Raw genomic sequence first — 138,068 nt, 5'->3', positions numbered from 1 at the left:
AGGATGTGCAGAGGGGATGGCGTATCTGCACAGCTGGGCAGGAGCGATGGCAAGGGAGGGGACAGAAGCAGCCTGTCTAGGACACCAACCACTGGCAGGCTCAAAGCAGGCAGGCTAAGGAGGAAGCAGGCCCCACTACGATGCTGTGCCCTGATCTATGGCACTCCTGGACCAGTGAGTATGCTGCCCACATCCTGAGTGGACTTGGCAGCAATGTGACACTAGAGAGTCACCTGTCCATCTGCTGTCCCTATGCATCCTAGAGTTCAGCTGGGGACACAACTGCCACCGCCTTTCTTATGTCAGTGCCACTGGGCCCGGGGAGGTGGACAAGTCCTGGAGGCCCTGAAAGCTGGCATGAGATGGGGCCACACTGCAGGGATGGTGGGGGTGACCTGAGGACATTACCGCCCCACGGCACGGACCAATCCCCCACTACCCCTCACTCACAAGAAGAGCTACACAGACGTGGGCTATGTGGCAGTCTGTGGTGTCCAAGAGAGTGAGGAAACCACCAGATGGCTGTGTGTGAAACATACAACCTTGGTGACAAGCAGCTGTGGTGTCTCAGGCACACCTGAGTATGTGTAGTGACCTGGGGAAATGCCACTAGTCCTGGCCCTGGCTGAAGCTTGCAGCTAAAAATAAGACTACTTGGAAGGCAGGCAGGCCTTCCTGGCCCTAAATAAACCCTCCTTGGCCTGACCCACAAGGCCCAGAGCCCAGGCTGTCCCCAGGGTGAGTCCAGGCCCAGGGGAAATGCTGGTCTGGCCTGGGCAAGGATAGGCCGAGGAGCCAGCTATAGGGTGCTCACTTAGGGAGCTGGCTGACAGCAGGCTGGACTCCCACCAGACACCCCTCCTTGCAAGGCCCCAGCACGCACCTGCCCTGTTCTTTTTGGGGTCCCCCATCTTGCTGGGGCCCTGGCTGCTCCCTGCTGAAGGCCCCCAAGCTCCTTCTCCACATCTCCACTCAGTGATGTCACAGTCCCTGGCTGACGTCACTGGCAGTTCCCAGGCTAGACCTGGTACCCCCTTGAGAAGACAAGCAAGGATAATACCCACCATGGGAGCCCTGCAGTGGGTGGGGATCTGGCTGTAGCCCCAGAGCTACTACTCCTGAGTGACTGCCCAACATGGACTTTTTCTTATCTATTGAAGACCCAGGCTGTGCCACACCAGGACTCCCCTCAGCACTAAGAGTCCTGGAAGACCACTGGAGAAACTTGGGGTTCAAACCAAGATAGGAACGGAGCCTGACCAGCAAGGGCTGTTGCCATCTGTCCAGTGGGCTACACATAAAGTTGATGATCAAAAGAGGTACATGCCTGCCCCATAAGGCTAATGGCAATGGGTGTGGGGGTGGCTTGGAACTCCTACAAAGGCCCACACAAAGGCCAGGAGACTTTCTTAGTACCTTATCTTTGGAGAAAGGCACCTCAGATGTCACCATAACTTACTTGCTCCTGGTCATGCGTCACTGCCTCCAAAGGTGCAGGGGATGGCTGGGGATGGGTGGGTGGGTGAGCACTGCAGTAGTGGGAGCACGTCTATGTAGCAGTGAGGCTGGGCTCTGCTGGGTATGGATGCACAGCCATGGTTAGTGTTGGGGGCTCACCAACAGCTGGGCTGACAAGCCCCAGAAAAGAGCTGAGACTCTGGATCACAGCAATGGGAAGACCTCTGTGTGTGCCAGTGAGGGTCTAGGACCATCTGGGGGACCCATCAACAGACTTCAGAACAGATGGCCAACCCCAGCCTCAGCCACATGAGCCGCAGTGTCCATAGCGCTCAAACACTACACCTGGGCCTAGCGCTGGATACAGGACAGCACACAGACCTATGGGATGCTGAAGCCCAGAAGCCTGACACCAGGCGCACACAGGAGGGAAGATGGGTGCTGATGGGCTGGACAACTAGTGTGCACGCCACACAGCAGAGCCACTATGTGCCTCTGACACCCAAACATCTCTACAGCATGAACTACAGAGCAGGCTGGAGACTAAGACGGGCAGGGAGGACTCGGCCTCCTCCCCTAGTCACCAGCCAGAACAGAGTGCCCTCCACTAGAGAGCAGATGGCATCAGTTTTTGAGACAGAGGATCTTGTACCCTCTGCAATCCTGTGGGCCGCCATGAAGGTTGGCGACCCAGGTTTTAAGGAGGGCAACTCTGCTCTTAGAACATGGGCCGTGGAGTAACCATTACCAGTAGGGGAGCCCCAGCATGAAGTGAGTAGAGGCCATGGGCACTGCTCAGCACCCACACCTGTGGAAATTCATGAAGCTGGCATCACCGCGCACAAGTAAAAGGACATGGCCAGGTACCGAGTCTGCACACAGGCACTGATCATGGTCTACTGCAGTGGCGCCATCTGCCTTCCTATGCTTTCCACAGTATGTGTGATAACGTGGACAGGAGCACCACTTAGAGCAAAATGATTGTGTAGACCACCAGCTCCAGTGGGCTCAGCCCAGTCCCACATAACAAAGGACAACTCAGGAGATCCTGGGAATTCTGTGTCACCAGGAATGGTCCCAAAAACGCTAATGGGTGATTCTCAAGGATGGTCTTGAGCTTGCAGCAATCCTGCCTCCATCCTCCCGGACTGCATTTACAGGCCCAGGGCCAGGGTGGACTGTGCTATGTGCATGTGTGAGTGTCTTCCTGGATAGATAACTCGCTATCTACCTTATGTTGAGGCTGTATCTGTCACCTGAACCCACAGCCAGCTCAGTGTGAGTACTTGGCCCCTCTCCCCGGCCCTGGAACCAGGTGGCCACTATGCTCCACTCAGCATCTAAATGAGTGCTGGGGACCTGAGCTTGGCCAATGCTTCACCCAGCACTTTTACCCAAGCTGGCTTTGATCCTCCTACCTCACTGTCCTAAGTGTGGGGAAGACAGCTGTGAGCCCAAAATTGGAAGAGACCACAAACCTTAATTCTTAGGGGATAGTTGTCCAGGAGGCACCTCAGATAGCATGTGGAGGGCCCAGTACCAGGTGAAGCACAGGCTCACCGCACACAGCCACCCACCGTGAAGGGGCAGTCTGCCCGGGTAGCCCTGCCCAGGCCATGACTCTTCTGGAGGTTCCAGTTAACAGCTAAGGGCAGAATGCAGATTTCCCAGGAGCCCACAGGGGTGTGCCCCCACAGGAAGCACAAGCCACAGACACAGTGAACAGGAGATAACAGGCCAGCACCTGGGGCTACAAGCCACTTGCCAGCTCTGTGGGACCCAACCACCCAGATCCCAGCCTGCCCTGTTGTCCCGTTTCCCATCCCTGACCCCCAACCTGAAGACTCTTACAGGCCTAAGCCTGAGGTAGGGGTCCCTTCAGCTGCCCCAGAGGTGCCCCCAATCTTTCCCACTGTAACCCCAGGAGAACATGCACAGAGCAAAATCCTATAAACCAATGGCTCAAGGCCATTCTCAGCCACCGAGGACAGGCCTAGGCTACCTGGGCTACTGCCTCAAAAACCTATACAGCAGGGGTCAATGTCCATTTCGTTGGGTGTTGTGCCACAAACCTATGTCCCAGCATTCAGGAAGTGGGGAGGCAAGAGTTTATGGCCAGCCTTGGCTACAGAGTGGCGACCCTATCTCAAAAGGGGGGGGGGGCTGATAAGATGTCTCAGTGTGTAAAGAGGTTGGTGGGAGCCTGACATCCTGAGCTTGATCTCTGGAAACTGTATCAATGTGGAAGCAGACCAGCCTGGTCTACATAGCAAACTCCAAGACAGCCAGGGAAAACTAAAAGTTCTAGAAGAGAACTAACTCCAAGGTGCCACCTGACCTCCATATGTACACAATGGCATGTGCCACCCACTCACATGTACACACGTGAAATACAATACTTCGAGAATATAGAAGGATCCAGGCATGGTGACCCTGACACTAAATCTAAAATTAAAAAAAACAAAAACAAAACAAAAACAAAAAAACTTAGGAGGTAGAGGCAGAAGGATCTCAGTGAGTTTGAGGCCAGCCTGTCTACAAAAGTGAGTTCCAGCACAGCCAGGACTGTTACACAGAGAAACTCTGTCTCGAACTCGGCCCCCTCCAAAAAGCAAGATGGGGGTTTCTTCCCCCTTGGGTCCAGCCAGGTGTGGCATGCCCTCGGGGTCTCTAGGGAGTCAGTGGCCTCAGGCACAGCCAGACCAAGTGCCCTATTGTCCCCTAGATTGTGTCCTGCTGCTGGGACAACCTTGTCCCTGGCTTTGACTGAAGACTTGTGAGGCTGCATGCTGCCACTAGATCCTGACCTGTGTCAGAGAGCTCCAAAAGATCTGCCATTTAACAGGATGTGACCTCAGTCTGTCTCAGCCTCATGGCGCTGAGCTGTCCCGAGGGGCAGGGCTGTGGGCAGGAGGCTAGCTCAGAGGAAACACTGTGGAGGATTCATTGGGGACAGCTGACATGGACATGGGGCCAGAGAGGGGACATGTGGCTCCCAGGCTCAACTTTTTGTCTTTGTTTCTCTGTAGCTTTGAAGCTGTCCTGGAATTGGCTCTGTAGACCAGGCTGGTGTCGAACACAACAGAGATCCATTACCTCTGCCTCCCAAGTGCTAGGAATAAAGGCACACGACACCACCACCCTGCTGTTTTTTGAGACAGGGTTTCTCTATGTAGTCTTGGCTGTCCTGGAACCCACTCTGTAGACCAGACTGGCCTCCAACTCACAGAGATGCTCCAGGCTTGGCTTTTTGACTGCTATGCGTTCTGGGTGACTCACCACACCTTGAGGTCAAGCCCCCGTTTTGTGCCTCCAGAGTGACTTACACCTCCTTGGGACCAGGATGGGGACAACCTTGACTCATCGAGGTCTGAGCAGTCCCCACACAGGTGCTGCTGCCCAGCCTTTGGAAGTTGCAGAGGTCACAGGGAGTGGATAGGATACCAAAGGCACAGGTGTGTCCTTCCAACCCATGGGGCCATGCAAGACAGGGGCTTCCTCAGAGCACAGCCCTCCTGGATTCATCCCGCATCTCCTCTGCCCCTGGGGTCACTAACACCAGGCTGTTACACACCCGACCCTCCTACACCAAGCAGACCGTCTCCTCTATAAAAGAGGCTATGACCACCTCCTGGATATCATACCACACAAGCCCCACAGAACCCAGATTTGGGGTCCTCGCAGCCCATCAATTCTCAGCTGAGTGTGGAGAGCTGGATGCTGAGGACTGTGCCAGCGACCAGCAGGCTCTCAGAAAGAGACTGCCTGTGGCACTGACTGGCAAGCTGATGCCTAGACTACAAGGACAAGGTCTGGGTCCAGCAAGAGCATGACTACTAAGCCAGCGGACATCAGATGTGCAGGCAAACCTTGCTGAAGCCCCAGCCACTTCCTGCCATTACCCAGCTACAAGACTATGGGCTAGGGCCTCCTTCAAGTGGCCCCAACTGTCCCCCAGATAACAATAAAGCCATCGACCTGTCCCATACCATCTAGACACCAAAGGCCACACTGCATGGCACTCAGGCACAACAGGACTCCACAGCCCTGCTTTTCCTCCCCACCTGGTCCCCACTCTAAGGGCTGCACCTCCATGTCTCCAGCCCCTTGCAGAAAGGATGCTGGCTGCTGCTTGTGGAAGTCACATACAGAATCACCACCACCTATTCCACAGCCAGCTCTTGTCCTGCCTGGCGTGTGGGTTCACATCCCAGGGCCTACGTCTTGGACGAGCATCCCTCATTCCTAAGCTCCCCAGAACACAGTGGTCCCCTGCGTTTATCTGGTATGCCACATGCCTGTCCCAATTCACAAACTGGCACCCTGGCTTCCCCAGAGCTGGGATGGGAATGTTGAAGAGGCTCCATCACCAAGAACCTCACCTACTTCCTTCTGCAAGAGGTGATTACTATACAATTAGAGAGAAGTCACAAATAATTCAAAGAAGTCCACACTGGGTTTCACACTGTGGACAGCATGGGCAGCCTGGTCTCTGGGACATGCTTGGAGCCCAAGGACCATCCCAAGGTAAAATCACAGCAGACAAAAGGCCACCTCTCCTTTCAGTAGGTCCAGCGACACAAAGGCACATCAGAGCAGTGCTGCAGGCAAACCTGTGCACAGACTCTGAATCTCATGCCACGCCACTTGCCAGTTGGCTTCAGAATCCCTAGATCTGGCCCTCCCCAGGGGTTCCCCCCCCTCTGGGTTAGTCCCTCGGGTTTCTTTCCTGCTGGCTCCCAGGAAAGCTCAGCCTTAGTGGGGAGGGTGGGGACTGAACAGAGTTCGTCCAGGCCCTGGAGACCCATGGTAGGCATTGCATGTCTGTCATCTCCTGGGAAACCCACCATCCAGCACCATACAACCGCACACCTCCCTCTTACAAACCCGCATGCAACATCCTTCCCTACACCAGAGCAAAGCCCCCAGCGCACACAAGGAGCCCAAACTGTGTCCACCCCCACACCTCCTGCCTGGTCAGCACTGTCCCAATGGGCATCTGGGTTTCTCCTATACCAACAAGGCTTTTGTGTCTTCCACCCACCAGCTCCCAGAGTCCCCAAGCCACAGGCACCAACTGCAGCTCCTGGAGGAAGACCCCATCAGCCTCCAGAGCCCTGAGGCACAGGCTGGGTGAGCAGACTGCAGCTCAGAAAGGACAGACAAGTCTCCCTGCCTCCACCTACACACCAACCCCCAGGCTGCTTCCTGCAAACTGCCATCCGGAAGGCCACCAAGATGAAAACCAGCTGCCACAACCTAGAAGCTGGTTCTGGCCCAGGTTGCACAGTAAATCCCCCCCCCCCTTGCAGGCATCCTCTCTGTTCCCATCTCCTTCTGAGAAAGTTGGGGCAAAGAGGGACAGGCAGGGGATCCAGCAGCCTGCTCAGACATCTCACCCCTCCCTCTTTGATCCGTGTGTTTCCGGAAAACAAAGCGGTGGCCAGAGCGGAAGGGGGAGGGCGCAGGCAGCTGAGCGCAGAGTTCCCAAGCAGCTCCCTGCAACAGGTTCCCCCTCCACCTAAACAGGACCCTGTGTCCCTGTCCCCAACCCCCCCCCCCCAGCTATTCTCTCCACACAAACCATCAGGACCACAAGGGCTAGGAGAGTGGCGGGACAAGGAGCCAGGCCCAGAAGGCAGGAGGACCGGAGATCAGGTGGAAAGGTCTGGGAACAAGAAAGGGACATTGGGGGACACGGAGAAAACGTGGGGTTTGCAGATGGTCTGAGCACCTGGGAGAAGACACAGGAAATTGGGCGTCAGAGCGCGGGAACAGGGGTGAGGTCAGAGTGTAGGGGACACTGAAGCAGAATGGGGGAGTCCCGGGAAGAGGTTGACCGGAAGTGGGGGCGCCTGGGTGTCGCAGGTGAGTTCAACACCTGGGAAACAGTAGACATGGGAACTCAGGGATCAGAGAGACAGATCAAAGGGGGAGTCAGAGAGGGATACTGAGGCAGGGTGGCCGGAAGTTGGGGTCGCGAGGTGCACAGCACCAGTCGGGAACCGCAGGGTGGGGACGATGGCCCCGGTGAGGAGATGAGGTCATCTGGGGTCAGTGAGGGTCACAGAGTCGCGGCGCCGCGGGGGTGGGGCGCGGCCGGCCGTGCGCGCGCAACGTTACCTGCGCCCCGCCTGGGGCCCGCGGGCGGCGGCGGCCGAGCTCAGCAGCGCGGCGTCCCCCGCTCCGGGCCCCGCGCACGTTCGCGCTCCGGCTCGGGCCCCCGATCCGGCTCCCGCGCAGCCGGGGCCGGCCTCGGCATGTTCGGCGGAGAGGGCCGGGCTCCGCCGCTCCGCCGCGCCCGCTCCGCGGAGCCCCCGCGCGCCTTACGCCGCCAGCGTCGGCCAGCGGGGGGCGGCGGCTGCGCGCTACTGCGCAGGCGCGACCGAGCTGCAGGAGGCGTGCGCGTTGCTTACGTCATAGCGCGGGGCGTGGTCTTCCGGAAGGGGCGTCGCTTAACGGTAGCGCGGGGCGTGGCCTTGGGGCACGGAACGTGTCTTTAGGACAATGTGGGCAGAGTCTCTGACGAGTACGCGGAGCTTTACGGCGACCGGGTTGCGGCTTGACGGCAGGCGCGAAGCTTTACGACACTTCGGGGGCGTGGCTTGAAGGTGAGCGCGGAACTTTAACCACAAGGTAGGGGAGGGGCTTTGCGGTGGGGGAGTGGTCTGTTGGTAGGGCGGAGCTTTACCATGACGCGGGGGCGGGCCGAGTGGCGGACGCGCCGCTTTGCGACGGCTCTTGTGGGTAAGGGGCGGTTCCTCACTACGGCTACCGCGCTTTGCGTACTCCGGAGCGTACCTGCGCTGTGAATAGTACCATCAGCAGCCCCACCCTTGTGGGGGCGGGGCTTACGGAATCCGCCGGGCCTCGCCTTTCGTTGCCATAGAGACGCGTGGCGGTTCCAGCAGCGCCAACTCGTGTCTGTGACGTCATTGTCTCACCACCTAACGTCACGGTGGGCGGTATCTAGGGGCGGGGTTTTCCTGGTCGTGGCGCTGGACCCGGAAGTTACTTCCATAAAAGAAAATAGTATTCTAAAATTAATGCTCCGCACCGCAGAAAATTGTTTATTTAGCTACCGGCAAATGATCAGAGTAAGGGCTGTTTGTCTCAATCGTTTTTTTTTATTTTGGTTTTCAAGAGAGAATCTCTCTGTAACCCTGGCTGTCCTGGAACTCGCTTTGTAGACCAGGGTGGCTTTGAACTCACAGACATCCGCCTGCCTCTGCTGGGATTAAAGACGTGCGCCACCACGCCCGGCTCGGTGTTAGTTCTTAAAATTTTTGATTTTTGAGTTTATTTGTTTATTTATTTTTGAGACTCGCTATGTAGCTCAGACTGTTACCCTTACTCTTAGGGAATCCTTCCTGTCTCAGCCTCCAGCTGCTAGGATGGCAGGCAAGGCCTTGGTTTTTCTCCTCGTTCTTTCTCATGACAGACATCCCCAAGTGCCTGAGCCTCTGGGGTCCCAGTCCTGCAGCAGGTCATCTGGGGCCCGCCGGCAGGAGGCTCTGCTCCCAGCTGCCAGTCCGTCGGTGCAGCTGTCAAAGTGCTTGTTCATGCATTGCTGTGTCTCTCCCTCTGCGCGTAAGCCCGGAGGCGCTGCAGAGCAGGGGCCCTGCCTGGAAGGAGGCGGCTCCCATGAACCCTGCTGCTTCCCTGGTGGAGATACATCTGGACACAAATCATCAGAGAGCCTCCGAGGCTAACGCGGTGGGTGGACTGCCCAGGAAGTCCTCAGTCCTGGGGGAGGGCATCCAAGTTTCAGATGACACCACCGATGGTAAAGTGCTGAGGGTGATTACTTTTACCAGATGGCCGCTGGTGAGGCCAGATGCTGGGAGCCCTGATCCCAGTCTCTTTTTCACGACTGTATGCTGCTTCCCTCTTAGAAGAAAAAACAAGAAGTGAGGATGACTTCATTCTGGCTGCAGTACGAGTCTCTCCTGAGCTGTGGTGTGATGAACCATATCTCTACCCTCAGTGTTCTTCTGGGAGCCTGTGCACACAGTAGGTGTTAGGATAAAGCACAAGGGGAACCTTGGCGGATTCCGTGGCTGGCAAGGGTGACCAAGGCGGAGGTACAAACACACCAGGCAGACAGAGCTTAAGTGAGAAGTTTTATTAGAAAGGGGAGAGAGGGGTTAGGAAGAGAAAAGAGGTAGAGACACAGAGTCACAGAGGACAGAAGAGAAGAGGGAGACTGCCCCAGGTAGAATAGTGGGAAAGAGAACATAATGAGGGGGTCTGTCTTTTTTTTTTTAAAGATTTTATTTATTATGCATACAACATTCTGCTTCCATGTATATCTGCACACCAGAAGAGGGCACCAGATCCCATTACAGATGGTTGTGAGCCACCATGTGGTTGCTGGGAATTGAACTCAGGACCTCTGGAAGAACAGTCAGTGCTCTTAACCTCTGAGCCATTTCTCCAGCGGGTGGGGGGTGGGGGGTGGGGGTGTCTGTCTTTTAAAGGGTCTTTTACACTGGCATGCTGACCAGGGTACTGCCTGAGTGCATTCTGCCAGGTGATAGGCATAATGCCTGAATCTTTACATTCTCAACTTTATTATTAAAAACTGAGGAGTTAGGCTTGGCAGGTTAGGGACTAAGGACATGGAGTTCTCAAGACGAATTCCTGCTGACATGGGCAGTGTCCACCATCTTTGGGGGGACCTGAGAAGGTTGGGGTACTGCCATATCCTGGGGTAGCTGCTTGTAACATCAAAGTCCAGGCTGTATGGAACTCTGGCACCTCTTAGACCTGGCAATATGTTGGCAGAGCACAGGACAAGGTTAAGTTTAGGAAAAATTTTTTTCTTAGGTCCTGGTACTTGAGGGGAGGAGGATCGTAAAATGAGGGACGGGCTCCTGAAGGAGTCCCAATATGAGGGAAGGGAGTCTCAGGACCAGAGAAAGGTTGTTGAATGATATTTATCTGGAGTGAATCTGATCTGTTTGGGTGGGTCCAATTCGGCTCCCTGGAACATACAAGAATCCTTTGAGTTTCTGAAAACATAAATTTTAGACACGTTAGGATTTCCATTGTTACTGATCTGTACTGAAATTTGCATTGTAGAATTGCCAGTGTATTCAAGTCAGAAATGATTTGGCTGAAAGCATTAACACTTAAAACTGACAGATTTTTTTTTTTTTTTTGGTTTTTTTCGAGACAGGGTTTCTCTGTGGCTTTGGAGACTGTCCTGGAACTAGCTCTTGTAGACCAGGCTGTTCTCGAACTCACAGAGATCCGCCTGCCTCTGCCTCCCGAGTGCTGGGATTAAAGGCGTGCGCTACCAACGCCCGGCAAAACTGACAGATTCTTTAGCACAATGAAAAGCACCTCAATTTTGACCTTGCAGTTATCGTATAGTGGAATAGTTTAGTGTTTTGTCAGAGTTGGACTAGTAGCTTATCAGAACTTTATTAATCAATGTTAAGACTATGAACAGTAGCATAACAAGAGAGAGAAAAATCTGGAACATGTTTCATTCTTTTGAAAGTTTCAAGTCACTTTTTTAAATCATCACTTAATCCTTTTTATCCTCAGACCTTCATAACTTGCATTCATATATCTTATGTTACCATCTTAGACCTTCATAACTGGCATTTATCCACAGACCTTCATATATCTTACACTTTCTTATCTTCACATAGATAAACCCTAAAAACACCTGTTCCTGAAATCTGTTTTGTGACAGTTGTTGCTTTGGTTGTTGCTTTAAGCTGGCAAAGCTACAAGTGGTCAAAAGCGTCAGAGTTTTTTTGGGGGGGGGGCAGTGTTGAGACAGGGTTTCTCTGTGGCTTTGCAGGCTGTCCTGGAACTAGCTCTTGTAGACCAGGCTGGTCTCCAACTCACAGAGATCCACCTGCCTCTGCCTCCCAAGTGCTGGGATTAAAGGCAAGCGCCACCACCGCCTGGCTGCATCAGAGTTCTTGAGAAGGATAAAATCCTACCTGAGTTAATGATTAGAGAATGACAGAGACTTGCTAGCTGGCCGTCATAGACAACCATCCCCAGAGTCCTCCAAAGTTGTTGAGGGCAGAGGCTTTAAGGACACGTGCCTTCTGCTGATAGTGTGAGACATGTGGATTTGGAACTGTAGGAAGACTTGCCTACCGTTGGCCCAGGCATCATGGAGAGAGTCATTTCCACTGTCCTCTTCTCCACAGTCGGAAGTGCCTTGAGCAGCCCAGGTCACCTGATTGATGCTGGGGAGACCCTTTGATGTTCTCATAGGGACACTGAGAGGTAGAGAAAGACAATGCACTCACTGACCACTGTGCTGCCACCCTGTTCCCATGCTGCTAACCTCCCAATGTCCGCATCTCACATCAGTTTCAGTGCTGCACGGGGGTGGGTGGGGTGTATGGTTCTGAACTCAGGTTGAGTGGGGAAGGAAAGAGATGGGGTGAAGTCGCAGTTCTTTCTCCTGCAAGGGTCAGCGGGCAGCAGGAAGAAAGAAAGGGATGGTGAGGTGAACCCTGGGACATTCCGCTCCTGGACCCTAGGACCAGCCTGCCAGCTGATTGGCCCAACATGATCTAATCAGATCCTCCCCTGAATGATGGAAGAGTAGCCCAGAGTCTTTGTATACTTTTAAGTTGGGGCCAGAGGCTGTGAGCTAGTACCTGTCATCTCAGCACAAAGGAGGAGGTTAGCCTGGGATAGAGACTGTTTCACAAACAAAGACTCCAGGAAATGGTGGTACATGCCTTTAATCCCATCTCTGAGAGCTCAAGGCCATCCTGGTCTACAGAGTGAATTCCTGGACAGCCAGGGCTACACAGAGCAGCTCAGAAAGATTTGTTTTTCTTCCCTTTGCCTCCTCTTCATTGGGTAGTTTTGTTTTCATTGGTTTGGATTACTATTTTGAGACACAGTCTCACTGTGTAACCCACAGTGGCCTGGGACCCTCTCTGTAGTACTGAGTTGACAATCCCCGTGGATGCTGGGTTAATAGGTGGTACCCTGTCATGCTCAGTGGATGTTGAAATATTTGTACATTATATTATTACTATTATTATTGTTTTGGTTTTTTGAGACAGGGTTTCTCTGTGTAGCTTTGGAGGCTGTCCTGGAACTCGCTCGGTAGAACAGGCTGGTCTCGAACTCACAGAGATCCATCTGCCTCTGCCTCCCCAGTGCTGGGACTAAAGGCGTGCGCCACCACACAGCTAAGAAATTTTTTCTTAAAGACAGAATCTCATGCAGTCCATGCTGACCTCAAACCCCCGTATGTAGCAAAGGATGATCTAGAACTCTATGTAACTCCTGACCTATGTTATCAGGTAGGGGTGAGGTGGCCACTACCCAATTGAGCCCCAGCCCAGGTTTGAGGTTGTGATGTCTGCAATGAGAAAGTCTCAGCAGAACAGGTGACTGAGTCACATGCTGTGCGGTACCAGCAGCCCTCCCTCAGCAGTCACAGGAGGCAGGAAGGTGGAGGACGCCAAGCAAGTGACAGCTGCCCACATCCTGCACTGGTATTCACAGAGGCCCCAGTTCCGTACAGCTTCCTCACCTGGAGTGGCAGTGTGCCCAGTCTGGCCCACCAAGCCTGGTAGTTTCCCTCTGAGGGGATAGGACAGTCTGGGTCATCAAGCAGGAACACGCCTTGGAAGACATACACTGTTGTTTTCTTGACATTGCTCCAGGGACTAGAGTCCAGGCTAACCCCTGGGAAGGTGTGCAGTGGGGGCAGGAGGGGCTGCCCTGCCAGAGTTCACCTTGTCTTAGGATGTGCCTGTAGGTGGCTTTTGGGAAGTTTCTGGACCTCAGATTCATCTGTAAAAAGCTGAGTTGGAATGAGCTGTCCATGTGGTTTCCTCTTTTTTTTTTTGTTTTTGTTTTGTTTTGTTTTTGTTTGGGTTTTCGAGACAGGGTTTCTCTGTGTAGCTTTGGAGGCTGTCCTGGCACTTGCTCTGGAGACCAGGCTGGCCTCGAACTCACAGAGATCCGCCTGCCTCTGCCTCCCGAGTGCTGGGACCCAAGGCGTGTGCCACCACCACCTGGCTGCGGTTTCCTATTGATGCCACTTTTTTTTTTTTTAAATGCCTGTCAGGAGTGTGCCATGCATTATTGATGCCACTTAAGTAATTGTTTTGCTGTATGTCTAGGAAGAGGGAGGCCATCACTGACTAGTGATGCCTGTTCTGTGCTAAGGGAAGAGAGCATCATTAACTGACTTATTGATGCCTGACTTCTGCACATTGGCTGGCAGATTGATTGCTAATGTCTGTTCTGTGCAAAGCTTGGAAGAAACCATCCATGCATCAATTGGTGGTTGGTGAAGTTTGCGTGGAAGGGAAGAGGCAGTATAGTTTTATCTATTTACCACCCTCAGAAATGGTGGACCCTGGCAGGGCAGCCCCTCCTGCCTCCAGATTCAGACAATTGTGATTCCATGGTTTTCCTTTATTTCCCCATTTTAAAGCAGTCCAGAGCTTTCTGAAGATTAGAGGCACAGTCCTAAACAAGTACTCTGGGAAGAAGGGTCCAAGTTAGCAGTCAGTGGTAGAATCCCTTCCTGGCTTCAGAGGTGAGTATGTTATGTACTTTGTCCCCAGTGTCCCCTCCAGCCAACAGGAAAGGTAAACATGACCCCAGGAAGTAGAAGTGAGAAGGAGGAACTGATAAAGAGCAGCTTTAGCAGCTTAGTGACAGCAGTGGACACGCCTGTGATCCCAGCACTAGGTGGAGGCAAGAGGATCAGGAGTTCAGGGTTATGAGAAGTCAAGAGTGCACCCCCCCCCCCACCCCCGTGTGTGAAGGCAGAATGGCACCATAACTGTAGAGTGTCCCCTGGTGTTTGAAGGCAGAATGACACCATAACTGTAGAAGACAAGAGTGGATCATGTTGACTTTATAAGTATGGGGTCACTGTCCCTACTCCTGTAAGAACTGTCACTCCTATGTGTGTATAGATACAAGCTTACAGGAAACGCTACAATCAGCTGGTGCCCTGTAGTAAGTCCCCCATATACAGGGCTGGAACACAAGCTTGTTTCCATTCTGTGGGACAGAACTCTTGAGGTCAAGGCACAGGGAGGTCTGGCCCCACTGTGGCCACTTTGTAGGGAGCCCAGCCCTGCCCACTCACAGTGACATGACAGTCAGTGTCCTTGGCCTGTAGACATACCACCCCATCTCTCCCTCCATGGCCCTTCCCACGGCAGGCATCTGTGCTTGGATCTCTACGTTTGTTTTTGGGTTTCTCTATCCCGGGCTGGCCTCCATCCACCTGCCTCTGCCTCCTGAGTGCTGGAAAGGCGAGCACCACCATTCAATGAATATCCACATTTTAAAGACACCAGTGTGTCTGGGAGCTACCCTAAACCAGGCTCACTGAAGTCCCTGCCAAGATCCCATTTCATGGGTGCTACTGAGAAGGGCCTCAGCATTGGGATGGACAGCAAAGACACAAGTGGACCGTGCTGGTCTACTCTAGAGCATGTCTTCTCATGATGCTTCCTTTTCACAGCTCTGGGCTCCTGGCCATCTTCTCTAAAGCCGTTTTGAGACAAATTCCCATGTAGCCCCAGATAACCCTCTTATTTTTGAGAGTGTGTCTCACCATGTAGGCTTAGCCAGCATGGAACCCAGAGATCCACCTACCTCTGCTCAGAACCCAGGTCAACAGCAGGCCATGATGGTGCTTGGCTGTCACCCCAGCCCTGGGCAGACAGAGGAAGGATTCCTGGAGCTCACAGGCCACCCAGCCTAGCTAGCCTGTGAGCTCCTCTATCAATGGGAGAATGTCTTAACACACAGTGGATGGCAATCTCTAGGCTCTACACATGCACATGGATGTGCACACAGGTGTGCATACACACAGCATATGCATTCCCACACCACAAATACAGGCCCTGCTGCAGAAAAAGAATTTATTTCCAGAATATTCTCACATTACAAAACCAACTATGGCATGTGGGTGCACATACCCACGGGTGGGCAGGGTGGAGCTGTAGGAGCTTGAGGGCATGTCCCCTATTGGGGGCACTGGGCTCCATCCCCACGATCATCTGAGATGATCAAGTTGCCTGCCTGCAACTCTATCCTAGACCCTCTGGGCATCCTGGGGCACAGAACAGAGGTAAAGTGCCTAAGCAGTTTGGCGGGACACCAGCAGAGGAGGGGCATGATCTTGTGGGGAGGCCTGGAGACTGCAGTGACTTAGCAAGTGGCATCAGTGGGTCACAGGAAGAATGCAGAGTCCAATGTTATCAGGGTACAATGACATTTCAAGATTCAGTTTGGATCTCCTGGCGAGGCCACAGCTGCCCCAGGAAGGCAGAACGGTGAGGGGAAGCAGGGTTCTCGCTAAGGCACAGATCTGTTCCTGGCTCTGCTCCCAGCAGATCAGGGGCCACCGGGCCTGGCTAGTCTCTGTGGCAGGGTGTGGGCTGCCATGCAGCTGAGCCTGTCTTTCTCCTCCCACAGAAAGAGGAGGAGCCTCCTGGAGCCAGATTTCTGGATGGTGGTGGGGACAGCAGACTGCCACTGCCACTAGGGACAGGACAAGGAAGCTGTAGGATCCTGTCACCGGAGGAGCACAGGGGAGGCCTGGATGGTAGAGCTGATGAGGCTCCTGTGTTCATCCACAAGTTCCCTGGGGTCCAACACTTGTCTCAGCAACGCAAAAGACAGGAGCTGGTGCTTGAGGCCACTCCTTGAACAAGCTGGGAGTGGGGCAGTCACATAGCCTGGCTCTGGTAGGATGGCAGTGCAGGGGGAATTCATTCCGCCAATAGTTTGGCTTTGTTGTGCAGACGTGATCCCTTCTAAGGAAGAGGAGGGGGTCTCTCTCTCTCTGGTCTGAGACCCTGAGAGTAGCACCTTGCACCTCCAGGGCAGAAGACTGTGGTGGCTCTTTACCCTCATTGTGTGTGTTCCCCAAATAAATATTTGATAATCTTTTATCCGGGTGTTTGTGAGCTTCCTTACTCCACCCACAGGGCAGTGCTTGCTGAGGGCTCAGGCAGGAGATGAACACAGGCCGAGGACCTCCTAGGACCTCAGGGAGAAGCATGGGCTTCAGGACCAAGGGTGGTGGCAGGAGACAGAGCCATGTTATTGAGGCCAGCCAGATGCCTAAGGCCACTGGCCTCCACTGGGATAGCTGGGGACAGTGGGGTACTCGGGTAGGTTATTCCCAGAGAAGCTGTTAAACTGGACTTCCCTTGATGGGGGATTCTTCCAGGTACCAGTGTTCCATTCTGTCTGTGCCTTCTGGAAGCTTCCCCCAGCCCCAAGGTAAATCCTATGCACCTGAAGGATCAGGGGACAAGAACAGAGAGCAGGAGATCAGGACACTGGCAGGAACAGAGACCCACTGTGAACCCTCAGGTGACAGTGCCCTGGGTGCTTCATCTCCACTCTGCTGTCCCCACAGCCCATAGGAAACCCCAACAAACAGCTTCTTCAGGGCCAAATGTGCCACCTACTGTGGCATCTCACTCTCACTAGTGTGTGACCTTTGACCATCTTTTTTAGGATCCTGAGGAAGAAAAGGGTGATAATGCAGAGAAAGATAGTGTATACCCCTCATCTCAACACTCAGGAAGCTCAGGTAGGAGGATCAGGAGTTTAAAGCTAGCCTCTGCTATATGAGGCTTAAAAACAAACAAACAAACAAAAACAAAAACAAACCAATGGCGGGGGCGCACAACTTTAATCATAGCATTCAGGAAGTCAGAGGCAGGCAATCTCTGAGTTCAAGGCCAGCCTCATGTACAAAGCTTCAAAGCTATACAAGTCCTGTATCGAAAAAAAAAAAATATATCCTAGTGTGTGATATTCAAACAAAATCCTGCAGAGGTCCTTTTTCTCAGGGTATCCCTGGCACTTGGGGAGTATGACCCTGTGTGCCCCAGACAGGGCTCACTTGGGCCTCCTGGATTATGTCTGTCAACACTCCTAAGAACCTCAGGGTTCCTGTAGATAACATGCAGCTCTGTGGATGTGGGCTGCCCACTCTTAGACACATGTCAAATGGAAAAGTAGCTCTAGACTGGGCAGGGCATTGGCCTGGCACTCACAAAGTCCTGGGTTCATTCTCTATGAAACAAAAAGGCCTTTTAAGAGGTTTCTGTTGGGGCTGGAGAGATGGCTCAGAGGTTAAGAGCACAACTGCTCTTCTGTAGGTCCTGAGTTCAATTCCCAGCAACCACATGGTGGCTCACAACCATCAGTTATGAGACCTGGTGCCCTCTTCTGGTGTGCAGATGTACATGGAAGCAGAATGTTGTATACGTAATAAATAAATAAAATATTAAAAAAAAAAAAAGAGGTTTCTGTTGCTCCCCCAGGTGGCTCTTCCCCCTACACAGCCATCTTTGGGGCTCCCCCAGGCAGAGCTGCCCCTGTGGGGTACTTGGCCTGAGGCTCCTGCCCTCTCCAGCAGGCCCTCTCCCAAGAGCCTAAACTGCTGGTCTCAGTGACATTTGTGACACTCAGTCCTTGCCCTCCACCAGTATCTGAGGTATGCAGAGCAGAGGCTCAGCATCTAAGCAGAGGTTCATGTGTCCTTCCCAAACCCTGTCCAGGTAAACCACAGTCTTCAGCTGAAGAGATGGAGTGTTGTCTGTGATTGACGTGAAAAAAAAAAAAAGACATTTAGGATGGCGACAAAGACCAGTGGACTCACCTTCACAAGTGTGATGGCCAGCATGACAGCAGACAAGGAAAACATGATGGCTGGGATCAGCATGACCACAGCAGCCCCAACATTGACCCCAAAGAATCCAACAGCTGCCATCCAGCCACTGCAGAGTAAAAGGGATGGGAGACAAGGAGTGAAAAGGGCTCAGCATACCACAGAAGTGCCTGCCTGCTGTCCTTCATATGCAAAGAGCTCTGACAAATCAATAGGGAATTAGGCCTGATCGATCTCCTTTATATACAGAGCTCCAACAGATCATCAAGAAAAAGATAACTTTAAAGGAGCCAGGTTCAGTTAAGGACCAAAAGGTGACTGATCAATATAAAATGATGGTCACGACAAACTTAAGTTTCAGTTCACAAAACCAAATACAAAACAAAAAAACAAAAACCACATTTCAAGAAAGTATTAAGGTAAGGCCTGGCTGACTCCTACAGGTCATTATAGCATCTTTCATTCTCCATACTATCTTTAAATGAACCAAAACTCAAGAGACTAAGTAAGTGGGATTTAGTGGGACACACCAGGCTCTCTGAGTAGTCCATCCATCCTGAGAATACCACCTGCCAGTCTGAGTCAGGTGCTAGTGGCATGGCTGGGTGACAGCCCACTCAAAGTTTACAGACTCCAGCTACCAGGGAGGTAGTAGGAGGGCGTGGTCCTATGGACTTTGACTAGGACACAAAAGAAATGGAGGCCCACACCACATCAACTGAGCAGGGCTCATAGGGGCTGTAAGGGACTGACCCAGGCCCTCTGCATATACCTTACGGTTGTGCAGCTTGGTGTTCTTGTGAGACTCCCCATAGGGGGTGTGGGGGCTGCTCTGACTCTGTTGTCTGTACTTGGGAACCTTGTCCCCCTTCTGGGTTGCCTTGTCCAGCTGTGACATGAGGGTTTGTGGCTAGTCTTTTCTGGAGGTTGGGGGAAGGAGAGAGACAGGGTTCCTCTGTATAACAGTTCTGTCTGTGCTGGAACTTGACTGGCCTCCAACTCCGCCTCCCAAGTGCTGGGGTTAAAGGTGTGTGCCACCACACCCAGCTGTTTCTACCTAGTCTTACTGTAACTTGAAATTCCCTTTGGTTGCTAGCCCTGGTATGCCTGCTCTTTCTTTCTTGAAGGGAAATGGAGGAGGAATGAGTAGATCTGGAGCGGAGGGTGGGAAACCTGATTGTAATGTATGAGGAAGAAAACAATGGAGGCCCTAGCACTGTGCACACGCCTCTATCCCAGAACCCAAGTTCCAGCCCAGTCAAGGCTACAGAGTGAGACCCTCAAAAAAAGAGATGGAGGAAGGACCTAAACATGGGAACGGAAAGTGACTGTTCAAGGCAGGCTTGGGCAGCAAGGCAGGGTGCCCTTCTAGAAGAAAGGCAGTACGGTGGGGTGGCAGGCTGCAGGAAGCCTGCAGCGAGGTCTTCATCTGTCCCTACAGTGAGGAACTAGCCAGCACCGTGCCACGCTGGTGGACTCGCACACGCACACACACGCGCCTGCTGCTGTTGCTTACCATACTCCCCAGCCTGAGAAACTGATGGACTGGATGACCGTCACGACGAACTGTGCCCCGAAGATGAAGAAGAATGTCATGAAGTTAAAGGAGCTGTCAGCCCTGCAAGGCACACAGTGAGTGGGGAGGGTGGGCGTCAAGTTTCCCTTGTTCTTGACGGACTTATTGACCAAAATTACTAATTCCCTCCCTCCACTGAGCACTTAGCCTGGGCGTTGACCACACAGGGACTGTGTGGGGAGACTTGAAGTCATGGAGTTGATAAAGCCCAGATACCCCAAGGGCAAAGGGACAACCATCAGGCTGCTTGTGGGAGTGTGAGGTGGGATGGCCCCTGCTCTGGTGGCTTGGTTGAGCAGGCACCAGTCGTCTATGTGGAGCCCTCCTGGCCTACCCTACCCTCAGTCTAGCTCAGACACACTTGCCCAAGAAAGGATGAGCCAGCTGAGGACAGACAGCTGAAGATGAATGATGGACACACGGCAGCAGGGACCATCTATTGGAGTATTACGAGGCCATGAACAGGAGCAAGGCTCTGACATAGACCATAGGGAGGGACTTGTGCTCAGAGAGACAAATAGAGAAGGCCACACAAGTGTGTGACTCCATAATAGAAAATGTCTACAATACACACATCTAGAGGCAGGAAGTGGATTTGTGGAGGCTGGAGTGGGAAACTTGTGGAGAATGGTTTCCTTTTGTGTGATGGAATCTTCTAGAAGCAAGCACTATCAATGACTAAACCACTGCACTACAACACCGAAGTAGGTACACTGTGGTCAGGAAACCATAGTGCAGGAGACGTCATTAAAACTCAGCACAGGCCAGGCGGTGGTGGCGCAAGCCTTTAATCTCTGCACTCGGGAGGCAGAGGCAGGCGGATCTCTGTAAGTTCGAGACCAGCCTGGTCTACAAGAGTGAGTTTCAGGACAGGCTCCAAAGCCACAGAGAAACCCTGTCTCGAAAAACAAAAACAAAAAAACTCAGCACAGAGTAAGGACAACAATGATGGCTCAGTGAGCGCCCTCAAAACAGGAGGTACAGGCTTGCAACCCAGGGAGGCTGGGCAGGGGCACTGTGACCAGACCCTACAGTGAGACTCTGCCTCAGAGCACCAAGGGGGACATAGCTTGGCTAGCACTGCTTGCCTGGTGTCTCATGTCCTGGCCTCTGTGGCCACCAGGCCCAGCAACCTTGAGACACCAGCTGTCTGTGGCTTGTGGTCACAGATTGCTGACTACACTAGACAAGTGGAGGAAGCCCATCCTGGACAGGCCGATCCCAGCTCCCCAGAGAGCACAAAGCACAGCCTCCATGGGTCCCGAAGCTTGCAGTGAGCCAGAGGCTTTGTGGCCTGACGGCCCCTGGGCCAGGCTTACCGGAAGGCCTTATACGAAGGCAGGAACCAGCACACATAACTGCAGGGAGTGAAGAGAAGCAGCCAGAGCATAGCCAGGCCGAAGTTGGCCTGTGTTCCACCTGCAATCCATCAGGCCAGGCAGGCCACCAGGTTCACACCCAGAGTGGCACAGTAAACTGGAAGGGGACACAGGTGGGAGAAGAGTAGGGTAAATCACCAAGGACTGCAACAGGCCCAGGGGCCCTCGCTAGCAGTGCATTAAGGATGAGCCTCATGTCGGGACCAGGGCTGGGCCACACTGCACTGCCCTCAGTGGGGACCCCCAGAGGCTCACACATCCACAGCTGGTAGATCCTCTTCACCAGCATCTGGTGCTCCACAGGGATCTCATCGGAGAAGTCCTGGTAGAAGCAGGGCTTCAGTGGCACGAAGCGTGGCAGGGGCGGAAAGTTATTCTCCTTTCCTACAGGAGGGAGACCACCCAGGCAGCCTGTTGCGGCCAGAAGCCAGCAGGAGCACCCTCCCTATACCTTAGCCCCTTCCTGAGCCACCAAAACTGGATAGGACACAGACTCTCGAAGGATCAGCCAGAGTCACACCCCAGAGTGTTAAGCGAAGCTACTAAGGAGTGGCCACATTGAGGGCACAGGCCCTAGGGCCGGCACCCAGTGTCTTGGGGTTGTCAGGCCCAGGCCAAGGAGGGCAAAGAAAGGCGGGGCAGCCAAAGCCCTCATCAGCTGCAGTGTACGCGGCACACATCCCCAAACTGTCTCATTTCAAACTCTCCATCTTCAAACTGGAAGATGCTGGTGGCTCTTTGGTGACCTGTGTATGCCCTGCTGTGGCAAACAAGGTCACAGGGCAAAAGCTGGGGAAGCCCAGGCCAGCTCTGCAACCATAGCTCAGGACTGCAGGGCTTGGGTGGGATTTGGGGACACTGCATGGGGAACAGGGTAAACTCACCTGCCATTTCTGTACTGGCTGACCTGCCACCCAAGCACAAGGGGCCACCTGAAAGGAGACTAGAATCAGAGCCTCTGTGGCCAACAGGCCCAGGAAGATCCTAACCCAGGCCACTGCTGCATGCTTTGCTGCTGGCTTGGTGGGTGTTGGGCCTGGGTGTGAGGCCACCTCACGTCCTCCCAACACTGTGACCCCACAGATGACTCCAAGTGCTGCAGACACACACCCCGGCTCCCATTCCCCTCAATCACCCAGAGAGAGAGTTCCCTGTCATGTGACAGCCACATGGTCACACCAGCTCTGGGTATGGAACTCACCTATAGGAGCCAGTAAGGACCCTGGCATAGCCCCAGAGGCACCTAACAGTCACTTTTCAGAGTAGCTCTGTCCCTAAGTGCCACCTTCAGGACATGGCTGGGTAAGTCCCCCATAGGGTTTTGGTGAGAAAGTTGCAAGTACACCCTGGTCTCCAAGTCCAGGCTCCACTCAGCCAGGTGCCACTAGATGGACATAGTCCCACAGAGTCTAATGATGGGCCACCTCACAACCCTGCCCCACCCTACTGGCTGCTCACCCGAGAAGTGAGGCCACAGAAACGTGTCTTCCAGGAAGGGCCCTGGCTTCCCTTAGAGGATAAAGGATGGAAGGACTATGTGAAGATGCAGGCAGGAACCCAAGCTCCACCCATGCTCTAGGCCGGGCCACACTCCTTTGTCCACATCTGCCTGGCCTCTCTGTGGACTGTCTGTCCAGCTGGGGCTTGGCCTCTTCTGCCTGAGGTTGGCAGGTGCATAGCAGCCCTGTCATCACTGGCAAAGCCCCATGTCCCCTTGGCCTGCAATGGCCCCCAGTTTCCTCAGGGTAGCTTGGTTCAGAAGCACTGTGCCAGGCAACAGGCGTGTCAGAAGTGCTAGCACCCTGCTGGGAGGCCTAGCACCCTACTGTACTCAGACTGACCCACCTCCCCAGGAGAGAGGGATACAGAATGGCCACAAACAGCCTGTGGGTGAAATGATCTCAGACTAACAGCTGTCCAGACATACTTGGAACCTTCCAGATTTCAGAGACAGGCAAGGGTGCCTCCTGCCTGGGCTGTTTCTGCCCCTAGAAACACCCAAAGTTGGCCGCATTCAGCAGGGCTGCTGCCCTCTGCTTCACAAACCACACAGCCTGACTCAGACACCACCCCAGCTGGGCACCTCGGTGCAAACGGGAACTCAGTTTGAGGCGTTTTATTTTCACACACGATGGCTGCTCCCTGCTGGAGCCTGGAGGACTATGGGGACTGTAAGTCAGCCATTGGGCTTGTAAGCAGGGTTGAGCCTCAGGGCTGGTCACTGCAGCCAGCAAAGAGGCCACTGTCTCAGGGCTGAGAGGCCTCACACGCTGACACAGGTGGTCAGTGTCCTTAGACAGACAGAGGGTGTGACCCCAGGGGCCCAAGGCCATGGAGCTGCAGGGATGAGGGCTGGCCAGGAGCAGAGCAGTCCGGAAGCAGAAGTGACTAGGCCTAAGGGTCGGGATCCAGCTGGCGGCACTGGTCCTCAAGGATGCCACGAAACACCTGGAAGCGGTGGTTGAGGTCTGGCCGTGCATGGACACGAAAGCGCGTACCCAGGGCGCCATCAGGAGAGGACGCCCCATAGAAGACACGCTGGATGCGGGCGTGGACGAGGGCCATGGCACACATGACACAGGGCTCACGAGTGATGTACAGGTCATAGCCGGTGCACACGTACGGCATGCCATCATCGTCCTCGTCCAGCTTGCGCACGCTGCCAGCACGTGCACCCTGGGGGGTGGTGGCCAGGGTGAAGGAGCAAGTCGGGTGCCGTCTGAGGTCGCAGGTGCCACGGCCCTGCCCCTGGGCCACCAGGTCGATGCATACCATGACTGCGTGCAGCAGGGGGCTGGCCACATCGCTGCAGTCATGGCCAGTGGCCAGCACGCTATCCGAAGCTGGGTCTACCACTACAGCACCCACCGCCCGCAGACCCTGGCCAGCTGCCCTCTGGGCGGCACGCACTGCCCGTTCCATATGGCTCTGCATGGCTGCTCGCGCCTGTGCAGAGAAGAGCTGCCCAGCCAGTGCGCTGGTCACCTGCTTGTCCTCGTGGAAGGACGTGGGCCAGTGGGCCCGCGCCTCCTCAAATTGGCTCCGGGTGAGGGGCGGCCGGGCGGGCACGGGCACCAGGAAAGGTGTGCCCAGGCCACGGGGGTCCACAGCCGGCCTAGGGAGGAGCTCAGCCAGCGAGCGTGGGCCCGCAGAGGGCCCTGCCAGGCACAGCAGAAGATCCGATGCGTGGGCGCCGCCGGCACTGCGACTGGGGCGCACCCGCTTGAGGTGGGGCTGGGCTGGAAGCGGGTAGATGGCAGACACCTCCCGGAGGAGGCGGGACGTCTGGCGCTTGTCCAGGACTGGCGCAGCGTAGGCCAGCACCAACTCCACGGCCCCCGATTGCTGCTCCGACAGGACAGGGAGGGCTTGCCATTGAGCCGTCTCTTGCTCCTCACTTCCAGCCTTCTCAGGCTCAGGCTGCTCTGCGGGGCCCGAGGCAGGCTCCATCCTTAGCGGGGTTCGACTGTGGGAGACAGAGATGGGACTGGAGCGTCATCCCTCAGCTTCAGTGGGTCAGGGGGTCTGTCCTGGGATTCCGTGGGACCCGCCAGGCCCAAGAATAAGGAGTCCAGAGTGCCAGGTAGAGTCGGCTGACTCCCGGACTGCACAAGACAGAAAACTGTGCCGGGCTCTTCAGGGCTCTGACAGTCCACGTGCACGCGACAGACGCCATGTTGTGGGTAGTGTGGAGACAGGCATTCATTACTATCAAATTCTGAACCCATCCCAGCAGCCCTTGCCCTGTTAAACCAGGTCATTGTTATCCCAGGAGGTGTAGGCCAGGGGAGCAGGAGTTCATGGTGACTTTGAGGTCACCTTGGGCTACATAAAACCTTGTCATTGGTGGCACATGTCTGTAATCCCAGCACTAGGGAGCAAGACCGATCTCTGAGTTTCAGGCCATCCTGGTGTAAAGAGTGAGTTCCAGGACAGCCAGGACTACACAGACAAACCTTGTGTTGGAAAACCAAAAACCAAAAAAAAACCTTATCCCTAACAAAAAACCCATGAAAGCCAAAACCCAGTGCTTGGCCCCTAAACAAGCCCATGGTCACCCACCCATAGACAACTGCTTCTCTATCTGTACCTCCAGAGGTCACAGGTCTGGTATAGGCTGCTGACAGACTCTGGCTGACTTCAAACCCCAGGTCTAATGAAGAGAAACAGAAATCTGCCTGCAATCTGCAGAGTGGATCTGCCTTGTCCAGTCCACATGAGAAGAGCCCCATGGGGCCCTCAAAGTCAGCCAGGTGAGACCTTTGGAGGGTGTGGCCACAGCACAGATAGTTCCTGGCTATGGCCACAGGGCTGATGGACAGTATCATTCCAAGCTGCTCAATGTTCCATTTTCTACAGAGTAAATGGGGTGGTGGTGGAGTGCAGGACCCCCCCCAAAAGTATAAACCTCATACTCACAATACACCTGACCCCAGGTGGCTTCTATGGGACATGCTCACCTTGGTCTACCGAAGGGTCACAGAAGACCAGAGCCAGACATATACCCAGTGGCACACACTTATGCCAGCACTTGTGGGACACAGGCAGGAGAATAGCTGTAAACTGGAGCCAGCCAGCCAGAACTGCATGGCAATACCCCCACCTCAACCATCTGTACCCCCAGAAAAAGGCACCAGGTCTAAGATGTACCCCAAGAATACAGACCCTGCCAAACAAGGCAGGCATGTGGCCATGGCCCATCCCACTGTGAACTTGTACTCCAGGGTATGGCCTGCCTGCTGCAGTGGGCTAACCTAAGAACCTGCCTGTCAATGGCACCTGAGCTTTGCTGTCCCAGCATTCAATGAAGCCTGAGCTGACAGCCAACACCATTGCTACCCTATGACACACAGGAGAAAAGCCAGGCTCTGAGAGGCACCCAGTGAGGGCTAGGCTGTGGGAAAGGGATACTCTCAGCCCTCAAACACTGCTTCTCATTGCTCTGGGGTCACAGCTAGCCAGGGCAAGATGGCAGGTGCCAGACCTGAGGACAGCAGCCCCACAGCAGGCTTCACACACAGACCACCTGCCACCCGGTTCTTTGCTACTGAACCTAGTCACCATCTTTACATCCTCAAGTCACCAACTAGGCTGGACTGCCACTTCCCTGCCCCACTGTGCCAGGCAGGCTAACTGCAACCTATAGGCAATGATTAGGTTCACACATTCTTCACAAGGGCTCAGAACAATCATCAGAGCACTGCCTGGAACTCGCCAGGGAGGAGGCTCATGGTGTGGTTCAATGATGGCAGGAACTTGCCTGCCATGCTCAAACCCGGGAGTTACAAACAAAGCAACAAACAAACAAACCAGGAAGGAAGGAAGAAAGGAAGGAAGGAAGACCATGCAAGGTGGTTTGCAGGGCTGCCTGTAGTAGGCTTTTCCGCACTATCCAACATTACACCCCATGTCCTGCCACCCCTGCTGGTGTGCACTTGGCTATGGGAATAATCTATGTGATGGACTAATGTGCACCTATTAGCTTTCACAGCTTACCCGGGCTGCCCAGGTCAACATTGGAACTATTGGCTAATGACAACTACACGTGCCCCTAGGAGCCCTAACACTAGGAAGGTGCCAGGCATGTCTGAGAGCCTGTTGTCACCATGGCTGCCCTTGCACAGGCTCCATGGCAGGCAGAGCCCATGAGGGGCCATGGTGACATCTGGCCTTCCCAGAGCATATACCATGCCTACAGTCCCCACCACAAAGCACCACTGTCTCCAGGGCATTAGACAAAGTCTCTTTTGTCCCCTCAAGGCTACAACAAAATGAGGGACACAGAAATAAGGTTGCCTTGGGGACAGGCAGTCTGGGTTTACAGACCTCTGGGAAGGAGTTTAAAAATTATAGGATGGTAGCCAAGGCTGTGGCCAGAGGGACCCTTCAAATTGACTGCTTTCAAGGCCTGTTCTATATGCCTGCTTTCTTGTTTTGTTTTGAGAGAAGGTTTCCCTGTGTGGCCCAGGCTAGACTAGAGCTCAGCATGAATATCGGGCCGACTTCAAACTTAGTCATCTTCATATCACTGCCTCCCACATGTTGGGATTGAAGAGGACACCAGCATGAATGGTTCCCTTGTTTTAGGTGTCAGGTTGAGTACTGTGGGTCAGCTCCTGCCCCATGTACCAGACAGGGACCTGGGCCCGCCAGACACTCCCTACAGTGGCTTATAAGGTCTATCACTCTCTGAGGGTCCTCAGCATACCCAACTGGGTCCAGGGTCCGGCACATAGGAACCATGGCTGTAGAGAGAAAACAGCATCACAGTGTCAAGTCTGGAAGCACAGGCCTGACTCAATGAGCCACTCACTGGGCAGCAGGAGGTTGAGTTCCAGGCCATAAAGCAAAACTTTCTAAAACAAAAATTAAAAAGGCCTGGGCGGAGCTCAGCAGTGGAGAGCCTACCTTTTATACAGTGAGGGGGCTCAGGAGTAGAGTCCTGCCTGGAATCTGCTACTGAAGGGAGGGGACGTGGATCTGCAGCACAGTGCCCGTCTAGTATGTCCAAAGTCCAGGATTCAATCCCTGGTACCAACAAAAATACCAAGAATTCCCATAAGATACCATAGCTTAAAGGAAAACTGCACACCTGCTGTGAAGTTGACGAATAGACAACCCTGAGGCAGGGGACTAACTGCGATGACCCGAACAGACAACCGGAAGCAACTGGAAATCAGAGTTTCCGGAATTAGAAGGGTACACGCGTGCGCAGCAAACGGACGGCGTAGAGTGCAATAGGTACAAAGTCTCTACGCATGCGTACTAGCGTTGACTGCTCGCACACGAGCACGCCCACCGCCTCCCGGGACGCGCGCGACTCTCCCTGAGCCTAAGTGGTCGGCCCCGGCAACGCCTTCTTTCCCTGTTCACCGCCCGGGCCAAGTCGCCATCCCCGCTGCCTGGTGGCGGGTCAGGAACGGCAGAAGCCGAGCCCCTGCGGCGGCTGCTCACCTGAGGGACGCCCGCGCGAACGCCATGCTTCTCCAAGTCCTAGCAACCGGGCCGCCCCGCCTACCCCGCGGGGCACGACGGGAACGTACTTCCGTGGGCGGGGCCTGATGGAAGCGGAGACTTGACTACGATTCCCGTCAGGCCGCACGCGTGCCTGGTCACTCCGCCTGTGTATCTGGGGGCCTTTTTTTCTTGTATCCTGCAGGGCCAAAGAACGGTATTTCCTGTTCAAGATCCTCGGATGGGTGACGGAAACTCGGACCCTGCTTGACATTTTGAGGCATCCACAGAGAGAGACTTGAGGCGGAAGGAGACTCTCTACATCTATAGTTAGTCAAAGAGCATCATCTGTTCTCGGACTGCAGTAAAGTTGCCATGTTGCCGCTGAACTGTCATCCGCACTGCCTGGAAGGTGACTGTGGTCCTTTTTCTCATCTGTACAGTGGATGAAGTCTGTGGACTCTTGAATAAAACTTGGGACTCAGGCTGTAGCACGGTTTGTAGAGAGTTTGCCTGGCATCCAGGAGACCTGGGATTCCATCCACAGCGCTGTTAGTGGCACATGCTGGTCATACCAGCACTCTGGAGGTTGAGACAAAGTTTTAGAAGTTCAAGGTGAACGCCGGGCTTTGGTGGCTCACGGGAGGCAGAGGCAGGCGGATCTCTGAGTTAGAGGCCAGCCTGGTCTACAAAGCGAGTGCCAGGACAGGCTCCAAAGCCACAGAGAAACCCTGTCTCGAAAACAAAACAAAACAAAACAAAAAAGAAGTTCAAGGCGGTGGTAGTGGTGGGGGCTTTAATTCCAGCACTCTGGAGGCAGAGGCAGGTAAAGTCCCTGTCTCAAACAACAACAAAAGTTTTGGGGATGTAGATGAATGACGAACACTTGCCTGCCGGCTGTGAGGCCCCGGGTTCAATCTCTGGCCATGCATAAAACAAAATATTAAAAAGTAAAGCCAACGGGGCTGAAGAGATAGCGTTTAAGAACACTGGCTGCTCTTTCAGAGGTCCCAGAGTTCAATTCCCAGCATCCACACGGTGACTCACAACCATCTGTAATGAGATCTGATGCCCTCTTCTGACATTAAAAAAAACATAAGTGAAACCAAGCATGGGGTTCGTGTCAGCTTATGAGGTATCTGCATGAACTAGCTGAGCCAGGAGGATCACACACCTTTAATCTCAGCACTCTAGATCCGGAGGCAGAGACAGGCAGATTCCAGGCCAGCCAGGACTACATAAGACCATGTCTTGAAAAAAAAAGCAACAACAAAAAGAAATAAAATTAATGACAAATAGTAGGGGCTGGAGGAGGGAGGGTTTAACATTAAGAGCAGGCAATAATTTTTAATTAATTGTTTTAAATAGAGTCTCATGGTGTAGTGTCCCTGAGACCCTCCCAGTGCCCTTCTTCCTCCGTGGCTCAGTGATGGTGAGATTTCATGGGGACCTCATGGAGTGGCCAGGACTAAATTACAGACTGCCTGGCTGAACTGTGACTGGCCAGGAAGGTAGAAACTGGCACCAGAGAACCTGGATTGGCTAACATCTGAAGGGTCAACTTATTTGCAATCTTCTTGGCCTGTCTGCCAGGACCTTTCTGGAATAAAGAGTATCTTATGACCAGCTATCAGACCAGAGTAGATCCAACAGGATTAGTTTATAGCTGATTTCAAGACAGATAACTGGGAGATTACTGTGGCTGTGACCTTTGTCAAAAAGCCAGAATTCTTGGACTTCCAGGGGGCCATGAGCCAAGGGACTCTGAAGGAAAACTAAGAGTTTTGGGTCATTACACCAGAACAAAGTCATCAGGACACCCATGTTATTTATTTTACTATTTTTTGGCTGAGCCCAGACCCTTAAAATGTTATGTCAGGCTTAGAGAGTGGCTTGGCAGTAAGGAAACCTGGCTGCTATCCCAGAGGACCCCAGTTTAACTTCCAGTACCCACATGGTGGTTCACAACCATCTATAACTTCAGCTCTAGGGAATCCAATGCCCTCTCTAGCCTCCATGGACACTAGGCTCCCATGTGGTAGACAGACAGATGGATATGCAGGCAGACACTTATTTTTTAAAAAACTATTTTATTATTTTATTCTACGTGCATTGGTGCATGTATGTCTGTGTGAGCATGTCAGATGTTGGAGTTACAGACAGTTGTGAGCTGCCATGTGGGTGCTGGGGATTGAACCCAGGTCCTCTGGAAGAGCTGTCAGTGCTCTCAACCACTGAGCCATCTCTCCAGCCCTTGCAGGCATACACTTATATGCATAAAATAAATATAAACAAGATGCCTGTAGTGGTGAACACCTTTAATCCCAGTACTCTCAGGAGGCAGACTCCGGTGGATGTCTGAGTTCAACTCCAACTTGGTCTACAGAGTAAGTTCCAGGATATCCAGAGCTACATAGAAAGACCCTGTCTCAAAATAAAAGGGAGTAGGTAGGGGTGTCCAAAGAGGAGTGGGGTCGTGGGTAGGAGTGGAACACCCCCATCTCCTGCATATATTCTCCAGTGAGGAGCTGGGGGTGTGGTTAGTGGTTGAGCCCCTCCTAGAATACCCCAGTGAAGAGCTGGGGTGTGGTCAGTGGTGGAGTCCTGCCTAGAATCTCCCAGTGAGGGGCTGGGGGCTGGGCTCTGTGATTGCTTGTTTGCTTTGTATGAAACCTTTAGTTTGATCACCAAAGTGGAGGGCATAAACTTCATGGCCTGGGTATGAAGGTAGGACTAATCCTGGGTCTAGGGAAAGAGTCTGGGGGGTTCCTCTGCCTTCTCTTCTACTGTCTCTCTCATCCATCAGCAAACTTCATGCCACCTCTACTCAGCTTGCCAGTGCTATTTTGAGAACCCCCAACTCTCCACTCTACAGGAACCATTCCTCCAGCCACTTGAAATCAGACATGATCTGGACAAATCTGGACATGAACTCCATAAACTCAGCTGTCTTCAAAGTATGGTCTCTGGCTGTGCACTGCAACACCCGAGCTTTGGATCCTGCTTTATAAATCATTAAAAGAAGCCTGGGGTAAGAGGTGAGACTCTGTCTCAAAACTCAATGACAGGGGCCAGGGCTGTCAGCCAGCCCACTCACTAGAGGACTCATTTGGCATGCAGAAAGCCATAGATTTCATCCCAGCACTGCGTAAACCAGGCATGGCACACCTGTTACCCCAGAATATGGGAGGTAGAGGCAGGAAGCAAGGAGCAGGAAGTCTAGATCATCCTTGGCTACAAAGCTAGTTTGAGGCCAGCCTGAACTGCATGAGACAGGCTGTCTCATGTCTCAAGAAGAAAAAAAAAAAAGAAAAAATTAGAAAGAACAAAAGATACTCTGGGGTGTCATTCCTTAAACTTCAGAAAAAAAAAATCTCTCCAATTTGATTGTTCTCCATTCAGCTTAATAGCCATGGGGCCATCTGAGCAGGCAACTACTGTATGTCCAAGACAGTCTCAGTTCACAAAACTGACTAGACCCCAAGTCCTCTTCCATGTCAGCATCCTTGTGAATAGTATTTCATTAATTCTAGGTTTTCCCTTTTTTTAAAAAAAATAAGATTTGATTTGATTTGATGTGTATCAGTGTGTTTCTGCATGCATGTGTGCACCAAGTGTGTGCAGTGCTTCCCAAGGCCGATGGGCGATGGATCCTCAGAGCTGTAGTTATAGGTGCTTGTGAGTTGTGAGCTCTGAAAACTGAACCCAGGTCCTCTGAAAGTAATCAGTGTCCTTATCCACTGAGCCGTCTCTCTAGTCTTTCCTTTCTTTCTTCTTTTTTTGTTTGTGTTTTGAGACATGGTCTCATTTGGGTTAAGTTAGCACAGAACCCTGGATGGTAACCCTGTCTCATGATTCATGATTTCAACTGGAATGAATTGTCCTACATAGCTTCCTTTCAAATTTACAATAACAGACTGTTTTTTTCTTATTTTTAATTTTGGAGACAGGGTTTCTCTGTGTAACCCTGTTTGCCTAGAACTCACTCTGCAGTCCAGGCTGGCATCAAACTGAAAGATAAGCCTGCCTCTGCCCATCCTATCCTCCTCTGAGATTATAAGTCTGCACCACCACCACCCAGCTAAATAGTGGGCTTTTATTTACTTTGTGTTGGTGTATGTGCATGCCGTAGTGTGGGTATGCAAATCAGAGGACAGCTAACAGGATCTGGATCTCTTTCCACTCTGTGAGTCCTGGGGATTGAACTCAGATCTTCAGGCTTGGCAGCATGCACCTTCACCTGCTGCATCATCTCACCAGTCCCTGTGTATTTTAATTTTTGATATACCTCTGAGTAGTACTGGCTGGCCTTGAACTCCTGGTGGTCCTTTCTCCACTCTGCCTTTCTCCACTCTCAGGGCTGATATTACAGGTGTGTGTTCAGCGACAACAGATGGTTTTCCTTTTACAAAAATGTGCTGGGGTTAAGAAAAGCATTGTATAGAGAGAGGGCAGACTTGTACTTTAGTGGGGAGCTGACTTTAGTCCCGTCCCTGGCCATTCTCCCACCCCCAGCCCCTGGGCTACCTTCACTCCCTATGGATTTATTCCAGGAAGAACTTGGCTTTCTGGCTTAGCCAGCCCTAGCTCCTCCCAGCCCTGAGTTGGAATGGCCTGGAGGCAGCTTGAAGGAAGGACATTCCTGACATGGTGCTTAAAGAAATCAGGATCCAAGCTGGGTGGTGCACATCTCTAACCCCAGCACTCGGGAGGCAGAGGCAGGCAGATCTCTGTGAGTTCGAGGCCAGCCTGGGCTATAGAGTGAGTTCCAGGACAGCCATGGCTACACAGAAAAACCCCTGTCTCTAAAAAATAATAATTCCTTCAGATTTTGTTTTGTTTTTCTGGAGATCTGCCTGCCTCTGCCTCTTGAGTGCTGAGATTAAAGGTGTGCACCACCACCTCCTGGTTTCACTTAAAAAAAATCATTTGTTTTATATGTGTATGCATGCCACAGTGGCAACTTTTCCTCTTCTTTGTGGGTTTCAGGGCTTGAACTCGGGTCCCCAGGTTTGTCAGGAAGGGCCTTTACCACTGAGCCATCTTGCCAGCCCATGTACTATATATGTTTTCATAGTGTTAAATATAAAGCTGGGTGTGGAGCTAAGTGCCTGGGATCCTAGCATACAATAGGCAACAATTTCTAGGCCAACCTTGAATACAGAGGGAGACGTTGTCTCTAGAACTGAGCAAGTCATGTGTGAAGGTACATCCTTTTAATCCCAGCACTGGAAAGGCAGAAGCAAGCAGCCTCTGTGAGTTGGAGGCCAGCCTGGTCTACATGGTGAGTCACTGTCTCAAATAAATAAGTACATGAATGAATAAAACTGACTGGAGATGTAGTTCAATTGTTAGAGTCCTTGCATAGTATAAAGCCCTGGGTTACAGTTCTCAGAAACATGACTTGGTGACACAATCCTGTTGTTAAGAGCAAGCCAGTTTGAGCTGTATGCCACTCTTGTCACAAAAGAGATTGGGGGTCAGGAGTGGGGAAGGAATGAGGGTGCAGAGTGTAGGAAGTAGTAAAACTGGGTGTGGTGGTATACAACCTTTCTCCCAGTAGAACTGTGGTGGCGGTCATGAGTTCAATACCACTCTGGGCCACCTGAGATCATGTTCCCTCTCCTCCCTGAAAGGGAGCTTCACTCAACTGGTCATATAGTCATGTGTGTCAGCCTAGTGTTCAGCTGGTTTGCTCAGGAGTATTGCTGAGAGTTTGAGGGCCCAGCCTGAGCTACATAATGAGTTCTAGAATTGCCTGCCCTACAGATTAAGATGCTGTCTCAAAAAAAAAAAAAAAAAACAAGAGGAGGCTAGAGGGCTGTCTCAGTGGCTAAGGACATTTACTGCTCCTGTGGAGGGTCCAGGTTCACTTCCAGATCCCACATAGCTCATACCGTCCCACCTACCCATAACTGTACCTGGCTTAGTTTCCAGTTTAGGCCCCGCCCCTAGGCAGACCTGCTCCACTCTCGTAGCGTCACACCCTACCAAGCCCACGCCCCCAGACCGGTCAGTTCCGCCCACATTTCAGGCCGGACCCCATGGACCAAGCCCCTCCCCTAGACCCTCCACCACGTCTACTATGGCCCCGCCCACTCGATTAGGCCCCACCTTCTACATCAGGTCTCTCCCCCAGCACATTCGGCTCCTCCGGCCCGTGGACCCGCCCCCAGCAATGCACCGCCCACAATTATCCACCCAATCCGCTTTGCTGTCGCTTTGCCCCGCCTCCCACTAACAGCTGGGGGCTCCTCGCTTGCGCATTCCCCTCGCATCACTTCCGGGGCGGAATTAGAAGGAGACTCACTTCCGCCCGCGGCGGAGCGGCGGTGGTGGCGGCTCAGGAGGCTCGGCCGCGGTCCCGAGGGACAGACGGACGGACGCAGGGGCGGACGGCCGGGAGCCATGGAGTGCGGCCCGGGGCCGGCGGACGCGGGCGGCGGTGAGTGCCGGCGGGCGGGTGGGCGCGCGCTCGCGCGGGTGGCGGCGGTTTGAGTAGCCGGGCCAAGAGGAACGGGGCCCTGCGTCCGAGACAGACACCTGGGCGTCCTCCGGGGATGCCAGCGTCATCAGAGCACCCATCCTGTCCTTGGCGTCCCCATCTCCCCGGGCAGCGATCCTGGAGCAATCGCTTAACCTCCTCAGGACGCGGCTGTGCTCCAAGAAACGCCCGGGCTCAGCCGCAGACCCGGAGCCATCTCCGGAACTTGTCCCTATCCCACACCACCTCCGCCTCCCTGCTGACACTCGCCGGCCACCTCTGTGCCATGATTGGTGTCTTCCGGCCCGCTGGGACCCACATCAGGCTTTCCTTATGCAGCCCAGGACTCCTGCATGGTTCCCCATCACCCCCACGATGAAGTCCTCACTCTGCAGCAGAGCCTGAGGGTGCAGGTTGAGCCGGCCCTTTTCACCCTGGGAGCCCTTTTAGCAGGTTTTCCGAATCCTCTCTCGCCGCCAGGGTTTACCTCTTTCGTCCTTTGTCACTTGGCTATTTCCCTTTTCACATGTGTGCGCCCATGCAGAGGCCAGAGGCCAGCCTTCTGGTGTCACTCCCACTATGTAGGTCCTCATGGTCTAGCTCGGTTCTTTAGACTTGGTAGCAAGTGCCTTTACCAGCTGAGCCATCTCCATCAACCTGTCTCCATTCTGTGCATTCTTGAGCTTGTGCTGTGTCAGGCGGTTGCCTCCTTACCCAGACTGGCTGGGTGAGACGTGCCGGTGCAGGCAGGCATATGTAGGTCGCCCTAGAGCCTTTACAGTAGACTGGGTGCTTGTAACACCAGGACCTGGTTTCATGATTGTGATTGCAATACTTGGGATTTTGAGTAGCAGTGAGTGAAATATCTTGGCTTGTCCTACCCAGTGGCACCCATCTGTGACTGAGTTCCTACATGCTGTCCCCTCCATTGTAACACTGGCAGATCCTGGAGGCTTATGTCTTTCTCCTAAAACTTTCTCAGCTGGCGAAGCTGGTGCTTACTGGTCCTGCTGGCCCTGCCCCCATGGAGTCTCTTGTTGTAGGGTGGAGATCTGTTTAACTGCAGAAGAAGGAATATGTGGGGTCCTCACCATGTAGAGGACTCAGGAGGGAAGCTGAGGCCTACCCTTGTTTGACTTGTCTAGAAAGAATACTGTAAGATGAAACCCCAGAGGTTGCACTCTGATAGGCTGTGCCTGGGAATGTGGTCTTTGAATAGGGAGAAAAAGACACCCCTAAAAGGGAGGCCACTCGATTGGTGTGTGCTGCAGAAGGAGGTGTCAGAGTAGCTAGGCAGGCGAACAGCCTGGCAAAGGGTGATGTTGGCTGAGATGCGCCCCAGGCAGAGGCTGGGGTGCAGTAGGGAAAGGTTCAGGTTGGACTGGCAGGTGGACCCTTGGGGATGGACTGGGGAGGCAGTGTCAGTGACAGCATCTGCTTTTCTGGCCTTGGTAGTAAAGCTCCTGTCTCACCTTGCTCTTCTCCAGCATGGTCAGGGCTTCCTCTTCCCAGACTGCAAATCCTCCAAAGTCTCCCTCACTAAGGGGTGTTCCAGGGTATTCCATGATGAGGCCTGGACTATAAAGCTGATGTTTCTAACCATTGACCTTGTGGTTATTTGGCAGGGTCATTCCTTACAGGGCTGTTCTGGGCTATTCAGGGTCCTGGACTGCTTGCTAGGAGTGCTCTGCGTTACAAATGTGGCCCTGGTGTCTTCCTGGTCTCTACCTACTCCAAGTTAGGAGTGCTCCTGGTTACAGACATGGCCTGATGTTTCTTAGAGACAGGTTCAGGTGCATCTGAGAATTGTCACCTAGGAGCTGGAGATTTCTTGTTTGTTTTTCAAGACAGGGTTTCTCTGTGTAGTTCTGGCTGTCATGGAACTCTGTAGACCTGGGCAGGAGTTGGGGATTTCTTGACGCTGTCTTTGTTCCTGTTCTGGCTGTCACATCTCTTCTCTCAGTGTGCCCCTGAATTGTCATGGACTGGGCATAACTCTACTCAGCTCTAGGCTGCACACCTCAGGTCCACAGGCAGCAGAGAGTTGTCTGTGGGCCCACAGTTGCTTGAGTGTTATGTGTTCCTCTGTCCTGTGGATTTATATGCCGTGACCTAAAACCCAGGTGTGCATAGATATTTATTCTGTTAAAGTTGAACTGTGGTGTCTCCTGCTTCCTCAAGGCAGTAAGAGATGGCAGACATGGTTAGTGGTGGGCTTTTCTGGAAAGGTCTCTGTGTCTGTCTTTTGGGCAGCTCTGGACACAATGGTAGTGGCTTTAGTGTCAGTTGAACACATCTTAGGGTGTCCTGCAGAAATGGAGCATCTGAGTGTCCATTGGATACTTAACCGCCTCCTGTGGTTTGCTGCCTCTGTGAGGCAAGCAGTCTCCACATTTGTGGGTGCAGAGAACCCAAACCCAGGAGGTTGGGCGACTGAACCCTGAGATTGCAGCTGCAGGAGGCCCCAGCTGAACTGACCCCAGGCAATCAGGCTGCCTGCAAGCACAGGGACAAACCCTGTGTCTGAGATGCATCCTGTCCTTGTTCCCGGTCTTTGTGTCTGCTTCCTCCCCTGAGCTCTGTCTCTATGCTCCAAGGCCCGGTGGTGCCCCCTGGCTCATCCCCCTGTGTGGGAGGGAGCCTGGGAGCCTTTGGGTTTCCTCAACTCAAGACCTGTTCCTGGAGGATGTAACCCTTAAAGGATTGAGGGAGACACTGCTGGGCAGGCAGAAGGTCTGGGCATAGGACTGGGAGTGCTAGAATAGCAAGAGGCACGAGAGAGGTGAGCAGGGTGAGCTAGGGCTGTGGGCCAACTAAGAGGAACAAGATAGACCGTGGATGTGGGGACACACCTTTCTCTCTGCCTAGCATCGGCTGGCACTTGTTTCCACCCTAGCTTTCTAGAGGGAACCCACATCTCGGTGTTCCCTGCAGGGTGTCCCACTGCACGGCATGGAGACCTGTGGCTGCGAGGCTCCCGAGGGTTCGCCTTGGACCACGATGGGGCCAGGCCGCGGCCTCCTAACTGGACTGAGGTGTGCGGCCCGCGAGCCTGGCCGCCCGCTGCTGGTGTCTCAAAGCACTCCCGCCCCTCCCCTGGCCCAGCGCGGGCCCCGTGCCCGCCATGAACGGCCTGTCGGTGAGCGAGCTCTGCTGCCTCTTCTGCTGCCCGCCCTGCCCGGGCCGCATCGCTGCCAAGCTCGCCTTCCTGCCTCCTGAGCCCACCTACTCACTGGTACCCGAACCAGAGCCTGGGCCCGGTGGGGCCGGCGCAGCCCCCTCGGGTCCCCTGCGGACCTCAGCCGTCACCCCCGGGCGCTGGAAGATCCACCTGACAGAGCGTGCTGACTTCCAGTACGGCCAGCGCGAGCTGGACACCATCGAGGTTTTCCTGACCAAGAGCGCGCGCGCCAACCGCATTGCCTGCATGTATGTGCGCTGCGTTCCCGGTGCCAGGTGAGCCGGGGCCTCAGGGCTCGCCGCAGGGATGCCTGGGCGCTGCACTGCCCTGCCTTCCAGCCCACCTTACCCCTCTTGTAAAGGACAGGAGACCCTCTCTCAGGTTCTTGATTTCAGGCCCCCACCAGAGGGTGAGGTAGAGGGGTGACAGCTTCTCAAGTGGAGTCCGGAGTCCAGAGTCCAAAGGGTGAGCCTTTGACTCAGGAGCTAGGCAGGTGCTTCAGGAAGCCACCTGGGCAAGGCCATTCAAGTGCACGGCCTTGACGTGGTGCAGGCACTTGTTTGTTATTGGACTCTCTGGATTGGCCAGAGGCCAACTGGGAACAGAATGGGCCTTAAGATTTTGCTGGTTGCCCTGCGTGGGTGGTGCATGCCTTTAATCCCAGCACTCCGGAGGCAGAGGCAGGGGGATCTCTGTGAGTTCAAGACCAGGCTGGTCTACAGAGTGAGTGCCAGGACAGGCTCCAAAGCTACACAGAGAAACCCTGTCTTGAAAAACAAACAAAAAAAGATTTTGCTGGTGGCCAGGGATAGGGCTCAGTCCTCCCGCTAGCAATAGAGCATGCATTCGTGAAGGCAGCACGGGAGCAGGCTTTCTCAGTACAGTTCCCAGCACCGAGGAATGAATGTACACATCGCCATAAACATGGCCATCAATAGGTCCTGTTATCCCCTGTAGATGGGAAGCCTGCTGGCTGACCACACCCAGGGCTGCAGCACTGAAAAACTCTGGAAGCCCATCCCCAGCCAATACTGCCTCCCACTCTGGGAGCCCAGCAGTGGAGCTGGGCTGTCCCATGTGGTTCCCAGCAGATGACACTGTGAATGCATCAGGGTGGGGGTCAGCCTGTGCCTGCGCCCCTCTGGTCCCCACTGCCAGGTACACGGTTCTCTTCTCGCACGGCAACGCGGTGGATCTGGGCCAGATGTGCAGCTTCTACGTGGGCCTGGGCACGCGCATCGGCTGCAACATCTTCTCCTATGACTACTCGGGCTACGGCATCAGCTCTGGCCGGCCCTCGGAGAAGAATCTCTATGCTGACATTGATGCCGCCTGGCAGGCCCTTCGCACCAGGTGAGGACCCTGGCCCCTAGGGCATGGGTGTGGGGGAACCATCAAAGCCAGTTGGGATCAGAGGGAATAGGCACCTGTGGCCCAGAAGACAACTGTCGTTGGTCCTTGATGTCCACCTGAAAAGGGAAGTTCCTTCACTTGGCCTGGGGGGAACAGAGGACAACTGGGACTAGGAGACAGCCATTGAGGCCTAGCCCAAGAACTAGGGGATCCTAGGACTCTGTGCCATCAGCTTAACTTGCTCTGTGGCAGGTGGCAGTTGAGCCAGCAAGCTGGGCCAGAGGGTGCCCAAGTGATGGCAGTCAGTAGGTCTAGACCACCAGCCTTCACTCCAGACCTCTGTCACACCCTATATCCTGGTCATCCCAACCTCACCCCACCTCACAAGGGCTCCTTTTGCTCCCTCATAGAGCAGGGCCCATGCAGTGAGGTGTAGAAGAGGCCAACCATCTCTAGTTCTGGAGGCCCCCAACCTGGTCATTAAGGTCCCATGTGGTGCTGAGACGCTGACAGCCCTGGGGACCCTGGTTACCCAGGAGATGTGCCAGGTATCACCGGGCTGGGTCCGCTGGCACTACTGGTGCTGGCACTGGGGACCTGTCTGAGTGCCACTCCCCTGTGCCACAGATGCCTGTACTCTGGGATGGCTTCCCCCTGTTGACACTGTCCAGCAGCCTGGAGAGTCACTGCAGTGGTCTGAGCTTTGTCCATTTGTTCCACCACAGCACTGACCCCCAGGAACCTCTCAATACCATAGCTAAACCTCAGGGGATGTGGGGGAGTCTCTTATAAAGGGTTTGTTCCCCCATGGTGGGAGGAGCTTAGGCCTGAGCTGTTGATAGTGCTGGCAGGCAAAACTTGTGGGTCTCGGTCAGCACATGGGAGCAGTACAGATTGCCCCTAGGTGGTCCAGCTCTTGTCTGGGATCAGGGAGGGTCCTGCAGAGGCTTGCCTGTGACAGACAGGTGGGAACTCTGGCAGGGCCTGCAGTCTGGGAGCCACTAGGCCAGCCTAGGGTAAGTGGCCACAGTGATCTGCTGGGGTGGAGGGGCCGCACGGGAAGCTAGGAATGGGCTGGCTCCCAGGACCTGTGCAGTGACACTGCCTGTGTTGTGCAAGCTTCTAATTGGGCAGGAGGGACTCAGGGGACCCTAAACTGGGCCAGGCCATCCAGGGGCATAGTTTCCTAAATTCTCAGGACCCAAACTTGTGGAGAGGCAGCACTGGGAAGAGACAGCCCAGCCCACCTTCTCTCTATTGTTAGGAGGGAACCAGAACTTGGATCTGGACTCTTAGGTCTAAAGCCTGCCTCACTATGGCACTGTCAAAGGGACTAAGGGTAAAGCCAAGGAGCTTCATCCTGGCAGGGCTCTGGGGACCGCCCACCTCCCAGCCTGCTGACCCTGCTGCTGCTGTCCGTCAGGTACGGCATCAGCCCCGACAGCATCATCCTTTATGGCCAGAGCATTGGCACAGTGCCCACGGTGGACCTGGCATCGCGCTATGAGTGTGCTGCGGTGGTCCTGCACTCGCCTCTCACCTCAGGCATGCGGGTGGCCTTCCCTGACACCAAGAAGACCTACTGCTTCGATGCTTTCCCTAAGTGAGCATAGGGGTTGGGGACTGGGGGTGTGCGGGGGTGGGGTGGGGGATGGGGAGCCCAGCCTGACATGTTCTCCCTCAGCATCGAGAAGGTGTCGAAGATTACGTCACCGGTGCTCATCATCCACGGCACGGAGGACGAGGTGATCGACTTCTCACATGGGCTGGCACTGTATGAGCGCTGCCCGAAGGCCGTGGAGCCACTGTGGGTGGAGGGAGCCGGGCACAACGACATTGAGCTGTACAGTCAGTACCTGGAGCGCCTGCGCCGCTTCATCTCCCAGGAGCTGCCCAGCCAACGCACCTAGCCAAGCCACAGGGACCTCAGCAGTACAGCCCTCTGCCGGGACTGCATGTGACCCGGCGCCCAGGACCCTACTCGGCACCCCATGGGCCATGAGCCATGTGCAGGCGACGTGCAAGCAAAGAGAAGGAAAGAGGGAAACTAATTAAAGGTTTAAGATTTTAGGGTTACGCTGGCTTCTTCATGGCTCCAGTGCGCCTTCCTGGGGCTGGGAGATTACTAAAGACCAGGGGGGTTCGGGGCTGTGAGGGAGGCTCAGGTCCTCCAGCCAGGCCTGCACTACAGCAGCACCTCGCTCTACAGGAGTTTATCCCCACTGCACACATGGCATGAACTCCCACTCCAGATTAGGAAATAGCAGGTCCAATGGAACTCAGAGCCATGACTAGGGCATGTTCTGTGCCAACCGGGAGCTGAGGTGATCTCCCCAGGACCTAGCTAGTGCGGATATCCTCTGCAAAGCTGAGCCACTTGTCTCTTCTAGCCATAGGGTCCCTAGGCCTGTCTGCAGAGAGGTCAGCACCCTGAACTGACTCCTGAAGCTGCAAGGTCCCTTTAAGAGTGGGTGGTACACTTGGGGGCTGGAATATGTGGGGTGTGGCTGTAGCAGAAGTGACATAAATCATGGTTTTGACTCCAGAGGCTTCCATCTGCTAATGCTGAAGCTGGAGCCTGACTCCCACGTCCATGAAAGCCTTACCAAATCGGAGTGTCCCTGATGCTGTGCCCACTCCTCTCTGGCCTCTGAATCTTGGTACAGGTTGCATAGGGCACCCTCACTAGATCCCTGTCTGCAGTCCAACTGCTTGGTTCTCCCACAACTACCTCCCTCTCCATCATCATCTGCTGCAGGGTTGTCTCTCAGCCCCCTGTCCTGCTCCCATCCACCCCTGGTGAAATACTGAGCTTTAGACCCCAGACTGTCCCAGGGCTGACTCTCCTGTGACCCTGGTGCAGCAAAGAAGAAGAGTGCCTGCGCACAGCCCAGGCCAACCCTCATCCCTAGCCCCATCATCCTGGGATAGGGGTGCTGAGACAGGATTGCCACAAATATTGAGGGTAACCTACAGCATAGAGACCCTTTCTCTAAGTCCAGCTGTCTTCCTGGGTTCTGGGGATGGAACCAGGTGTTCCCTTAGGGGTGAGAGCACTCCACCAGCTAAGCTGCAGCCCCAACTCTCCTTTTACTTTTTGAGTCAGGGCCTTCTTTGTTCTCTAGCTTGCTGTGATCCTGAACTGACCCCGAGGCCTGCCACACCTGGTTTATGTGGGACTTGGGGCACTGGGCATGCTGGATGGGAACTCCAGCCATGCTTTTGTTTTTAATTTTTGAGATAGAGTCTCTGTCTTGAGCCTGGCAGAGTGAAACTTGCTATGTAGACCAGGCTGGCCTCCAACTTGAGGCAGCCTTAGTCTCCCCACTGCTGGAATGACAGACCTGATGAGCCAGCATGTAAGCCACAGCTAATTTTTTTTTTTTTTTTGGTTTTTCGAGACAGGGTTTCTCTGTGGCTTTGGAGGCTGTCCTGGAACTAGCTCTTGTAGACCAGGCTGGTCTCGAACTCACAGAGATCTGCCTGCCTCTGCCTCCCGAGTGCTGGGATTAAAGGCGTGCACCACCAACGCCCGGCAAGCCACAGCCAATTAAACAAACAAACAAACAAAAAACCCCAGGCAGGCTGGGGCTTGTTTGCACAAGCCTTTAACCCCAGCACTCAGGATGCAGAGGCAGACAGATCTCTGGGTTCAAGGCCAGACTGGTGTACAAAGTTCCAGGACAGCTAGAGCTACACAGAGAAGCCCTGTCTCAAACAATCCCATTTATTTAGGGGTGAGGCATAGGTACCACAGCATATGCAGAGGTCAACTGTCAAGGATCTGCTCGCTAACCATGTGCATTTTGGGGACTGAATTCAGGTAATGAGACTTGGAGGCAAATGTCTTTACTCACTGAGCCATCTGGCTGGCCCTACAGCCAACTTTTTAAATGCTTCTGTCCACTGTGTTTTGTAATAGCCATCTTTGTCATTATTAAGTCATTTAAAAGTTGGATAAATGTACATTTATTATAAAGATATATATTTAAATGGTCTGTATTTCACGGCCTCTTTCTACCCACCTGTTTTCTTGCTTGCTAAAGCAATTCATACTTCAAGGAAGTCAGGGGGAGGGGGGCTGGAGAGACGGCTCAGTGGTAAAGAGCATTGTTGCTCTTGCAGAGGACCCAGCTCAGTTCCTGTCACTCCAGCTCCAGGGCATCTGATGCCTCTGGACCTGAGCTCCTGCACACAGGCACACACATTCATACACAGGTGCACACACACAGGTGTTCACACTCATACACAGGTGCACACACACAGGTGTTCACACTCATACACAGGCGCTCACACTCATACATAGGTGCACACAGATACATAGGTGATCACATCATATACAGGTGAACATACTCATACACAGGTGCTCACACTCATACACAGGTACACACACACAGGTGCTCACACTCATACACAGGTGCACACACATACACAGGTGTTCACACTCATATACAGGTGCACACACACAGGTGCTCACACTCATACATCTGCACACATACACAGGTGCACACACACACAGGTGTTCACACTCATACAGGTGCACACACACACAGGTGCATCTGCAGGATCATTTAAGTGTGGGTGCTTGGCCTATAGGCAGGTCTGTGTGCCACCTGAGTTCAGGTGTCCAGGGAGGCAAGAAGATCTCAGGTTCCCTGAAGTCACAGGTGGTTGTGAACCACTCCATATGGGTGCTGGGAATCAAACTTGGATCCTCTGCAAGAGCAGCAAGTATCACCCCCCCCCACACACACCCAGGGTTTCTCTGTGGCTTTGGAGGCTGTCCTGGAACTACCTCTTATAGACCAGGCTGGTCTCGAACTCCTAGAGATCCGCCTGCCTCTGCCTCCCGAGTGCTGGGATTAAAGGTGTTTGGAGCAGCAAGTATTCTGAACCATGACAGACCCTCAGGCTCCTCCCACCCTGCTTTTTTTTTCTGCTGTTTTCTGAGGCAGGGCTTCTGATTCTGCCTGAGGAGTATAGAGGTTACAGGTGTGCGTCACCATGTCCTGATGACTTCATGGTCATTTTAAAGCTGTACTTTTTAAAAAGTTCATGTTTTGACAATTTGAGAGAGTCTTCGCTAATGAAGGCTAGCCTAAAACTCACTGTGTTTCCCGGACTGTCCTGGAACTTGCTCTGTAGACCTTGGTTTCAAACTCCCAGCGATTTGCCTGGCCCAGTCTCCTTCCACAGTTTATAGGAGGACTCTATGCCTCTACCCTTGCCTCGCTGTATTCATTGCAAAGACTGAGGTCTCTTCTACACTGTTACCCCAAGTTGCAGGAACCTTGGGAATCCTTTTTTCTCATGAACTTCAAATGAATTCCTTTCATCCTACTAATCCTTGAAGGGCTAGGGGTGTGGTCAAGGATGCAGTTCCCCCCCTCCCAGAGTCCCTCAGTGAAGGGCAGCAAAAGCAAACAAATGAATGCAAATTGCTCACACAGATAAAATTATGATGAAACTGTTATCTTAAATACAGGATGAAGTGATCTAACCTCCCTTTGGCTCTTTCTGCTGGATACTCTGATAGCGAATGAGTACTTGTGGCTCAGTCATGGGTGCCATGTTCACTCCGGTTTGATCCACACAGTGTGAACTCTGTGCCTCTTGTCAGCAGCAACCACAGGTATCTGTGGAGTGGGTCCCCCTGCGTGTGTTCTCTGCCTGTGCATTTCCTGCAAGATGCAGAGCATGGCAGCCAATGGGGAGCCCTGGGGACCTTGGACTGGACAATGACCCCAGCTCCTACTTCTGAGGGTCTTGTTTCCCCTGGGTTCCTTTTTACATACACCCCTTTTCCCAGAGGCCATTATTAGCTCCAGGAAGCACCGCACCCCCACCTTAGCTATAACTTGTGGCCAGGATGCCCTCCCTCCTGGGATCAGGGCCAACTTTAGCTGTCCATTCTGTGAATCTCTTCGCCACACTGTTTCACATCCTGGTTGTAGTGGTTTCCCAGTCCAATACATGGTCACAAGCCATAAGGTCAGCTCACGTTCCCTATATGACTTACCTCCAGCCAAGTGACTAGGCATAGTATGGCACCCAAAGACTTAAGGGGACAAGATCAGAGCTGCTCGGTTACATGGGCCTTCCCACCCTGCACCTTCAGGTCATTCTGTCCTCTCCAGTCTTGAGGCCTCACAGACTGTGGGCCCAGCTAAGGGTAAGAATGGCTGCCTGCCTTAGGGTTCAGATTCCTCCTGAAACCATCTTGTCTTTGGACCTGGTACAGGTCTCTATAAAACAGTTACCTCCTTTACCTAGATATACAGTGGGGACAAGGACATGGTGGGCATGCTGCCTCTTTGGCTAAGGGGCCCACAGTGGATACTGATTGCATGGCTGACATGCACACTGATTTAGTCAGATTTTTTTTTTTTTTTTGATTTTTTGAGACAAGGTTTCTCTGTAGCTTTGGAGCCTAATCTGGCACTCGCTCTGGAGACCAGGCTAGCCTCGAACTCACGGAGATCCACCTGCCTCTGCCTCCCAAGTGCTGGGATTAAAGGCATGTGCCACCAACGCCCAGCTTTTTGTAGGGAGACACCCTAGCCCCACCCAAGAGTCCTGGGACAGGTACCAGGTGGACCCGGGACTCGCCCATAAGGGCGTGGTGAAGGAAAGCCGGGGTGACGTACGGGAGCTTCTTAAGGGGCTGCACGTGGGGACCCGGGCCCCTTTTGTTCTGGCCGCGCTTGCTGGGTTCTATAACCTAGCTCTGGCCTGTGCTTTGCCCTGGTGTCTTTTTGAATAAAGAGACTTTAATCGTAATAGGTAATAGGGTTGTTTTTAAGTGCTGGGATTTTATCTTGTTTTTTGAGACCGGGTTTCTCTGTATAGCTTTTGGAGCCTATCCTGGAACTCACTCTGTAGAACAGGTTGGCCTTGAACTCACAGAGATCTGACTGCCTCTGTCTCCCTAGTGCTGGGATTAAAGGCCTGCACCACCACTGCCCAGCCTCTTATTGGTTTTTCAAGATAGGGTTTGTCTGTGTAGCCCCGACTGTCCTAGAATTAGCCTAGGCTGGCCTTGAATTTACAAAGATTCACTTGCCTTTCTAGTACTGGGATTAAAGGTGTGTACCACCACCTCCTAGCCTCAGTGCTGGGATTTTAAACAATCCAGACTGGCCTGGACTCATTATATAGCCAAGAATAATTTTCTGATTTTCCTGCCTCCACCTTGGAAGTGCTAAGATTAAAAACAAACAACTATCGAATCAAACAAACAAAAATGTCTGGTGTAGGTCTGTCCAGCCTTCAATTTGTGTTGGATGCTGCCATAGTTCAAGCCAATCTTAGAGTCACTGTCCCTAAGAAACAGCCTGTCTGAGCTCTGGAGCATTTGGTGTCAACCACCTTAGCCACATGGCTTGGAAGCAACAGTGAAATGGGGCTGTAGTTTCTGTCCTACCTGACCCAAGTCTGAGTAGCTTTCCCTAGGGCAGAGCTCAGAACAGGCAAAAACCAGGCACATAGTGAGTCTCGGGAAGATGACAGGCCTCTGGGATCCCTGTCCCTCAGAATGGAACCCAGAGCTCTCAATAAAGTCCTTAATAGCTCACCTTTGGGCCCAGGTGTGGTGGTCACACCTTAAGTGCAGCACTTCCAAGACAGAGGCAAGTGGATCTCTTGTGAGTTTGAGGCTAGCCCAGTCGACACTGGGTTCCAGGACAGCCAGGATGACACAGAGAAATCCTATCTCAAAAAAAGACCTGAAATAATATAGCCAAATGTTGGATAGTCATGGTAGCTCAGACCTGTCATTTACCTTGATCCTGTCTGGAAATAAAACTCACCCATGGAACTAGCAAGGATTGGTACCTGAGCCCCAGGGGTACTGTCACAGGAGAAAGGCGACTCTCACTGGTCAGAATTTGTGGGGGCAAGCTGGGTAGTTTCCCAGAATCCTCAGCATCAAAACAGTGTGCACAGGGTTCCGGCCTTGACCATACCATCTGTAAGTCAGGGCAGCTGTTCTTTAGGTGGTCCTTCATGGGTTAGCAGCAGCTTCCATGGTTCAACAGTGTCAGCCTGGCCTGCAAGTGGCTGGGCTGGTATATGAGGATAGTATGTAGGAGCTGTATATGAACACCCAAATGGGGTGGGGGTGGGGGCTCCATATGATAGCAGGTACAGGTTACAGATGGTTCCCTCTCAGAGGCTTAGGCCCTCAGGACACAAACAGGTCTAATGATATGGTTGGAATATGCTAAGTGGCACCACCTGGTGGCGGTGCAACCCTTCTTACGACTATAGGGCTGTGGGGTGTGACCTCTTGAGCCAAGGGGTTGCCCTTCTTTCATTCTGATGCAGTTCTCAACAAAGAACTGTCCATGGCTCCTCTCTTCTGGTGTGTGTGTGTATGCGTGCGTGCGTAGGGATGCAGAGGGTGGGTGCACGGGTGCGAAGGAACGGCAACAGATTCCTACAGGGATGCCACCCCTCCCCTTTAGAAGACACAGAAGCTGGTTCAGGACCCGCATGGTTCTGTGGGAGTGCAAACCTGGAGAAGGAGGGTGGGTGTGTTCTCCTGTCCCACTTCTGTCCAGCCAGAGTGTTTCTTGGGACCCCAGAGTATCCAACTTGTGCTGTTGAGTGACATGGGTTTCACCACCAAGTACACTGGGGCCTAGAGAAATATGGCCGACCCGAGGGCAGAGAGGCAGAACCTGACCAAGTCAGCAGGAGATGCAGTGGGAGGGTAGAGATGGCACCAGGGTAGGGATCACTGCCACCATTCTAGCCTCTGCCTGAGAACGAGAGCGAGCCTTGGCTTGACTGCTGTTGGCTGGCGCGCTTCGCCCCCTGGAGGCCACGTGGGCCACTGCACGGCCTCCTCAACCCGGCGGGAGTTAGGAAGGGGCGGGAGTCTGGTCGCCTACTTCCGCGCAACCGGCGCCTGGGGCCAGGGGCATTTAGGGTACCATCATTTCACAACTTGGTTGTAGCATCCATGGGAGTTTCCAATTGCTCTATTAGCCTCAGTTTCCCTGCTCCAGTCTCAAGGGTCCCAGCCGAGGAAGGAAAGGAACGTCCAGAACTCCGGTGTCCCTAGCTTCGAGTGGGTGACTGAGCCAGGCCTTTTCATTGCAGCCCCGCTCATTTTTGCCATTCCGATTATCCACAGGCTTAGTGATTCCCGAACCCCGGTGCGCAAAGATGAACTCTACAGACTCGCTCGGCCAGGCTGGGCGGAGGGCACCCTACATTCCTAAGGTCCACTGCCGGAATACTTCACCCCCAAGACAAGCATGACATTGGGGACCCCGGAGACGGGGAGTCAGGACTGTAGGATTATTGCCGGGCGCCAGGGCTAGGAAAGGGGGAAGGGTCGCGCACGTGGCCTGGGGGCGGGGACGCGCGTTTCCGCACTCCCACCCTGGCCACGTGCTGATCCCAGCCCTCCCCTCCCCTCCCCTCCCCTCCCCACCGCGGACAGGGGCGCGCCCCAGTGCTTGTGTCTGTGTATGTGTGTGTGTGTGGAGGGGGGGGACTGGCTGGAGAGGGGGAGGCCTCCCGGCGTCTGCGCGCCCCGCACAGCGTAGTGGGCGCGCCCGGGAGATGGAGCGCGCACCCGGAGGAGGCGTGGCGCGCACTGGGGTAGGAGGTGGGACATCCGAGGCTGGGGTAGGGCGTGTGGGCGTGTCGCCGAGTGGGCGTAACTCCCAGCGCGTTCGGAGGTGGCGATCCGGGAAGGGCACCAGTGGTGGGGGTAGTTCATGCCGGCCGAGGGCAGGGCTTCCCTCCGTTTGACTTGTTCTTCCCTGGAGAGGGCACGATCCAGGGTGCTAGGGGACGCCGAGTGGTCTGTGGGTGCCCAAGAGTGTGGAAGTCGGGGAGGACTGCAGCTGGCGGAGTGAGCTCCGCCCGCCCGCCGGCGGGGGCGCGCGACTCTCGGGCAGTGGAGGGCGCGGCAGGAGGGGGCGTGCCCGCGATGGGAGGGAGGGCGTGGCCATTGAGCCCCGAGGGGGCGTCCTCCGGGCGGGGCGGACCGCGGCCGCCCCCGCGGGCTCCGGTGCGTCAGGGCGCGTCAGGCGGGGCGGGGCGGGGCTGAGCGCGGGCGGCGGCGGCGCGCCGGGGCCTCCTCCTCCTTCCCCTCCTCCCTCTCCTCCTCCGCCTCCCGCACTCCAGCAGCCGCCGCCGGCCGGACGGGCGCAGCTCCCGCCGCCTCCGCTTCTCCCCCGCCGCCGGTCCCGCGCCCGCGCGTCCTTGCCCGGCATGTCGGCGGCCGTGGCGTGCGTGGATTACTTCGCCGCCGACGTCCTCATGGCCATCTCCTCTGGAGCCGTAGTGCATCGCGGGCGACCCGGCCCCGAGGGCGCCGGCCCCACTGCCGGCCTGGATGTGCGCTCTACGCGCCGCGAGGCCACGCCGCCGGGGACCCCTGGGGCTCCGCCACCGCCAGCCACCGCTCCGGGACCGGGGGGCGCCAGCGCTGCGCCCCACCTGCTGGCCGCCACCATTCTGGCGGATCTGCGAGGCGGGCCCGGAGCCGCCACCGCAGCCAGCACCGCGGGGGGCACCTCTCCGGTCTCCTCTTCCTCGGCAGCTTCGTCGCCGTCTTCGGGCCGCGCCCCCGGCGCTGCCAAGAGCCACCGCTGTCCCTTCCCAGGCTGCGCCAAAGCCTATTACAAGTCTTCGCACCTCAAGTCACACCTGCGGACGCACACAGGTAACCCCGGGGGGTGCAGGGGGCGCGTTGGAGAGGTCTCGGGGACCCTCTTCCCCCACCTCACTGGGAACCCCGAAACTGCGTGGCGCGTGGGGGGCGGGGAGGGGGCGCGCCCGGGCCTCGGCCGCCCCGCCGGCCGGGAAGGCGGGGACATGGTGGGTGGGGCGCGCGCGGGGGCGTGGCGGCCACGCGGTCCGGCGGCGCGCGGAGGGCGGCCCTGGTGGCCTAAGCGGCAGCTTTCTCCTGCTTCAGCTTTCTCCTGCGGGCTAGGACTGCAGGCTGTTCGGGGTCCACCCCGGCATGGCGAGTCCACCACGCGCGATCGTGTTCCCCTGCTTCCCACCCCTTCAGTCCCGCTTCGTGTTCCTGTCCTGTTTCTGTGCGCTCGTGGTCTCTTGGCGCTTGGTGGTCAGAACATCCGGTTCCGTAGTTCTTCTTCGGCCCTACCCCCAGCCTCAGTGTCCTTATCTGTGAAGAGGGTGGGAGGATCCGGGTCACCGCCTCCGGGGTAGCTGTGCGGATTCCCTCCGGAGGGCGACGAAGTCTCTGGCGCGGTGCCAGGGGGTGGTGATGGTGGTGAGGAGGTGGCCGTCCCGCATATTTCTCTTTCTATTCTGTGTACTTAAACATGATGGAGGGAGGCCACGACCTGGACTTGGAGTTAGGGGCTTGGGTCTCCAATCCAATGGGATTGAAATCCCCTCTCACCCCCTGTGTTTGCGCACTCCACACACCTGTGATGGATCTGCACAAAGTCCAAGGTGGGCAGCGAGACTTAGCCACACCAGGGTTTCTGGGAAGTACAGTCCTTCGGGATTGGCTGGGGGAAACCTTTTGCTTCCTGTCCTGGTCGCTCCAAGGGTTTATTCGTTTTAGCTGGGAATGTGCATTAGGATTTGAAAATCCACCCCTGCAGCGATGGTGTAACCACCAACCAGCTTTGCAGCTTCCCTGGGATAGGGGACCTGCCTCTGTCGTTTCCCTAACGTTCCTGCTTTTGGTCTGCGATCTCCTGTCTATATAAAAGATACAACATGTCCCACTCTTCCTATGGGCAACAGGGCACCGAAAGAGGGCTCTCATCGTGGTCACACTGGGGGAGAGTTTAGGACAGCCTCCATAATTGTGTGGGTGGCCCCAGGCATATTCAGGGCAGGTAAGGGGGTGGAGGCACCATCTTTGGAGTCTGATGAACCAGCGGGTGGGCATATGGATGGTGCCTCCACTCATTTTGTCTTCCTCAGTTATTGTCTTTAGCGCCTGAGGTCTAGGGGCTGCTCTGTGTTGGTGCCCAGATGAACAGAGCTTGGGGCAGGCAACTCTGTATTCTCTGTTGCTACACAGTTATCTCTACAGAACATTTGAGGGGATCACAGGGATTGCAATGTACATTTTTGTTGTTGTTTGTTTTTGTGACACTTGGGAAAGATCTCTTTGCTACAGACTAGAGCCCAGGGTGTCCTGGCTCACACCAAGTGAGTTTGCCAGTACAGTAATGGGAGCCTACTGTAGCCAGGGCTGCACCTGGATCCATCCACACCTTCCGACCCTGTATTCTACCTAGTTCTCAGAACTTGACTTCTGCCGGTCTGTAAAAGAGGAATCCAGCATATTCCCCCACCCCCTAGGGCATCAAGAGACGATTCTATTGTCTTTCTGTCAATGGCTGCAAGCTGCCCCTATGCTTGGAGGGATGGGTGACCTGGCATGCCAGAGAATCTGAGGCCCAAGGTGAAGTCCAAGTCTAGGGTTGACTACAGGCAGTTCTTTGTAGTGGGGAGGGTGTGAAGCCCTTCACTAAATCCTGTGTCATAGTCTACCACCACCACCATGGGAAACTGGGTACCATATCCCCAAACTCCCCTCATAATAACCATTTGTGGGGCCAGGGGAACCACATTGAATCCAGGCATCTTAATGTCGGTTTTGGGGTGTCTGGAGATCACATAGACTTGAGTGCTGCTATATAGTGAATTTAAACGAATATATATATATATATATATATATATATATATATATATATATATGTCCCTGTCTATCTCTCCCGGCTGTCCTGGAATTTTGTAGACCAGGTTGGCCTCCAACTCAGAGATCCACCTGCCCCTGCCTCCCAAAGGCTGAGATTAAAGGTGTGTGCGACCATGCCTGGAACCATATAGTTAATTTAAAAGCCTCATTTTTTGAGACAAGTTCTCACTCTATAGCCCAGACTGGCTTTGGAACTAGATGCAATCCTCCTGCTTCAGTTTCTCCCGAAGGCTAGGATTAGAAGAAGCAAGAGCCACCTCTTGGTTGGAAGGGGATTTGGTTATTGCACACTGCAGGGGAAGGTGGCACAGGCATCCCAGGGTCAGTGGGACTCATCTCTAGTGCAGACCAGGGATAGATCTGGTACCCTGCAGAGCCATGCCCTAAGGCTGTTCATTGGGAGAGAGCTGTCTCCACTCACCCACTCCTGCCTGCTTATGGATCCATTTAGTTTTCTGAGGCATAGATAGAGCAGGGTAAAGGGCCACCTTGCAGCCCCATTATGTCCATTCCACTGTACTTGGGGGTGTAGAGATCTAGGGGGTTACAGGACATCCCCATCCAAGGGCCTAGAGGCTGTAGGCAGATCTTGGCACCCCTGAGCACTACCGTTGCCCCAGCCCCTGCTTGGGGTGGGGAAGTACTTTAGAGGCTGTGGGAGATGTTGACTCTGTTGCCATGGATACTGCAAGAGAGCCAGCCTTGAGGCGGGGGTGGGAGGAGAGGCTGGCTGCTGGTTCTGCTCACCAAGCCCCCCCCATCTCTGGCATCCTTTCTCCCTAGGCCTCTGGAGTGGGGTGAGGTGGGGGGGGTCATTGATCGGGTCCCTGTAGATGGAACCCAGGGACCTGGGAGTAGCCTGACTATTCATCCAGGCAGGGTCTCACCCCTGTGGGACCAGGAGGTTCTCAGTAAGGTGTCCATGGGTTCCCCTTAATTGGGATAGCCACACATGTTCCTAGTCACCCAGTATCTCCTAAAGGGCCTCAGGGTCACCTCTAGTATTATCTGGAAATTCTGTTTACTTAGGTCTGAGAAATGTTAGGGTCTGGGTTAGGGTAATGGGGGTTTTGACTGCCAATGATAGCCTGATGCACCCCAGAGTCCAGTGGACGCAGAAGGAGAGCACTCATTGCCCCTGACCTCCCCACATACCGTGGAGCACACACTCCTATATGCATACAATAATTAAAAGATTATATAAATTTGAAGAAATGTTAGTGTATGTGGTTACTGGGACTGCCCAGAGTCACTGTGGACGTCCTCCGACCCTGTGCCCACTAAATATGAAGTTGGAAGGTGGAGAAGGGCAGATTTGCTTAGGCCTGTGTAGCAGGGCGGGGCCGGGAACAGTGTGGCTGCAGAGGGAACAGCAGGCTGGTCCTAGGGCTGGGATTTTGAGGGCTAGAGGGTGGGGGTGTCTCACAGGCAGGCTTGGGCTTATCGGGAAATCTCTTTATAGAGGAGGATTAGGTGGGATAGGAGAGTGGGGCAGTGTCTAAGGGGGTGGGTGCAGGGAAGCCAGGGCCACCCCTAGCTTTTCTGAAGCTTTTTTCTGAAGCTATTTCCAGGAGGAGAGACAGGTGGGGAAATTGGGGCCTGGGATGGGAAGAAACCTGGTCACCTGCAGGTCAGTGTGATTTGAAGCTCTGTAGAAAAGGGGGAAGGGTCAGGCCCTGTGGGGTTCAGGTGGCCTTTGAGGACTGATACCCCATTCAGCTTCTTCTTCAGGGCATACCAGCCACTAGGTTGGGTGATAATCACACCTCCACCCAGGCTTCTGATAAAAGTAACCCAGATGGGATGGGAGTTGGCAAATGATACCAGCCAGAGGCCTGGCTACCCTTTGGAGGGGTGGGTTGGTGTCTGTCCTGGGAAGTTTCAGAGTGTTGTCCTTACTCCCCAGTCTCAAGAACTCCTGAGAGGTGGGGCATAGCCAGACAGTCAGGCTCTTTGGGAAGGAGAAGGGGGGGGGGTGGTAATAGGGCCATGCTGCCCTTTTTTTGTTTGTTTGTTTTTGTTTTTTTTTTTTTTGAGACAGGGTTTCTCTGTGGCTTTGGAGGTTGTCCTGGAACTTGCTCTATAGACCAGCCTGGTCTCGAACTCACAGAGATCTGCCTGCCTCTGCCTCCTGAGTGCTGGGACTAAAGGTGTGCGCCACCACTGCCTGGCTTAATGATTTTTTTAAATTTACTGTGTACTTGTGTGTATGGCCATGTGCGCCACAGTGCATTTGTGAACGTTGGAGGAGGACTTGGAGAGTTGGTTCACTCCTACCATGTGGGTCCTGGGAATCCAACTCAGGTTGGGGTAAGGTCTGCCTGGTGGCAAGAGACATTTCACTAGCCCACTGCCTCTCGCTTCTGTAAATGGGCAGCCCTGCCTGTCCTGGTTCATGCTCCTTCATCCAGACCTGTAGGCTCTCCCACAGGTAATCATTAGGCACCCACAGCATGCCAGACTCAGGCTGTGAAATTTTAGGAATTTAGCTGGGAACTCAGCTCACAGCTGGGCATTAGGGAGGGACAAATACACTGGGAGACCACAGTTCGGGGCAGCCCTCTCCTGGGGTAATGCCCAGTAGGGAAGGGGTAGCAGGCAGCCCACAGAGCCAAGGTTTGGACTTCATCATTGACTTCCAGCCAGGGTGGAGGTTGGCCAGCCCTATACAGCAGTCCAAGCCTCCCCCTGAGGTGGAACTCAGCAGGGTGAGGCCTGGCCTGATGGAAACTGCACCTTCAGGTCCCCCTCTGCTGGCCATTCCTCTCCTGGAGCAAGTTTACAGGATGTCACAGCCTCCATGTTTTAGAGGCTACAAAGCACATAAGGCTCTGGTGTTGTCCCCAGCTCACCCCAGCCCCGCCTGAGTCAGAGGGTCAAGTCCACAGCCACGCCCACAGGGCCCTTCCTGCGTGATCCCCACCCACCTAATCCTCCTCCTGCCTTCAGTCAGGTAGCCCAGAGCTGTAGGGGACTGCAACCTCCCCCAGGTTAACTCCATCTCCCAGCCCCCTAGGTAGATTGTGATACCGTAGCACGTAGCACAGCCAGGCCAGGCATTTGGCAAGTGTACACCCGACGTTGCGGGGGTTGGGTTAAGCGCCGCCACCGGTGTGCACACGTGCGCTCCCCAACCCCCAAGCGTGGGGCGGGAACTGGGAGGCTCCCTGCTCAGCAAAGCGACCCTGGCCCGAGCCTCTCTCTCTCCCGTGGCAGGAGCTAGGACCATGTGAGCAAGGCCGGTTGGGGCTGCCGATGTCTCCGGCTTACCACCGCCGAGCTACGTGCAGCAGCTGCGTCCCCAGCGGGCTGGCGCTGGCAGCGATCGCCTTCACTGCAACCTGCTCCTGGCTAAGTGGAACTAGGGGGCGAGAGGCGGGAACCAGCCCCGCCAGGAGGCCCCGAAAGGGGAAATAAGCTGATTACATGCTAGGGGGTGTCCCCTTTTCTTTCATCCCCTCCCCCCGTCCTCTGTCCCGCAAAATGGCGACAGGATTACATGGCTCTCTTGGACGGACATAGGACATAGTTCTGTCACTTGGGATCTGTTCCAAAGCTAGGAACCTTGCCTTATAACCAAGCACCTCTTCCCTTCAGATTGAGCCCCTTGGGTGCGGAGGTCGAGCTGGGGTAGGGGAGGAATCCTTTCTGGGGCTGTTTTGGGGCGCTTGGGCCCGCTGAAAAACATTCTTATTGTGACCGGACATTTTGCATCATTTAGGGGACACTTTAGAAATTATTAGGGCTGCTGGCTGCCGTCTAGAAACACTGATCCTTTCTCCCTTCCTTTACAGCCTAGGGTCGCAGACTTCCTGGGGTCTCAGGTTGCCTAGATGTCATGCTAAATTGGCGCATGAGGGCCCCAGAAGTAGTTTCCTGGCCTCTGCACCCCCATGGTGGGGGGCACTTGGGTGTGGTTTGCAGGGGGCCGGATGGAGATTTTTTTTTCTGGTGGCTTCCTGGGCGGTGTTGGCTGTGCCCCGCCTAGCCCTGGACCCACCCACTTCCCCTCCCCTTCCTCACTCTCTCTCCTGGGATCCCATGAGCTGCTTACTGTAAAGACGACACCAGGTCACCCTGCCTTCAGTCTTGCCTAGTATCTGTTCCCCTTTCTGGTCGCCTTTACACTTCCTTCCCTCACTTACATGAATCCTGTCTGGAGGGCCCCTGGGCTATTTTCTGAGTACCTGTTCCTCAGTGGATTAACCTGGGACCACACCAGGTGACTTCATGCTTGAACTGATGTGACTTCACAGAGGTTAGGGCTCCCGGTCACAAGGGGCTGGTTCTGCCTCCTGCCTACTCGCTACTCTGTGCAAGCAGAGTGTTACAGGGGCTTCAGGTCCACACTCTATGCACGCACTCCAACCCTTAGGCATTAGAATTCCAGGCTTTTGGGTACCCATAGCACATGGGCCCTGTCTCCAGAACTAGAGCCTAAGGCCAGCCAGACCAAGTCCAAGATACTGGGGTCCTGGGTGAATTCACTGGGCTCTTCTTGGTCATTGGAGGCCCTCCCAGGAAGATGCTAAATCACATGGCAAAGTCTGGTGTTGTGGGTGTCTCTAGGGAACCCAAGAGCTTGGATGGGGCTAGTTATGTCTGATGGGTCCTAGGTTGGGTCTGCGAGGCCACCAGGGTGGTGGGAGTGGTCTATGGAGGAAGTTGCCTAGTGGTGGCTCCTCCCAGCCCCAAAGGCAACTGCTGTGCCTGACTGGCTCTGCCCCAGAGACCACGCCTCTGGCAGTCAGCTCTCTGCACCAGCGGTTGAATTTAAACTAAGTTTGGGATTACAGCGTGGCCTTTCCTACCTCTGCTGGGGCACAAGAGTGTTGTGCTATCCCCAGCTTCAGAAACCCAGACTGTAACTAGCATGGCCTGATTATTCAAAACTGCAGATGGCCCAGGGTATAGGGGAGAGCCTGTCCCATATCCTTGTGTCCAAGGACCTGGAAAATGCCTCCCCATGGCTATTTGGAAGAAAGGGACTAAGACATAATGAGGACCTTTCCTTAGGATGAGCAGAAATGGACATAGTTCACCTCAGACATGGTGGCCTGCTCCTATAGCCCCAACACTTGGGAGGTTGAGACAAGATTGCCTTTAGGTAGTTCTAGGCTATCTGGGACTATATAGCAAGACTCTGCCTCCGCAGACCTGTGAGGACTGGCTAGGCATGTAGCTCAGTGGGCAGAGTGCTCCTCTAGCATGCAGAAGCCCTGGTTTCTGTCCTCAGCACCACGGAAGCCAGGTTCAGTGGTCTATGCCCTTCATTCTAGTGCAGGGTTGGAAGCAAGATAATCAGGCCATCTTTAGCTAAGTTGCTGGATACCCTGTGTAATTAGGGCAGCTCCTATAGGTGGGTGGCAGCCTTGGGATTTATAGGAAACCCTGTCTTTGCCCACTCACCACTCTGTCTTTTGTGCAGGTGAACGGCCCTTTGCCTGTGACTGGCCTGGCTGTGACAAGAAATTTGCCCGTTCTGATGAGCTGGCCCGCCACCACCGGACGCACACAGGCGAGAAGCGGTTTCCCTGTCCCCTGTGTACCAAGCGCTTCACCCGCAGTGACCACCTGACCAAGCACGCCCGACGCCACCCTGGCTTCCGTCCGGAACTACTACGACGACCTGGTGCCCGAAGCGCCTCTCCCAGCGACTCACTGCCCTGCAGCCTGGCTGGCAGTCCTGCACCAAGCCCTGTCCCTAGCCCAGCTCCTGCCGGCTTGTAGAGCCCTGGTCTGTCCACCCTGAGAGTGTCCTGCTTACTAGGCCTCTGCAGGGATTTCCATTAAGGGACACATCTGCCCTCTGGAGAGCCCGTGTCCTGGAGTCCCAGCCCACATCAAGGAAGCGTCAGGGGACTGAGAATGGACTTGGGTCACTGGGGGCCCCAGAAGGTGGCCTCTGTTTCTGTCTGTAAATAGCCATGATTGTCCCATCCCCTCTGTAGGGACCCCCAAGCGGGCAGTTGGCAGGTCCTACATGTCCCCTTCTGCCACCTTCTGCCTTCCCTCCTGGGTGGCATTGGGCACGAAGCCACAGTCCTGCTCCTTAATCTTCAGCCCCTAGTCACTCCTCCAGGTTGGGACACAGGTACATAGAGCCATAGGTTACCGGGGCTTCCCGTGGGCCCCGGCCTGTCCCCACCCCACTGAAAGCCATTGGCGGAAGTTCAGGGAAACGGGGGGTGCAGCTTGGCTGATCCCCCCCCCCCAACATGGGTACTCAAATCTCAGGTGTCCACAGGTTCTGCCCTCAATAAGGGCCACCCCACAGCCCCAGCCCTGGAAATATAGGAGACGCTGCAGTTTTCAGGAGAATTTAGGGTTAGGGGGCACAGGCGGAGTGTGTGGGGGTCCCCTCATAGAGCATCACCACTCACTTTGGGGTGCGGTGCTGGGCGGGTGGGAAACAAATTATTTATTGTCCTCTCTGACTATTGGCATGGGGGCCTGTTCCCCCATCTGGGTGTGTGTGTGTGTGAGAGAGACAGCGGGTATCTAATGCCTGGGGCCCTGCCTCCCCACACCAGTGGGCTGAGGGTCCCTGAGTTTGGCCTTTGGGGCATTGCGTCTCAGACAATCTTCTATAGGACCTGTGTGGTCATCAGCCTAGGGAAGTGGGGCTCTGCCCTGCCTTCATGTCCTCCACACTCCTGAGTGTCTGCAGAGGTGGTCTTGGGACTCCAGGACTGGAAGCAGGGGGCTCAGCTCCTGGGTCTTCTGGGATGGCTTGGTTTTTTTGGTTTTTTTTGGGGGGGTGGAATAGACTATTTTTTCAGGCTCCAGTTCCTTGTTTCGGGGGTCCCTTTGTGTGGCCGCCGTCCTCAGGGGTATAAGTGTTAGAGGGTAGGATGGGGAGGTCTCTCCCGGAACAGTCTGTCTTGGGGTCTGCTTCTTGCTGTGGCTTGGAGTTCCCCTTCTTGAAAGGCAACTAGGGACCCCCCTCAAGGATTTGGGGGCCCAGAGAAAGTTGGGCTGCCCCATATTGGCTGTAGGAGGTTTCTGGCAACCCCATTTGTTCCAGAATCTTCCATCATCCAATGAGGGAGGCTTTGGGTGCCACCACCTTTACCTGAGCCTACCTGGAGGGAGGCCTCCCTTCTGGAGCTGGGCTCGGAGGGTCCTAGGCCAGCTGCCCTCCCAGGTACTTCCATCCGCCCCTTCTCTTTGGCCACAGAAATGAGATGCCTTAGTTGGTGGGGTGGGGTGGGAGTTGAGGCCCCATTCTTTTGTGTCTTCTGGATGTATCTTGCTTCATCCCAGCTCCTGCTGGTCCCCTGCCCTTCCTGCAAACAGGGGAAAGGTCTGTGGTCCCAGGACCTTGGGAGAAAACTCCATAAGCAAGCAGAGCTTTCTTGGTATCCTTACCCTTCTCCTAACTTCAGGTTCTGGTTGGTCACTGGAACTTGGGTCTAACCATTGAGGGGTAGTGTCTGCGGCTCAGGCAGGACAAGCGTTCTAAGAGATTTGTTCTTTTTTGGGGGGAGGCACCCCTCCTCCATTCCGCCTGGCCTCTCACCCTTGTATTTAATTAAAGAAGCCCCCTCCTTTTTTTAAAAAAAAAAAAAACCTGCCCTGGTGTCTGTCTGATTGGTTCCCATGTCCTACCTCCACTGGTATGGTCCCCAAGGTTCTCAGTTACATCCTGGGAAAACTGAGGCAGCCTGCTGATATACACGGGTTTGGCCTAGGACCCTCTGAGGCCCTGGAAGGGGGCTGTCTGCAGCAGCTTGTGCACAACACGAAGTCACCCACGCCTGGCACAGCTGCACACCCGCCACCCTGTTACCCAGCAACCAGAGCTCCCTGACAGGGCTCCTGGGGGCGTCTGCTGCCCGCCCCCTTCCGGAGCCAGCAGGGGGAGTGGGGGTGGGGACAGACCCCTAGAGCTGAACATAGTGGAGGAACTTAATAAGCTCTTGACCAAAAGGTGCCGCAGGACCTCCCCCACCACACCATCCTATGTGGTCCCATGTGCACAGTTGAATGCCCACTGCATGCCCTCTTGGAATTAGGAAAGAGGCTGGTTCAGAAAAAGGGGTGTGAGTGAGAATTCAAGAGGCTGAGAGCTTTCAAGAAGCAGATGAGAGCTTAAATTCCTGTTTGAGAAAGATACCAGATCCAGGGGTCTGCAGAGCTGTGGGGTGGGGTGGGGCGGGGCGGGGCTGAGCTGCCCCATTGCGCCTGCTGTGCCCCACCTAGTGGCCAAGGTTAGTACTGTCCCAAGGGGGTCCACCTTCCAACCTGCAAAGGGCACTTTGCTTGCAGCTGGAGAACTTGGGTGGAGCCCACCCACAACTTAAATACGTAATCACTTCCTACTGAACACCACCGCTCACAGGAATCCATGAAGGCTCCAGCTCCCTCTTGGCTTTCTGGCCTGCTCTGGGGTTCTGGATACTTTAGCAGTGCACACTCCCAACAGTTTTAAGTTTCCTCACAGGACCCAAAAAAACCACTATCCTTGTGTGGCTCCTTGAACCGTAAACTCTGTAGATACCTCCAACTGTTATCTTCATCATGCCGCCCCTGCCATGCTCTCTCCATGGCCTGTCACAATGATCACCCCATGGTCCTTGTACCACGTTTTGAGTGGTGAGAGCTGATTAGCACTTATGAGGCCCTCAGCTGCAATAGCACCACAAATACCTATCAAAATTCCTTGCATATACTAGAGAGGGCGTCTTCCTCCCAGACGCGCCCCAGCACCTCCCTGGGGACTCTAGGCCAGTACCAACTACTGGTACCCCAACCACATAACCACATCTGCTGTGTTTCACACACCAGCTTTATTATCAGCACCAATTCTAGGACATTTTTCTTTTTCTTTCCCAGACAGGGTTTCTCTGTGTAGTTTTAGAACCAACCTGGCACTCACTCTATAGACTAGGCTCTGCCGGCCTCTGCCTCCTGAGTGCTGGGATTAATGAAGTAAAACACCACCACTACAGGACCAAAAACATTCTTTTATGCCAGAATAAGCCCTTGCCCCATGAGCTGTCATCCCTCCCCAGCCACGGTGAAGTGAACCTGCACTGCCAGTTCTGGACATTTCCACTCTATACTCTGGCCTTCTGATAGTTCACTCACTGAGCATTGTGTTTTCCAGATCCCTCCAGACCAGTGGGTCTCAGCCTCTGGCCCCGCCCCTTCAGGAATCGAATGACCCTTTCATAGGGGTTGCCTAAGACCATATTCACATTACAATTAATAACAGTACCAAAATTAGCTACACATGGTGGCATACTCCTTTAATCCCAGTACAGATGGCAGAGGCCACAACAAGCAAAACAGTAGCAAAATTACAGTTAGAGAGTAGCAACAAAAATGGTTTTATGTTTGGGGATTACCACAACATAAGGAATTGTATTAAAGGGTGGTAGCATGGGGTTGGAGCACTGGCTGCTCTTGCAGAGGTCCTCAGTTCAATTCCTGGCAACCACAGGTGACTCACAACCATCTGTAATGAGATCTGATGCCCTCTTGTGGCCTGCAGGCACACATGCAGACAAAACACTCATATCATACCTAAAAAGATACATAAATAATAAAGGGTGGTGGCATGTGTCACAGCTTTTTTTTTTGTTTAGGACTGAATAAGACAATGGTGTGTGGACCATGTACCATTCATGTACACGTGTTTAAAATTTGATTCCTGTGATTAATGCTGATGAGAACTAATATTTAAGTTCTTGGGTAGCAGTGTGTTTTTATTTCTCTTTGGTAAGCAACTAAGGATCTACTGGCAGGGCTTCCTGGTACATTCTCCATATCCCTTGCCCTTGCTGAGACTCTCCCCTGGAGTCTCCACGCCTAGGGGCATGGGTGAGTGGTGAGTGCCAGCCTGGTCTGCACAAATCCCTGGATTCCAATCTCTTCCCTGGAAAACAAAAAAAGAAAAGTAAAAACTCATTCTGGAGGCACTGTATTGCTCTCTCCTCTGCCTGTGCTTTTCACAATCATAAATGTGGCTACAGTGGGAGTGGTATGCACAGGGTTCCTAGCAGCTCTACAGGGATCATGTTCAGATCAGCCTACATTGAAAAAAAAAGAAAAAAGTCATGTATAATTACCCACAGGTCTGTCATCTTGCCCACTCAGGAGGCCAGGCAGGGTGGATGTGAGTTCAAGGCCAGACAGAAGGAAGGTGTTACCTTGCTCTGGTTATTCAGCACCAACTGTAGTTGTACAACCACAGCAAATGTGGGAAGAATTCATTCTTTTGTAGTCACTGGTTCAATGAACAGATGGACACTGTGGGTTGTCATGCTGGGTACCTGGGGACACTAGGTCTTGACTTCTAGTCTAGTGGGGGTTGGAGATGAAACACATCAAGTTAACCCTATTCTCAGACGGCAAGATATCTGGGGAAGTGCTGAGAAGTACCAGAGATAAATATTGTCAGACGGAGAAACACAGCCTAGAGCTTTGCCTGCCAGGCACATTCCATGGTTCCCCATTTTTCTCCTGCCTTGGCTGAGCAGCAGTCTCCCCAGTGTCACAGGCTGTCTTTGAGGACAGCTTACTGTTTCCTGTACAGTGACCGGCCATGGGGGTCACCTGCAGCTCCTGAGCTACATATGATACACAGCCTTTGGATCTGAAATCACACCTGGTTCTCTATGCCCTCTCATCGCTCCATTCACTCACTTATTTACAATTGTATAAATACACTTAACCCTCATTTTCACCAATGGCCTGGCACACATTCACAGGGCCGGGCTGTGGTCCCCGCCCTCCTACCCTCCCACAGGAAGTCTGCATCTGATACTAATGCGGATCACAACCCCCAGCCCCTGGCACCCACCACCTTACTTTCTGTTTTAGTGGCTCTGATGACTCCTGAGAGTGGAATTCTGGTATGTCTGTCTGAGTGTGTCTCGTGTCATGAAAAAAAAAAAATCTGGACGGTTGGTGGTGGTGCATGCCTGTAATCCCAGCGCTGTATTTATCCTTTTTTCCACTGTTTTTTTTCTTTTTCTTTTTTTCTCTCAAGACAGGGTTTCTCTGTGTGGCTTTGGACGCTGTCCTGGAACTCGTTCTTGTAGACCAGGCTGGTCTCGAACTCACAGAGATCCGCCTGCCTCTGCCTCCCGAGTGCTGGGATTAAAGGCGTGTGCCACCACCGCTGGACTTCCAGCTCCTGTTTAAAGTTCAGCTTTTCTGTGTGCATGTAATACTAGCCTTGTGGGCATGGAAAGCAGACCCTGGAATCTTGCGGGCTAGATAGCATAGCCAAAGTACTTTGGTAAATAACCTATCTTGCCTATCTTAAAAGAAAAGAGAAAAAAAAATCAAACAAACAAATGGAAAGCTACATGCTCCTCCAGCCTCTACATGTGGGTGCACAGTCCTATACCCCTCAAGCACCCCGCATCCAACTAAAATAAAAAAAAACTTTTCAGAGTGTGGCTCAGCGGTAGAGCGCTAGTCTAGTGTATCCAGGCACTGGAAAAAGTAAGAGGTATTCCGTTTGATACGGCCGGCGGTTAGGTTGGGCGTTCACTGAGACACGCGTGGGTCTCTCAATACTAAGACCCTGCCCTGGCTAGAGAGTTGGGAGTCGGCTCTGTGGTTTTGCTGTTCCTTTTTCTTTTCTCTCTCTCTCTTTTTTAGAAGATTTAATTATAGAACAGTGTTCTGCCTGCATGTAGTCTGCGTGCCAGAAGAGGGCACCAGATCTCATAACGGATGGTTGTGAGCCACCATGAGATTGCTGGGAATTGAACTCAGGACCTCTGGAAGAGCAGCCAGGGATCTTAACCTCTGAGCCATCTCTCCAGGTCGCCTGTCTGTTCTTTCACAAGACTTGGGTTCGAAGCTGGGCGTTGGTGGCGCACGCCTTTAATCCCAGCACTGGGAGGCAGAGGCAGGCGGATCTCTGTGAGTTCAAGGCCAGCCTGGTCTCCAGAGCGAGTGCCAGGATAGGCTCCAAAGCTACACAGAGAAACCCTGTCTCAAAAAAACCAAAAAAAAAAAAAAAAAAAAAAGAAAAGAAAAGAAAAAAAGACTTGCGCTCGACTCCCAGTACTCACGTGTGGTTCACAGCCATCTGTAGCTGCGATTCCAGGAGATCTGACGCTGTCTTCTGCCTTCAGCTAGCGTCAGGTCAGGTACACTCATGTTTGCACAAACACACATGAAAACACAAAGTAAATCGGGGGCGCGGGGGGCGGGGCGGCACTGGTCCGTAACACTCTTCTCGCCTCCGGGGGCGCCCGAAGGGATTTGCGAGGTGCAAATAAACATAGCCCGGGCCCAGTGAATACATTTTCAGTCAGGCGCGCTCTGGACAGCCCAGGCTCCTCGGGGCATTGAGTCTCAAGATAACGAGGCTGTATCCGCGGAAGACAGGTGCCGAAAGCTTCTCAGAGACCAGGAACAAGATAATTATGCTTTCTTTAGCGCTTCTCTTGTAGACCTGGGATCCTGCGTCTGCCACAATTCCGCGCGAGCGGACATTTGTAAGCAGGCGCATTTTGGGCAGCCCTTCCCGGCGTCCCTAGCGACAGCGTCCCGGGGGCCTCTGGGGGCCTCGGAGCAAGATGGCGGCGGCGGTGGGGTCCGAGAGGCGCGAGCGGCGGCCTCCGGGGCGAGTGTGAGGAGGGGTCCCGGGGTCCCGGGTAGCTCCGGGCCGGGGCCCCGCTGCGGAACGGACCATGCTACGTTCTACCGGCTTCTTCCGCTCCATCGACTGCCCTTACTGGGCGGGAGCTCCCGGGGGGCCTTGCCGGCGGCCCTACTGCCACTTCCGGCACCGCGGAGCTCGGGGCCCCGGCACTCCGGGCGGCAGCAGCGCGGCATCCCCCGCAGCAGGTAAAGCCCGTACGGCCGCGCCCGGCCCCACAGCCGGGCCGCACTGCACATTCCCCCGCGCAGCCCGGTCGCACGCCCTGACACCGACGTCCCTCCCCTGTCGCCGTCGGGATGCTGTGCAGGTGCCGCCGAGTGTAACGTAAACCCGACGGGACCGGCGCGCCCCGAGCTAGGGCACTTGGTGCAGCTGGTGCGGCTCCCCCGGCCTTCATTCCGCCCACTTCGTGTGGAACGGGATGTCACTGCCCTCCTGTCACCGTGCACCCGGCCCTGTGCGCTGGCGGCACATCTTGTTTATGATCGCGACGCTTTCCTGGGGCGAGACCACCGCCGCCTCCAGTAGTTGGAAGCACAAGGCCCTAAGGGCACCTTCTGTTTGTCAAGCTGAAAACCCGCTTGGCTTGGATGGGTGTATAGACTTTTGGGTTTTGCAGGGAGCGTGTCGCAGTGGTTCGTGTGATGGCACTTTTGTTGTTGTTTCGAGACAGAGTTTCTCTGTGTAACCGCTCTGGCTGTCCTGGAACTCGCTCGGTAGGTCAGGCTACCCTCGAACTCACAGGGATCCGCCTGCCTCTGCCTCCCGAGTGCTGGGACTAAAGTCGTGTGCCGCCTTCGCCTGGCTGTGTGATGGAACTTTTGAAGAAGGCCTCATGAGTCGGGCAGTGTGTAGGAGGTACTGTGTTAGAAGAAAGCATTGGGAGAAGTTGGGGTTTTGTTAGTGTCTTGTTTTTACTGTGTAGGCCTGGCTAGTTTGGGACCCAGGATCCTCAATTCAACCTAGCAGGTTCTTGGATGACTCTAAATCAACACAGAGAATTTCCATTGATTTAAAGAAGTCGTTGTCGGGCTGGAGAGATGGCTGAAACTGAAAAGCACTCAACGCTTTTGGCTGGAGGGTTAGTCCCAGTACTAAGGAGGCCCAGCCAGGTGGACTTGAGTTTGAGGCCAGCCTGGTCTACATGGGGCTTGTTTTACAAAACCCATACATCCTGGGGGGGGGGCTGGGGAAGGGGGCACACTTGCTACTGTTACAGAGGCCCTGGATTGGGGTTCCCAGCATCCATGTGGCTGCTTTATAACTCATATTCCAGAGTACCTGATGCAGACTGTCTTCTGGGCACCAGACATGTATGGTGCAAATGCATACATGCAGACAAAACTCTCATATGCATGAAGTTATTAAGAAAAAAAAAAAAACCTAGAAAGTGACACTGCATTCGAGCAGTGGTGGCGAATGCATTTAATCCCAGCACTTGGGACTCAGATGCAGGTGGCTCTCTGAGTTCCAGGACAGCATGGGCTACATAGAGAAACCCTGTTTCTAGGGGAAAAAAAAATGGCACTGAGCCCAGATATGGTGACACATACCTTTAATTCTAGCACTTGGGAGGTAAAGGCAGGTGAATTTCTTTGAGCTCAGGGTCAGCCTGGGTCATGTATGTGGCCTTCTCTAAAAAAGAAAGACAGAAGACATAAGGAGGAAAAGGCTGGAGGGAGGAGGTTAGTGAATAGAGTACTGTTTAGACCTCTCTGGCGACTTCTGTTCCTTAGGAGTACCTCTCCTTTTTTATATTTGTTTGAGGCAGGTCTCATGTAGCCAGGGATGACCTTGGATTTCTGGCCTTCCTGCTGACACAGGTATGCATCATCTCCACAGTTGCTTTGTTACTGCAGCACTGGGGACAGGGCAGGACTTATATGAGAGGCAAACCTCCTCACTGACTTCATCTCTAGTTTCCAGATTGATTGCAAAAGCCACTCTGTCTCAATCTGTTTTTGTTTTTGTTTTCTTTTTTGGTTTTTCGAGACAGGGTTTCTCTGTGTAGCTTTGAAGCCTATCCTGGAACTCGATCTGGAGACCAGGCTGGCCTCGAACTCACAGACATCCGCCTGCCTCTGCCTCCCGAGTGCTGGGAGTGTTTTAACGCCCCCCCCCCCAAAAAAAAAGCTGGTTGGTAGCACACACCATTAATCCCAGCACTCAAGAGGCAGAGGCAGGAGGCCAACCTGGTCTACAGAGTGAGTTCAGGACAGCCAGGGCTACACGACAAACCCTATCTTAAAAACAAAAACAAAAAAAAAACAGGTGTTTTGCCTGTATGTATGTGAGTGTATGCACCAGATATGTGCAGTGTCCAAGAGCAACAGCTGGTGTTCTTAAGCAGTGAGCTATCTCTCTAACCCCTGCTGGTTTGTTTTTATGAGACAGGTTGGCCTTGAACTTGTGGTGATCCTCCTGTATCTGCCTCCTGAGTATTGGAAGGCCAGACATGAGCTGCCAAATTCACCCATTATTTTGAGTCTGCCCAGTTTCCCCGCACACACTGCTTAGAGCACCTTCGTCCTGTGGCTAGGCTCCTCATCTGGCCTCAGTGTCCTTGCTGTGTCAGTTGAGTGCTCGGCTCTGCAGATCTCAGCCCAGGGGTGGGCACTGAGTGCCTGGCATAGGTGGCTTCTCAGAAGCCTCAGTGCCCAGCTTAGTGGCATGCAGTATCTTATCTTACTTTTTATGGTTGTGTTTGTCACTTGTGTGGGTGTGTCTGCAGAAGCCAGAGGCAAGCATTGAATACCCTAGAGTTGGAGTTCCAGGTGGTTATAAGCCTTCAGGCATGAGGGCTGGGAGAGGAGTTCAGGTCCTCCGAAAAGCAATAAGTGCTCTTAACTAGTAAGCCACAGGGTCTCATTGTGTAGCCCTGGCTATTCTGGAACTGCCTATGTAGAACAGGCTGGCCTGGATTGACTCTGCCTTCCGAGGACTGGGATTAAAGGTGTGCACCACCACCACCACCTGGCCAGATATTCTGATTTTTAAAGTATACTTCCTCTTTGCCATGTGGGGATGGAAGCCAGAGCTTCCTGCATGGCCAGTATGTGCCGAGCTGTGCCGGGTATGGTCCCATCCCTGAGCAGTGTTGGCTCCTTAGCTTTCCTCCCCTGCAGCTCTCCTTGTGCTGTTTTGTGCCATGGCCGGAGGGTTATATTTGAGGTCTGACATTGCCCTATGCACCCAGCAGTCCCCTGGAGAAATGCATTTCATTCCCTTGTACACCCTGCTCTTTGGCTTTGGGGACAGGCACTTTTGCTGTTCCCCAGCGACCCCAAGTAGAGTCCAGCCAAGCCCTTCCTGCCCCAAGGACTGTTCTGCCGTGCTGTCCCCTCCTCAGTGCACCACAACAGCCCTCTGAGGAGGCCTGGGCCTGAACTGCTCAAATGGCTTAGCCTTGGTGGCATCCTTTGGGCTCGCTAGAGTAGTCCTCCATGGCTTTGGTGCCCACAGTAAAGCAAACCCACGTGACCGGCCATCTTCCAGTAGCTCAGAGATGCAGGTGACAGTGGTGTGGAAACAATGGGCCAGAGCCCTGCTGGGCTGGCTCTTTGCTCAGCTGGGGAGACATGGTTAGTCTGTGGAGGCATAGTTGAGTGCTATGGAGGGGCGGGGGACCAGCTGAGGGGCAAAGGGAGTTTGCTCCTGATACCAGTGAGGCAGGTTAGAGCTGGTGGGATACGCTGGGTAGTAGCCCCATGAGTGGCAGGGCTGGGCCTCATGTTTCCCTTGGGACTCCTGTTGGCTTGGGTTATTTGGGGACTGTTTGGGTATGGCTGGTATCCATGGAGGAACCGGCACAGTGGCCCTCACAGGACCCCAGGAGTCTCCACTCTTGCACAGCTCCTGTTTCTGCCAAGGGAGGTGAGAGAAGCAGATGAGAAATCAGGGTGTCTGGGCGGAGCGCTACCCCCCCCCCACCGCCATATCTTCAGGGTCCTGGAACCTCCTTTTGAGACTCCCCAACAGTGTGGGGAGGGTGGCAGCCAGGAATTAAGTACCTGTGGTTCTACATACACCCAGCAGAAGTTGTCCCAGATTGTCTTGTGGACAGTTTGGGTATCAAGTGACAAGTCCAGGGAGTAGCTGTGGAGCCTTCTAGAAGGAATAGGGTTTGTTCAAGTGAAGGAGAAGGAGGGTGTTTCGGGGGACAGGGGAGGCGGGGGGGGGGCGCGGACGGACAGGAAAGTGGCCATGTCTGTGTCCAAGTGTCTTGTGAGCCTTGAGGGTCTCTGTGGGCTTCTGGAGTCCAGCCCAGTTCCCACAGTGCACGCTTGAGCAGCAAGGGTCATAGGGGCTAAGCACTGCTGGTCTCTTCCCACCGAGCTCTAACACCCACACATGGGACCTGTGACTGCCCATTGTCCTGTCAGACCAGCCTTGGCTCACTGCCTGGAAAGACAGGGGCTTCAGGGGTGGCTTTGCTTGCCTGAATAGCCCGGGGATAGAGGGACCTCTCCCAGCCAGTGGCAACCTGCACTCCTGCCACTTTGGGTTCCTTCCCAGGGAAAGACCCACTTCTCCAGGAAACGCCAGCAGAGGGCACTGTAGGCCACAGCCTCTGGCCAGCTGCTGCCTCCCAAAGAGGGCCAGTCATGGATAGTGGGTGTGTGGAGACACCTGTGCATTGGCAGGTGAGGTGTGGCACCCTGGTCCTCCTCTGAAGTAAAGTAGCGTACCATCCTAATCCGGTTGTACACATGCTATCTGGTGGCTACCTTCTCCTTTTTCTCCTCTTCCAGGCCCAGCTCTGCCCAGCCCAGAAGCATCAGAGCTGTAGTTCATGGCCACCTTGCTGGTGGTGGGTAGCTGGTTTCACTGGTCCAATGGTGCTGGGGAAGGTGGCTTGAAGGGCAGATGGGTGTCTGGTATGAGCAGGACAGGATGCAGGATGCTTCTTCCTGCTACTCAGCTGGCACAAGTGCTCGGTGCTGTCTGGAGAGTTAGAGAGCCCCCAAGCCATCCATCCTGCGTCTGTCTTACATCTGCCTCTGGCCATGGCTCCTTTGTCTCTATCATGGCCACTTGGGCCCTTGAAGATTCAGCTGGGTACTGCTGCTTTCTGAGGTCATCGTTCATCTGGCCCTCTTGATCTGGTTCTGTGGCCTATCTGTCCTGGTGCCATTTATAGAAGGGACTTGGGATTTTAGGTGACTGCTGGTGCAGGGAGCAGCTAGAGCAGGGGTTTGCAGCTGAATCCTCTCCTCAGGACACCCTCCCACAGAGGCAGGGAGGGGCCCCAGACAAAGGTGCATTGGATCAAGCCTGTCCAGCACTGGTAGAGAGGTCTGTAAGGGGGCTGCTTCCTCCATGCCGGGTCTTAAAGATGCCTGTGGTATTACACATATGGGACCCTGAGGGAAGAAGGCAGGTAGACCAGCACAGTGGTTCTGTTTGCTTACGGGAGAAAGTCGCTGAGAGCTGAGATTTTTTTTTTTTTTTTTGGACTGGAAAGCACCATGGGAAAGGAAGGCTCCTTTCCAGGGTGATGTTAGCATGAGGCCCACCCGCCTGTCAGCTCCTCTGAGCTCTGGACTGGTGGATACCCATGGTGGCTCAGGCCTGTCCCTGCCTCAGAGAGCCCAGCATCCTAGGCATGCAAGGCAACTGTCTCCTTGCATTCCACTGAGTGACCACACCTGCCTGGAAGCACTGTCACCCTAAAGGACTGTCCTTACAGAGTCAGGGAAAGGCTCTGGAGGATGACCTGGGGGGCACATGGATCCTGGGCACATTCCTTAAGGGTGTTCGTCTTCTAGGATAGATAAGACTTGTGTACCCATGGTGAGGCTGAGGGCACTCCCTAGGCCTGGCGGCATCTTCTTTGACCAGGCCTCATACTTGTGTGCAGCTTCCCATAGCTTTCTCTGGTGACCTGCTGCCCATGTGTGTCAGCTAAGGTAGCCTTGGAGCTTGATCCTACTTGGATGACCTCATCTGTTGTCCCGTGATATTGAACTTAGGGGGATGTAGGTGCCTGGATCCCAATATAGGGTCAGCCTAGGCAAGATGGATCATAGCCCTCTGTGGGGACCTTGGGCAGTGTGACCATCTACTCTGGGGCTGGCATTCAGGACTGTGCCAGTCAGAAGCTTTCTGAGACAGCCCAGAGTGGGTGGGTGCTCCCAGAACCTGGGCCAGTACCCTGGACCATACTGCCCATACTCTGCCTTTCCTTTCCTACAATATCTGTGAAGCATCCTTGGCCTCCAAGGCTGGGAGCTCCTATCAGCCCAAGGCTGGGCTGGATCCTGCACACTCCCTTGGCCTTTATCAGTCCTTTGGCCTTGAGTGGAGACTGACTTCCTGTTAGCAGGAGAGAAGCCCAGTGAGATGCTGCCTCTGTGAGACTGCACTGCCTCTGGTGTGGCCTGTTAAAGACCCACCAATATGTAGACAGGGTTTCCCAGGAAAGCGCTGCTTGGCTGGGCTGGGCCACTCCTCCCACAGGCAGTCTTGAGTTTCCACCGGGTGTCCTGCTCCAGCCTGAGGACACACGTTTCCTGTCCCGTGGTCTGTCAGCAGGGCTGGTTGGGGAGTGATAATGTGAGCCTCCCCTGCAGGTGGAGGGATTTCCAGGAGCAGAACCTTTGGGGGCTCTAAGTTACCTGTGTGGCCCAGCCCCTACCCAGACACGACCATGTGCGTCTACATTTACACAGAAGGGTCCTCCTTTGTCACTGGAGATTTTTTGTTTGTGTTTTTTTCGAGACAGGGTTTCTCTGTGTAGCTTTGGAGCCTATCCTGGCACTGGCTCTGGAGACCAGGCTGGCCTCGAACTCACAGAGATCCGCCTGCCTCTGCCTCCCGAGTGCTGGGATTAAAGGCGTGTGCCACCGCCGCCTGGCTGTAATGAGATTTGAGACCCCATCTCATTATGAAGTCCAGGCTGCTGTGATCCTCCTGCCTCAGTGCTAGGGAAACAGGTGTGTTTACTCCTGGGGTCAGCATCTGTTTTAGTGATGTGCGTGCATGGGACAAAATACCTGACAACAGCAATTGAGGGTTTATTCTGGCTCACAGCTGGAGGCTGCGGGCCATCACAGCAAAGACAGATACCGCAGCAGGCAGGGTGGCAGCTGTTCATTGAGGCCACAGTCAGAAAGCAGACATAAATGCCAGTGCTCAGTCTAGGTGATGCTGCCCCTAAGTGTAGAGCATGTCTTTCCCTCAAAGAAATCAATCTAATGTTCCAACCCAGAGGCTGGTCTCCCTGGTGATCCTCTTAAGGTTACAATGCTGTGTGTGCCAGGGTCCCCTCTCCATGTGCCCTGAGTTCCTGTGGAGTTTCTCAAGCTTTCACAAGGTCTTTCAGAAGACCCTACCATGCTGGGCATTGGTGGCGCACGCATTTAATCCCAGCACTCGGGAGGCAGAGGCAGGCGGACCTCTGTGAGTTCGAGGCCCGCCTGGTCTACAGAGCGAGTGTCAGGATAGGCTCCAAAGCTAGAAACCCTGTCTCAAAAAACCAAAAAAAAAAAAAAGAGAGAGAGAGAGAGAGAGAAGAAGAAGAAGAAGAAGAAGAAGAAGAAGAAGAAGAAGAAGACGACGACGACGACGACGACGACGACGACGACGACGACGACGACCACCACCACCACCGAACCTCACGAGGAGGGTGGGGCAGGATCTAGGCCCCAGGATGGTAGCACCAGCATATATCTTCAGCTGTGGGTCCCTCAGGTTCAGGTCACAACTTTGAAGGCCACCCTCAAAGTGCCCATGTTTGAGCTGCAGACAAGCTCCTGGTAGCTGTGTGCTTAAAGTCTAGACCTGCCAGACATGGTGGCTCCGTCACTTGTCGTTTCAGTACTTGAGAGGCTGAGGCAAGAGACCCTGAGTTCCCATACAGCCTGAGCTAGAGTAAGACCTTGTCTCAAAGAAACAAAGGAGCAAACAAAAAAACCCATTGGATTGCTCAGCACTTGCCCCCAAGCCAGAGGACACTCATCTGGATGCCTGGAACCTATGCGGTAGAGGGAGAGGACGGACTTGAGCTGTCCTCTGCCCTCTACTTGCAAACGTTCTAGTAAATAGAAAGTCACTCTCCACATAACAAAGCAGAGGAAGTGAAGTGTTCCTTGTCTGGACATCCTCCCTTCCTGTGCCCACTGGGCCTACACTGGGCTTTGCTGCAGGAAGCTCTGTGTGTAATGTTCCTGTTCCTGTAGCTCTGGCTGAATGCTCTAGTTCCTAATTTTACCCACTCCTTTCTCCTTATCTCCCGCTTCCCCTCCCAGGGGCTTTGGGTGTGCTAGGCAAGTGCTTTGCTACTAAGCCCCTCCCCCTTTACCTTTTCCTTCTGAGACTGGGCATTCCTGGCCTCAGCTGGCCTTGAGCCTCTGATCCTCCTGCCTCAGCCTCCAGCATGGCTGGCCCACTGCCTCTGACCACTGGTATGCTACTTTCTAAGAACTAGCCAAGTCTGGCATCTCTCTAGCACCCAGGAGGTGGAGGGGGAGGTTCAGAAGTTCAAGGCCATCTTCAGCTGCATGTTCAGGCCAGCTTGAGAGGCCTGAGTTCCCGCCTCTTTCAGATAACTAAAGAAACAGTGAGAAGCAGCTCGCCTGATTCCCAGTTTCCCCAGTCCCTTCCACAGGTCAGTGTGTGTGGCTAGTTCCCAGCCCATGCTGGCTCTTGTCCCGGAGCTCCTGCTCTAGGCTCCCAGTGAGCATCCCATCTTGTCCCTTCAGGTTGCAGATGTGAACTCCCTGCTGTATCCTCTCATTATGCTGCTTGGACAGAGCTTGGATTTCAGGGTGTTAGCCTCAAACAGCTATGTGAGTGTCTCAGGAGAACTGAAAGGCTGACCGCGGGCCAGCCTGCCACCAGGGCCTCCTGCTTCACCCTGCCCATGCAAGAGGCTGCTTCCCATGATCCCCAGTCCCACCTCCCCCTAGGGACAGGACAGGATGTCAGTTGGAGGCAGTCACAGGAACTGCCACATGGTCACCTCATGGGCTTTCTGTGCAGGTCTGAGATGCCTGACTGTTCCACAGGGCTGCACAGGCTGTTGAGAAGCCAATTGGTTTGTAACAAGCGCACCCTGCACCTCAGTTGGGTGCCCCCCCAGCTTCCCTTGGGGACAGTGCTTAGAAGAGGGATATCAGTAGGATGCCTTGACCCCTCCTCTCTTCCAGATAAACATGGTTGGGGGTCATACAATTCTTGCTTGTACTGGTGGGTCTGCACCATAGTTACCAATGCCTTCTAAGGCTTTAAAAAAAGATTTTTACTTTTAATTATGTGTCTGAATGTGTGGTGAGGGATGTGCATGTGAGTCAGATGCCCGTGGCGGCCCCTGTGAAGGCCAGAGGTGAACTGGAGATGTAGGGTTGTAAGCCGCCTGCTGTGCACAGCAGGGGCCTCCACAAGTGCAATGCAAGTTCTTATTGTCACCTCCAGCCCCTCCTCTTCAGGTCCTCTGTGAAGAAGTAAGGTGCATGAGGAGAGGGTGCTTGCTCAGTGAAAGGTGATACCCCAGAAAAGCTGGAGTGACCCCAGCACTGGGGAGCTTGAGCTGACCCTCCAACCAAGTGAGACCCACTTGGCTGGGGACAGCGTTGCAGGCCAGCCAGAGCCTTGAGCTGTGGGGGTTAAATTCCAAGTAGGGTCTGTGGGTAACATGTCCACCTTGGTGGTCTCCAGGCCATGCCAAGAGGTCCTTGGGAACCTCGCTTCTCTGCACCCACTTTGATGTAGCCCAGGCTAGCTTTGAACTCACTATGTAGCGAAGGGTTACTTGATCTCCCTCCTGCCTGTCCTAGAGCTGCATGATGGCATGAGCCACCGTGACTGGTTTATGTGGCCTTGGGGTGAAGCCTGGCATCCCAGGCAGTGCTCTGCCTACAAAGACCCAGACTCATCCCACACCTGCACGCACACATACATGTACCCATCTGTGATCCTCTGCACATACAGGTCCTGGCATAGGGCAGGGGAACCCGACACAGCAGTGTCATGCTGTCAAGGTGGGGATGTCCTCGAGGCCCAAGACTGGTATGCAGTAGGTTGTTCAAAGCTGGTTCTCTTACCTTGTTCATCTCCAGCAGGCCGGCTCAGTGGTCATTCCATGTTCTCTTCCCTTCCAGGGCTTGGCTATGACCCGTACAACCCGGAGCTGCCTCAGCCTCCTGCACAGAGAGAGAATGATGGCATGCTGGAGCTGGAGCTGGTCAACCAGGCCATCGAGGCTGTGCGGGGAGAGGTGGAGCTGGAGAGGAGGCGCTACCAGGAGCTCCTGGGGACTGCACGGGGGCACGGTGCCGGCGCCTCCACCCTGGCGCCCTGCAGCCCTCCTGCAAGCCTGGATGACGACGATACCTTCTCCCTGACTCTCACCTATACACCAGGTGGCCTCCTAAGCCCAGACTCGAGCTACCAGCCCACCCCACTGGCTGCCCCTGATGATCCAGGTCATAAGTACTCACTGGTCCCTTCAGAGAGGGGCCAGGGCAGGGCTGGAGGGGGCACCAGTGCCCTGGAGTATGTCCCCAAGGCTGTGGGGCAGCCACGCCACTCTGGCCGCCCTGTGTCTGGTGGCAAGTACGTGGTGGACAGCTCAAAGCCATCAACAGATCTGGAGTATGACCCACTGTCCAACTACTCAGCCCGGCATCTCGGCAGGGCCAGTGTCAGAGATGAGAGGGCCACCAAGCGGCCAAGAGGCTCCCGGGGTGCTGAGCCCTATACACCTGCCATCAAGAAGCCCTGTGATCCCTTCGGTGGCTGTGAGGCCAGATTCTCAGACTCAGAAGACGATGTGGCCGGACCGCCTGAGGCTGAGAGCAGCAGCCCCATGGTACCTGGGAAACCTGCCTCCAAGGACGGCCCGAAGCCCAAGGAGGGCAGTCTTCGGGACACCAAGGAGATGGCAGTGCAGTATGACGTGGAAGACCTCGGGCAACCTCCCAGAGCAGCAGACACAGTGGCCTTGGCCAAGCTTGGCTCCCCAGCTAGGGCCTCTCAAGTTGCTGGGGTCCCCAAGGATGGCAAAGCCAAGAAGAAGAAAAGTGGGATACCAACCAGCCTCAGCCACAAAGACAAGTCCCGTAAAAGAGACAAGAAGAAAGACAAGGACCCAGGACGGCCCCGGGAGAAGGAAAAGGCGTATACAGACAGGAAGAAGTCACAGACTGGTAGCCCCCGGGGCAAGGCCCAGGGCCCTGAAGGGACCAAGAAAAAGCCATCCAACATCACCATGGTGGCCAGCTCAGGGAAAGAAAGACCGGGCTGCCCCTCCAGTGGAGGGCCCCAGCCCCAAGACTCTGGGCCTAGTCCCCACACACTCCTGGCCTGGAAAGGTGGGAGTGCCAGGAAGACACCACCAGGCAAGTTAGTAGACCGGAAGGCCCGCTCCCTGGATGGGGGTGCCCCGCAGGGTGCCCCTAAGCTCAAGAAGCGGGCCCTGAGCCACGCTGAGTTGTTTGGGGATGAAAGCGAGGAGGAGGAGGACTCAGGCCTAGGGCCCAGGGCACCCCGGGTCTGGCCTCCCACCCTGCCCACCCTCAGCTCAGATTCAGACTCAGACTCTGACTCCAGCCTGGGCCTGAGTGAGACGCAGGTGCCCAAGCGTCTCAAGGCCGCGCCACCCACATCCCCCGCACCGCCCTCCCCCTTGTCCTCCTCCTCCTCCTCCTCCTCGGGAACCAGCCAGTGTGCAGAGGGGGATGTGGACTACTCAGCCCTGGAGAAGGAGGTCGACTTCGATGCGGACCCCATGGAAGAGTGCCTGCGGATCTTCAATGAGTCCACCAGTGTGAAGACGGAGGACAAGGGCCGGCTGGCCCGGCAGGTGAGGGCGCTGGCCTTGGCAGGCGAGGGCCCTGCGAGGGGACACTCCATCCCACAGCCATCTCCATTCGACTCCAGCCTCTGACCCAGGCAGAAGCCGCGCCTTCAGCACCGGCCTCTTAACTCCATTCAAAATTCAGGAACCCTCGGTGGCCGCCTGCTGCCCCCCTGCACCCTGCCCAGAGCGAGGATGCTGGCTTTCTACCCACCCAGCCGGCTTCCCGTGGCAGCGTCCGACTGACCGTTCAGACTGACCGGCAAAGGGGTACCGGGCCCTCCCGCCCCATGCCTGCCTCACACTTCCTGTCCCCAGCTCCTCGGCCTTTCTTGCCCCTCCCCAACTCTTGCTTCTTCTCTGGCCTGTATTCCTCTTCTCTCCTCCTTGGCTTGCCTGGCTCAGGCCAGCCTTGACCCATCTGGATGTCCCTCTTCCAGTGTCCCCATGCTGACCACCAGGGGGAGCTCACCCTGAACAGACAAAGATGGACTTGGCCAGTTCCCTCCAGCACCAGGCCAACGGGATGCCCTTGACTGGCATTCCATATCTGAGCCGTCATCCTGGGCTGGGTGTGGGGGCAGCAGCAGGGGCTGTGCCCACTTGTCCTCCTGTCCACAGAATTGCTGCCTGGCCTAGGAGGCAGGTGCTGGGGCGGGCCTCGGGCCGCAAAATGCTGATCCTGGGTAGGGCTCTCACTTGCAGGACCATTTGAGGTCTGGTGGTGGTGACTTGAGGCTGGGTGGAAAGGCAGGGGTGTGCCCCAGGGAGGCACCGGAGTGAGGAGTACATGTGTGTTTCCAGCCCCCCAAGGAGAAGGCTGTGGAGAAGACGCATGCGGGCCTGACCACTTTGTTCCCGGGACAAAAGAGGAGGGTCTCACACCTCTGCAAGTCAGGCAAGGAGGTAAGACCCAGATTTGGGGATAAAGGCGGGCAGCTGGAGCAAGAAGGCCTTACACCTGTCTGGCTCCCAGGTCCCCTGCTGCTGGCCTTTGTAAGCTGGCATCTTGTAGAAAAGCATGCCCTATGCATTACCTGTCCCACTGTCCCTGTGCCTCGGGAGGAGTGGGACGAGTCCTGGTGGGTATCGGAGCTGAGTGGCTGTCCAGCTTCTGAACTTAGGCTACCTGAGCTGAGGCTGGAAGACAGCACACCAGGAGAGGCCTGTACAGGGCTGTTACGACCATCTCAGGCACACATAAACCTTCAGGACTAGTCCTTAGAGCCTCCAGGAGGTGGGACAGGGTCCCAGATGCAATCTCCTAGGAAGGTTTCATTTTCCAGGAGACATGTGCAGACAGGACACGGGCCGCTGCCCCTGCACTTTGGACAGTGGGACCTTGGGATTAGAAGCCAAGGGAGGCTGAGATGGGAGAGTCCTCCCCATCCTGCCTTGAGTGCTCTGGACTCAGAGCTGGGCTCCAGGACCTGTGTTCTTTCAGGCAGAGGCCCCAAAGAGGGCCCCTGTGGCTCCCCCAGCGCGGCCCCCGACCGCCCAAGAGGTCTGTTACCGGCGAGCACAGCAGGCTCAGAGAGACTCCACCAGCTGGCTACAGGCTGCCACCAGGCCAACTGACAAGCTCTCCTCTGTGCATATCTCGGCCCCCGGGGAAAAGAGGAGGATTGCTCACGTACCCAACCCCCGCCTGGCCACCAGTAAGTCCTGCCCCCCCCCCAAGACTCCCCAGTCCTAGCATCTGGGACACAAGGGGAAGCAGCACCCTGCGAATTTCCCTGATGTACTTGGCCTTGAGCACCACCCTCCAGGGACCTTGGTGGCTGACAGTGGAATAGGACAGGATGGCCCGGAAGACTTGGGAAGCTGGAGGCTAAGGGTCAGTGGGGACTAGCCCAGCCCAGGGGCCACCAGTGGGACTTGCCTGGGCCTACCTGGAGTGGGCAGTAGCTCTAAAGATCAGGTGTGGGGTAGTCCTGTCCATGCTGAATGGTGGTCCCAGCCCAGGAGGAATAGCCCTTGAGAACACACCCTGCTGAGGTCATCAGGACTGCCTCTTACAACTCCCAGGGAGAGCTGTGCCATGACAGGCCACTTCTCACTAGTCACAGCATGGCTGGGCCTAGGCCTCTCCCTGCCTTCTCCAGGGCTCTGCTCCCTGGGATTCTCTGTTCCTGTTCATGTCCATGGCACAGCCTGGTTGGAGGCTCCTGGGCCTGGCTGCAGCAGGACTTGTTAGGGGCTGCTGTGGTTCTGCAACTCTCCTTGTCCTCCAGATATGCACTTTGATATGCATATGCACCTATATATGCTATAGCTTGCTCACAGGGCTGCGTGTGCAGATGTGCCTTCTACCCTGTGAGGCTGAGCACATGGAGACCCCCTCTTCCCTGTGAGGCTTAGCGCATGGAGACCCCCCTTCCCTGTGAGGCTGAGAGCATGGAGACCCCCCCTTCCCTGTGGAGTGAGAGCATGGAGACCCCCCTTCCCTGTGGAGTAAGAGCTTGGGGAGCTCCCTCTTGACAAGTACGGCTTTGGGTTGGCTCCAGGAAGGATGGGAACCTGGTCTTGTCCCTGACCCCTGTCCAGAGACAATCCTGACTAGGGGCAGATATCTGTAGTCTCTTCTTCCAGGGGCTCTGATGGTCAGGCACCCGCACTCCTGCATGGACAATCAGGGGGGAGCCCTGGCCACCCACTGCCAGGGCGGAGACTGTATGGTTTGTGACCTCATTACAGAGACAGGCAGGTAGCTTGTCACAATGAACAGACCAGGGCATCCCAGGCCCTCTGGTCCTGTGCCTAGGAGCCAGGGCTACCCCTCAGACGTCAATGCCTCAGAGTTGGGGGCTGGAACATGCGGCAGAGGCCCCGACCACGCCCAGCCATTCTCCAGACTGCCCTGACCGTGGCGTTGCCTGAGCCGGCCTCCACAGCCGTGTTGCCCTCCCCCACCTCCATGGACTTGCCCCAGAGCAGCTAGAGTCCCATGTCCTTCCGCACCCCAAGCTCGGTGCCCCGGCCCCCGATGCGCTGCGAGATGCGTGTCCTGCTCACACTCAACGACCGCAGCTTCCTGGTGCTCCGCAGCTCCGTCATGGGCCTATTGTCCTCCTGTACTCATGTCCCCTGTCCCCCAACAGCCCCCACAGGTGCCAAGAGGGCGCTCCCTGCCAGCAGCAGCCAGGTGTCCCACGGTCCTGAACCTGGCAGCCAGCCACTGAAGACACGCACGTTGTCAGGGATGGCATCTAAGACCACCACCACTGTCATACCCAAGCGCATCGCCCACAGCCCGTCACTCCAGGTACCCTGCACCCAGCTGGTACCTTCCTGGCCTGCTCACAGAACTCTGAGGGACCAAGTACTACACTCTGCTCATATTGTTCCCAGTAGGGTTCTGTGTTGACCTTATGGGACGGACCCGAGTTCATACAACCTGGGCAGGATGCCCAAGCCATGTCCCAGCCCCTTACTGGAGGAGTTTAGGCAGCAGCTCCACCCCCGAGCCACCCCCACTTCCTCTACTTCACCCCGCCCCCAGCCTTTTCCTCTAAAACTCAAGGCTGGGCTCATGCTGTGGACAACCCATTCCTATCTTCTCCAGAGGCTCTGAGTCCTAATACACATACACCACCCACACACACACATACACATACACACACACACACACACACACACACACACACACACACACACACACACACACACACACACACACGCACACAGACACAGACACACACACACACCACACCACACAACACACACACACACACAAGCACAAACATACACACACATGGTCTCTTTCCTCTAGAGTCTAAAGAAGCCCATTATCCCAAAAGAATTTGGTGGCAAGGTCCCCACTGTGGTCCGCCAGCGCTATCTCAACCTGTTCATCGAGGAGTGTCTCAAGTTCTGCTCGTCCAACCAGGAGGCCATCGAGAAGGTGGGCCCTGGGTGCACATTCCCTCAGCAGGCACAGCAGGGAGCTTTGGTCACTGTGGCCTTGGGCTGAAGCCAGGAAGGCCCTGTTTATCTCCCTGGCTCTCATCTAGGCATCTTGGTCCAAACTGACTACTAGTACCACTTCCTCGTGGGTGGTAGGGATGTATGCAGGGCTCACCCTGGTACTGCATCCTGTCCCAGTTTAGCTGGCCCTCCTGTTCATGCTCCTGGTGCCATTGTGTCCTATCCAGGCCCTGAATGAGGAAAAGGTGGCATATGAGCGCAGCCCCAGCAAGAACATATACCTGAATGTGGCTGTCAACACCCTTAAGAAGCTGAGGGGCCTGGTCCCCAACACCGTGCCCAGCCTCAGCAGTGAGTGGCAGCTATGCAGGGAGGGTCCTGCCCAGAACTGGGTATTCATGGGCTGTAGCAGCAGGGACCATCCCTAGTACACCACACGTAGGCTGCTGCCTGGGGTCCCTTCCCTCTGCTCTCTTCCTCCTTTACTTGTGGGGCCTCCGCTAATGGTGCCCTCTTCACAGTGAGTGGCTGAGCTCCGTGCATTTGCTAGGGGAGAGGGTTGAGATGTTTATTGTGACCCTTGCAAGGCAGTCACACAGTGATCTTGCTTCCAGTGCGGTCCATGGCCTCCATTACCTTCTCGCCCACCCACTGGAGGGGTCTGGGTGGTCTTTGTAGGCAGCAACAGCTCAAAACCTCAAACTCCATTAATTATCTGCTTGAGTAGCTGCAGCATGCCCCTGCCTCACCTTCTGTTCACTCAGAGCATGGGTGGGGGAGCTGCTTAGCCCTGGGGTGACTTGTCCTGAGTTTCCATGACCCCAAGCAATGCCTCCCTTTTCCCAGCGGAGACTCTGTAGGCAGCACAAGGTCGTGTGTATGCCATTGTTATACAGTGTATTCAGGGGACAGTTGTGCAGCAACTGTGAGGACTGAGGACTGAGACTGCAGCTGGCTCACCCCTCCCTGGCTTCTCCGTCCTTCCTTCTAGAAGCCAGTGGCCGCAGGGTTGTGTCCCACGAGGTGGTGCTGGGGGGCAAATTGGCAGCCAAAACCAGCTTCTCACTGAGCCGCCCCAGCAGCCCACGGGTGGAGGAGCTGAGAGGGAACGCCCTGTACAGCCGTCTCAGGGAGTACCTGCTCACTCAGGAGCAGCTCAAGGAGAATGGCTACCCCTTCCCCCACCCAGAGCGCCCAGGGGGCGCCGTCATCTTCACAGCTGAGGAGAAGAAGCCCAAGGACTGTGAGTCTCTTCCAGCTGTGCCCTCAGCCAGGATGACTGGGTGGGGAGCTGCCCGCTGAGTTGGGGCATTGTGTTCAGGGGTGCTGGGTGCCAGCCTCTCACCCACGTGCCCTCTGCCTGTCTGTCTGTCCTCACCCACAGCCTCCTGCAGAATTTGCTGTCGCTGTGGCACAGAGTACCTTGTGTCCTCCTCAGGCCGCTGCGTGCGCAATGAGGAGTGTTACTACCACTGGGGACGGCTGCGGCGGAACCGAGGTGCGGCTTGACCACTGTTGGATAGCCAGCCCTGTCCACACCCTGCTGGCCATGCAGACCCTGTGTCCACCCCTGCCCCACCTATGTGTGAAGGCCCTGGCCTTCGTAATCTAGATTTTCCTTCAAGAGCATAGGACCTGCTTGTCTCGCACTCCTGCAGTGTCCCCAAGGAGGGGCCTTCTCCAGGCCTCCATCAGTTTGATACACTGTTGGCCCAGATCCCTTCCCTGAATACTGGTCCATACGGGTGGGCAAGTTCCCTGCCTGGTGCCCTGAACACCATTGCTCTCTCTTACCAGTGGCTGGGGGCTGGGAGACCCAGTATATGTGCTGCTCAGCTGCAGTCGGCTCTGTGGGCTGTCAGGTCGCCAAGGTAAGTCCTGCTGTGTGCCATTCCCTGCTCTTGGCTTCTGTCTTGGTCACTGCACTAGGGTTGAGGGCAGTTGAGTGCTATGTTCAAGCTTGTCATCTGGCCCACCCAGCCCTTCCAGTCAGGAGCGCACTGGGCTCACCTGCCTCCACAGGCACCTGGCCCAGACCTAGCCAGGGCAGGGAAGTCCCCATGTGTGGCCTGTGCCAGCCCTGCTGCTGACCTCCCTGTTCCCCAGCAACACGTGCAGGATGGCCGGAAGGAGAACCTAGAAGGCTTTGTGCGCACCTTCCAGAAGGAGCTACCAGAAGATTCCCACGCCGGCGTCTTCGCCCTTGACTGTGAGATGGTGAGTCGGGTCTTAGAGACTGGTCCACTCTGGGAGGATGAGGAAGTGACACTGGCTGAGATGCAAGGCTTTCACCAGTGACAAATTTTGATGGCCATTTTACACTATCAGGCTAGTGTCCTGAGGAGGGGGGGGCTCCGCCCACTTGAGGGTTCTCTGAGTTCCCAGCCTGTACCTCCCTCTGCTGCTGTGGCTCCCCTGCTGTCCCCCACAGGGTCTGCAGCAGCCATGGCTACCCACGCAGGGGAGGTGGGCTTGGGAAGCCAGCTGCATCTGGTGCTCATTTCATGCCTGCAGTCCTACACTACATATGGCCTGGAGCTGACCCGAGTCACAGTCGTGGACACAGATATGCAGGTCGTGTACGACACCTTTGTCAAGCCTGACAATGAAGTTGTCGACTACAACACCAGGTGTGTCCCGGCCTACCGCGGGACCCCAGCCTCGCTCCTGTCCTGCCCGGCCCGACGACCCTCTTGCATCCGGCCCTCTGCAGGTTCTCAGGGGTGACAGAGGCCGACCTTGTGGACACGAGTGTCACACTGCGGGACGTGCAGGCCGTCTTGCTGAGCATGTTCAGTGCTGACACCATCCTTATCGGACACAGCCTGGAGAGTGACCTGCTGGCCCTCAAGGTAGCTATGCCTGCTCCGTCTGAGGATGGGAGGCCCTGCCCACCAGGTCTTGTCCACCACCCACCTGCCTTCCTGTAGGTTATCCATAGCACGGTGGTAGACACGTCAGTGCTGTTCCCACACCGCCTGGGTCTGCCCTACAAGCGCTCCCTGCGGAACCTCATGGCCGACTACCTCAGACAGATCATCCAAGACAATGGTGAGGGGTCCCAGGGTTGGGGTTGTGGGGACATACAGGAAGTCAGGACTGTGCTGACCATGTCTGCTCTGCAGTGGATGGGCACAGCTCCAGTGAGGATGCCAGCGCCTGCATGCACCTTGTCATCTGGAAGATCCGAGAAGATGCCAAGACCAAGCGATGACCCTCCCACCTGCCACCACTAACCATACCAACCCCTTCCTACATCCCTGGCTGCCCTCAGCCCTGATGCCCTCGGCCTCTTTTCAAACTGTGTAATAAAACACAACAGCTGACTGTGCGCCTCCCGGGCTTGGGCTACAGGTCTGGAGTGGCCCTGAGCTGGGGCTGAGACCAACCCCCCTGAGCCCAGCCCCACACAATCCTACATGTCCCGCCCAGGCCTGTCCCCTGGAGCCTGCTGCTGCCCAGGGCAGATTTGGCCTGCACCCTGTGCCCAGTCAGCCCACCCCTACCTTCCACTCCTTTGTATATAATGCAGGCGACAGGACAAGCCCTCATGGTTTGAGACGGGTTGTCTTTTTTTACTTTATACTGTTATTTGTATTAATTTTTAATTTAAACCTGCTGACCTGCACAGCCCCTCAACAGAGGGGTCCATCCCTGGTGCCGTTGGGATCCAGGGGCTGAACCCTACAGTCAGCCCTGTGGGCCTGGATGTCTGCCCTGCCTTGTAGGGTGGCTTCCAGAACTCATCCCAACTCACCAGGACTCCCCAACCTCAGAGCCAAGCCAGCCCCAAGGCCTGGCCTTCCAGGCCTCTGGGCCATCTTCCATGGGGGCTGCTGCCTCTCTCCGTGGGTAGGAACCGAATAAATGTTTATATGAACTTTAGATTTCATAATGTGTGGTGCTTTGGGGACCAGGTAGGACCCTGACACACCTCCTTGTGGACTCTGCCCCAGTGGCCAGGGTCAAGAAAAGCAGGAATTATTCCATTGCCCCAAAACAATCCTTGACCCCAAATGAGCCAGCCCATGCCACCCTGCTCTGGAGACCTTTGTGAGACAGCCCAAAGCTTGGGTGGCTGTGCTTGTCAGCCCTCTCCTAAGGAGGGACACTGTCCCTAGTGCAGGCTTGTGGTGTGGCTTCAATGCCTCTCTCTGCCTGTTATGAGCCCAGCTACTTAGACAAGGTCCAGGTGGAGACCAGGAGTCTCTGCTACTTGGTGTCTTTGAGAAAGGAGCCTGGCCTTCAAGGCCACTCTCCCCATCCCAGGAAACAATAAATTTTGCAGTTCTCATGTCCCACATAACCTCGGCTTGATCAGTCTTCTCTTGGCAGTTATCTGCAGGGTGGAGGAGGCCTGGAGCCATCAGGCCCTGGCTTGGCTATCTGGAATTAGAACCTTGCATGGGGCCCCAGCTGTGAGGGTCTGTAGCAGCCTAGTCCAAATGTTCTGGCTGCGTCAGCCCATGCAGCTTCAGGTGGTGGGCAGGGAGCTGCATGGTCCATGGGAGCTTCCTTGGTAAAGCTGGACCATCTACCTTCAGGGTTTCTCCTGACCAATCTGTCCCCTCTTCTACCTTCTGTAAACAAGTTTTTTGTTGTTTTTTTAAATAAACGGTGCCGATGTATTCACAAAAGTCCAAGTGTCTGTCTTGGTGTCTCTGCCTGTGCCCTGCCCAGGGCATGTCAAGGTCTCCTGGAGGTCCTCTCAGGACAAGAGGCCAGTCCAAAGGACCTTTCTGTTAGCTAACCCTTGTTCTGCATTGGAAACCTCAAGGCCACTGTGAGTGCCCTGTCCCCGTATAAGTCTGCATAGAGGCTCTCCCAGATAAAAGCCATCCAAAAGGATATGAGAAATATTTCATGGGTTGGATCAGTATTCTCAACCTCCTGCCCTGCAGACTGAAGCTCAGACCACTGGCTACTCTCCACTGGGTCACTTCCAGACACTCCAGGGGTGCCCTGCCCTGCCCTGGTAGCTCACCATCCATCTGCAGCCTGCGCCCCAGATCATGACTTCACCCTTTCACAATTTTTCTAGGTCTGGTCTCACCCCCAGTAGCTCCAGATCCCTGCCTGCCCCGATGCCTGACCTCTTAAGAGGCAAGGCTTTTCTGTCTCTGTGCCCAAACCCCTTCTCTCTTCCTGACCCATGATGCATGCCTCCGCCCATGAAACCTGACACCACCCACCAGGCGTAGAGCTGCCCAGGAAGCTGCCCTGACCTCTCCTCATGATGCCAGGCCCAGACCATTCTCGCACCACCCATAAGCATGCCCCCCACCCACCCCGGACACAAGATTGGCCACGCCCACAATGCCCGAAGCCACCCGCCTAGCTAAGGCAGGACCCCGCCCACAAGACCTGGCCACACCACAGTGATCTGGTTCCACCCACAACACCGGGCTCTGCCCTTACTCCCATGCCACTCAACTAAGCCCCACTTTCTTCAGACCTCGCCGCTGCTACGTGGTCCCGCTCCTTTCTCCTCCCGGAGGCCTCAGATCTAAAGGCCCGGGTAGGCCCCGCCCTCTTGGCGATGCCCCGCCCCCCCAAGCCCGCGCCGCCCGTTTCAGGCCCGTTGGCACCAGGCTAACAGCTTCACAACATCGGCGGCCCTGAACGCCGCTGGCGGCCCGCCCTAGGCAGCCCGGCCCCACCAAGCCCGGCCCTCACAGGTGAGCACCGATGCTCACGAGCTGTGCATCCTAGGACTTATGTGTGACCTCTCTGGGCTCTGTGGGTCACAGGGCTAGAGTATCAGCACTGAGGGTCAGGAGATGGCGCCCCCTACAGGTTCATAAAATCAGACACCGAGTTTGGGTTACAGATGGGGCAGTCTGGTAACCACTAGACAGAGTTCCCTGGGGCTATGCATTTGTGGCCACGGGGGGGGGGGCACTGCCAAGGGAGTGTCTGGTGAGTGGGCTGTGAGTGGGCTGTGTTTCTGCCTGAGGCACACTTTGGAGAGGGAGTCTCTTGATTAGAGCAGCGGTTCTCAACCTATGGGTTGTGACTCCTCAGAGTCGACTAAGACCGTTGGAAAACACCAGATATTAACATTATAATTCATAATAAAAGCAAAACGTTATGAAGTAGCAACAAAATAATGGAGCCAGCCCTGGTAGCGGTGCACGCCTTTAACCCCTGCACTCTGAGGTAGAGGCAGGCAGACCTCTGAGTTCCAGGACACAGAGAAAGCTTGTCTCCAAACAACAATAATTTATGGTTGAGGTCACCTGGTGAGGAACCGTATTAAACGGTTGCAACATCAGGAAAATTGAGATCCATTGCACTAGTGGGTCCCTTAGGCTCCCTGCTGCCCACTGGTTTCCTTTCTCCATCCCTCCCACCCACTCCCTGAGCCTCAGTTTTCCTCCGATAATGACGGAAAGTCAGGTTCAGTCTCCCGGGACAGCTGATGCTGGGCCCAGGGGACGCCCTGCCTCAAGATGCCCTAGGGATACACATGACTCAGACACAAACAGTCCCTGTCCCTGGGGGAGATTCGGGGTGCAACAGACACTAAGACAGTGAAAGCTCTAGAAGAGAGGTGACCAGACAAGATGAGGGACATCCCAGCTACACAGGAATCCCCTAGGAGGCGCAGGATCCAGACGGGCCGGTCTGGGAAGTACAGAATGAAACCTGAAGGGTGAGGAACCCCACCTATCAGGGAGGGGGAGAATGCTGTGGACTGGGGGTGGGGGTGGGGGCCGCATCTGGGCAATCTGGGAGATTGCTGGAGTGCTGGGGATGTGGGGGTGAAGAGCTGCCAGCAGTGATGGGGGCAGCTGTTGGTTGCCTAGGTACAATTTGTATAGACTTACAGTGGGGAGCAGGTTCCCAGCTACAACACCAGGCCTATGATCCCAGAACATGCAGGTGTAAGCACATCTCTGTCGTCCTAGCTACCCCAGGAAGCTGAGGCAGGGGAATCATGCATTCAAGGCCAGCCTGTTCTACACAGTGAGACCCTGCCTCAAAAAAATAAACCATCAGGCAGGGAGCTGGTGGCGAATGCCTTTAATGCCAGCACTCAGGAGGCAGAGGCAGGCGGATCTCTGTGAGTTCGAGGCCAGCCTGGTCTCCAGAGCGAGTGCCAGGATAGGCTCCAAAGCTACACAGAGAAACCCTGTCTCGAAAAACCAAAACAAAACAAAACAAAAAAGTAAAAATATATAAATAAATAAACCATCAGAAAGGTTATCAGGTTGACATGTGTCACCACACTTAGCAGCCTCAAGGCCAGACCACAGACATCCACCAGCCTCCAAGTCCTGAGTGCTGGGATTAAAGGTGTGTGCCACACCAGGCCAGATCTATTTTTAAATGGCTGGATGCTCATATACAAGAGGCCGAGAGAAGACATCACATCAGCCCCTGTGGGGTCAGTCAGTGAACATGGATTAAGCACACATATGTGGGGTCCTGGTTGGGCCTCAAGGGAGCAGGTAGAACAGGGGGGGGCAGAGGAGACTGTAGGGGCAGCCAGGGCTTCCTCACTACAGGTGGAGGCCACAGCGGTGGTGTCCCTCATCCCAGGTGACCAGCTATGAATGGGGCGAGTAAGGCTGGATTCCTAAAAACCCAGAGTGGAGAGTTCAGATGGACATGAATGGAGAGAGAGAGATAATCCCAGCCTTCGTTTTTATTCCAAGACAAAGTCTTGCTGTGGAACCTATGCCAGGCTGGGTTGTAGTCTGTCTGCTTCAGGCTCCCAGGCATGGGATTGCTCTTCTAGGCAGACCCCTGCCCCCCAGGAGCACTGTGGGAGGGGGATTGTGATTTCAGGCTCTCTCTTCCCAACCCCACAGCCCCACCAGCATGGATGACGTTCACCTTGGGGAAGACCTAGAGGATAAAGACACAGGTGTGGTCCCATGTCACCAGTAAGGCCGGGTGGAGAGGGAAACTCGGGTGAAGGGCTGCCAGGGCTGGGGCTCTGTCCTCAGTCTATCAGGTGACATGGAGTTCCTGGGGCCCTGCTCCCTGATGGAAATGGCTTGTGGGTAAGAGTCCACCTGTCACTGCACCGACAGCCTGCCTCCAGGTGAAGAGACTGCTTGGGTCCTCAGCGGCTCCCCTGTCTTGTCCTGCTGTTTACTAAGTTCCTGGCCTGAGATGGGCATCGCTGTACCTGGGGCCCCTGGGGGCCTATTAGCGCTCAGGCTCCAGGGCGACTTGCAGGAGGTTGTCCTTGGCGGAGCCCCAGCAGCACCTGCCGCCCTCCTCTCCCTTCCTGCAGCGTTCACCTGGGAGGTGAAGGCCAATAGCCGCGCCTACAACAAGCAGTTCAGGAAGAAGGGCTTCCTGTGGTGGCGACAGAAGAAGTATAAGGTGAGTCCCCACATCGCCTGGCCCACAGTGCGCCAGGACCCATCCTGAGAGTTCTCAGCTATTTTTTCAAGAGACCTCACTAGGTAAACTGGCTAGCGCTTTAACTCCTGAGCCTGCTGCTTCAGCTTCCCCAGTGCTAAGGAATTTATTGCATGATTAGGAATGGAACCAAGACCTTCTGAATGCTGGGGGGGGGGGGCATCCCTTGAGCCAGGCCTGATTACCTCGCTGGAGGCTTCTAGGCGGGGCTCCACCTTGGCCACGCCCCCAGCCCCTCACTGGGGAATTCTAGGCGGGGCTTCACCACTGAGCAAACATTTTACCTTTTACTCAATACATAGTGACCTTCAATCCTCTCTGTCAGCCAGGCAGGGTCCTTCTGCCTCAGCCTCCTGGGTGCTGGAATGACAGGCCTGTGTTACCAGGCGTTTCTGCCATGCTTTTTTTTTTTTTTGGTTTTGGTTTTCGAGACAGGGTTTTCTCTCTCTGTGTAGCTTTGGAGCCTATCCTGGCACTCGCTCTGGAGACCAGGCTGGCCTCGAACTCACAGAGATCCGCCTGCCTCTGCCTCCTTAGTGCTGGCATTAAAGGACTGTGCCACCAACGCCCAGCCTGACATCCTTATTTTAATCATGACAGTGATGTCCATTCTCTCCAAGTCCCTAATTTCACCTCCTTAAGAGCTAATGTCAGGTCAGGACTCCTACCAGGTTTACCCACAATCTCTTGCTGTGTCTCACTCAGCTCTATGACTTTGCACTAAGTAGAACCTCAATTAATGCCTGCTGGAAACCTTGCATTCAGCTGGCACTCCATCAAGATCTTGCCCTCAGCAGGTGCTCAGTAAATGCTGGCTGGAAGCCTTAGGGTTTTCTAATCATCAATGCTGGCCCTGCAGGCATTCCGTATTGGCTTGGTGTTTACTTTATTGATGCTGCCAAGAACTCATGGGAGTCTATAGGGTGGGATGGGTGGACAGCCAGATGTCGTGGGCAGGGCTGGCCAGGGGCTGTACTGGGGCAGCACTGCATGCCAACAGCTGATGGCTCTTGTCCTAGAGCAACGCCATCCACACAGCCAAGTACAACTTTTTCTCCTTCCTGCCTCTGAACCTATATGAGCAGTTCCGTCACACGTCTAATCTCTACTTCCTTCTCATCATCATCCTGCAGGTGGGCGGGGAGGGGTGGGGCCAGTGGGTGGATGGGGTGTGGGAGGGGTGGGTGTGAGCCAGGACCAGTGGGTGGGCGGGTATGTAGAAGGGGCAGGGTGTGGCAGGGCCAGCGGTGGGTGGGGTGTGAGGTGGGTGGGGCAGGGCCAGCGGGTGGGCGGGGTATGGGTGGAATGAGGTGGGTCCCTGGAGCCACCTTGAAGGTGGGGCATCTCTCTGAAGACTCTTGCACAGTCTGTGTGACTGTGTGACTGGTGGCCTTAAAGTCCCTCTTGTCTCCCCTCCTGCAAGCTAGCTATCCAGGCTCTGGCATGCAGGAGGGGCATCATATATGCAGAAAGCCAAAGGTGGGTGCATGAGACAGGTTTTGTATTCAGCAAGTACTACTCTTGTATTCAGCAGGTGCTCAGTAAATGCTGGGATTCAGCAGGTGCTCCTCACATACTGGCTGGAGAAAATACATTCAACAGTAATTCAGCAAATGCTGCCCCAGAGGCCTTGTATTCAGCAGGTGCTCAGCAAATGCTGACTTGTCTTTACATTCAGCACATGCTCAGTAAATGCTGGTTGCAGGATGAGGATGGCACAACCCTCTTAATAATGTAGGCCTTCACAGGATCCCCTCCTGGTGGGCTCTGGGAACCGTGTGGGCACCCTCCACTGTGCCAGTTCCTGGTAGCTGGTTGATGCCTGGCCTTGGGGGTGTGCCCTAAGCAGAGGTGCCTCCCCTCCCAGCTGTGAACAGTGTCTCAGGTGCACCCCCACCAACCCAGCACCTCATTTCTGCTCTGCTTTTATCCATCAAATTACAAAACATGTATTGAGCAACTGCTGTGTGCAGGGGAGTTAGCCAGGCCCCGCCCATCATGACCTCTTGTCTGCAGGAGACTTGAGAAGTGGCAGCCCAGGAAGGGCCAGGGCAGCAGTCTGCATCTGAGGTGACAGGACAGGGCTTGACCTGAAGGAGGAGGAACCTGGTTTCCTAGGAGGAGACAGGGCAGGAAGGGAAGTTTGGGTGGTGTGAGGAGGCGCAGGGTAGAGGTCATTGTGGCCTCCTGGTACCCACAGAGCTTCCCTGAGATCTCCACACTGCCCTGGTTCACGCTCTTTGCACCTCTGGTCTGCCTGCTTGTGATCCGAGCCACCCGTGACCTGGTGGATGACATTGTGAGTGAGGCTAGGGTGGAGATGGCCAGGGTATGGGACCACACACAGTGAAGGCAGGGGAAGCCATTGTGGGCAGATACCCCAGGCTCTGTCTCTCTGTCTTGGGAATGCACTCTGGGGACAGGCAATGGCACAGTTGGGCAAGGACCTGGGCAGAGTGGGGACAGGGGACAGGACCACCTCTCTGATCTTCATTCTGTTGGCCCAGGGTAGACACAGGAGTGACAACATTATCAACAACAGGCCCTGCCAGATCCTGAGAGGGAAGAGGTGAGGCTGACAGCCACCACAGGAATGGGGACATCTGAGGACAGGGAGACTTTAACACATACACGCACACACACAGACACACAGACACACAGACACACAGACACACACAGACACACAGACACACACACACACACACACACACACACACACACACACACACACACACACGGGGAAGCTACCGGTCCTAGTTGTGATAAAGCCACTTGGGAGGAGGAAGGGCTTACTTCAGCTCACAGCTACAGTCACATCAGGAGGGAAGCTGGGAACACAAGGCAAGGCCGGAGCTGATGCAGAGGCCTTGGAGGAGCCCTGCTTACAGTCTTGCTCCTGTGGCTTGCTGGACTTACTGTCTTATACAGCCCAGGACTGGCCACTGGCCACACCCACAGGGGCGGGTGGGGCAGGGCGGGGGCGGGACCCTCCCACATTAATCATCTATCAAGAAAATGCCATAAAGACATGCCCGTGAGCCAGGCAGTGGTGGAGCACGCCTTTAGTCCCAGCACTCAGGAGGCAGAGGCTGGTCGATCTCTTGAGTTCAAGGACAGCCTGGTCTACAGAGTGAGCTCCAGGACAGGCTCCACATCTACAGAGAAACCCTGTCTCAACAAACCTAAAAAATAAAAAAAGCAACAACAACAAAAAAAATCCATGCCTATGGGCCAATATTTTGGGCTTGTTTTGTCAGGTGAGAGTCCCTCCTCCCAAAGGACACTTGCATCAAGTTGACAAAATACCAACCAGGACACACACTAAGTACATCCCAGTTGAGACTGAGCTGAACCCAAGCCTGAATTTATTAGGAAACTGCTGTCTGGCATGTTGGGGTTGACTCTGGCTCTGTGGGTTATAGAGTTCAGACATAGGGGAGCCCCCTGAGGAAAGGCTAAGGAGGACGTGGGTGGGGCCAGGAGAGCTCCAGAGGGAGAAGTGGGCACATGTGTGGGACATACGAGGGTTGGGGAAGGCTTCCTGGAGGCAGCTGCAGCTGTGCTGAGCTTTGCAGGATGGTGGCTCAGCAGGGGCAAGGGCCCTAAAGGTGGCAACTGCAGCTCTAGTGCAGGCTGGGCACTGGGGGAGTAAGCCATGCCCTGACACCCCCACCCTCCTTGTAGTTTCCTGTGGAAGAAATGGAAGAATCTGTGTGTGGGGGATGTGGTGTGTCTCAGCAAAGACAGCATCGTCCCGGTGAGCCCCACCACCACCACAAATACCCCTGGGGGAGGGTCCACCAGCAGTCCTGACTCCTCCCTGCCCCATCCCAGGCCGACATGCTCCTGCTGGCCAGCACAGAACCAAGTAGCCTGTGCTACGTGGAAACTGCAGACATTGACGGGTAAGAAGCCCTGGCTTCCCTGGGTGCTTGAGTGACAGGAACCCTGCTTTCCAGGTGGCTAAAGAGATGGCCAGATAGTCCAGTGAAGCCTTCAGGGTGCCAGTGTGTCTGTACTCAGGCCATACAGACTAGGCCAGCCTTGACCCATGGGCAGATGTGCTGTGTGGCCGAAGACATGGCCCTTTCCCTCTCCCTCTCTCCCTCTCTCCCTCTCTACTGTTGATACAGTAGGTGGTCAGCAAAAGTGGGCAAAGGACTAGAGGAAGTACAGTCTTCTTACTGAAGGGTGTCATCCACAGCCACGTTTTTGTTTTGTTTTGTTTTGTTTTGTTTTGTTTTTAAGACAGGGTTTCTCTGTAGCTTTGGAGCCTATCCTGGCACTCGCTCTGGAGACCAGGCTGGCCTAGAACTCACAGAGATCCACCTGCCTCTGCCTCCCGAGTGCTGGAATTAAAGGCGTGTGCCACCAATGCCTGGCTCACAGCCACGTTTTTTTTTTCATGACTTTCCATCCTGCTCTTGTTCCTAGGGAGACCAACTTGAAGTTCAGACAGGCTCTGATGGTCACACACCATGAGCTTACTAGCCCGAAGAAGATGGCTTCCTTCCAGGGTGAGGGACAGAGGCAGCCCTGTGTGCCTCTCTGTGCCTCCTTTTCTGGGTCAAGATGGATGGTGGGTGGGGTTCTGTACAGCTGGGGGCCAGTCCTGTGCCTTTGCCAGCCTGTGGAGTCTGGGTATCTTCTTCCACGCTACCACCCAAGGAAAGGGACCCCTGCTCCACACCCTACACATAAGTAGTTCCTTTTCTAACAAAAAAGTGCTCTGAAGCTGGTGTAGTTGCTGTTCACTGTGGCCTGGCAAGCAGACACTCACCTTTGTAAGGGTGCACTGCACAAGCCAATTAAGAGGTTTTACTTTCTTCTGTCTTAGTGCAAAGGCAGTTTCTTTCCAGTGGCACAGATGCACAAATTACCTCAAACCACAGCACACCCGAGCTGGTTTCTCCAATCTTCCTTAGACGTTAACAGTAATTGTTGCACTCAGGAGTTGAAGCCGGAGGATCCCAGGTTTGAGGCTGGTGAGATGACTCAGAGGTTAAGAGCATTTGATGCTCTTGCAGAGAACATGAGTTTGGTTCTCATTGACTCCAAAGGACCCCATGCCTCTGGTCTCCACAGGCTCCTGCACACATGAGCACACATCTGTACACAGATGTGTAGTTAAAAATTTTAGACCAGGAAACCCAGTCTCGGGGAAAGAAAAGAAAAGAAAAGAAAAATTTAAGGCCAGGCACATCTTTAATCCCCAACACTGGGGAGGCAGAGGCAGGAGCATCTCTGTTAGTTTGAGCCCAGCCTGGTCTACAAAGCAAGTTCCAGGACAGGCAGTACTGTTACACAGAGAAACCCTGTCTCGAAAAACAAAAAACAAACAAAACAAAAAGATATGTTCAATAGATTGACTAAGAACAAACAATTACAGTAAGGGTTGGGAGAAGATTCAGTGTGGTCTCTGGGTATTCAGTGCCAAGGTCACACATGTTCCAGCCTTATGGAGGAGAAGAGGTATTCTATTTACTCCTTTGAAGGAACAACCCTATGTGCTTCATATTCCAGGTTTCCCTGGCACTGACCTGCGTGGCTTCTGCACCCCTCTGTCATGCAGTGACCCCAGGGCCTGTAGGGCCTGGCACCTGGCACACAATACACATTCATTTAGTGTGTCACGTGAGGAGAAAGTTCCAGAGTAGACCGTGTGTGTGGGTGGCACAGTCACCCCAGTGCAAGCATTCCTGGTCTTTGGGTCTCCTCCTCCGAAGGACAATGCTGTCTCCTGCTGGAATGCTGGGTGGTCAACAAGTCAGGACCCCAAGGATTGTCCATTGCAAGCATTCCTCGGGTGTCTGGGTTCCAGGGAGAGTCCTTGTCTGTCTTCTATGCCTGTTCCCCCATGGGTCACACATGACCACTAGGCCCTGGGTTCTAAGACAGCAGAGGATTATGGGTGAGGCTGCCTTCTGCTTGAGCCAAATATCCTTAGATTTACCTTTTCTTCATTTTGTTGAGAATTTTTTTTTCAGACAGTGTTTCTCTGTGTAGCTTTGGAGGCTGTTCTGGCACTCGCTCTGTAGACCAGGCTGGCCTTGAACTCACAGAGATCCACCTGCCTCTGTCTCCCGAGTGCTGGTATTAAAGGAGTAGGCTATCACCTTTCTAGAACATATCTTTCTGAGCTTCATGAAGAGTTTCAGTGTAGGCCTGCCATATACTCAAGGAGATTTGTGTATGCATTGCTGCACACACAGGATCAAGTAATTATCAGCAGAATAAGTTTTTCACCAAATTGTGACATGCTTAAGTATGCCTAAAATAAGCCACTTGGGGCAGAAGTTTGAACCAACACTGGCTACTGAGTTGCCTTAAGCAGAACTGTCTTCTTGCCCCCTGTGGGTTGTCTCTCTGTAGGCCTGTGAAGGTCACAGAGATGTCTAAGGAGGAGTGGTTCACAGACAATGATGTCACTGAAAGCATGGACCTAGCATTGACATCCATCCAAGATCCAGCCGCAAGGGAAGGGCTTGGAGGCAGGGAGAGCTATGGTTTGCAGAAACAGTGTATGCAAAAGTCCCGTGGCCATGACACATTGACTTCGGTGCATTTCAGAGGGAGTGGAGAGGGACATGTGGACCCAGGAGGGCAACGATAGGAATGTGGCGGGGTCAGGACCGGGGTGGAGGCCGCATGGCTGCTGCTTGCTGGGTCCCACAGGTACAGTGATTTGTGAGGAACCCAACAGCCGGATGCACCACTTTGTGGGGAGCCTGGAGTGGAACAACAGGAAGTACCCACTGGACATCGGGAACCTCCTCCTGCGGGGCTGCAGGATTCGCAACACAGACACCTGCTATGGCCTGGTCATCTATGCAGGTAGAGTGCAGAGGACATCCAGATTAGGGAAGTGAGGGAGAACCCCGAAGTTGGTGAGGGACCCAAAGCCTGCATGATGTGGGCCCTGGGTACTGTCAGATGTGCTAGTGGTCAGTGCTCTGGTTGTCGCTGAGAAAAATGGAATGTTGTGTAGAGGGAAAGAAGGATGGTCACGTGGGTGGGTGGATGGGTGGATGGATGGGTTGATGGAGGGATGCGTGGATGGATGGATGAGTGGGTGGAGGGGTGGATGAATGGTGGGTGGATGAGTGGGTGGATGGATGAGTGGATGGGTGGATGGATGAGTGGATGGATGGATGGGTGGATGGATGGGTGGATGGAGGGATGGGTGGATGGATGGATGAGTGGGTGGAGGGGTGGAGGGGTGGATGGATGGATGAGTGGGTGGAGGGGTGGATGGATGGGTGGATGGATGAGTGGGTGGATGGATGAGTGGGTGGATGGGTGGATGGATGAGTGGGTGGATGGGTGGGTGGATGGATGGATGGGTGGATGGTTGGGTGGATGGATGAGTGGATGGGTGGATGGATGGATGGATGGGTGGGTGGATGGACGGATGGGTGGGTGGATGGACGGGTGTATGGATGGGTGGATGGGTGGACTGGTGGATGGATGGACAGGTGGATGGATAGATGGGTGGATGGGTGGGTGGATAGACACCTGAATGGTGTGCAGGAATGGATGGAAATAAATCTTACAGGTTTAGACACAAAGATCATGATGAACTGTGGGAAGATCCATCTGAAGAGGACCAAGCTGGACATGTTGATGAACAAGCTGGTTATCCTGGTAAGGTGTCCAGGAGAGCTATGGGGTTCTGAGGAGCAAGTGATGGCTTCACACTCTGCAAAGAGCCTATTGCTCTCATCCTTTCTGCTCTTCCTTCTGGTCATTTTTATTTCTATACAGCCCTTGCTAAATTTCAACTTCCATCCCCCTGCCTGTACTGAGTTGACAAACCTACCCTGGGCTCCTTTTGTATTATGTTTTATGGTCACCTGATGCAGAAGGATCAGGACTCGGAGGCCAGCTTGCATTAGACAAAGAGCTCCAAAGCCTAACTAGAACCCTCAGAGATCCCTCTTGCCCCTCTTGCTCTCCCTTAACCTGGGCTCCCCATGTCTGCTGGATCCCATGTGCAGTGCCTCCGTCTGTCTCTACCCACCTCACAGATCTTCATGTCCATGGTGGTCGTGTCCCTCTTGCTAACCTTGGGCTTCACCTTCATGGTGAAAGAATTCAAAGGCAAACACTACTACCTGTTCGCACTGCACAAGCGCACAGAAGCTATGGAGTCTTTCTTCATTTTCTGGGGTTTCCTCATCTTGCTCAGTGTCATGGTGCCCATGGCCATGTTTATCAGGTAAGCTTCAGGACAGGCCTGGGGCCGCTTCCCCACAGGGTGTGGAACTTGAAGCAAAACTTACTTGAGCATGAACTTGGCCATTTGCAGTGCCGAGTTCATCTACCTAGGCAACAGTTTTTTCATCAACTGGGACCTTAGTATGTACTACGAGCCCCTGGACATGCCAGCCAAGGCCCGAAACACCAGCCTCAATGACCAGCTGGGCCAGGTGCAGTACATCTTCTCGGACAAGACGGGGACACTGACCCAGAACGTCATGACCTTCAAGAAGTGCTGTATTAATGGCTGCATCTATGGTGATGCCCCCAGCCCCTGCCCCACAGCTTCCTAGTGAGGTTGCCCTGGGGATCAGCTAATGAACACCTGAACTCAGAACCAGACCATGGGCTATGTGGTCCCAAGCTTGATAACATCAGGTGTCCCCTGGAAGCCTGAACTTGGGGAAGTGTGGCCTCCTGGGGGAAGCCGAACTCTGATTTAGGTTCTTTTCCCAGATTCAGACGATGAGCATGGTACCCTCCGAAAGGTGAGCCCCGTGCGCCCTGCCTGATGGAACAGCATGGGTAGGCCTGGATGGGATTAGTGGCAGATCACCTGACCCTGCCTGCACCCTGCCGTCTCCCAGCGGAACCCATATGCCTGGAACCCGTTCGCCGATGGCAAACTCCAGTTCTACAATAAGGAGCTGGAATCCCTCGTGCGAGGCCAGAAGAATACAGTAGTGCAGGAGTTCTGGCGCCTTTTAGCCATCTGCCACACCGTGATGGTACAGGAGAAAGACAGTGAGTGGCCAGGCATGGTTTGTCTCCACCTGCCATCCAGGGGCCACTGACTCAGCCTCTCGGACTGAAGTCACCAGGCCAGGGTCTGGACGCTGTTCAGCTCTTTTCCCAAGCCAGGTCCCCAGAAACTGTATCTTTCCCTTGCCTTGGAAATGGCGGTTAGAATCTGCTGTGTGATCCCTGTCCAAGGGGCCAGGCTGTGCAAGGGGCTGCTAGGAGATGGCTGGTCACCCCTTCTCATCCACACCCCACCTCTTCTCATCTGTGTGCCTCACCCCTTCTCACCTACAAACCTCACCCCTCCTTATCCCCACCCCACCCCCTCTCACCCACAACCCTACCCCCTCTAACCCCCATCTCTACTCTCACCCCATCTTACCCACCCCCTTTCTCTCTGTGTCAGACCAGCTGCTGTATCAGGCTGCCTCCCCTGATGAGGAGGCACTGGTCACCGCTGCCCGGAACTTTGGCTACGTGTTTTTGTCTCGGACCCAGGACACTATCACCCTGGTGGAGCTGGGGGAGGAACGGGTCTACCAGGTTCTGGCCATGATGGATTTCAACAGTGATCGAAAACGGATGTCAGTTCTGGGTAAGCCCCAGGCCCCTCCCTGCTGCCCCATGCCTTGCAGCAGTGGGCAAGCAGACATCAGGGCCTTCTCCCCCTCCTCCCACAGTCCGAAACCCAGAGGGCTCCATCTGCCTCTACACCAAGGGTGCCGACACAGTCATCTTGGAGCGTCTTCACAAGAAGGGTGCCATGGAGGAGACCACAGAGGAAATCTTGGCTGTGAGTGTCCTGCTGGGGAGGCCAGTGTGCATGAGTGCAGAGACAGAGGCAGTCATGTACATTTGGGCAAGTTGCTCAGGGCACACAATGTTCACCCCTGTTCCACTCCTCACCCATACACAGAAGGGAAGAGGTACCCAATCTGCAGCTTCTTTCTACCTTACATAGAGATAACCCAAGGGTCCGTTGGGTTCCAACCTCGGATTCCTCTCTCACCTGTCCCCTTCCCAGCTACAGCTGGGCTCTGGGACCCTCTTAGATTTGCTCTCTGTGGCTGCAGCTGAGTTTCCTTGGCTCAGTGTGGCGGATATGTCTTGTCTCCTGCTGACCTGTATCCCTTGGTCCCTCCTCATTGTCCCACCACTTGCCACATTCTCTGAGCTCAGGCGACAGGTGGCCCTCTGCACACACCCCTCAATGGTGGCTCTGTTATTCTTGTCTTTTGATCCTTAAGTCACAGCAACAAGCCCCACCTCCAGGGATCCTTTGATAATTTAGAGCTGTCTCTGCCCCCAGTCCACTACTTTCTGGAATGTCCCTAGTTCTGCAGGGCTGAGAGTGTCTGTGTGTCCAAGGGCTTTGCTGAGGGTTCTCAGGTGCCCTCTGCTGTGGGGAGAGGGGCTCAATCAGTTGGACCAACTTTCCATGGAGTGGTTGGGTAAAGTGAGGTCCAGTGAAGAGAATACAAGTCTGTCTGAGGTGCCCACCACCATGGAAACCTAGTGTGACACTCAACCCTGACCTCACACCCCACCACACCTCATCAACCTGTAGCTGTGGTTCAAGCTCCTGGGGCCATTAAGGGATAGAGGGACATGAGATGCAAGTGGGCACCTTTTCCCTGGAACCCTGGCCTTCAGGAATGAACATCTCCCCAAGGGCCTGAGAAGGATGCTGGGTGTGAAAAGTGCCCCTCCCCATGGTGATGTTAGGAGGAGCCCTGGGATGGGGCCTGAGTTGGATGGATTACAAGGGGGGCAAGGCATGTAGGACCCTAGAATTCACTGAGCAGCTGGGTCAGAGACACACCTGTCATCTCAGCTCTGGAGATCTGAGGCAGGAGTGTGAGGAACTCAGGCTAGCCTGGGCTATGAAGTCTCAAGAAAGAGTTGGCTGAAGCATGCATGGGGAGGCTGTTAGCAGCGAGGGTGCTGCCTGGGCAAAGTCCAGAGGCACGGAGGCACTGGTAACTGGGAACAAGAAAGACCCTGAGGACTGGGTCGGGTGTTCATAGTGGGCTACTGCAGTCCTTCGCAGAGCAGACCCTGCGCACCCTGTGCCTGGCCTACAAGAAGGTGGAGGAGGAGGATTACAAACGATGGGAACCCAAGCACCTGGAGGCCAGCCTCCTGCTGCAGAACCGTGCGCAAGCCTTGCACCAGGTGTATAACAAGATTGAACAGAACCTGCAGGTGGGTTGATGGGGAGGGACCAGCCGCCTGGGCTCCTTGGATCTGGGTCTTGGTGCTTGAATCCGCATTCGGTTTCTCCAGCTGCTGGGAGTCACAGCCATTGAAGACAAACTGCAAGACGGTGTTCCTGAGACCATCAATTGCCTCAAGAAGGGGAACATTAAAATGTGGGTGCTGACCGGGGACAAGCCAGGTGAGTCCCCGGCTCTGCTGCCCCAGAATGCATGTTGCACCTGGGGCGCTGTCCTGCCAGCCGCGGGGGTCCTCAGCATTGTCCCCAGGACTGCCACACGTGCCTCATGCAACCCCTGCACTCCGGGAGAGTTTCGTCGTGACCATCACACACCCGGGTGGGAACTTCTTCACACCCTTGGAGACACAACTGCCCTGAGGTGACCTCCTGTTGGCCTCCAGGTCAGCGTTGAGGGGCTCCCTCACACCCATGTATAGACACGCCCACTCTGACAATTTTTGAGGTTTTAATTTTTTTATATTTTGTCTGGTTTTCAATTTGTTTTCTTTTTGACTTTTTACTTCTGACTTTCAAATAAATTTGACATTTTCGTGTTTGCTCGAAGTGTGGTGGTCCTCAGCACCCAGCCTCCGTCCCACCTCCTGGCTTCCTCACGCTTCCCCATCCCTTTCAGATCAGCACCCTGTTAAGACACGCAGCCGCTCCAGACCAATCACTGCGGCCGTCCAGGGGTGGGAGGAGGCCGCAAGGGACTGGGGGACGTGATGGGCGGGGTCTCCAGAGCGGGGGCGGGGCCTCTGGATCTGTAGCTGAGCCGAAGTGCGTGCACCTGGCTGGGTTTGCAGAGACTGCAGTGAACATTGGCTTCGCGTGCAAGCTGCTGTCGGAGAACATGCTCATCATGGAAGATAAGGACATCAAGTAAGCAGGTCGCCCTCCCTGACACCCTCACATCGTCCCATGGGGTAGGACGATGGGGCCACCTTTCTGTCCATGCCATGTTCCCACAGTCGTTTACTGGAGAACTACTGTAGGAACGAAAGAGAACAGCAGAGGGCGTTCAAGGTGATGACCCACCAAAACATGGCCTTGGTTATCAATGGAGACTTCTTGGTGAGTGTCGCTGGGGGCGAGGAGTAGCCAAGTTGGTGAAACCTGGGGTGGGGGACATGCCAAGAACAGGGATGCAGGCCTAGTGACCCAAGCCCCTTCTCCTCCATCCTATCCCCCACACCCGACACCCAGGATCAGCTGCTTCTGTCCTTGCGCAAGGAGCCCCGAGCTCTGGTCCAGAATGCAGTGGTGGATGAGGTCCCTCAGGACCTGGGTCTGTCCAAGATGGACTTCCTCAAGGCGCGGAGGATCTCCCAGATGTGGCGAAACATTGGGTCCTCCCTGACACAGTCCTCATCAGTCGCCTCCAAGATCCATGAGAGCCTCGAGGTGCAGCGAGAGAGGGCCTTTGTAGACCTGGCCTCCAAATGCCAGGCTGTCATCTGCTGCAGGGTGACACCCAAGCAGAAGGCCCTGGTGGTGGCGTTGGTGAAGAAATACCAGCAGGTGGTGACTTTGGCCATCGGAGATGGAGCTAATGACGTGAACATGATCAAGAGTGGGTGCTGGGCCTGTGGCTGGGGGCGGGGGTGGAGGTGGAGTGTGGTGACTGGGCCCCTGATGGCTGATGGGAGCTGTCATGGTCCCTGCCTGCAGCTGCAGACATTGGCGTAGGGCTGGCTGGTCAGGAGGGCATGCAGGCCGTTCAGAACAGCGACTACGTACTGGCCCAATTCTGCTACCTGCAGCGGCTGCTCCTTGTGCATGGGCGCTGGTCCTATATGCGAGTCTGCAAGTTCCTGCGATACTTTTTCTACAAGACGGTGGCCAGCATGATGGCCCAGATATGGTTCTCCATGTTCAACGGCTTCACTGCGCAAGTGTGTGGGCTGTTGGGTATATTGTTGCATGCCTGTCATCCCGACATTGGGAAGCTAAGGCAGGAAGATTACCACTAGTCCAAGACCACCTGGGCAGAACAGGTGTGGTGGTGCAAACCTATCATGACAGAGTGGGGTGATGAGGCAGGAGGATTACCATGGGCTCTAGATAGCTAGGTTAATTTCTGGCAGTGGTGGCACAGGCCTTTAATACCAGCACTTGGGAGACAAAGGCTGGTGGATCTCTGTGAGACCAGCTTGGTCTGCAGAGCGAGTTCCAGGGCAGCCAGGGCTATACAGAGAAACCCTATTTTGAAAAACAAAAACAAAAACAAAAACAAAAATTAAATATAGTTAGGTTTTTAGACTGGCTGGGGCTGCAACTCAGTTGGTGGAGTGCTCACCTACTGTGCACAGAGCCTACTATCTACCATGCCTGGTACATGTGGTGCTGGGGATGAAACCCAGGGCTTCATGAGTGGCAAGGTGGGCAAGTACCAACTGTAGCCCAGGCTGGCCTCAGCTGGGCATCCTCCTGAATCCACATCCCCAGGGTAGGGGTGCTTAGGCTCTGGATCCCTGGTGTTTATTCTTGGCTAGGTTAGGTCTGTCATCAAGAGAAGACCTGGACCCTGAACTGGCTGTCACTTGGTCTCTTCTAGCTCCTTAGCCTCTAGTTCCTTTAGTCAGATACAAACCTGATGCAATTCCAGAGCAATCTAGAAGCTCATTCTCCGACTGCTTGGGAACCCCCAAAGCCTTACACACTCCAAAGTACCGGACTTTGATGTCTGTCATTGCTTGTCACCTGTTCCAGGTGGCTGGGGCCCCTGGGTAAGGTGCATCTGGGCCCCTGGTGAGTGTCTCACCTTCCTTGCAGCCCCTGTATGAAGGCTGGTTCCTGGCTCTCTTTAACTTGCTATACTCTACGCTCCCAGTCCTGTACATTGGTCTGTTTGAGCAGGTGAGTGGCATGCAAGACCTGTGTCCTGTCTGTGCCCCCAGCAGGCCACCTGCCCTTTCCAGAGCTCGGTCTCCTGGGAGTCAGTGGGAGGGGGTCCTCTGGCTGGAGAGAGTCCTGCACCCCCAGAGTCCCCACCTCCAGACTCCCCCACCCCAGGCTCCCCCACTACAGACTGACTCCCCCACTACAGACTCCCCCACCTCCTGACCCCTCCCCCCAACTAAGTCCTGCCTCCTGTCCAGGACATGACTGCTGAGAAGAGCCTAAAGATGCCAGAGTTATATGAGGCTGGCCAGAAAGATGAGCTGTTCAACTACAGCATCTTCCTGCAAGCCATTGTCCATGGCATCCTTACATCTTTCATCAACTTCTTCATGCCATTGGTAGTCAGTGGTAGCATTTCCAAGTCTGGTGCCTCCAGTGACCACCAGTCCTTTGGGGTACTGGTGGCGATATCTGGGCTGCTGTCTATCACCCTGGAGGTAGGTGGAGCCCTGACACCTGAGAAACCATGGAGGCCTCTGCCTCACACTGACTTTTTATTCTATCCTCTTAAAAGAAAGATTTGTTTTATGGTAGTGGTGGTGCACACCTTTAATGCCAGCACTCAAGAGGCAGAGGCAGGCAGATCTCTGTGACTTTGAGGCCAGCTTGGTCTACGGAGTGAGTTCCAGAACAGCCAGGGCAGTTTCAGGGACTTCCTGAGTTTTTGGTTTTTGTTTGTTTGTTTTAATTTACTTAACCTTTATTTTATGTGCATTAGGGTGAAGGTATCAGATCCCCTGGAACTAGAGTTACAGACAGTTGTGAGCTGCCATGTGGGTGCTGGGAATTGAACCCGGGTCCCCTGGAAGAACAGTCAATGCTCTTAACAGCTGAGACATCTTCCCAGCCCCTTTTTTGTTTTGTTTATTGAGACGGGGTTTCTCTGTGTAGCCTTGGCTGTCTTGGAACTTGCTCTGTAGACCAGGCTGGCTCCAAACTCACAGAGATCCTCCTGCCTCTGCCTCCCAAGTGGGCGTGGACCACTGTCACAGGGCTTCCTGAAGCTATTTTGTGGTGTTTACCTTCCTGCTTAAGGAGCTTCCTGCAGAATGGAGTGTTACAGAGCAACTGTATATGTGGTCAGGCTACCTGGCCATGGGCTGTGTAGATTTTCGTCACTGCCCCCTATCTAGTTTTGGGTTGGCAGGGATGATAGGTGAGTGTGGTCACACTCAGCAAGCAGCTTTACATGGGCATGAGATTTGAACTCAGGTCCTCAAGTTTACAAGGTAGATATTTTACCCACTGAGCCATCTCCCCAGGACTCCATTTTTCTGAGACTGGTTCTCCCAATGAAGTTACAGCTAATTAGGTTGGGCTGCCTAGTGGTTTCCAAGTATGTTCCCATCCTCAGGACATCACAGTTCCCGGTGCTGGGATTCAGGCATGCACAGCCAAACTCTCAGCTTCTACATGGGTGTTGGAGATTGCAGCTCAGTTCCTCTACCTGGATACTCCCCAGACCCCCAACGCTGACTTCTTCCCTGAGGGGTGCCCTTCCCTGGACCCCTGGGCTCTGCCTCCTGCCTCCTGTTGCTGACCTCCTGACTCTTGTCCAGGTCATTCTTGTCATCAAGTACTGGACACTCCTGTGTGTGAGCAGCATCGTGCTCAGCCTCTGCTCCTACATCATCGTGACAAGCCTCATTCAGAGCCTCTGGCTGTATAAGATCTCGCCAAAGACCTTCCCATTTCTGTGTGAGCTTCCACTGTGTGTGTGTGGAGGGCATGGGCAGAAGGCAGTGGCCTCTTGGATAGCAGGAAGGTTGCAGTGACCACCTGGCATCATCTGGAGGAAGGGAGTTGGCAGGGCAGGGCACCTCTAGGAGGGGAGGAGGCTGGTGTTTACCCCCACTGTCTGCCTTGCTCCCAGTTGCTGATTACAATGTGCTCAGTCAGCCCACCAACCTGCTGGTGATTATACTCAACGTGACTGTGAACACAATACCAGTCCTGGCCTTTCGAATGATCCACGGAATTGTTGTAAAACTTCGCCTTAAGGTGAGGCAGAGCTGGAGAACCTCCCAGCCCCTCCCAGCCCCTCCCAGCTATCACAAACATTGTGTCTGGGGACAGTGGGTAGGGATCCCTGACGACTCCCAGTGTCCTCAGGGGCCTAATCCTGAGCACCGTGTGTATCTTAGGATGCTCCTTGATACCTGGGGTCTCTGGGAAGGAGGAATATGGTTTCAGAATAGTTTAGGCAAAATGGAAAGTAGCCCATTATCCATCCATGGACTGGCCATGTGCTGGGGTACTACTGCTCAGTCTCCAAAAAGAATGACACCAGGACACAGCATGGAGAGACCTCAGAGACACAGTGGTGACAAAGGCCACAGTGTGGGACTCCCGCCAGGGAAAACATCCCAGACAGGGGAGTCAGAGGTGGGAAGTGGGGTGCTGGCTGACAAGGGCTGCAGAGGAGGCAGGTGACCTCTCATAGGAATGAGACTTCATTTGGGGTGAAGTTAATAGTTGTCCAAGTTTCTGAGTGTGCTTACAGCGGGGAAACCTTTAATGAAGTCAAGGTGCTAATTGAAAAACACTTTTTTTTCCACCTTTTAAAATTTGAATTAGAAACAGGATTGTTTTACAAGACAATCCTAGTTCCCTTCTCCCACCCGTCCTCCCCTACCGCCCCCCCAAAAAAAACCACTTTTTTTAAGATTTATTTTTTATTTTTTATGTGTGTAGATGTTTTGTCTGTGTGCATGTCTGTACACCATGTGTGGGCCCAGAGCCCACAGAGGCCACTAGCTCACCTGCAACTGGAGTTAGAGACAGTTGTGAGCCGAGGTGTGGGTGTTGGGAATCAAACGAATTTGGTTTCTCTGGAAAAGCAGCCAGTGTTCTTCTTACCGCCAAGCTGTCTTCTCCAGCTCCAACTTGGTGAATTTTAATTGTCAAGTTTAAGGGAATTTTTTTTTTTTGGTTTACAGAGTTTCTCTATGTAGCCTCCATCCCTGTCCTGGAACTTACTCTATGGACCAGGCTGCCCTTGAACTCACAGAGATCTTTCTGCCTCTGTTTCCTGAGTGCTGGAATTAGAGGTGTGCACCACCACTGCCTAGCAAGTTTAAGAATTTGTGTGTTTGTTTTTCAAAACAGGGTTTCTCTGTGGCTTTGGAGCCTATCCTGGAACTCACTCTGTAGACCAGGCTGGTCTCGAACTCAGAGATCCGCTTGCCTCTGCCTCCTGAGTGCTGGGATTAAAGGCGGGTACCAGGGAAAGATCTGCCCACTGCGAGTCAAAGAAGGACTTTACAAATTTACATTTCTTTATTTGTGTAGCTAGTGGCTCATGTTGTGTGTGTGGGGTGTGTGTGGAGGTCCCAAGGACACCTTTTGGGAGTCAGTTTTCTCCTTCCACTGTGTGGGTTACCAAGATGAAACTCGGGTCATTAGGCTTGTTGGCAAGCGTCTTTACTCGCCATCTTGCAGGCCCTAGTACAGGACTGGTTGCTGGTCCACAGGCCAGTTGGCTGGACCAGTGTTGGGAAGCTCCGAGTGGCCCCCACTGGGGGCGGGGGACCCTAAGGCCCCTCTGTCCCCTCCTGTTGTCTGCTACCCTGTGTGCTCTGCAGGAGAAGGAAGAGGAGGTCCCAAGTGAGGAAGTGTCAGTGGAGCCGGCCATGAAGCACCTTCGCAGGGGCCTCCCAGGCCGCCGATCCAGCTATGCCTTCTCCCACCGTGAGGGCTACGCCGACCTGATCACCCAGGGCACCATCCTGCGCAGGAACGGGGAATTTGGTGGAGACACCATCTTTGAGTCCCCGAACGAATCTGAAGAAGACCTACCCTCGGCCCGCAAGGAGTCAATTTTTAATCCACGGAAGATCTCCATCCTGGCTAAGACGAAGCGCCAGCACCATGGAAAGGGGTCCCAGGAGGAGTCCCGCCCCAATGCAAGCTCACAGACACAGGCCACTCAGCACTCGGACACCAAGAAGCCGGTCGCCTCCACGTCGGCGCTGTCACTGCAGCCGTCCTCGTCGGATGACCAGGCCTTCCACAGTGTGACCTCGGAGTACACCCTGGCCAGCCAGCAGGAGCGCTTGGATGTCAGGGCCTCGTCTTGGAGGGAGCTTCCCTGGAAGGACTCAGCCTCTTCTAAGCAGAGCCAGCTGGAAGTCCCCACAAAGAAACACAGCCACAGCTCGAGTTGACCCCTTGAGAGCCCATGTGCTCTGCAGGAGGAGGCTGGGAGAGCCCCAGCCATGCAGCGCAGTGGGACAGTCACCTGGGAGGGGGCAGAAGCACGTGGCGCAGCACTGGGTGCCAGTGCCCTTTCAAGTCCGACCTCCACAGGGCGCAAGGGTCCCTACAGCAGCTACCGCGGTCCCCACACAGCAGGAATTAGCCAGTCAGCAAACAGCACCCAAGGACAAGACGGGGCCTCTTCCTTGCCTTTTTTTCTAATAAAACAGGGTCCCTCTGACCCCGGAACTGCTTTGGGCTCACTCCTTCCCCAACTCCTCTTTTGGTAGAAGCCAGGGAAAATTCCTTCCCAGGTTTAAAAAAGAAATACCCAAGCCAAACTCTTCCAAATTATCGAAATACTGCCCCCTGCTGTTCAAGTAGTTTAATTTCAGGAAAATATTTTTGTTGGTTTTTGTCCCCCTTGTAAGTGCATAAAGCTTCTTTGTTTCTGAGAAAGAAAAGGAAGCGATCAGGCTCTGCCCAACCTTGGGCTCCACCCCATACCTACCTTGGCTTAAACCGTACCCCAGCACCCTCCTCTGACCCCTTCTTCCTCCAGGCTGCCTCCCTTGGTTGAAGGAGAGATCTCAGAAGCAGGCCCTGAGTGAGGAAGGTAGAGGGGTGGCCCTCCGCAGCAGATGGGGCTTGTCTTCCCTCCGCTTCCCCTTGCTTCCTTCTGGGGGGGGGCGGGGGTGGAGCCCCGTTCTGCCAGTTCACAGTTGGCCAACACACATGTAGCTGACTGACTAGAAAATACTTTATTGAAGGAAAAAAACAAAAGAAAACAACAGAGCAAACCCAGCACAGCGATGGTTAATGATGGTGCTGCTTCTCTGGTCTCTCCCTGTGACCTGAGGGCTGGGGTGGGGAGGGGTGCCCTTCAATTCATCTGCCCACTAGGGGCTGGAGCCTTCGAATGATTCCAAGAACAGTCCTATTTTCTGTTTTCCACTGAAAATTCTTGGGAGCATTCCTCACATCGTTCCCAACTGAGAGAAGCCACCAACACCCAACCTCAGGGGGTCTGAGGGACCACAAGGCAGGATAAGCCCTGTACCTGGTGGTTAAACTTTGGTTGAACCACTTGGGGACAATAAGGCAAAAGGTCCAGGGTCACACTTTCCTACGCCCCGGGAGCAGTGCTGAAGGTGGGGACTTTCTAACCCTTCTTTCAGCCCAGTTCTGTGACATGGGACCTGCCATTTGAAGCCAGCTTTTGGCCAGAATCCTTGAGACCTCACTGAGATAGGTGGGGGCAGGAAACACAGGAAGCACAGGCTGGCCTGTACCCCACTTCTTCTGCTTGTGGGGGGCAAAGAGCCCTGTTCTCTAGGGTCCCCAAGTGGCTGCAAAAAAAGGAACAACACCCGAGGAAGCTGAGCGTATCCCAGGAGAGGTGAAGTCCTCAGGAAGGCTTTTGGCATCTGGGAAGTTGGGGTGCACCCAAGCTTGCTTCCTGTCTACACATGAATTTCTTAGTTGTCTGTTTTGAAGATACTTGATAAGTTTGTGCTAAAGCGAAACCCACCCGGTGGTGGTGGGGGTCCCCAGCTGCGCACATGCACCCCAAATGCAACAGAGAAGGCAATGGCCCTCCCTCTGCCAGGCTGGACCACAGGTGGCAGGGGTTGAAAGTAGAGGGAATTGAGTGGGGCTCACTCAGCTGTGGCTTGCTCCAGGACCCCTCTCTAACTTGGGACCTTGCCACCTTCTTGGACACAGTTCCTTAGAAACGAGTGGGGACAGAAACAGAGGCCACAACCAGAGCCAACTGGCTTATGAAATACAGTGATGAATGTGACCCCCCCATGCCCACCCCCTCAAAATACACGGGCCATAAATCAATCAAATTCCATCACCTCTTTGGTTTTCATTTTTCTTACTTTTTTCTTAAATTACATTTAAACACGGAACACATAGAATCATAAATACTCTTAGAAGACACGACTCCATAAAACAAGGAAACACAAGAAGCCAGGGAAAGATACAGCTGTCAAGCGTGCCTTTCTCTTTCCTAAGAGACTCTTATACATAGGAAATCTGTGAAGGCCACCGGTCCCCCATTAGTCCTCCCAGGGACCACCAGCTGTGCTGCCCTGACATCCAATAGTCTCCCACGGAACCGGTCAGAGATAAACATGCCATTGTTTGCAAAATTATAATTTGACAGTATAAAGCTTCGAGTCACATAGTCCCAAAACTAGCTAAGGTTTTTTTGTTTGTTTTGTTTTTAGCACATAAACTATTAAACATTAAATATTTTGAGGTATTTCAGAGAGAATTGTCAAAGGCTAGAAGGAATTGTGCTGGACTGTGGGTTCCCTGTGTAGGAAAGATCTTTGGTAGGTAAGGACCAGAAGGTGTGTGGGGCAGAGAGGAAGGATGGAGGTCCATCTGGGTCCTGAGAGGGGCCCTGATGTGTGTGTATGTGTGTATGTATGTATGTATGTGTATGTGTGTATATGTGTGTGTGTATGATGTGTGTGTGTATGGTAGTATTTGAAAAGGTTCCATTGGTCGCTAAGGGGTGGGGCCCTGCCTAGGTGAAGGGCTGGGGAGTGGTCAAGGGTAAATACTTGCCTAAAATGTACTAGATCCTAGGTTCCATCCCCATCATCACCAGAAACAAAAGCAGAAAAGAAAAAGACAAAGAGAAAAACAAAACTCTGTCTGACTGATGATGCATGCCTGTGATCCTAGCCCTCAGGAGGCTGAGGCAGGAAGATCTCAACCTAGAGGCTAGCCTTGGCTGCAGAGTGAGACAAGTCTCACAAGTTTACAGATAAATATGGTATTTTCCAACTTGTCATTAATCTCAGATCTTTTGAGGCAGGGCTGTACTCTGTGAACGGATCAGCCAGCCTCTACACCCTGACTGCTGGGTATAAAGTCACGTGTCACTATGTCATACTTCATTTTTTCCCCTGCTCATTTTGTGGTCTTGGGTCTTCTGGTTCTTAGGATGCGTCACCTATGCCTGCTGGGCAGGACTGGCTTGGAGCCACGAATCAGAAATGTGGGAGTGTGAGGGAAAGGGGGGACTCAGTACTAGTGCAGGTGGGAGGAGGGAGCCTGAGCTCTCACAAATGGCAGCTATTGTTTGTGTATATTTTAAAAGATTTATTTTTTAGCCTGGTGGTGATAGTCTGCATCTTTAATCCCAGCATTTGGGAGGCAGAGGCAGGCGAATCTCTGAGTTCGAAGTCTGCCTGGTCTCCAGAGTGAATTCCAGGACATCAAGGGCTACACAGAGAAACCCTGTCTCGAAAAACCAAAAAGCAACAACAAAAAAATTGTTTTATTTTTAATTGTGTATGGGTATGTGCATATGAGTGTAGGTGCCTGTGAAGCCAGCAGAGAGCGCTGAGTCCTTTAGAACTGGAGTTGTGGATGTTGTTAGCTTCCATATGGGGGCTGAGAACCCAGTCTTTTCAGCAGTGTGTGTGTGTGGTTGTGTGTGTGTGTGTGTGTGTGAGTATGTGGTGTGTGTGTGTGTATGTGGTGTGTGTGTGTGTGTGTGTGTGTGTGTGTGTGTGTGTGTGAGACCTGTCTCTTGCTGAGTGGGAACAGGGAGGACTTTTCACTCTGAGCATTCTGCCTCACACCTGAAGGATCTAGAAGCATTCATCCAAGTCGCTTCCATGGGAGAGCGGCAAGTCATTAAGGACAGAGGACACTCTACACACATCTTTGGTTCAATAAGAAGGCACTCACCGACCTCGCTGTCCTCCTGTCTCTGTCTCTCTGTCTCTCTGTCTCTCTGTCTCTCTGTCTCTGTCTCTCTCTCTCTCTCTGTCTCTCTCTCTCTCTCTCTCTCTCAGGTAGGGGACAGCCATGGGATGAGGGTGGGGACACCCTGGCTTCCAGCACAAACCCTTGGGGGTGGGGGAATCTTTGGTATCAGACGTGATCCTTTGAATCACAGCGTGGGCTCAATGAGGTAGCCTTTACAGGGTGGGGGAGGGGGTCCTTTTTCTTTTTCTCACTAGAAAGTTCTCTTGCATTCTCTAGGGAAACTGGGGTGGGGCCCTCCCTGGGAGGCAGCCATGGGGTAGGTTCAGAAGAGAGGAGTTCCCAGGATCTTGAACCCCAGAGGGTGAAGGGGAGAGGCAGCCTCCTGGGATCTGGCTGCCAGGCCAGTCTTGAAATGTCACCCAAAGGGGAGGGCTGAGCAGTGGGGTGGGGTTCCCCTTGCTTCTAACCCTTCCCCATTGTACATTTTTTTTTTTTTTTGGCAAAAACAATGGAGCAAGCAGTTTTCCACTTCATCTCTCTCTTCTGAGAGAGGTCACCAATGCAAGGGTTACTCCTGAATGTCCTCCGGGGGAGGAGGCTCAGGTATGCACCCCAAGCAACCAAAAAAAGTGTGATGAATTCCAGAGATTTCCAGAGCTTTGTATCCAAGGGATGCTGGCTGTGCCTCCATGGGGCCCCACAACTGGGAGAGTCTGATGCCTGCCTTATCTGGGGTGTCATTTTTTTTTTTGCTCTTTGGTGACCTTGTTCCCTGTGTAGCATTCTTCACATAGCAAGGTGCTTATAGTGAACTCAACCAGGGGTGCTGGGACAGGAGGCGGCCAGAGCAACCCTCATCTCTGCATCTGCCACTGTCTCCTTGGAGGGGGGGAGGAGGCTCCCCACATGTCCCCTCCCGGCATTAAGGCAGGGAATTGTTGGCACAGGATATCCAGGCCTCTGGGGTGGGGGTGGCAGCTGGGGTTTTGGCCGGGAGGGTCTGTCCTGAAAGGATCCGGCTTGTTGTCGGTTTTGGCCACTTGGAATAGGTCTCAGTTCTTGGGGAGGGGTCAAAGGGACAGAGACCTGGCCTGGAGGAGAAAGAGGGGAGGGGGAAACAGCTGTCTGCCTCCCCCCTTTTGAGGGGGTTTGGGATCTGGGAAGGAAGGGTTCGCTATTAAATTTTTTCTTAAATACCCGGGTTTCGTTTGTAAGGTGTGCTTCATTCCTGACCCACTCTTCCCTCGAGGTCCCCTTGGCGTCCAAAATTGAGGGGGTTTGGGGTACGTCCCAGTACCCTGGAGGGGGGTGCTTCCTTTGGCTGGGTGGGGGAGGGGTCCCTCAGTCCCCAGGGCTGGGGTGTGCGATCCCCTGGGGCTGGGGTGGGAGGTGGAAGGCTCAGGCCTTGGAGAAGGTGGCAGCGCCTGTCGCGGTGCCTGGGGTAGCACCCGGCTCCTCAGCCCAGCGGTTCATGCAGCGGCGCCTGGCGTTCATGAAGAAGTTGCTGACGGTGTTGAGTTCCAGACCTAGCTGCTGCGAGATGGTGGCCTGCATCTCCTTGGACGGCCGCTTGTTCTCCTTGAAGATGGCGATCAACGTGCGGCGCTGAAGGTCGGTGAACACCAGCCGCTGTTTCTTGGGCTGCAGAGCTCTCTCCTTCTGCTGGTCCTGTTCCTTGCGCTTACAGGCTGTGAGAGGGCACAGGGGTGAGAAAGGACACATGGGGGTGAGAGGACGGACACAGGGGTGGGCCAGGGGGCCAGAGCGGGGTGTGGCGGCAAGGGATGGGGCAGGGACAAGGACTGTAGGGAGGAAGGGGACAGGGACCCAGGATGATGAGATGGGGCACCCGAGGAAGGGAGGAAGCAAACCAGGGAGCAGGAGCGAGGGTCGGCCAGGGAGCAGGAGGGAGAGCCAGGCACGCACAACCGGAATTGGGGGGTAGGGGTAGGATAGACACGGAGTCATGCAGGGTGGAGACAGACAAAGCAAGTGGCATCTAGTTAACACATATCACAGCCATCACCCGCTCCAGCAAAACCCCCGAGGGGTTACCAGTCCTAGCTTCCTGCCCACAACGCTCCCTGTTCCAGTCTCCTCAGTAAAGACTCTGGGCCCCAATATGGACCGCCTCACCCAAAGACTAAGGATATAGGCCGGGGGGTCATATCCCCCTTAGGAGCTGCGGTCCCACCTGGAGGCCGTTTGGGGCAGGATGGAGACTTGTGACTGATCTGATGGGCTGACTATGAGATGGTTGACTCTAGGCTTGAGGGTTGCGTCTCAAGTGTCAGCAATCAGGACACAGTCCCGACCTCCTGGGGCCCCAGTCCTGAGACTCCTGTGGGACTTGCCACCTCAGGTTCAGGCCATCCCCCTCACCGCCGCCTATGATCCCCAGGGAGAGGTTGGGGCGTGGTCAGGGTAAAGCCCCACCTGGAATCCACAGTGAGGGGCTGGGTTTGTAGTCAGGGTAAAGCCCCACCTAAAATCCCCCAGTGAGAGGTTGGGGCGTGGTCAGTGTGGAGCCCCGCCTAGAATCCCCAGTGAGGGGCTGTGGGCGTGGTCAGGGTGGAGCCCCACCTAGAATCCTCCAGCAAGGTGTTGGGAGTATGACTTAGGGGTAGAAGGCCTACAAATTGAAGTTAGCATGTTTGCTTTCTGGTCTAGATGCAATCCACAACCAGATAAAACAGATGATCAGATAAGGAAAGAAAGAGGGACAGTTTTTGACATAGCTTAGGGGATAAAAGCATTTGCCACCCAGGCCTAGTGACGGGAGGCCAGTCCCTGGAACTTGCATAAAAGTAGGGAGAACCGACTCTAGAGCATTGTCTTTTGACTTCCATATGTACTCCATGGCATGTGTGCTCACATTCATCCACATACACACAACAACAATAATAAATAAAATAAAAAATTTAAATATGTAGGTGTGACACTCAAAGGTAATTGTCAGATTGACAGAATTTAGAATCACCCAGGAGACCAGGGTCTTGTTTTGTCTGTGGGAATTACACCTGCTCACTGTGGGTGGCGCCATTCCCTGGGCTGGGATCCTGGACTGCTAAGTGGAGTGTGAGCCAAGCCCTAGCATGCATGCTATCACTGTCTTCTGACTGTGGGTGTGGGCATCCTCTCAGGTCCTACAACCTTCACTTCCCCACAGTCACGAATCTGCCAGCATCACCAAGAAAAGCCTTTCTCCCTTGAGTGACAGCAGGGAAGGAGGACACCAGAACTGAAGAACATATGTGCCCCGTGGGTGAATGGAAACACACAGACACATCTTTGTGACATTTCAGGACCCCGAGGATAGACAGAAAATTCCCAAGTCTTACAAAAAGGAAAAGCGGCCACTATGGGAACGATCCAGAATCAGGGTAGCTTTGGGGTCCTCAGAAGCTGGGAGACAAAAAAATTCCAAGGACAGGGCTTGGGGCAGGAGCACTTGTTGCTCTTGCAGGGACCCAAGCCCAGTTCTCAGAAACCCATGTGGCAGCTAACTGTAACTGCAGTTCCAGGGGCTTCCACACCTTTTTCTGGCTTTTGCTGGAATTGGCACACACAGAGACACACTTATACACATAATTAAAAATAAAAATAAGAGCCAGGAGGTGGTGGCGCACGCCTTTAATCCCAGCTCTCAGGAGGCAGAGGCAGGCGGATCTCTGTGAGTCCGAGACCAGCCTGGTCTACAGAGTGAGTTCCAGGACAGGCTCCAAAGCCACAGAGAAACCCTGTCTAGAAAAACCAAAAAAAGAAAAAAAATCTTTAAATTAAAGGTGTGTGCCACCACCACCTGGCATGAGTTCCAAAGGTCTTAATGAGTTGGTTTTGGATTCTGCTTGGTGGTGTCCCAGAAATTGGCATGGCTCCAGGGCCTGCTTGCTTACTCTGCACTCATATGGCTTTTTCATTTTCTTTTTAGATTTTTATTTTATTTTTAGGTGTGTGTGTGTGTGTGTAACTGCAATGTCTGCCCAAGCCAGAAGGGGACATTAGATCCCTTGGAGCAGGAGTTACAGGCAGCTATAAGCTGCCTGATGTGGGTGCTGGGAACTGAATCCCGCACTTTGCAGGAGCAACAGGAGCTCTTAACTATTGAGCCATTTCCACAGCCCTGTGCCTTCTTCACTCTCTCACAGTCCAGGACCCACACCCAGGGACTGGTGGCACACAAGGAACAGTTCTTCCCACACGACAGATCCCTCACAGACTCACCCACAGCCACCCTGGTCTACACGGTCCTCCAATGAGAGGCCCTCCCCAGGTGGCCCTGGTTTGCTGCGAGTGGATGTTTAAAATTGGCTGTCATCCCAGGCAAGTTGCATGGTGAGGCCCTGTCTTCCACCCCGAGCCCCATATGAATGTATATAGAGTTGACAAAGGCTGCATGGTTGGGGTATAGCAGCTGGGTAGATAAAAGCATCCTCTCTTGCCTGAGGCTCTTTGGGATTTGACTGTGCTACGATACTCATAGGACAATGGTTGTCCATCCCTGGATGAGGGCACAACTAGAGTTAGCAAGGTGAGGGGAACAATAGTCTGAGCTTTTAAATTCCAGTGAAGGTCCACCCATCTACCTATTCATCTATCCACCCATCCATCCATCCATCCACCTTCCCACCTAACAGTCTACTCTTAGACTGTTCAACAAGGACAGAAATACAGATTTCCCAACATACAAGGTTTTCATGTCAAGAGATTTTTGCGGATCTGTTATTCTGTCCTTATGATAAATTTTTCTTTTTATTTACACAGAGACATAAGTCATTGGCCTAAGAAGGCCCAGCCAGGTAAAATCAGTTGAGAGAACAGGCCTGGGAGGTGAAAGAAGGTCCTCTCAGAGTTGCTAAAGTGAACCCCCAAGCCAAGGCTGTGGAGTGGCCAGCCACAGAAGTCTTAAAAGAAAGAAAAAGTCAGTTTTTTGGTGGATGGCAGCATGAAGCCAGTACCGTTTTCCTTGCATTCGGTCTGATGACACTTGTTCACACAGACACAAGCCTCGTTCAGGCTGAGCTTCTCGCCACCTGTCCCATCATCCATCCCCCATGGCTGAAGAGGAGGCTACAGGGCTGAGCAGCTGTTATAGCCTCCAAGCCAACCCAAGGCCTAGATCTGAGCCATTTCATTGCGATGGGGACACCCTGGAACCAGGCAGAGGGATGCATGAGGAGGAAGGGCCTCAGACTTACCCACCAGGCCAGCTTTGCTCCAGCCACAGACTTTTCTAGGGGCCCTAGGCGTGGCTCCGTCTCCACCTGAGAGGCAGCTTCAGCCTAGGCCAGGCCCTTCCCTGTCGCCTCTACAAATACCATCTCCACCATCTCTCTCAAACACCCTTCCTCCACACGCACCTCCATCCACCCCCTCCATTCCTACTGCCTCCACCCCCACCTCCTCCCATGTCCTCCACCTTCCACTGTCAGTCTCCCTCAGTTCCGCCCTCTCTTCCCCCATGGACACTAACAATGGCCTGCTGCCCATCACCCCATCTCACAACTAACCTCTGCTGCAGCCGTCCTGGCTAACTGTCCTGCTTTCTTTTCAACACTCTCATCCCCAGTGTGTTCCCCACCTTGGAGTCTACTTCTCAAGGCTCAGCACCAGGGGCTGCAGCCAGAGCCCCAGCAGCCTTCCGTGTGTGGGCAGCTGCAGGGCTGGGGTTTGTCTGCAGGCCCTCTCCTTTCAGTGATAGAGCCAAGACACACAGCACATGCCACCAATGGAGACCTCCTGTCACTCTGTGTCCCTTGATCACCCTTTTGCTTTTATTATTTTTTTTCTGAAACAGGGTTTCTTTTCTTTGTTTGTTTGTTTGTTTTTTTTTTTTCGAGACAGGGTATCTCTGTGTAGCTTTGGAGCCTGTCCTGGCAGTCGCTCTGGAGACCAGGCTGGCCTCGAACTCACAGAGATCCACCTGCCTCTGCCTCACGAGTGCTGGGATTAAAGGCGTGCGCCACCAACGCCCGGCCTGAAACAGGGTTTCACCAGGCAAAGTTTATTTTTATTATGTTTAACTTTGTGGCTCCGTGGTGGCAGCACACACCTCTAATTCAGCACTCAGAAGGCAGAGGCAGGAGGATCTCTGTGAGTTTGAGGCCAGCCTGGTCTACAGAGCAAGTTCCAGAACAGCCAGGGCTACACAGAGAAACCCTGTCTCGAATGAATGAATGAATGAATGAATGTATATAAATGTGACTGAGCTTGGGCGTGTGCAGTGCATGTAGTTGCCTGTGGAGGGGTGTCAGGTCCCCTGGAGCCACCGTGCAGAACAGATCCTCTGCACAGCCATAAGCAGTCCTCCACAGAGCCTTCTCTCCAGCCCCTCTCTATGTTTTTTGAAACAGGGTCTGTGGCTGGGACCTGCAGCTTGTACATTAAGCTAGACTGGCCGGGTCTGGACCCCAGGATCTCCTGTCACTGCCTCCACAGGGCTAATACGACAAGCAAGTGCCACCACACCCTGGGTTTAAATCTTACATTTATTGGTTTATTACTTTTATTTTTGGTTTTTCGACACAGGGTTTCTCTGTGTAGCCCTGGCTGTCCTGGAACTCACTCTGTCGACCAGGCTGGCCTCGAACTCACAGAGATCCAACTGCCTCTGCTTCCCGAGTGCTGGGATTAAAGACGTGGCCACCACTGCCCTGCCTATTGCCCACTCACTTGCCCATCGTCTTGCAGTTCCCATTGTGTCCATGAGAGGGCAGCCGTCCACGGTCTATTGGGCTGTATCCTGGAGGGGTACCTTGGAGTCTAGGGTAGAATCTGCTTAGATCTCCGGATTTGCAGGCTGGGTGCCTGAGTTTCATGATTTTCTAGTGTTACTTGGGAACACAGATCACCCCAGGTCCTGGCCTGATGTACAACTGCTCTGCAGGTTCCCGGGCAGGACTTCCCTTTTTCCATTGCTAGGTGGTTGCAGAAAAATATTTAATGAATTGTGAAAGACACGAGGCTCCCCTATCTCTGAGAAAAGTTGAAATGTGGGTCGCATTTCTCATGTTGCCATGAGGACCCATTAACAAGGTCTCACATTGTCAGCTGCCCTGGGATCTTCGCCTTTAGGAGCCGGAGAAACTATGACTAGACAGCTCCTACACATCCCTTAAAGCCCAAGGCTTTAAGCCATTGCACCAGGGAGCCCTTCCCTTCCCTTCCTGCAGAGTTGACCCTGTAAAAATTGGTCCCACGGCTAAAGCTTGGTGGGTAGGGTGTGTGGCTCAGGGGGTGGGGTTTGTGGCTCGGTGGGTGGGGTTTATGGCTCGGTGGGTGGGGTGTGTGGCTCAGGGGGTGGGGTGTGTGGCTCGGTGGGTGGGGTGTGTGGCTTGGTGGGTGGGGTGCTTGCCCATCATGCAGGACGCCCTGGGTTCCATTCCCAGCATTAAATAAAGCAGATGAGGTGGCTCACGTCTGTGCGCTCTCCTCTCAGTCTTGGAGACCACGCAGACAAATCGGTTCAAGGTCCATCCCTGACTACATAGGGAATTGGAGACCAGCCTGGGCTACACAGATACTGCCTCAAAGTTAAAAGACAGACAGAGAGACAGAGAGGGGGGAGGGAGGGATCCAGGTGTCCCTTCCCGACCCCCCCCCGTGTGCGCCGTGCCCCACGGGTGCCGCGGTTACCCCCGCCCATCCCCTTCCTCCCCGTGTGGCTACCCGCACAGTCCACCGAGGCTGTGAGCCATGGCCCGGCTGTCCCCTCCCGCACGCACGTCACTCTCACTCCTGCAGCCTACAATTCAATGCCAGCCTGGTCTCCGGCTGGGATGATGGCCGGTTTCCTTGGCGACAAGTCCTGCCCCGCCACGAGCCGCAGGGTCGGGGCAGGTGTTGGGCCAGCGATCCGTCCACACCGTGGTCTGTCAGCCCAGCCAGGCCGAGCGCCCCGCAGCCCCACCCAGGGTTGGGTGACTCTGCCAGGGTCACAAATCTCCAGCACGCTTAGAAAGGCGGTTTGGTGGGCAGGAGGGCCAGGGCGAAGACCCGCTCCCCCCCTCCATACTCCCCATCTCCCCGCCCGCCCTCCATCCCCACCCGCCCCGCCCCGCCCCGCCGCTCAGGTGCCCCCTCCCGCCCTGCCGCCGGCCTGCGCTCCCCGCGCTCTCCCACAGGGTTTTAAGGTCTCGGTTTTTCAAAGTCTGACCTGGACCGGAGCTGATCTGCCTGCCCCCGGATGAGGGATGAGGGATGAGGGGTGCGGGGAGCTGGAGGGTCACAGGGTGGGGACAGCGGGGCAGCCAGGGCCCCTGCCGCTTTGCTAAGGAGCCCTCCCTCCCACGGGGGCAAACAAGTTAGCAAACGGCCCTCCGCTCTCAAACTTGCAGACACAAGGACTCCCTCGGGTAGCCCAGGCTGGCCAGGACTCCGGGCCACCTCCGTGTGGCCATCCCAGCTGACTGGCAGGCTGAGCGTTAACGTTTAAAGAGTCATTTGCAAGAGGCAAGGCGGCAGCTGGGAGAAGAATTAGAAAAAGATGGCTGGAAAGGAAACAGGTGACTGGGAAGGCCGAGCGAGGCTGACCCAGAGCAGGCTGCGCAGGGAGAGCCGGTCGATTGTTAGTGAATTAATCCGCTGATAAGGGCTGCATGTCCCCGGAAGCGCGTCCTGCCACCCGAGGGCGACCGGTCTCCAAACGCCCGACTGCGGGCAGGACAGTGGGCGCTGGGGAAACGGAGGGAAGTCCACTGCTGAGCACCCCGCGGGCCCCGCAGAACCCGAAAAACTAAAATAAAAAGAATAACAATAAAAAGAATGAATATGGTGGTGCAGGCAAGAGAACTCGGAGTTCGAGGTCATCTTCAGTTACGCGTGGGTGGGGTGTTGAAATCAACTTGGGGACAGGAGACCCTGTCTCAATAAACAAAACAAAACAGAACAAAAATACAGAATTATTTTTGAAAGACTTGTGCGGCCCCAAGGAGAAGCCAAGTGCAGCGGGGAGGGAGGGGAGGCTGCGCCCTGGGAGGCCCAGCCTCCCAAGGGCCACAGGAGGGTTGGGGGCACCCGGCTCTGGACCGACGTGGGGGCGCAGGTTCACAGGGGGCGTCTGGGTGTGAACAGGAGTTGGGGGCACCGGTTCAGAGGGGGGGTCTGGGTGTGAACAGGAGGTGGGGGCGCCGGTTCAGGGGGCATCTGGGTGGAACAGGAGGTGAGGGGAGGTCTGGGTGTGAACAGGAGGTGGGGACGCCGGTTCAGAGGGGGCGTCTGGGTGTGAACAGGAGTTGGGGCGCCGGTTCAGAGGGGGGTCTGGATGTGAACAGGAGGTGGGGGCGCCGGTTCAGAGGGGAGGTCTGGGTGTGAACAGGAGGTGGGGACGCCGGTTCAGAGGGGGCGTCTGGGTGTGAACAGGAGTTGGGGCGCCGGTTCAGAGGGGGGTCTGGTGTGAACAGGAGTGGGGGCGCCGGTTCAGAGGGGGGTCTGGATGTGAACAGGAGGTGGGGGCGCCGGTTCAGAGGGGAGGTCTGGGTGTGAACAGGAGGTGGGGACGCCGGTTCAGAGGGGGCGTCTGGGTGTGAACAGGAGTTGGGGCGCCGGTTCAGAGGGGGGTCTGGATGTGAACAGGAGGTGGGGGCGCCGGTTCAGAGGGGGGTTGGGTGTGAACAGGAGGTGGGGTGCCGGTTCAGAGGGGGGTCTGGGTGTGAACAGGAGTTGGGGGCGCCAGTTCAGAGGGGGCATCTGGGTGTGAACAGGAGTTGGGGGGCGCCAGTTCAGAGGGGGCATCTGGGTGTGAACAGTAGGTGTGCATTGCTTGCTAGCAGCTTGGGCACAGCCTCAGACTGAACATTCCTGTACCCCAACAACACTGTGTCCCCAAGCCTCTTCCCCTTAGATACCCCCTGTGGCCTCCGTGGAAACCCGTCTGGGTTCTCTTTCTGTCTTTTCAAAGTGACCACAATTCTGTAAGTCCCTTTGCTGTCCCCACCTGTGGAAGGGTCTGTGTCACTCCACCTAGGGGAAACAGAGGCCGCAGGTGTCATAGAGCTGCCTGAGGGTCACATGAACTTCTCAGTCACCCCCACCTCCGGGTCCAGCCTCGCCCCTCCCCCCTTCAGCACAGCCTAGGGTATTGATCACAGTCTATTTTTAATTAAAAACTTGATTCAAACCAGCTTGAACCTCCCTGGTTAAAGCCAGGCTGTTCACAGGCTAATACAAAGAGGCCGTGGGGGCCAGCCTAGCTCTGGCAGCCACCTCACCTGTCCCCCACTAGCCATGTCCTCCCCTATTCATGCAGGACTGAGGGAGTTACAGACTGTCCAGGGAAGTTGCCTTCTGCATCTTAGGGGCTATGCCAGGTGTGTCAAGAATCCCAAGGCAGCCATGAAGAGTCAGTCCTAGTGGGGCATGGAGCCAGGAGATCAGCTGGGAGGAAATGGTGACTGGTTTTTTAGACTAGAGTTGTGGTGGCTGGTAGGGGCTACTGCTGGGCAATGCCTTAGTTCAGACTAGAATTCAGTTGAAAGGGGCTTAAGCGTTTGTGGGTTTTAAAATTACATTTGTTTTGTTTTTCCAAGGCAGGGTTTCCTTGTGTAGTCTTGACTGGCCTCACTTTGTAGACCAGGCTGGCCTTGAACTCACAGAGCTCCGTCTCCTCTGCCTCCCTAGTGCTGGGATTAAAGGCGTGCACCACCAATGCCCTGCTAAAACTGCATTTTGTTTTGTGGGTTTATAAATGTGGCTGGGGACCACAGACTTATGGAGGTCAGAGGACAACTTGCAGGAGTGGTCTGCCTCCCCTACCATGCAAGTTCCCAGGATTGACCTCAAGCCCTCAGACTTGGAGCTGTCTTTCCCCATGGAGCTGTGTAAAATCCCCCTCAAGGAGAATGAAGGATTCAGAGGTCAGCCCAGCCTCTCACCAAGCAGACATGGGGTCAATTGTCTACCTGACTGTCTACCAGACTCTGGTGTGGCCACAGGAAGTGGCTACTGCATCTAGAGGGAAGTGTGAAGTTGGCCTCAGACACTGGCTCAGACTTATCCTGGGACACTGGCATCAGGAAGGGATATTTTGCCAGGAAGTCACAGTCCTATTGAGTCAGACTGAAGGAAGTCAGCCTTTCTCCTCCTTGAGGGTCTCTGAGGACTCTTAAATGGTGTGTGTGTGTGTGTGTGTGTGTGTATGTGTGTGTGTGTGTGTGTGTGCATGTGCACGCCTGTGTGTGTGTGTGTGTGTGTGTGTGTGTGTGTGTGTGTGTGTGTATACAAACCTCAAACCTCAAAGCCTCTACTATGCAGGGCTGCTGTGAAGTTGACAATGACCGAGTGCTATACCAGCTACTGCACTGTAAAGTACCATGACTTTTTCTCATGTCCAAGAGACACCCACATCCCCCCACCCCCCACACAGCTGATGCCCTGGGTCTTTAGTCTTTACCTCCTTGTTTCTTTTCTTTTCTTTTCTTTTCTTTCTTTCTTTCTTTCTTTCTTTCTTTTTTTTTTTTTTTTTTGAGTCAGGGTTTCCCTGTGGCTTTGGAGGTTGTCCTGAACTCCCTCTGTAGACCAGGCTGACCTAGGACTCACAGAAACCCACCTGCCTCTGCTGGGGTTACAGGCTGAGCCACCAATGCCTGGTATACTTCCTTGTTTCTACAATAACCTAGAGCCCCTGCCTAGAATTCCCCAGTGAGGAGCTGGGGGCGTGGTTAGGGGTTGGGCATTTCCTTAGCATGCAGGAGGCCTTGGGTCCCAGGGCTGTGAGAAAGTTTTAAGTCATTCCACTGTAATCTCTGGGGGACTAGCAAGCCAGCAGGTCCCTTATCCTGAGCAGATCCTGTGCTCAAGGGCAAAGGCATGGATTTTAGGGCTCCCAGCATCTCCTTGGCAGTGGGTGTCAAAGGCTTTATACAGGGTTGCCACTCATAGCCCTGAGAACATGGCCTCCAGGTGCTGTGTGTCCTCTGTGGCCACCTGTAATGTCTCCCCTGTGTGACCCATGTGGACTTGTGTGTGTCTACACCCACCTAGTCCCTTCCTGGAGTCCCTGCTACTCCCTGAGGGGCTTATGCAACTGTGTCCATTTCTCAGATTAGGAAACTGAGGTTGGGACATTTGTCTAGAATCAGTCTCAGATGGGACAGAGGTGGAATGCCATGCAGAAGTATGACCTTCTGCAAGTCTTTCTACGCTCTGAGGGGCTGTAGCCTCCTCCTATGTGTGTGGAGCGATGGGGGGGGTCTGTTAGAGTCTCTGAGGTTTACACAAAGACTCCAGGCCTTTACAAAGTAGAGGCAAGGCTGTAGCTCAGGGGGGAGAGTCCTGGAGGCCCTTGATTCAGCCCAGCACCACATAAACCAGATAGGAGGTTCGTGTCTGCCATCCCAGTAGCCAGTAGATGGAGGCAGAAGCCTCAGCCAGCCCAGCCTACCAGGAGGCCCTGTCTCAAAGGCAAGAACAAGGGACTGCACAGCTGGCACAGTCTCCAGGAGAGGAAACAGAGCAGGAGGCTCTGAAGAGCCTCAGGTTGTAAGCCTCTTTTTATCTTTCTTTCTCTAGTGCTGCCTGACAGCCTCTCTGTCCACCGCTGGTGGCCTCTGCATTGACCCCCCCCCCCGTGTGGACCTTAAGGAGATCAAGCAGCCCACAGACCCTGATCAGTTTCTCTTCCATGCTCTCTCCCTTCCCAGTGTGTCCCTGGGGTGCAAGAGACTGGAGAAGGGAGGGCGTGTGCATGTGGTGTGTGGTGTGTGTGTTTGCACATATGTGTATTATGGTGGTGTGTGGTGTGTGGTATGTGTGTGGTGTGTGTGTGTGTGCGAGATTGTGTGTATGGTATGTTGTGTGTGTGGTATGTTCATGCATGTTTGTATGCTGTTTGTGTGTGTATGTATGGTGGTGTGTGGTGTATGTGTGGTGTGTTTGTGTGTGCATGTGTGTATGGTATGTGGGGTGTGCTAGTGTATATGTGTGTGAATTCCTGTCCCTTCCTTCGAATATCTTATTATATATATGTATATTTTTCTGATCAGTTACAAAAAAATGATTTTTTTTCAGTCCAGAGTTGCAATTTAAACAATATTTGAAGCCGACCGAAGCTATCGACCTGGCATACGGTGATGAATCACAGACGGTAATTCGAATTCATCGACCGCCCCACCCGCCAGGAGCCGCCCCTCCCCCAGCCCTGCTCCCATAATCACAGTTTGCTCCTGTCGCCGGGGTGTATGTGGGGGGTGCAGTTCAGAGAGAGGGCTCTGGAGAGGGGTGAAGCAGATGCAAATGTCCCCTAGAATGGTGGGAAGTGTTTGGGGGAGCTGAGTCTGGACCCTCAATGGCTCCTCACCATCCACACAATGCGTATTTTACATTAGGGGAAACTGAGGCATGCAGAGGTCAACAAGGACATACTGGCCAAGGGATGGGATTCTGTGGCTCTTTGCTGTTTTCTTGGGTACAACAAAGGAAGGAATGACTTTCAGCAATGCCCAAAGGAGGAAACAGAAGGTTGTGATGTTTTCCCAGGGGTGGGGGACCAGGAGCAGCCAGGGGAACTCTTTGACTGCCATGGTCTCTTTCTTTCTATTCTTTCTGCTCTGGTCTCTTTCCTGCTCTCCTCCCTCCATCCCTTCCTGTTTCTCTCCATCTCTTTCTTTCTGTCTCCCTCTCTCCTCTCTTCTCTCTACCTTTCATTCCCTCTCCATATCTCTCTCCTCTGTCTGTCTGTCCATCCATCCGCCCATACATCCATCTATCTATCATCATCTCCCCTGTACACCCCCCCTTCCCAGTTCCTTTCTCTCACTGCGTCTGTGCTTTGCAGGACACTCTCGGGTTGGTAGCATTGGGGACAATGTTTTCCTAGTGAGGCCGTGACTTGCAAGGAGAGGTTCCCTTGTGAGCTCAAGGTCCAATTTTTCCCGAGTGGGTGAGGGACAAGGGAGTGATGCTCAGGTCTGGCACAGGTGTGAGAATACCTGCAGGCCTTGGGCTATCAATGAGACACTATGTTGAAGGGATTCGCCTGGCCGCCTCCACCACCCCCTTAACACCACAATTTACCGCCACTTAACTGCTTTTCATTTGTGCAGGAACCAGAACTAAAGGCCTGGGCTGGGGCCTAATGACCCCGGCCAGGCGGCTGCCACTTCTAACTCCAGAATGCTCTAGAGATACTGGAGTGCAGGTCACAGTGCCACAGTGTGGACCCTAAGGTCGACCTGGAATAGTCCAGGTCTGCTGTCTTCATGATCTACACAGTCTATGCCAAAGGATGTCACTTGTATACCAGCTTGTACACTCGCCCACCTAGCACCTCAGGCTCCCCTGAGGGGCCACACGCGTCCAAATCACACGGCTCAGTCCTAGGGAGGAGAAGCTGGTCACTGTAGTTGCACAAGACAAGGACAAGTCTGGCCTGGGTTTCCTCTCTGTAATAACTGAGCACTTCAAGGGGAGCACAAAGGGCTGGCGGCCTTGGTGAGGGTGTGAATTTAGATGGAACCTGGGACCTGCGGTGCAGCTGCCTTTTGTGTGGTGTCTACAAAAGAGCAATTGAAACACTATTCCCAACCACCTTAGACACTGAAGGTGACCAGCAGAGGAGGCTTTGCTTTTAAAATTCACAGAACACACACACCTTGGTGACAGTCACTCGGCAACTTGTGGCCCAGAACTGCACTGGTCCCTGGCAATCCTACTTGAAGACACTCAATGAGGTGCAGGAAAGGGCTGTGTGTTGAGACATGTATCATCCCAGTAAGGTCACCAAAAACAGGACTCCAGACAAACCTGTGTTTATCTCCTATCATCCTCTAGCAACCCCCTAGGAATTCCCAGCCTGAAATCCCCCAAAGACAGGTGTGTCTTATCACTTATGCTAAGATTCTGAGAAATCCCACCGAAGGACTCCTGAGGAAAGGGGAAGCCAAGACCGGCTGCACAGTGGGCTTGGAATGTGGGGACAGAGCAGGTGTCAACGGCTTCAACCAGGTCGGCTTCTATCCACCCCATACCACCCAGTGTCCCTTGCTTATGTGCACCCCCCCACATGCTTGCAGGGTTGCCTGGGGGTACAGTCAACCCAGTGCTCCGCTCCTGCCTCAGGGGCGCCTCACTTGAGCCCCAGCTGCCCCGCCCCTCTCTGTGTTTGTGTGCAGAGGGATCGATGAGGCGTTGGAAACCGCTATTGTCCCTGGAACGGGGTACACAGCTCCCTCCCCACCATGCCAGAGAAAAATGCTCAGCCTAGACCACCAGCTCTCTGGCACCCCCCCCAAACACACAGGATGTGGGGTTCCTGACATGCCCCATGCACTCCGAGAAACAGTGGGAGGGGACAGGTTAGACCAAAGGAGGAGACAACGGGTCCCCCCAGGGGCTGGCTGGTATGCCTGTATGGGAGAGAGACTAAGGCAAGACGCGAGGGAAGAGAAGAATAAAGAGAGGCTGGATTGGGAACCGGGCGCCAGTCCAAAGAGAGCGACAGCAATTTGTCCCGATGGGATGGAGAGAAGTAGGGACAGAGAAATCCGAGAGAGCACCGCGGGTGTGAAGGCCTCTGGTGGATGCCACCGAGCCCAGGGTCCTGTGGGCCGCCCCTCCCCCAATCTCAAATGACCTTTGCCAGCGGCCTGGGGGGGGCGGGGAGAGGGGGGACTAGCGAGCGGATCGATCAGCGGCAGGGGCTGAGCTGCACAGGAAGAAAGCTTGGTGCTGATGCTGAGGCTGGGGGCCCAGCGGTGGCCAGGCCTTGGCTGAGCACAGTCAGCGACCTGGAGCTTTGTGACTGGGTGCAGGGAGGAGCCGGTGGGCATTCTTGCAGGGTGGCTGGGGAGGAGGGGAGTGGCACCTTCTGGTCACTGGAGACACACACAGGATCACGAACTCAAGGAGTGTGCAACACAAGCGCGCGCGCGCGCACACACACACACACACACACACACACACACACGAGAGAGAGAGAGAGAGAGAGAGAGAGAGAGAGAGAGAGAGAGAGAGAGAGAGAGCTACAGCGAGGGCTGTTTTGGTTTAGCCCCAAAGACACTACACAGTCCACCAAAGAGCAGAGACGGTGACAACGGTGCAATTACCCCCTATTAGAGATGGTGCAAAAGGTCGGCGGTACAGACCCGAGGTCAGGGGACTTCCCCTCCCCAGCCAACCCAGACGAACTACCCAGGGCCAGGGCTCTAAATAGTCAGTCCCTCATCTTGAGCCAACGGTGTCCCCCAGGGTCAAGCCTCCGGGGCCCTCGTCCCTACCTGCCAGGCGCAGCGCCGACATGCGCTGGAACTCGGGCTCCTGCAGCCACTTCCACATCCTGCGGAAGGTCTCGCGGCCGGACTTGAGCTTACTCCAAGGCTTGGGGTTGCGCAGCAGGTCAGAGAGCGTGCCCTGCGAGCGGCACAGGATGCGCTGCGCGAAGATGGCCTGCGGGATGCTGTAGCGCTTCAGCTCGGCGGTGATGCGCTGGGCCACCTCTTTGGTGTTGATCTCTTCGGCTGCAGCACCGGCTCCCGGGCCGCCGGCACCTCCGCCAGCGCCCCCGCCGCCTCCGGGACCACCGCCGCTCGAGTGAGGCCCGTGCGCCCCGGCCGCAGCCAGCCCGCCCAGCGGAGCCAGCAAACCAGCGGCCGCCCCGCCAGCTGCTCCGCCGCCTCCCGCGCCGCCGCCTCCAGCAGCCCTCGGGCCAGCGCGTCCTCCGCGCGCCCCAGCAGCGCCGCGTGTGGCTCGAAGGCGGCGGGTGGCAGTAGCTTGTCCCCGGCCAGGTGGCTGGGAGCGCCGTAAGCGGCGAGCGGCGGCGGCGGAGGCGGCGGCGGCTGCGGGGCGCTGTGCAGAGCCGGGGGCAGCGCGCTGGGCAGCGGCGACAGTGGCGACCCCATGGTGGGCAGATCCTTGCCATAGGGCCCGTAGAGGTGGCCCACCGAGGCCAGCGCTGCCCGCTCGTCGCGCATGAGGGTGAAGCTGCCGCTCACGCTGGCCGCCAGGCGCTGCGGAGGGGGCGGTGGCGGTCCGGTGGCCGGGTGAGGGTGAGCGTGCGGGTGGCCTCCGTGCGCCCCGGCCACCGCGTGCTGGTGGAACTTGTCCGCCACGGCGGCCAGCGGCGGCAGGTGCTGCAAGGGCGTGAGTGTGGTGTAGGTGCCACCCAAACCTGGGGCCTCACACGCCATGCCCATGGCCGGGTGCAGGGGACCAGCCAGCTCCCCACGGAAGTCAGGGCCACCACCCGCGGCCCCTGCAGCCCCCGCGCCCCCGGCGCCCCCGCCCCCAGCGCCACCACCGTCCAGCAGGCTAGCCATGCCCGCCACCAGGCCCGGGCGCCCCGATGCCACCAGGCTTCGGTGTTGGGCCGCAGCGGAGCGCGCGTGGCCCGGGCTCAGCAGCTCTCCGGCTTGAGCGTGTGTCACCCCGTGCAGCCCCCCGAGGCTCTCCAGGCTCAGCTCCATCCTGGGTGCCCCTCCGCGCGCGCTCAAGGCCGCAGCATGGTCCCCACGCACTGGCCGACGCTCCAGGTGGTGGCGGCTGCTGTCCCACTTGCTCAGTGCTCTCGCCCGGCTTCGGCTGCTGCGAGCAGCGGCCACCAGGATGTGGCGGGGCGGCCGCCGCCGGCGCCCGGGCCAGGGTCTGACGTCAGCGCCCCCGCCCATCGCTCCGCCTGCACCCGCCAAACCCCCTGGCGCTCCAGGTTAGCTCCCCGGGTCTCCCCATTCTGCTCGCCCAGAAAATCCGAGGGGCTGGGGACAGCGGGTGGGGGTGGGGTGCAGCCCGCCCTAGCTGGTGGGGCTGGGTGTGTGTGTCTCATCTCTGCGCCTTTGATTCTCTGACCCTCTATGTCGCTTCTAGCATCCCCCTGAATCCCTAGAGTGTGACCACATGTACCCCCCAGCTCTGTTGATACCCCACCAGAAAGACGCTGCTCTTTTTCAAGCTTGACCCCATATGCAAAGCGGGTGTATGTAAAGACTTACACCCTCTTTGGGGTGAAGTGGTGAAGTGAGACTGTCTGGGACTCAGTTTCCTCAGGTGTGGCGTGGAATTGCCTGGCCTGGGAGCATCCAGAAACCCCTCTTGGTGGGGATGTGAATCTTTAATCCCAGAACTAGGGAGACAGGCAGGTGGATCTCTGTGAGTTAGAGGCCAGCCTGGTCGACACAACAAATTCCAGTCCAGCCAGGGGTACATAGTAAGACCTATCAAAACAAACAGAAACCTCCCGGGGTGGGGGCGCATGGTGGCATGGCGGCTCACGTCTTTAATCCCAGTACTCGGGGAGGGAGAGGCAGGCTGAACAGGCCAGCCTGATCTACAGATCCAGTTCAAAGACAGCCAGAGCTACACAGAGGAGTCCAGTCTCAATTTTTTTTTTTCCTCCTCCTGGGACTGAGGGAGCCTAGGAACTCTCCCTTTTCAGCCTTTAGACAGGGAAGGGAGGAAAGAGGGACCACATAGGGACATCTTACAGGACCAGGACACCTGGGAACACGATTTTTCTTGGGTGGCAGAGAAGAGTCCTAGAATGGTCCAGACTCTAGGTCAGAAGGGGACCTTATCTCGTCCCAGCTCTCCTCTCTCTCTCTCTCTCTCTCTCTCTCTCTCTCTCTCTCTCTCTCCTCTCTCTCCTCTCTCTCCCTCCCACCCTCCCTTTCCCTGTTCACTGTCTAGGGGGACTGCTGGGGTCCATTCTGGAACCAGAGTCGCCCATCTACAGGGAGAGGACCAAGTACAACAAAAACGATGGCTTCCGGCTCACAGGAAGGCATCTGCCCCCACCAATGGCTTGGACTTGGGCTGTTGGGCTGAAACAAACCAAAGCCACACTCCCACGGGCACACAGAGGATATGTGGCAGGTATGCTGTGCCCTTGCTCCAGGATGCACCAGCACACATCATTTTCTGTTCCTCAGTTTCCCTCTCCACTCTGCCCCCCCCATCGTGGGAACAGAGGAACTGTGGATGGAGGAAGCGACATTGTAGAAGAGCCACTAAGAGTTGTGAGTGTGTGGCTCACACTCAGGGGTTCCTGCTCTAGAGCCCTCGGGTGGACAGGGCAGAAAGGGACACAGTGCTTAGAACTCAACATTTATTAAGTACCAGCTGTTTCAAGTCCCAAAGGGGAAGAGGCCCTACCTATCACATCTGCCTGCTGCTGCCTTGGTTCCCCCCTGGGGTGGAGGTGGGAGATTGTAAAGCGGACTCTTCTATGTTTGTTTTTATCCAACCACCTCCCCAAAGGTCAGAAGCCTTGAGGTTTTCTGATCTGGTTTGTCAGAACAATTTGGGGATACACCCACCATCCAGGTACCATGATGGAGGTGAGGAGAGGGGCCGATCTCACCACGTGGGTTTCCTCTCCAGGTGGTGACGAGGTAGGGGGTACTGACTGTGGCCAGTCTCACAGTCAGGTCTGAGGTCCCCAAGTCTACCCTGCAACGTTACAGATAATTAAAAATAATCACGGGGTGTGGAAATCAATTCACCACCGTTAACCGATAGCATCCAAGGCTTCAGGAAGCAAGGAGTACAGCAGGCACCAGGGCTGGGTGGGGTGCTTATGAATGGAGAAACAAAAGATGGCCAGAAGCCCTTTCAAAAGCTAGTCATCCCCAGGCTCCTTTGGAGGGGGTGGGATGATGCAGCCCCTGTCTTCATTTCCTCCTGTAATATTTTTTGTTTTAAATGATAACCAGGCGGCTTTTCTTCCTGACAAAGGAGGAATCCATTTTGAGGGGAAAAGGTGGATGGGTGACTTTGAGATGAGGGGACTCCCTTCTTTCTGCTGAACCAGAACACCCTTAGGTGCCACACACCCCCTTTCAAACTGCCTAGACTTAGAAGGGCCCTTTCAGCCCCGGGGGTCTTTATTCTGGCTTGTGCAGCCTGTGCTTAAGCCTTTTCTGCAGGGTCTGTGTTCTGAGAGATGGAGTGAAAATCTAGGGGGTCCCTTCAGAATCGGACTATGTCTCCCCCAGCCCCAGAAATGCCCCCCACGTTAGTAATTAGTAAAATAGAATTGAGTGGGGCCACAGGGCACGCGGGTGGCCTGGCCGGATCGATCCTGGGTCATTAGCAAATTGAGGGTGGAGGAGGGGTGGCCTGGAGGGGGGCAGGGCATCCCCTATCTCCATCCCCGTGGAGTCGTCGGAGGACAACTCCTGCAAGCTCTCGGTGGGCCTCAGTATCCCCTCTGGGAAAAGCAGAGATGGAGTCCAGGAGCCCCACAACGGCCGGCCGGCCTCCGGCTGCGCTGGGCTGCACCCCTGCTCGTATCTGCCGTCTCTGTGCTCAGGCCAAGTTTGGGAGATTTCGGGGCTCAGTTAACCTGAGGGCTGTGAGGGTGGTATCAGTTCAAGTGACAAGGGTGTAGGGGGTCCTGCACAGGCTTCGCCGGAGAAGCAGTCGCTCGCCCCGCCCCTTCGGCCTGCAGGAGTCTCTTCACCTGTCTCCCTGACTCCCTCATTTTAGCTAAAAATGGATGCGGGGACTTGGAGCACCCCAAAGTTGTCCCTCGGAGGCGGGTCACCCAGACCCCGCTGCCAGACCGCGGTTCATTCCCCACGGAAATGAGTCTCAGCAGCGGTTCATCTCCCCGCTCTTCTCACCCGGGACTCTGGCGACTGGCTGGACTCCAGTCTAGCTAGAGCTGGGTGCTCCCGCAGGCCCCCGGGCCAGCCTCCTCCAAACCTGCCAGCCTCGCAAGTCTGTTGGCTAAGTCTCAGCGCCTGTCCTCCTCGGGTGGGAACGCGCTGAGCTGAGGTGTGAGCTGCACCAGAGGGGGACAGAGAAGAGAGGTGCGGCCTGGGTGGTCCCGGGGTTTTCTGTCGGGTGTGGGCTCGCACACCGTATCCCAAGTGTGGTGCATCGGGGATCACCCGGGGTGCACTCGGCACCCCGAGATCCCTGCGCGGCCTGGGCCTGGGCCTGGGCCTGGGCCTGCTTCGCCGGAGGCAGCTCCCGGGGGCTGTTCCGCGACAGCTGCTCCGGATCGATCCCCGAAGGCCCTGCGTCTCCATCGAATCCCCATCGCTCTGGGCCGCGCGCTGCGCAAACACCGCTTGTTTGCAGCGGCCCCGGGGGCTGCGCGACCGACCGCACGCGTCTCTCCACCCGCAACCCCTCGAGTTTCTAGGGGCGCGATGAGGGGAGGAAGATACCATCCTCGACCCCATCGGTCCCACCACCCTGCAGTGACTCAGTTTCCCACTCAGAAAGCGGCTGCTGGCTCTGTAGGGCCCCAGAGGAGAGAGAGGTCCCAATGCTGTTCTCTGAGCCACCTGCTGCTCGTCTCCCGCCCTTCCTCCCCTTCCCTCGGTGACAGGGTCTCCCGCCACCTGGGACCTGCTGCCTCCTCCTGGGGTGAGGACGCCAGACCCCGCTGGTCTCCAGTCCCTGTACTCGAGGTCCGGGGCACACGAGCTGGCCTTGCAGTGGGGTTTGGAGAAACTGAGGCCTCACAGACCTGGGCAGAACCGGGGCAATGGGGGGCGGGTGCTGCCGGGGACAGGGAGGGGCAACTCCGCAGCGGGTCCCGCTCGGTTCCCAGGGCCCTGCCGGTGCCGGAGTGGCCGCAGGCTGGCCAGGGGGATGTGCTGGAGCCCCAACAGCTCGGCTAGAGGCAGAGGGAGGGTGAGGCCCGGCCGGAACGCGCCCGCCCGCCCGCCCGCCGTTAACGCGTCATTTATCGGAGCACACCCGGCCCTTTCCGCCCTCCCAGGGTGGGGGGGAACGGGAGGCGCGGCCCTGCCACACAGCTCGGGAGCCCCTAGGCCGGTCTCTCCTTTGGGACTGAGAAAAGGTTACAGCTCCTAGGGCAGGAACTGCACCTGCAGAGTGCCAGAGGAGGTCGGCCACCCACTCTATAGAACCCGCCTCTCCTTGCTGCCCCCCTACCGGGGAGGGGAGACAAATACTGCACCCTCCACTGCAAGGCAGGACTAGCACAGCCATCTTCTCCTTTCTGGAGCCAGGGGATCTGGTGACTGGGTTTTGTAGGATACGTAGGAGTTTGGGTCGGCAGAGGGGCTGCATTGGAAGAGGAAGTCTAACTGCACCCTAGCTCAGGTATCCGACTGCCCTGGTTAGGGAATGTTTGCTGAGTGAGTCACTGAGATAAAGTCAGGAACTAGACTGAGTTGGGCCAGACAGAAAGCCAGGCTCTGCGTGGTGCTGGGGCTGGGAGGTCAAACCGGGTATGGGGTGGAAGCTGTCTTAGTTAAGCCTTCTGGGGTGTGTGGGTCGACTCCTTACCTATCACTGGTGGGTCGGTCCTGGGTCACCCCAGGGTCCCAACCCACCAGTCAGAAGACATCGCCTGAAGAGAAGGGTCCCCAGTGTCCCCAGCGTCCTGTCTTGGACCTGGCTGAAAGGTGGAGGTGTCAGCTCCCTGGGGACAGCTCAGGGCCACAGTCACAGGGGGAGGGGTGAAGGAAACCCTGGGGACAATCCCTGGAGCTGTGGGCTGCGGGGGCCTTCTTTCTCCCTGGCCTCAGTTTCTCCCACTAGGAAAGCAGAGAGATAGCCCATGGGCTTGTTGGGGGGTCTGGGCACCAACACATCTCACTCTCCCCCACTTCCAGGAGGCTGCAGGCTGGTGGGGACCGGGGAACATAAGCCTGCAGCCTCCCGGAAGTGTAGGGAGAGGAAGAGGGAAGCCAGCTTTGTCACAGCGACTGAGAGGCAGCCGACCTTGTCCTGAGGAAGGAGGAGGGAAGGGGGAGGGAGGATCCATCCAGGAGAGGAGGCAGAGGGTAAGAGATGGAGGGTAGAAAGGGAGGCAGCTGAGAATGGAACCTGTGGGGGAAGATGGGGAAACTGAGGCACACCCCAATCGCCTGCTTCCAAGAGCAGGTCTCTCTCTCTCTCCCTCTCTCTCTTTCTCGGTTTTTCGAGACAGGGTTTCTCTGTGGCTTTGGAGGCTGTCCTGGAACTAGCTCTTGTAGAACAGGCTGGTCTCGAACTCACAGATATCCGCCTGCCTCTGCCTCCCAATTACTGGGATTAAAGGCGTGCGCCACCAACGCCCGGCTGAGCAGGTGCCTCTCAACTGAAGGCTGTGGGTGAAATGACAGGTGGGGAGGGCACAGTGCTGCGTCCCTACACCTAAGGGGCAGACTAAGTTACAGGCTGCCCCTCAGGCTCTGCCTCTGCGAGTCCCTGCTGCCTAAGAATTTGATCCCAGGACCGGGTGGAGCCTCAGTTCTTCCATCCTAACAGCTGAGCTAGTGCTGCCCAGGCATCCACTTGGGTTGTTTTCTAAAGCCTAAGAAAAGATCTGTGGCAGGTGGGGCTGCGGAGGTCTGGCCAGCCTCAAGGGGAGAGAACGGGGTGGGAGTGGGGCTGGAAGGAGTTGATGGACACCCAGGAGCGTGGAGACTGGGGAATGGAGGTTGGGAGAGTGGAGATTTGGGGTTTGGGAGGCTGGGAGGGTGGAGGCTCCTAGAGGAACCCTGCTGCTGGGACTGATTCTCCCATAGATCCTGGAGGAGCTGGAGCCAGCAGGGCCAGCTCCGCCCTGGAAAGCAGAGGAGCAGGGTGAGGGGCAGAGGGAGGAGATGGGGCAGGGAGGAACCTCCTTTCCCATCCAGGACCTGCAAAGGCAGCCACCTCAGCTGTCCTGGTGTGGGGGGTGAGCGAACAGGAGGGGACAGATGGGGGGGGCAGTGCTGCCTCCCTGGCAGGGGTGACGCAGACTGCTGAGGTAACTGCTGGGTTCTTCCCAGACCCCCCTTCTGCCTGTGTTCACCCCTGATTTTCCCAAGAGGGCTTTCTTTGATTTCTGTCCTCATCCCTCTGCCTTTGAGGACAGGGTCTTAAGTAGCCCAGATGACCTCAAATGCACTACGCAGGCAAGGATGACCTCCAACTTCTGATCCTCCTGCCTCAACCTCTGATATATGGAGAATCAGCCCAAGCCAGCTCTCCAGCCTAGCAGTGTGAATTGTCAATGCCGTGTGCCCACAGGACGGGGATCCCAGTGCGTCCATCCGTCCATCCGTGTGGGCGTATGCATGATGCATGCCCACGTGAGCCTTTGTGTGTGTCCTGTGGGCTTATGCAAATTTCCATGTGGGCCTGTGAGGGTCCATGTGTGTCTGTGTGCTCGTCCGCGTGGGCCTGTGCACTTGTCTGTGAGGCATCTGTTTCTTTTTTGAAATTGTTTATTACATGTATGTATGTATGTATGTATGCACAACATGCATACAGTACCCACTATAACCAGCAGGGGGCACCATGTCCCCTGGAGCTGATTGACAGCTGGTTTAGCGGCTGTGGGTGCTGGGAATCGAACCCAAGTTCTCTACAGAGTAGAGCACACTCACAACTGTGGGCTGTCCCTCCAGCCCAGGGAACTTTTCTTTTTTTTCTTTTTCTTTTTGAGACATGGTCTCATTATATAACCCTGCATGTCCTGGAACTCACCCTAGCCCAGGCTGGCCTCAAGCTCTAGATCCACCTGCCTCTGCTGGGATTAAATGTGTGTGCCACCACAACCCAGCAAGGACAAGGGTGTTACCTGCCTCCTCCTTAGGAGCCAAAGTCATGGAAGTGGAGGAGACAAAAACAACAACAAAAACAAGGTAGCCATAATAAATGTCCAGAATTGAGGTGGAGACATAAACTTGGGGAAATTGGTCCTTAAAAGCCACAGGAGATGCCGCCAATGGACCACAATTTTAGGTCTGAGCTCCCCAGCAGGCAAAGAGAAAAGGGCAAGTGGTTCCTTGATCTCAGTTTGTGGCCAGTAGCCCAGAGCCATCTCTCCTCCAGTGGATGTGGAGCTGACTAATGGGATGTATGTGTCATTTAACGCTCCTGTGTGTTGGATGGTTAGATCCCTGTCTGTGTATTTAACCACCCCAAATCATTCTCTTTCCTAAATGCAGCGTCATAGTGTCAACTGCCGAGGTGACAGAAATCTGGAGTCACTTGGGAGAAGGGGCCACAGCTGAGCAACCATCACCATCAGAGTAGCCTGTGGGAGTTTCCTTCATTGCTCAATGATATTGAAGGGCACAGTCTACAGGCGATGCCATCCTTGGGGAGGTGGGCCGGGCTGCGTCAGACTGAGCCGGCCATGGGGTACAGGCCAGGAAGCACCCTCCACGGCCAGCCCGCTGCTTCCACTCCTGCCTCCAGGTTCCTGCTCCAAGATCCCTCCACGCTGGAGTGATCTGAGCCAGATAAACGCTCTCCTCCCTGCCATGCCATGCTTGCTCACCATGAGGGAAGGAAACCGTCTTTCTCGGCTCCTAGCTCTCTGCCTAGTACTGTGAACTCGCATAGGAACTTTTCTCAGTCCCCACAGCTGGCCAAACACTCCAAACCACCCTGAGATGACTTCCATCTTTAGCCCAGGCTAGCCTTGAACTCACTATGCAGCTGAGCAGGACACTGAAGTTCTGATCCTCCTGCCTCAGCCTCCTGAGCGCTGAGGTGACTCGCTGTGCCCAGCCCTCACTGAGAGGTAGTCCATGGGAAGGTGGTCACAGTTGCCTGTGAACACGAGGCCACTGCTCAGAGACCCATTATCTATGAGTTTGAAGGTCCAATGAGATGGATGCCACCCTGATGCCTGGAGGGAGAGTCTCCTTCTCAGTGTCTCTGGTGGGAACCTGGGAAAACAACCCAGCAGAACAATGAGCAAGAACTTGGGGACACGAGACTAGAGGGTAATAAATCCAGGGTCATTCTCAGCTACATCGCTGGTTGGAGGCCAATCTAGCTACATGGGACCCTGTGTTTAAAAAACAAAAAACAAAACAAAACAAAAAAACCCATGGCCTGGTCTGGTGGCACATGCCTTTAATCCCAGCAATCAGGAGGCAGAGACAGGTGGATCTCTGTGAGTTCCATGCCAGCCTGGTCTACAGCGTGAGTTCCAGGACAGCCAGGGCTACACAGAGAAGCCCTGTCTCGAAAACACAAGCAAACAAACAAAGATAAGGTCTCACTATTTCACTCAAGCTGGCCATGAACTCACAGCAAGTCTCTTGCCTCAGCTTCCCAAGAGCTGGAGTAACAGATGTATGCGGTGGTCATGTCTGCACCCCCCCTCCTCTCTGAAACCTCTCATCTCTGTGAATACCTTACCAGATAGATTTTTACCAGTTTCTAGTAACAGTTTTTTGCAGTTATTTGTTGGTTTTACATTTTTGTGCATGTGATTGTGCTGTGGTTGGCATTGACACCTGAGGACAGACTCTGGGAGTCAGCACTCTCTGCCATCTGGGTGCAGAGGCGGCAAGCTGCTGCCCCTGCTGAGCCTGCTTGTCCACCCTCCTCTGCTGACTCTGAGGATGAGAGCCTGTCTGTCCTGCTGGGGACTTGACATACAGTAGCTGTCCATTCACTGCAGGCTGTGGGCAGACAAGTTTCCTACCTTCCTGCTTCTCCAAGGCTATGAGAGAAAAGCAAAATTTTAAACAGACTGAGCAGAGCAGTGGGCTGTGGCTCCCCAGGCGGGGCATTGACCCAGCGAGGGGCGGGCGTCTGGCTTTGTTTGGAATGAGGTGGGAGGCTTGGGGTGGGGGCGTCCCTGCAGACAGGGCTGCCTCTGCAGCGAGTGAGCACGCTCGCTCGCTCTCTCCACACACAAAAGCAGGAAACTCGCATTAAGCCCATTATCAATATTTTGCCTGGAAAAAATACAAAAAGCATTTTCTTCTCTGAAAAATTAATAACCTAGAAGGAGGGGGTGAGGAGCCATGCTTGCTGTCTGGCGGGAGAGGGAGGGCCCTGGCTGCTCTCTCTCCACACGGGGACCTGAGTGTCTCTAAGGAGGCCTGACTCCTCCAACACCTGGCTGCTCCTCCCCCACCCCGGGACCTCCGGGAATAGTTTCTATCAGTGGCTCTGCCCACATCCACCTCCAACCTCCCCCTCTGAAGATAGGGCACCTCTCCCTCTGAGCCCAGACACCAGCACCCCCACCCCAATCCTACCTCTCCCTAGGAAACTCCTATTCTATCTGCAAAACCCATTGTTGGTACTGGCCACAGTGACCTTATACCCACTTCTCTGTCCCATTGTGTGTCACCCTGTGTCCCCACATCTGGGCATCCAGGAGCATCCTGGGTGCCCCACTCACTTCTGGAAGTTGAGTATCACCTGTACATCAAGTCATTATTTGGAGAAAGAGCAATACCCTGTGTCCCTTTCTTGTCCTGGACAGAACGTTTTAGAATGTATTGGAGGACGGGAAGTCAGGGAAAAACCCACGTTCTTCTGGGTCCCAAGCTTCTTCTCTTGTGAAGGTTTTAGCCCAGCTGGGGCTCCAACTCACAAAGATCCTAGTGCTTCAGCGTCCGGAGCTTAGTTTAGGACTACAGCTGCAGACACACCGACCTCAGTTTCTGAGGGGTTCCGGTCGGATCTGGTACTGTGCCTTCTGTTCCCGAGACCCTGATGGATTCCCCTTCTGTGGAGAGACTGCCATGTTCTGGAATAACCCAGATGCTGTGAAATCTCTGGGTTCTCGATCACAGGCAGCATCTCTGGGAGAGCACGGTGGCACTCCCATTAAGTTATCATCACAGTAGCAAGGAGGGAAGATTGGGAGTGCAGAGCC

At 54.8% G+C, this 138,068-nt stretch overlaps 8 protein-coding genes and 1 long non-coding RNA gene across 15 annotated transcripts in view; 4 read left to right on the top strand and 5 right to left on the bottom strand.

The window, feature by feature from the left end:
• The window catches only part of Csnk1g2 (casein kinase 1 gamma 2), an 18,490-nt gene extending 10,768 nt beyond the window's left edge, over positions 1-7,722 (bottom strand). For both annotated transcript variants that reach the window (XM_027419330.2, XM_027419331.2), the window contains exon 1: positions 7,582-7,722. The gene's annotated coding sequence lies outside the window, so the exon portion shown is untranslated. The remainder of the gene's footprint in view (positions 1-7,581) is intronic.
• Positions 7,723-15,333: 7,611 nt separating this feature from the next.
• On the bottom strand, positions 15,334-28,495 carry Scamp4 (secretory carrier membrane protein 4). Its single transcript, XM_035445798.1, is given in 8 exon segments — positions 15,334-16,734; positions 18,113-18,230; positions 19,638-19,739; positions 21,017-21,173; positions 21,332-21,460; positions 21,961-22,008; positions 27,485-27,604; positions 28,031-28,495. Coding segments are annotated over 8 exon segments (1,125 nt in total). The 5' UTR covers positions 28,305-28,495; the 3' UTR covers positions 15,334-16,557.
• Positions 23,136-28,020, bottom strand: Adat3 (adenosine deaminase tRNA specific 3). 3 transcript variants are annotated; one of them, XM_035445797.1, is made up of 3 exons: positions 27,485-27,601; positions 27,285-27,321; positions 23,153-24,542 (listed from the first exon to the last, which is right to left on the bottom strand). In XM_035445797.1, exons 2-3 carry the CDS (start codon positions 27,317-27,319, stop codon positions 23,471-23,473), a joined length of 1,107 nt encoding a protein of 368 aa, XP_035301688.1. In that variant the 5' UTR covers positions 27,320-27,321; positions 27,485-27,601; the 3' UTR covers positions 23,153-23,470. The 3 variants fall into 3 exon arrangements, with proteins under 3 accessions (XP_027275130.1, XP_035301688.1, XP_027275129.1); XM_027419329.2 differs by lacking the exons at positions 27,285-27,321; positions 27,485-27,601 and adding an exon at positions 27,669-28,020 and having other exon boundaries at positions 23,136-24,542; XM_027419328.2 differs by lacking the exon at positions 27,285-27,321 and having other exon boundaries at positions 27,485-27,602.
• A 5,823-nt stretch (positions 28,496-34,318) lies between the features above and the next one.
• Positions 34,319-41,124, top strand: Abhd17a (abhydrolase domain containing 17A, depalmitoylase). The gene is made up of 5 exons (XM_027419333.2): positions 34,319-34,475; positions 37,449-37,970; positions 38,854-39,048; positions 40,472-40,651; positions 40,733-41,124. Exons 2-5 carry the CDS (start codon positions 37,639-37,641, stop codon positions 40,956-40,958), a joined length of 933 nt encoding a protein of 310 aa, XP_027275134.1. The 5' UTR covers positions 34,319-34,475; positions 37,449-37,638; the 3' UTR covers positions 40,959-41,124.
• An 8,033-nt stretch (positions 41,125-49,157) lies between these two features.
• Positions 49,158-59,336, top strand: Klf16 (Kruppel like factor 16). The gene is made up of 2 exons (XM_027419334.2): positions 49,158-49,732; positions 57,189-59,336. Exons 1-2 carry the CDS (start codon positions 49,279-49,281, stop codon positions 57,488-57,490), a joined length of 756 nt encoding a protein of 251 aa, XP_027275135.1. The 5' UTR covers positions 49,158-49,278; the 3' UTR covers positions 57,491-59,336.
• Positions 59,337-61,446: 2,110 nt separating this feature from the next.
• LOC113836175 lies at positions 61,447-64,198 on the bottom strand. 3 transcript variants are annotated; one of them, XR_003486150.2, is made up of 2 exons: positions 63,799-64,198; positions 61,447-62,068 (listed from the first exon to the last, which is right to left on the bottom strand). It is a non-coding gene; the product is annotated as an uncharacterized LOC113836175 (long non-coding RNA). The 3 variants fall into 3 exon arrangements; XR_004770307.1 differs by having other exon boundaries at positions 61,447-61,643; positions 63,799-64,191; XR_004770308.1 differs by lacking the exon at positions 63,799-64,198 and having other exon boundaries at positions 61,447-61,643; positions 61,837-62,771.
• An 88-nt stretch (positions 64,199-64,286) lies between these two features.
• Rexo1 (RNA exonuclease 1 homolog) lies at positions 64,287-84,003 on the top strand. 2 transcript variants are annotated; one of them, XM_027419336.2, is made up of 15 exons: positions 64,287-64,579; positions 74,495-76,197; positions 76,996-77,097; positions 77,636-77,849; positions 79,293-79,456; positions 79,964-80,095; positions 80,346-80,469; positions 81,110-81,361; positions 81,503-81,616; positions 81,916-81,989; positions 82,225-82,335; positions 82,633-82,748; positions 82,832-82,970; positions 83,049-83,169; positions 83,244-84,003. In XM_027419336.2, the coding sequence occupies exons 1-15, from the start codon at positions 64,423-64,425 to the stop codon at positions 83,330-83,332; spliced, it is 3,612 nt and encodes a 1,203-aa protein (XP_027275137.1). In that variant the 5' UTR covers positions 64,287-64,422; the 3' UTR covers positions 83,333-84,003. The 2 variants fall into 2 exon arrangements, with proteins under 2 accessions (XP_027275137.1, XP_027275136.1); XM_027419335.2 differs by having other exon boundaries at positions 82,099-82,335.
• Positions 84,004-85,663: 1,660 nt separating this feature from the next.
• Positions 85,664-107,068, top strand: Atp8b3 (ATPase phospholipid transporting 8B3). The gene is made up of 28 exons (XM_027419338.2): positions 85,664-85,796; positions 87,936-87,991; positions 88,367-88,458; positions 89,517-89,630; positions 90,698-90,796; positions 91,005-91,066; positions 92,182-92,254; positions 92,332-92,402; positions 92,932-93,014; positions 95,173-95,331; positions 96,053-96,141; positions 96,525-96,715; positions 96,806-97,014; positions 97,213-97,244; positions 97,344-97,500; positions 97,904-98,092; positions 98,178-98,290; positions 99,538-99,702; positions 99,784-99,895; positions 100,522-100,597; positions 100,687-100,789; positions 100,922-101,288; positions 101,387-101,610; positions 102,491-102,574; positions 102,817-103,056; positions 104,179-104,317; positions 104,493-104,620; positions 106,204-107,068. Exons 2-28 carry the CDS (start codon positions 87,946-87,948, stop codon positions 106,783-106,785), a joined length of 3,999 nt encoding a protein of 1,332 aa, XP_027275139.1. The 5' UTR covers positions 85,664-85,796; positions 87,936-87,945; the 3' UTR covers positions 106,786-107,068.
• Positions 107,069-111,952: 4,884 nt separating this feature from the next.
• Positions 111,953-127,950, bottom strand: LOC113836187 (one cut domain family member 3-like). Its single transcript, XM_027419568.1, is given in 3 exon segments — positions 111,953-112,242; positions 126,766-127,182; positions 127,185-127,950. Coding segments are annotated over 3 exon segments (1,473 nt in total).
• Positions 127,951-138,068: the final 10,118 nt, after the last annotated feature.

The sequence above is a fragment of the Cricetulus griseus genome, chromosome 5 (genome assembly GCF_003668045.3).
Source record: "Cricetulus griseus strain 17A/GY chromosome 5, alternate assembly CriGri-PICRH-1.0, whole genome shotgun sequence".
Taxonomy (NCBI): Eukaryota; Metazoa; Chordata; class Mammalia; order Rodentia; family Cricetidae; genus Cricetulus; species Cricetulus griseus.
This window is presented reverse-complemented; position numbering and strand designations above follow the sequence as displayed.

Bases quoted from the DNA above. Each gene is read 5' to 3' on its own strand.
- Adat3 (XM_035445797.1), bottom strand. From the start codon at position 27,319: ATGGTTCCTATGTGCCGGACCCTGGACCCAGTTGG. The intron at 24,543-27,284 runs GTATGCTGAGGA...TGTCTCCCACAG, and splicing joins CGGACCCTGGACCCAGTTGG to TCGAACCCCGCTAAGGATGG.
- Abhd17a (XM_027419333.2), top strand. From the start codon at position 37,639: ATGAACGGCCTGTCGGTGAGCGAGCTCTGCTGCCTCTTCTGCTGCCCG. The intron at 39,049-40,471 runs GTGAGGACCCTG...GCTGTCCGTCAG, and splicing joins TGGCAGGCCCTTCGCACCAG to GTACGGCATCAGCCCCGACA. The intron at 40,652-40,732 runs GTGAGCATAGGG...GTTCTCCCTCAG, and splicing joins TGCTTCGATGCTTTCCCTAA to CATCGAGAAGGTGTCGAAGA.
- Klf16 (XM_027419334.2), top strand. From the start codon at position 49,279: ATGTCGGCGGCCGTGGCGTGCGTGGATTACTTCGCCGCCGACGTCCTC. The intron at 49,733-57,188 runs GTAACCCCGGGG...TCTTTTGTGCAG, and splicing joins ACACCTGCGGACGCACACAG to GTGAACGGCCCTTTGCCTGT.
- Rexo1 (XM_027419335.2), top strand. From the start codon at position 64,423: ATGCTACGTTCTACCGGCTTCTTCCGCTCCATCGACTGCCCTTACTGG. The intron at 76,198-76,995 runs GTGAGGGCGCTG...GTGTGTTTCCAG, and splicing joins AGGGCCGGCTGGCCCGGCAG to CCCCCCAAGGAGAAGGCTGT. The intron at 81,362-81,502 runs GTGAGTCTCTTC...CCTCACCCACAG, and splicing joins GGAGAAGAAGCCCAAGGACT to CCTCCTGCAGAATTTGCTGT.
- Atp8b3 (XM_027419338.2), top strand. From the start codon at position 87,946: ATGGATGACGTTCACCTTGGGGAAGACCTAGAGGATAAAGACACAG. The intron at 88,459-89,516 runs GTGAGTCCCCAC...CTCTTGTCCTAG, and splicing joins GGCGACAGAAGAAGTATAAG to AGCAACGCCATCCACACAGC. The intron at 98,093-98,177 runs GTAAGCCCCAGG...CTCCTCCCACAG, and splicing joins AAAACGGATGTCAGTTCTGG to TCCGAAACCCAGAGGGCTCC.